This window comes from Lissotriton vulgaris, chromosome 1_1, assembly GCF_964263255.1.
Source record: "Lissotriton vulgaris chromosome 1_1, aLisVul1.2, whole genome shotgun sequence".
NCBI lineage: Eukaryota > Metazoa > Chordata > Amphibia > Caudata > Salamandridae > Lissotriton > Lissotriton vulgaris.
The window spans coordinates 588,965,028-589,109,206 of NC_141685.1; the positions used below are offsets into that span (position 1 = coordinate 588,965,028).

Genomic DNA, 144,179 nt, shown 5'->3' on the forward strand with positions numbered 1-144,179 from the left:
GGAACAAGAATGAAAAATATGAAAAAATACTTAAATATATAGAGAAGGGGGCCCACTCAATTAACGCCACAGGTCTAGCTTTTCTCCCTCATGTCCAATGAGCCTTTTCCGTCTTTACTACTTTAACGTATGGTGTGTAGAGAGCCCTTCCTCTTGTGTTCCTGCATGGCCTTCACTTTTGTTCTCCATGTCTCATGTTCTTCTGGACTCCCACCCTCTCATTATTTCAGTCCAAGGTTCAGCTAGGAGTTTTTGCCTTTTAGTTACTTTGTCCTCTGGGGTCAGTGCACGTTCCTCTGCTATAGCACGGTTCGAGACTTCCATCACCCAGACAGACAATCTGGGGCCCTTATCTGCTTGCCATCTACGCTCCATTTACCTACTGGTTAGCATTGAGGCTAGGTCAATCAGTCTGTGAGCCATTTTATTGGTTTTGGGTCTCAGATAAAGCCCCAGCAGGCAAATCTTGGGACTGCATCTCAAAGCGCGTGCAATCACTTCGTTAAGAGTCCTTATTATCTGCAACCAGTACCTCTGTATTTCCATGCATCATATCATGTGTGTAAAGTTGGTGTTGTGTTCTCTGCATCTAGGGAATGCCTTGTCTTCAGTCCCATACAAGATGTTGAGCTTGTGTGGAGTGAGGCAGGTCATATGAAGAATATTGAACTGTATATGTTTAAAATTAGCCTTTGCTAGATATTTTCATAATGCTCCCAGAACATTTCTTCCCTATCCACAGCAGTCAGAGGTCTGCTGATTAGTTCCCCCCATTTCTCCTGCAGGTGGGTCAGAGTCGGTACCAACAGTTCCATAATTGCCCACTTAACCATTTTACCAGATGTCTGCTGGATGCCACATTACCACTACCTGGAGGACAGGGTGTAATCTAGGCTCGTGTGATTCCCTGCCCCAAAGTGCAGCGTTTGCTCCCCTGACTTTGAAAATTTAGGAACAGGCCTGGTCCTAGTTTGTGGTATTCCAGGAATTCCTTGAGGGGTAATAACTCACGTTTAGATAACAGTACTGGACAGTGGTCACTTCTGCCTCCACCCATTCTTTCAACTGGCCATGTGTGGGGGGGGGGGCACCACCCTCCTGACGCAGCCCCACCACAGGCAAGTAAGGTGCAAATGGGGGAAACCACACTCTGCACTTCACACACCTGTTCCAGCATTTCAGGGCCACCTTAAACAGCACTGCCATATTTTCAATCTTATGTTTGGGTTGCAACATACTAGGCAGTAGTGTCCCATGTCGGGGTTTCCCAGCAGTGCCAGTGTCTCAAGTCCTAGCCCATCTAACCACTGTGCCAACCACTGGAGTAGTGCTGCCAGGTAATATGGATCAAAATCTGGAGCTCCCAAACCTCCCATAGTCCGTGACTGTCTCAGGGTCTTGCGAGACACTCTATGCCGGCCTCTGTCCCATATCAGCTCTCTTAACAGGACTTCCATGTAATTAAACCATTTCTTGGTGATCACCTCCAGGAGGTTTACGAAGAAGTACAACAATGTCTGTAATATCACCATTTTGGAGAGTACAATTCTAGTCATAACTGGGAGTTTGAGTGTTTGCCGGAAGGCACATTCATCTTTAAGTCATGACCAGCCTTCCCCAAAATCCCCTCTAATAAGTCTATCTGGCTATGGAAAACATGGATTACCAGGTATTTAAAGGATGAAGGTGCCCATGTAGGCCTGTATGGCAAGCCCACTGGTCTGCTCAGTGTGGGTCTCATTTGAAAAATCTGGGTCTTGCATGTGTTCACCTGTAGTCCTGACAGTTGTGCAAATTTTTCGAGTATGTGGTATGCTCTCTGTATCCCCAGCCTTCCATCCCTAATATAGAGTAGGATATTGTCTGCATATAACAAGATCGTATGTACTGATTTATCAAGCTCAATCCCATGTCTTCCTCCCTCTCGTTGAAATCTTTCCACCAGTGGCTCCATCGCCAAGAGCAGAGGTGACAGTAGTCAGCCCTGCCATGTTCCCCTATATATAATGATGAGGAAACCCTTCTACCCTTGAGTACCCGTGCTATGGGCTTCGAGTAAAGCAATCATACCCATTGCAACCATTCTTCTCCCAGGCCCATGATCCTCTTCACTTGGAACAGAAAGTCCCACCGCAGAGAATCAAAAGCCTTTTCCAGGTCAAATGCCACCATCACAGCCTTCGGGTATCTCAGTAGATTCTTATGGAATAGAATGTGATACAATCTCCTCAGGTTATTAGAGGTTGACCTGATCGGGATAAACCTGTTTTGATCTGAGTGGACCAGTCTCTGCAGATATGGCATTAGTCTTGTAGCCAGCACTTTGCTTCAGAGTTTAAAATCAAGGTTCAGCATTGACAGCGGTCTAGAGCCTGCTATACCAAGTGAGTCTGATTTGGTTTTTAACAGTGGAAGCACCAGTGCGTCCCCTGAGGATGCCGGGAGTGGTCCCCCCTGAAAGGCCAAGGCCTACATTTTTTCTAGATGTGGGGTAAGGTGTAAAATTCTGTCAGTAGACCATTTGGGCCTGGTGTTTTCCCTTTGGCCAGCTCTTTAATGGCTGCACTAATTTCTTAGGCAGTTATCACTGCCTCAAGACCTTTCCGCGTTGCCAGGTCCACTCCCCAAAGCTCCAAGCTCTCCAGGTAGGACAATATATCCACTCCCCGCACCTACCCGGGTTTTCCATACAGCGCAGTATAGTAATCACTGAACATATAATTAGTAGTTTTAGAAGAGGAGAGTGTCTGCCCTTCTGATGTTACTATACTAGGGATCAGGAAACCCCTGGCATCTGGTTCGATCAGCCAGGCTAGCAGATTCACAGCCTTCTATCCTTCTGTATGTTGCCTCTCTTGGTTTGCTCGGAAATCTAGGAGCTTCAGCCTTTCCTGAGTTTTGCTGTATCTCCTATTTATTTCTGACAATCGTGTCCTGTCCTTTGCATCGTTCGTGTGGCCCCATCCAGGGCCGGATTTTGTGTTTCTAGTGTCTGGAGCTCTTGGTTGATCTACTGTCTAACACCCACAGTCTGGCCCATACACTACCCCCTGACTACTACATTAAATGCATCCCATTCCACCAGGGTAGTGCTGACGGTGCCCTTATTTCTTTCAAAGGTTGGGGTAAAATTAAAAAATAGGGGGTTATGGCCTGAGATAGCACGTCCTAAATATTCTGACCTCGCCATGTTTGGTGCCCATTGCCTGGAGCAAAGGAACATGTCTAACCTAATATGTAGGCCATAGAGTGAGGAGCAGTAGGAGTATTTGCTCCTGAGCTCCTTTTGCAGCCTCCAGATATCTAACAGTTCCCATTTAGACATCCGTTCCAGAGGGCCCTTGGTTGTCACTGCTGCCGCTGTACCTCTCAATGGTGGCCTGGATCTGTCGCGGTCTGCCACACTAGGATCAGATAGTTTGATGCTATTTCAGATAGAGGATTAGATAAACAGTGGAGAAATTCGATCTGGTCCTGATTCAGGGCATATATGCTCCCTAGTGTTACTTCCCTCCCCTTCAGCTTCCCTTCACCAGTCTTTATCTATAATTGTGTGTGTAGCGTTAAAGCTGGTGCCAGGCTTAATCCATACAAGGGCCCCTCAAGCATAAGCAGAATAAGTCATCGCAAGCAGCTGGCCTCTCCACCTATGCTTAAGCCAATGTACTTTCTCTGCCATCAGGTGTGTCTCCTGGAGCATTACTTCCTGTGTGCCTCTGCGTTTGATATAGCTAAGGATGCTATATCGCTTGGCAGGAGAACCAATTCCCCTGATGTTCCAGGAGATCAACTTAAATTCCTCAGCTCAATCCATGAATTGAACCATTCTCTACATACACTGACCCCCGAACCCTCAACCTCAGATCCTGTGTGGAGGACCTCAGTATGACAAACAACAAACCCTAAAACTAACAACCCTCAACCCAAGAGCGGACCGGCAATGGCCAGCCGCCCAAACCTGCAAACAAACATTAGTTTAGATAGAACGCCGCCTTCAGCTCCTTCAGAAGGGGGACTCTAGTGGGGGGGGGGGGTGGAAATGTCCAAAAAAGAAAGGGAGATAGGGCATTGAGTCGGTCCTGGCACTCCAGTTCTTAGGGAAGGCCGACCACTGCCCCACCATGAGATCAGGTCTTACCAGGTCTCTAGGTACCTAACCCCCATGCAAGTTAGGTCTGCCAGCTGACCTGCTTCTTCCATGATTTCATCCGCCATGCAAGGAGTGACTTCCGGAGGGTCTGTTTCGGTCCTTGTATTCACTTCCAACTCTGATGATCCGGCAAGCTGCTCAGAGGATGAGCCCATTATTTTGTCCGAATTCTGGGACGACATCAGTGATCCTACTGCTTGCAGAGCAGCCTTACTGTCCTGCTCTGTCTGGGATGATGTGGGCTTCTGAAGTACACTCGCTTTCTTCGGACGTCTTTGTCGGGCCTAGTAGCGAGCTTAGTCCCTCGAGGGCCCTGTTGTGTTTTGGGAAGGGGTGAGCCCTTTTCGCACGCCTCCAACGAAGCCTATGTTTCCTCAGGGATATTGAGGGACTGCGTAGAGCCATCTAATATAATTCTGAGCATTTCTGGATAGATCAAGGAATACTGCAGTCCAGCTTCTCAGGAAGCGCTCCTAGGCACGATGAAGGAGGCTCGCTGTGCCTGGAACTGAGCAGTGAAGTCAGGGAGCATCAGTACTTTACTGTTACCCAGGATAAAGGGCCCATGAGCCCATGCCTGTAAGATCGAGTCTCTGTCCCTATAATGTGGGAGTTTAGCTACCACTGGTATAGGAGGTCTCCATGGAGTAGGCACCTGCCCAGGGACTCAGTCAACTCTCTCCAGAGCAAAGAATTTAGAGAGGGAATTGGGCATTTCTTCATTCAGCCATTTCTAAAGAAATGTTATTATGTCTGATCCCTCCGTTCCCTCTGGGAAACCCACCGTACTTGTGTTATTTCTCCTATTTTTCACTTCGGACCCTCATTCCAGTTCGTTTACTCTGGTGACAAAATCATCCAGGCGCGCTGCCCCTTGTTTGTGTTCCGGGAGGAGCTCTTCCACAGTGGTTTCCACTTCCTTGACACTATCAGCCAATTTTCTGTGTTCAACTAGTAGTAGTCCCAGCCCCACTGACACTGTCCCAATATCCTGCTGGAGTGCTACCTTGGTATCATCTATTGCAGCATGCACTTTATCTTGATGAAGATGTAGTGCGTTGTCAGAGTTTGTAGATTCTACGCCAAGGTTTTCAAGTGGGTTTGGAGAGGACTCCCTAGTAATGGGCTGAATGGCCCCTGCCTTGCCTTCTGGTTTCAGCATTTTGATTTACGGTGTTAAAGGTGAAGTATGGGAAGCTCTTTCAATATCTCTTCAGCCTCTTCTTTCCACCCCCTTTCCAGTCACTGAGTGTCCAGGAGCTTCTACCGCTAGAATTGTCAGACTCCCATTGTTCCTCAACTATTGAGGAAACCTGGAGCAGGGTCCTGCATTAATTTACGTACGACCTACTCTCCATGTTCAGGGCCAGGCCTTCGATTTCTCCCTTGATCTTGCAGGCCTTGATTATCCTTCCCGGTCCAGTCTCTTCACTCTCACTGCTGGCAGAGATCCCAGATGGGGGCTGATCACTCCTTTCTTTAATCCATCCTGTGTGCCTATCTGTCCGGTGGCAACTACTTCCAGCCGGGCCTGAGAATTTTTCAGCCTGGTCTAACTATTGTCTATAGGGCCTTTTGACACAGCGCCCGGGTTGAGGTCTTGCACTCAGCCTGTGGCATGTCTCTGCTTGTTGCACCAGCCTCTTGCTCTTCACTCAGCCTCCTTCTCCTTCTGCTTGTGCCTGTGTCCCTTCTGTTCCCCAGGGGTCTTGTTACCTGTTATCCAGGGGCCCCTGCCCTAAGGTGGTTTCCACTCTTCCCTAGGCCTCTCGCCCCAAATACAGCCTTCAGACTTACCCAGCAACAGGGCTCACTCACCGTTTGAGCGATGTGACCACCTTAATTCCTCCCAGCCTGAGTCTCTGCCGCTCAGTTCCCCGAATCCTTCTGGGCATCGATCATGGCTGCCTGATCACCCCAGTGCCAAGTTCTTCCCTCTGTGTTTACTTCAGGCTTGTGTACCATGCCGGGGCTCTCCCAGAGGGGCCTCCTTAGTGTCGTGAGGCACATCCATGGTCCTCACCCTTACTCGATCGCTCGTCCAGGTGTCAAGCATTCCCGGGTTCACTGAGGCGAGCGCCACTCTGCGGTGAGGGTTGGGGCAGAGCTCCCCTATCTTTGCCACTTTCTTTTTGGTTTCTGTGGCCAGGGACCCAATTCTCCTACCGCTGCCCATTGTCCACTGTGCTGACCATCCCTAGTTGTCCAGCTTTGGCCTCTATGCAATCTGCAGGGGTCTCGCATTGTTTCGGTACGGCTTAACTTACTGTGTTCATGGCCCAATAGGGGTTTTTGAGCGGCTGCGCTGGCTCTCCTGGCCTCCGGAGTCATGGACCTGTTGGTCTTAGCGGCATGTGGCACTGTCCTTGGCACCCACCTGAGCTCAGTTGTCCCTTTGGGCATTACACTTTCTCGTCCTGGCTGAGGCAACCGCTACTCCGTGGTGAGGGTTAGGGCAGTGCTCCACTGTCTTCACTTGCTCTCATTTCAGTGACGCAGGCTGGAGACCGGATTCTCCTTCCATTGTCCCTTGTCTGCTGTTCTGATAATCTCCAGTTGTCCAGCTTTGGCCTACTTTGATCCCTGCAGGAGTTCCACTCTTACTCCAGTACGGCCTGACTTATTACTGGTGAGGCCATTCAGGCGGCCATGCTCGCTCATACATCTTCCATTGTCACAGGCCTGTTTGTGGTAGCCGGTCTGTCGTTCGTGGTTCCGGATCTCAACAACTTCGAAGACTCTCTTTTCTTCACTCTTCTCGCTGCAGAGCCTTTGCTCTGTTAATTTATCCCCATGAGGGCACCTTGAGATAGAGAAATGGAGGATTTCTGACTGCCCGGGATGGAGCTCCGCGTCTACGCGTCTGCCATGTTGAGCTCTCAGCCACACCCCCATCCCTCTGGTAGCTTGGCATAAAAGCAGTCAGGTTTAACTTAGGTGCAATGTGTAAAGTGTTTATGCAGCACACCAACAGTAATAAAGTGATAACTAAACACAAAAATAATTCGACAACAATTTAGAAAAATTGAGTAAATTATAATAAATAAAATGACATTAGAATGATAAAAATCACTTTCAGTAGAACCTGAGATATGCAATTTCAAAGGTTTTAGGTAACTATAGTGCCTCAAAGTACAGATTGTCTTTAGAGAACATCTGGTCATGCTAACCATAGGAAAGTCAAAAGTTATTACCAACTGGGATGGAGGATGGGCAGATTCAGGACCCAGATTTGTCCAACTGAAAAAGTAACTTTCTCAAAGTCTGGTGCAATAAGTCCAAATCATAGTGGAGGAGGCCGCAAGGAGAACATAGTAGATGGCCGTAGTTGCAGTGAGAAGAGCAGAACTGGCATCAGGGACAGTCAGTGCAGTAGCTCGTAGATCTGATGGGGATTTGCAGATGCTAATAACTGGAGCTTCACTTTGGTGGTCTCTGTGGGCTGTTGTTGCTGTAGCACAAAGTGCAGATCTTGTGTTGTTGGTTGTCGCTGGTGGTCTGGCAATCCCACACTGCTTATCAGTAGCAGTCTGTTAGGCAATCCAAGCCAGCAGAGTGCAGTAACTCAGCCCTGCATGGTTCAATTCAGAGGAGAGCGGTGGGAGTCTTGTACATTGAGAGTCTTGGGCAGCAGAGGACGACTCGGACTGGGTGCCTCGGGCAGCAACGGAGTCCCGGACCAGAGGCTTTGGTCAACACTGGAAGGAAGTGGAGGAGCACTCAAGAGAGCAGTGAGATCCCCGGGCAGCAGCAGGAGTGCCTCAGACACAAACATTAGCCTCGGACAGCCAGACAGGAGTGGGAGCCTCCAACACAACTGGGAGCCTCGGACAGCAGTAAGAGCCTTGTTAAAGCCTCGGACAGTGACAGGAGCCTTGGACAGCAGGGGAGGGCCCAGATGAAGCCCCGCAGGCCATGGTCACCAGGACCTATGTGTGCACTAATGAAGCGCCTTATAGGCCAAAATGTGTTGGCTGCACTTTTGTGTACACTGACAGACAACAAGAATAAGATTTAAAAGACAAAGGAATTATCTGTTTTGCTTTGTTATTTGTCTGATCTTCTTTTTGTGTACTCTTTACTCATGTTGCCTGTCTAATGTAATTAAAGATCGCTGTAGAGCAAAGGGTCAGGTTCACCAGAGCATTGCATTGGCAGTAGTAGGCGGTGTTAAAGTCTAGGAGGGAATGGGCCCATTTGCGGATGCAAAGAAATTGAAACTTCTGGATTTCACCTTTCATTGCAGAGAAGTGCACTCAGAACACAACCAATGGGACCTGGAGAGGCCCCTCTTACAGATCAAGGACTCACTCTAGCAGAGGCCAGCAGGGCTCAGGCAGGTCTAGTTACTGGCCCAGTTGGAACGTGTCAGGGAGCAGATATAATGAGGCCTCTTGAGCTTGCTGTGTCCCTGTATCTCAGAACAGGAAGTCAGCCAACTGACCCTTGAGTCAATCAGGTACCCTGAGATGAAGGTAGGAAGTCAATTCTTCTTTCAGGGAGAGTGGGGCAGACCTCAAGCAGCAGGGCAGACTCATGGAGAACAAGGCAGACCTCAAGCAGCAGAGCACTCCTCTGGTTGTAGCGGGGCAATCCTCTGAAGAGCTAGGGTGACCTCAAGAAGAATGGCAGTCCTCTAGGGAACAAGGTAGTCCTTCTTCTGTAGTCCACAGGTGCAGGAGTGTACTGAAGAGGTGGTTCAAGAGGCCCAACATTTATACCTAGTCCCAGCCTTTGAAGTACATTTACCATCCTATCTACAGCCAAATCTGGTCTGTAAAGATCTTCCCTTCCCCTGTCAAGGCTCCAAGTAGCCTAGGGTGACAAAAGGCTAGTGTCAAGTTTTGAAATGGCAGCAGGGCAGGGAACTGATCTGCCCCATCTATCATGGCATGCTGGCCCATCTTACCAACCACAGTGGTTGGGACAAGAAAATGGCAACTTTCTAAAAGCATAATTTTCAGAAATGTGACTTAAATCTGACTTTGCTGTTAAAGATGGGTTTAGATCCCAATTCATTTGAGTTGAAATGTGATATTCCTATCTGTTCCCAATCAAATGTTAGCACTTATTAAAAGTAGCACGATAACCCAATGCTTAAAATACAATGCAATCTGCCTTGTGTGCTGTTTAGAGCCTATCTTCGGGGTACCTTATATGTTCTAAAAAGGAAGGTTTAGGCCTGGCCAATGTTTTTTTATTGCCATGTCTAATTGGCAGCCTAAAACTGCCATACAGGATCTAATTACAGGCCTGAGACATGTTTTAAAGTGCTACTTAAGTGAGTGGCACAATGAATGCTACAAGCACTGGTAGACTTTAATTTTCAAACCCTGGATACAAGTAGTGCTTTTTATAGGGACTTATAAGTAAATTAAATATGGCAATGAGGTGTAAACCAATTTTACGATGATTTATGGAGATAGCAGAAGCACTTTTGCACTGGTTATCAGTGGTAAACTGCACAGAGTCTTAAGGCCAACAAAAACAAAATTCAGCACACAGGAGGGGAGAAGGCAAAACTTTTGGGGGAAGACTACATCAAGGATGTTAAGTCTAACAATACCAAAGCAGGATTTTCTTGATGAAAATAAAAAACAATGACTGCAGCAATATGGAAGCTGTCTCCCAAGGTCTGAGGGAAATTTTCACTGTCCCTTACAACCACATTTTACCCAGTGGCAACGTGAAGGGAACAATGGCCATTTGACTGCCCATTCTAAATCGGATGGGTAATCGTATGGCCAAACACTCCTTTGGCCCTTACTCCGTCAGACCATTGGAGGTGTATGTCAAAAGCAGAGTTGGAGTAGTCTCCATCACTGACATGCTGAAGTTCAGCCTGACTCTAAATCAGGTAGCCAGAATTTCGGTTTGGTGGAAAAGGTACTCTGTCACCCCTGTGAAGAAGTACACTCTCCACCAGACTCTAAACCAGGGCCTAAACCAGGATGTTAAGAATTCAATCTAGCCTGTTCACCTTGGACATTTACTGCAATTTCACTGGTACTACCATTGACAGATTGAAATTAATATTCTACTTTTTGTTCCCTACTGCCTACGCACCACCAGGGTTAGAAAGTTTGTGGTGTTGCTACTTTGGACAGATAGAGCCAGACTGCAGTTGTTTATCCAGTTTCCTTGCATGGTCTAGAACAATTCAAAATGCAAACAAAACTATTGTGTGACAGTGGCTCCACTGGACATTGCCTATTCTTTGCAGAGCCATTGTAGAAATGCTCTCATTGCATGTTATCCAAACTTAGTACTAGTGCTGTCAGGCTTTTCTTCTCACCTGTGGAGTTGTGAAATATTCACAACATGAGTAAAATTTGCATCCCCCAAAAAACTACAATTGGAAATCTGAGATCCTGATGCTAATATATTGTGGACAATACAAGCTGGTGAACACCCACAAATGCCCTTTCCATATTTCTGAACTTACACAGACATAAAGTAGGTGTAAATGTTCTACCTATTTCGTGTAGGACATTACCCTGACCTCACCTTAGAAAAAAAGGTTTGAAAACAATGAATTTTGTCACGTTCTAATGCTTGGGGAAAAAAAAGATTTCATGATTTTAATCAGCTTATAGATGTTGATTGTTCACATTGTTCTGATCTAGGGCAGTCTTTAGGCATAATGTAAGGCAATGCATCTATGTGCAGTAATCAGTCGGTAATCAGTCAGCCACATGCAGGATACAGGCACCATGAATTAGCCCTGCTCCTTCCTCGGCAGCTCGCGGGGTGACATAAATGTTTGCCAATGGGGCCTTTTGTGTGAAATTAAACTCAAAGCCAATGGACTATAATTGAAAGTGGGGGTATTTTAATTTTCTGGCTACTCCCTTGAGTGACATCTACGTAAATCATGTATTGTCTTGACATACACAGAGGAAGTTGGTGAAAAGAAGAACACTCATTACTGTCTACAATGATTATGCTATGTACACACATCTTTCATTTTATAACTTTTCCTGTGAATTGGGCCCTACATTTATGAGACACCTATTTCTAAAGAAGAACTCAGAGTCAAGGTTTAAAGCTTAGAAGCTAGCTGATAGTGTCATGCAATTGTGTGCTAGCTAAATGGGTTTATGCTACTGCTGCTTACTCTTTTGAAAATCTAAAATCCATGGAAAAGACTAACACCATAGGAGAGAGAAATAATATAATATTCGAGGACACCATATCCGTTCTGTTGTGGATCTTCAGTAGAGTCATTCTTAACTAAGAAGGAACTTTTTAAAATATAGGCTTGTATACATATCATTTTGCATAACTATTGTACGCGGTTTGTGTTCTAGCTTCTAAAATGTAGGGTATCGAACACAAACAACTACAGGAAATATCTCATTTGTAGGTCTCATGAAGGTGATATATTTTTCAATATGCTTAATGTCTAGTAAAGGCGGTACAAAAGGGGGTGGTGATGGACAGAGCATCTGAACCAATCAAACCCTCACACCCAGGAAACAGATCTGGGTTTAATCCATCACCGTTCTTTAGCCCACTCTGCCACCCCAGTTCAGACATGGCCATATGCAATCAGTCTGACCATGTGCCTCATGGGAACAGTCCAACCCGAACTGCCAAGCCATGTCTTCCCTGGACCGGAAACGAGCTTCTCAGGACCGGTTTCTGGCATTACAGCCGTCTTCAGCCAGGCTTGCTTGAATCCAGTGGCAAAGTGAACAAGGGACTCACGTCTGAGCATACCCTGCCAACTTATGGTGAACAAAGCGATACAACAGGGGGTGGTGATGGACGGAGCATCTGAACCAATCAAACTCTCACACATAGTCAACAGATCTGGGTTTAATCCATCACCGTTCTTTAGCCCAATCTGCCATCCCATTTCAGACATATGCAAATCAATCTGACCCTGTGCCTCATGGGAACAGTCCAGCCCGAACTGCCAAGCCATGCCTACCCTGGACCGGAAACAAGCTTCCCTTGACCGGTAAGGGCCAAATTTTTGTGTGTTTTAGAACAATTTTAGAACGTTTATTTCCAGTCTCCTGATTTTTAGTTAAGCATAACTTGGATGCAGGTTACTGAATGAAGGTCCTACACAGCCAAAAAGAAACCAAACAGGGATTGTTTCATCAATGAATAATTAGTATAAGGAAAGCGTGCTTTGCATTTAACCATATATGTATTTTAAAATAGATGAAATTCTGGAAGGAAAAATAAACCATTTTAAAGCGTTCTCTTTATATTCCAATATTTTACTGAGCTTTCTTTTGGGACTGCATCAGGTGCTGCACCCCTAGCTCCAGTGCAACTGCAAAATAATTCAACCAATCTTAATTCTTTGAACAAAAAGGTAAATTTATGTTTACGCCTTAATGACTTGCTAACTGAAATGAAACAATGACACCTGTGCTTCGTTTTGAATGAAAGAAATGTTTATTTGGAAATGATATATTTATATGGAATTTATCATTTTATAGTTGGAATGGCAAATCATGGGTCGATTTAGAATTAGAATAATTTAAAATGGCACACTGGTGAAAGGTTGATGTGGAAATCTCATCCTCTGAGTGGTTGTTCTGTGGAGTGCTTTGTAGTTCTCCAAATCAGCATCATGTTGTGTCATTAAAATCTTCACTCCTTGCTCACTTTAGACTTTCAGCAGAGTTTAGAGTAGAATCTGTACAAAAAGAGTGAAAGTTATCAACATGGAACAGCCAGGGTGATGTTGAAGCCCTTACAGTGTTTATCGTACTAGGCATCAATAAATGCACACAAACAAATGCAGATACATATGTTGTTAGTGACGGAACATATATGAGTATAGGTTGTTTTTTTGCAGTAAGCTCCCAGATAATTGGCAGAATAAGTTCAGGCATTACCACAGGATGCAATGTTTACTGGATGCCATATTATCTTCCTGTGCTCCGTTCCCATTCTACAAGCTGTGAAACTAAGACCAAATTGTGTTTTCCTCACACAATTTACACTAGGTTTTACCTTGCGAAATTTGTATGGGGAAAAGTGTGGTATTACAAGACAAGTTGTCTTGTAAATATAGTATTATAAGAGAGGCTCTTTCACTTCTTTGGTTGCAGACTTCTATTTCTATAAATTCTATTAAAAAACTGTTTTAATCTAAATCATAAGTAAACCCCACTTTATAGTCAATAAAGGCTGTATTTGAAAGATTATATTTTCCAATAGCAGAACATTTGTAGGAGTATAGAATAAATAAGACCAGAACTGTAGTTGCACTCCCACCCTCCTTTCCACTCAATTGCAGGGTAGGTTAATCACAAGCAGAAAAATATGTAAGTGTCTAGATCCATTGGCTTTGTCCAGAGGGCATCATTTTATCAATCCGTCATACAGGATATCAGCCATACCTAGGTAGTCCTCCTTCACCTGACCCATATTTGGGTCCTCATTTCAGTCAAATTACCTTAACACTCTTTGCATTGGGGAACATATGAGCTCCCTAGGATCACCTGGGCCTAACTCATATAACGTCACCAACAGGGGACTCAAGGTACATCTATGAGACAAAGCTGAAACACGTCAACAACCTTCAGAGTCACTTGCTTCTCTGTGCTGTGGCATAATTGGTTCTCTGTCTCATGGGTGTGATCAATTACTTTATGGATGAATATCTAGTAAACAGGCATAGTGAAGGGCAGGCTAAGTGATCTAGTTCAGGGGGAAAACCCAAGGTGATGAGGAATCATAGGACCAATATTTTTTTTGCTTGCTGCAAAATACAGGTCTCAGTTTGAAATCACTAATTTTGTGTCCAGTAATTACTTTTCTGAACTGATCTATGAATCATTGGGTCTAGTTGGAACATTCAGAATCAGAGTGGGTCGCAATTCAACCTCCCTCATTAATATTCATTCCAATTGGAGGCCATCACATTTTATAATACAGCTGTTTTCCATAAAGAAAACAGGGATGCATTTAAAAAGAAGAGTTTGACATATCTGCTTGATATTTAGTAGATTTTCAAATTGGACTACTTAGGTTTTGTGAAGGGCTACCATGACAATGTGGGGGGTTGGCAAAATGTAAATGTTTTCAATTTGGATTTGGTTGCAAAATATTGATACATATGATATCAAATTGGCCTTGAAGGGGAGCCCTAAACACATTTGTTCCAAAAACGAACTGGTATCCATTCGGAATCCGATGTTGCAAATGTTGAATCTGAGGAGATATGACTGTTAAAGGCTTTGTCAAAAACACAAGGGGGAGGTACAGCGAAGGGTTGGATTCTTGCTCCACCGCACACCAGAGGTCCTGTTCTTTAATATAACAGATTCGACCTCACACTGCACTTAACAATACCAGCCAGAGTTTAGAATAAAAACTTTTTTCATTTATACTCATGTGCCAGGTACTTTTTAATTTTTCACCACATCCCACCACTCACTTATAACAAATACACCCCACACACCTCACACCACACATAGTCATTACTACAAGTGCTCCCGCGTAGTCGTAGGTCGCAGCACGCCGCATCCCGATAGAGGGGTGCGAAGACCCCGATGATGAAGCATGACACCAAGGGGCCTTTTGGTGTGTGAGGGGTATTTTACAAAACACTGAGTGCTTCAACATTTGTCGATCACTCTTTTCCCTTCCCTTCCTCTGTGTTGGATTCTCTCTGTTAAAGGCTTTGTACTTCACAGGCAATATCGTCTAATAGTTTTAAAAATTTTTGGAACCACTTTAAGTGTCATATTTCATCTCTTTCGCAAATAGAAGATGCAGGTATTTTTATGTGGGTGTGTTTATATGTGCGTATGTGTAGTAACATTTGTGCATGGAGTGTGTATTGGGTAGAAACAACCTACTTTCTATGGCAGCACAACCCTGCTACTCCTTGACAGTCTTAATCAAAATGATTAAGAGATATGCAAACATTTAGCCTACAAGTTAAATTGTGATATTCATTCTACCATTAAACAAATCATGTTCATAATTTGACATTCTAGATACTATTTGGAAATGGAGACAAAATGAAATGTGCTAACATATCAAGTTATAATATTCAATATTGACTAGGAATACCAGGAAGCTAAATGCGGGAAAACTACTTGAGAGAGGAAAGGTTTTACTGGATACATAGGCCCCTCTGCCAATCTATATAGTAGACTTGGTTCCAATAAAATGATGGCCACTCTGCGAGAGTTATTGCATTCCTCCAATGAATCCGTTTTGTCAACTCACCCGTTCAGAACCTTTTATCACTGTTAAACAGAACATGATTCTTCTGTAATCCATGATTGGACAAAACTCCCCTCATCTTTAGCAACATATCCATCTGGCATCTGATATTCCTGTTCCCGCTCATCATCATGATGGCCACAAACTCCACATGTCTTGCCCTTCATCCACAAAGCTGGTGTGACCTTTATAATAAAGAAATAAAGAGACCTCTGATGTAAATCTATGTAATCTTGTCATAACGGCCAGCCATGCAGTGAGTGAAATGCATCAGAATACCTGGCATGTGACTCCATTGTAGTGAAGTTTCTCAATGCCAAAGTCCGGTGCAAGAAGGATCAGCCCATCAGTCTCCTTTTCAATCTTCAAATGCAGTTCTGGAATCAAAAGAAGTGCACTGTGGTTGAATTTCAAACGAACAAAGAACTTCAGAATATATTGTAGAACACATGCAGCAGAGATAAAAAAAAATGTGCTAGAGATAGTTCCAAGAAGAGATAGAGATGTATCTGTTAATAAATTGGAGCTGTACATATAGTTTTAATTTGAAACATCTATTTAGAATGCAACAAGTCAGCAAATAAACATGCTTACTATGTAGGATGGGGCCCTTTAATTTATTTCCTAGGCATGTGCAATCTCTAGAGAACATTGTCCAAATAATTACAGGCCTGTTCTGTGCCAAATCATCACACTTTATCAACTAACAATAAAGGCTTATTAATTCCACATTAGGTCTGACTCAATCATAAAGGGAAAATACATTTGTACTTGTGTTACAGAATAATGACTACAGAAATATTGAAATGTACAAATATTGTGTAAAGAAATTGACAACCAGAATATTGTGGAAGCAGGTATATAACGGTAAGTGTAGAGTTACTTTTCTTAACTTTATGCCTCAGTATCATTGGGATATATATATATATATATATATATATATATATATATATATATATATATATATATATATATATATATATATATATATATATATATATATATATATATATATATATATATGTGTGTGTGTGTGTGTGTGGGTGTGTGTGTGTGTGTGTGCATGTGTGTGTGTATTTTTGTGGTATTACCTTTGGAGTTAAGTATAGTAAATCTATGCAAGCCTATGCCTACTTACCTTCCATATATTCTAAAAGTTAATATGCTGGTCTCCATATTTGTGCATGTCAGCTTTCAAAACGTAATATTGTGGTACCATAACCACTTGTATATTTGATTTCCCTCCTGGTGATAAGTTATCTGCTTTAAATCAACCAGTGTTGCCACAAAAAGTCAGCATTCAAAATCTTTAAAGTGCGATAATTAACTTCAAGTGATCAATTCAAGTTAAGATTTTTCAATGCTTGTAGAAAAGACTGAAATTAATACATTTCAGACATGTAACTATTGATTTAGCTACTTGTCAGATAAATATAGTTACTTTGGGTAACTTGGGAGTTGTGTGTAATTTTTGTGATTTATGAAAGCACAAAGTGCGATGATCATTTTGAAATTGGCTTCCCACCCTGGGAATATACATAACACTACTCCTGTCACTGGTATGAGAAAATACCTTTTCGGCATAAGAGAACAAAAGGAACACTCCATTTTTAAATGTAAGCATAAAGGGTAGAACACAGGGCTTACACAAAGGGGAAAAATCAACCTTCCAGAGAAAAATTTCACAAATGCTCATGTTTACTCATGCACATGTTATGGGTGTTGAAAACTCAAATGAGTACAATTTTGGGAGTAGTGGTGCTCTTGGAATAGTGCGAATGGCATGGATTCCTAGGATTTTGGATTATAATGGTTAAGCAACACAAAAAGTCAAAAATCTGCTTCAAACGTAGGAGTAGATTCCTGGCTTTTTAAAGGTGGTCTTAGTGCATCGATTCACAAGAAATACAGGCATGTACTTCATTTCCTCATTGTAGGACCAACAACCAATCTAATCTGCACCACAAATCTTACACTTTTAATGAGTGTTACAGAACTAGAGTGACATTTTTGACCACTTTATACAATTTGAAAGCATAGAGAGAATTGGTAACCAGCAAGAGAAGACAATAGATTCAAATAAAAGGACAGGGGGAGCAGGGGAGTGCAGGAGAAGGCCCAGAGAAGAGTCTGAATTCATTTACACATAGAAAGACAATGAAAAACTACAGGACTCTTAAATAATCTTAACTGAGCATTATTCCCTGATGCTGATATTGATGATACCGCAGCATCACCTGCTAGCTTCATCTCATGATAGAAGCAAATGAGTCATACTAACTTATCAGCTGTAACCTGGTAGACCCCTGCCACTGACCCTAAAATGGGTCCTCATTTCATTTGTGATGAAAGTGATTGTTTGATTATTGAGGCATCCAATACAACTCTGTCACCTACCAGAATGTGATTCATATGGCAGCCTGTTGACTTCAATGCCATTTATCGTCAGCTTCAGGGAGTCAGCAGATGGATACATGTCAATATCGCTGCAAAAGAAGAACAGATTATATGTCAGTCTGTAATATATTTTACTACCAATGCTTTGTTATGGTAAGTATGAGGCCCAGCACTTATAACACTTTCCTCTGTTTGTTTGATAGGTTTTGACTTTGGAATAAAAGAAGGCCCTTCCTGTAAAGCCAAAAATGTGTCACTGCATAAACACTTAGATGGTCAGGAGGTGGCATTCAAAGATTTCCCTGACACATACTTCAGGCAAATCAAGAAATCCCTTCTGCATGGTGCACCTTCCTAAGAACGAACACTGCACCATCTGATTTGACAATCGAGAGTCGTAATTCTAATTTTCCACCCAAAAAATTGGCTTTACCCACCACCCCTACCACATGCCTGTTCTCTGGCTCATGGTAGTCAGCAGATTGGGTCAGCATGATGGGCCACCTCCCATCTTTTAGCTTGTATATCTATTATTATCTCATTTCCCTTAATTTGACATCAGTTGCATTTTGGGATAGGACTGGTCAATTAGCAAGTGTCCGTGTTTTACTATGATTTTAATTACTGAACAAATCCATGCTGCTTGTTACATATGCTACATCCCCCAGTTAAATAATATGTTGTCGCATGATTTGTTTTTAAATGGCCAAATTCAGAATAGGGATGTTTCTATTACAAAATTGCTCACTGGCAACATTACTGGCAAATAGCCATTTATCTGGTATCTGGGGAAAACAATTAGCAGACTGGACAACTTCTCTTGGAGTCTATGCCTGAAACCAAGTTGTTGGAAATATGCCAACAAAAAACATCCTGCTAGTAAAAAGTAATATAGGCATTGAACCAAGCCCCTTCACTCTATGTTCCACAAAACAAATAATACTGGATATGAACGTTGTTCAAAGTAGTTTTTTGATAGATGAAAGTTGTGTTTTAAATGGCAAATGGACATAACAATACAAAATCTGAAAATGTTCCCAGTAGAGACAAGCTGATCAAATTTTGTCTGGTGTTGCATCACTACTCGCGTAATAACCCAATACAGAGCACTCAGGTTACAGAAAGCTCAGGTGAGAGGCAAAGGGCATTTTTGGAATGAATTGTTTGAATGAATGTACACAGAGCAACTAATACAATGACTACCTGTACCCACCTTTGTGGAAGTAAATGCGTTAGAACATGTCCAATTATTAATTGTCATTAGGTAAACCTTCTGTCCTTCCCTCTCCCTATATGACCATCATTTTAATTAAATCTGAATATTGTTACCCAAGGAAACACAGACTTCCTATACTATTAGGATCTCTTGCAGTGAACAGAGCAATATTAACTGATATTGTCAAGTCCTTTGATGGGACTAGTTTTAAAAAACAGAATTCAGCTTAGTATCAATGTCTGCTTTTCCCAAAGTGGTTAATGATGGCATTTGATAACCATGCCCCTTTGACTTCTAAATGAGTTTCTGCTCTATAGTACTCTAATGATTTAGCACAGGTCAAATTCAAACTCAGCTGGCTACAATGCAAATGGGGGTATCATTCAATGATCATGTTAAAGGTTACAGAAGAGTTAAGAAAAGGGCTAGCTGCATACAAAATGCACATTTTTTGGGGGTCAGACAAAATGACTTTTTTCTTTGTAATCAGTGTCTCTGCAAATAAGCAGAAATACATATTTTTGATTCTCAGGAGCTCTCTGACACTTCAACAATAACATCTTGCTTGATTCCATCACAAGTGTTCGGCAAGAAACTCACCTCATATTTATGTAAAACTTATTTAACTTCGGCCTAGATAGTTACAAAGGTTTTTTCCCTGACTCCCCAACCTAAAATTCAGTTCTGAAACGTATCTTCTTCAGTCCAGTTAACTAGGAAAGACGTACTCTCTATGATTGCCAAAGTAAACTCAGCCAACACATTGGAACCTTGTCCAACAATTATCCAGCACTAAATCTGACCCTTTGGTTGTTTATTTTATTTCTCCACTTGAACAAGGATTAGTTCCTAGCACCCTTAAAAAAGAAACTGTTGTTACAGAGTTAAAAAAAAGACAGTGACTCATAAGACATAAAGAGAATCATCCGATTACACTCTTACCAATTATTCCCCAAACCACTAAAAATGTGTGGGAAGTATTCTATGTACTCATTTACAAGAGACAACATTTTTAGATGATTCACAAGCTGTCTTTCACACACCACATAATACTAAATCTGTTCTGTTATCTATTTTAATTGACCTACAAATGAGCTTGGATCAGAGACATGCCAATGCCTCAATCTTCCTCGACCTATCCGTAGCATTTGATATGGTTCATCATGTTATCCTACTCAATCATATCCTCAGAGATGGCTTGGAGGGGAGTGAGCTTAATTGGTTACAGTTTTTTCTTTGTAGGCAATAGCAAACAGTATGGTTGGCACAGGGTACCACAGAGATCAACTGGATTCTTTCTAGCCAAATGATCCACTGTAAGATACTCTGCATCATTTTTTAATCCTTTTATAGCTATTGTCATATTTTTGTAGCTCAGCGAGATGCAAGATATTGCCCTGACCACAAGCAAAACTCCTCCTCAGATAACAGGCAGAGTGTTCCTAAACTGTTTAAAACTAGAATGGCAAGGGGCGACCAATCGGTCCCCCCGAACGTATGGCAGAGTACCACGATCCCCCCGGGAAGCCATCTTGGGCGGGAGGCGAGTCTCGGCTGGTATGCCCGAAGCGGTGTAGCCGGGGCGCGCCTTTTCCCGCCCTAGAGTGGGTTGGCCTAGACACTGACGCGGCTGGCCACGCCCTTGGGGCAGGCAGGGGCGGGTTTACGCCCGCCCTGAAGACGGATAAAAGGAGGAACAAGACCGGAAAGCATCCTCTTGTTCCTGTGCTCTGAAGCTGCACCTCCTCGCTGCACGTGAGCTCGAGACGGAACGAAGAGCCATTTTTGAGCGTTGTAATCTTTCTCGTTTGTTTTACAGATACTCGGTCGGAGAATGCCGAAGAAGGCGGGAAAGCGAATGACTACCGAACAGATGCTGCGTGTTCTCATGAAGGAGATGACCGACCTAAAGAGGCGGATGGATAAAAATGAGGAAGGGGGCCTGAAACGTCCTTTGGAGGGAACGGCCCCGGGAGGAAAAGGCAAGAGGCCCAGGAGAGGAGCAACTGGGGGAGATACCCCGGGTCCCAGTGCCCCGCTCGAAGCACCCACTCCTGTGCCGGAGGAAGGGAATCCGATTCCCGTGGTGGTCACCCCCGTGTCCGGGGAAGACATGCCGCCCGAGCTGGCAGCACAAGTAGCAGCGTGGTTGGGTAAGAGTAGCAAGGGCGCCACGGCTGTCGACGCGCAGGTGTTAATGAAGCAACTGCGGGAAACGCGTGAAGCAGCGAAGGTATCCACGCCGGCTGCGGTCGTAGAGAAGCCACAGGGGACGGTTTTAGTCGCAGAGACAGCGTCCAGTTCAGGTAAGCGGCCATTGCCGATTGCGAGGGAAGAGTCGGCTCCCTCTCGAAGGGAGAGGTTGGGTCAGCATGTTCCTTTAGCTATTAAAGAAAAGATATGGGCAGGGGAATATGTAAACATCTTCTCGTTGCTTACTGATCATTATGAGATGGAGCATGTTAAAGGTCAGAAGGATCTCATGCATCCGAGTGTTTGGCGCGCAAAGATGGCCGCCTTTAAGGTTAATGAAAACGTTGGCAATTGGGGCAAGGCATGGGGGATTTTCACATCGATCTTGGGAGAACGGAGGCCCGAATTGCTACCCGAATTGCCGAGTTATCAGTCAAGGATCATGGGGTACTCGGTATCACACGAGGGTAATCATTGGTTTTGCTATGATAATCTTTTCAGAAAAGCAAAAGAACATGATAAAAACTTAACTTGGGATTGTTATGATTCTGTGTCCTGGTCCAAAATGAAGGAGACTGGTATGTTGAAAGTGCCATTAGTAGGGAGTAATGTGGGCGAATCCTCCCGTCAGTATGCGGGGACGCCTTTTCGATCAGGTACGGGTACCGACAATCACTCGAGGCCTACCGGTAATACAGGTAAAAAGGGGGTTTGTTGGAATTTTAACAGGAGTAAATGTACTAGGCCCCAGGAATCGTGCAAATTTAAACACGAGTGTAGTGAGTGTGGGCAATCATCCCATCCTGAGTCCACGTGCAGAGCCAAAACGGGTGATAACGGGGGTAGAGGAGGTGCCAAACAGGTCTAACATAGTCCGAGGGGCGCCTTTACCTACCCCGATTGATACCTTGGCAATGATTCCCTGGCTCAGTGAATACCCGGATCGTGCTTCCGCTGGGGTGTTGCGGGACGGGTTTTCATATGGTTTCCGCATCCCAGTGGGGGACTTTCAGGGTGTGGAAAAATGCAAAAATCAGATATCGGTCTTGCAGCATACGACCGTAGTACAGGAAAAGATCCGGAAGGAGGTTACTCGAGGTCGAGTCGCCGGTCCGTTTAGTGTACCCCCGGTTGCTAACTTTGTCTGTTCTCCTTTAGGAGTGGTCCCCAAGAAGGACCCGGGTGAGTTTCGGCTGATACATAATTTGTCAGCCCCACGTGGTCTTTCCGTAAACGAAGCGATAGACCCGGAAATGTGTTCGGTACGGTACGCATATTTCGATGAGGCCGTGGCCATTTTGAATCGCCTGGGGCCCGGGGCGCTGATGGCAAAATCTGATATCGAGTCAGCGTTCCGGTTGCTCCCGGTACATCCAGACGATCAGCGTCTACTAGGTTTCTTGTTTCAGGGTCAGTATTATATGGATAGATGTATGCCGATGGGATGCTCAATTTCTTGTGCCTATTTCGAGAAATTCAGTAGTTTTCTACAATGGGTCTTCACAAAGAAGACGGGTTTTCAACATGTGATGCATTATCTCGATGATTTTTTGTTCCTGGGGGCAGCCGGGGATCCGGAATGTGGGCAAGCTTTGGCTGCATTTTGTGTTTTAATGAATCAGTTTGGCGTGCCATTGGCACCAGGTAAGACGGTGGGTCCTTCGACTTGCCTCGAGTTTCTGGGGATCGAGTTAGACTCCGGAGAAGGTTGTTTCCGTTTACCAAGTGATAAAGTGTTAAAGTTCAGGGCATCCCTGCAAATGTGTTTGAGTGAAGCTAAGGTTAAGCTGCATCAGTTACAGCAGTTAGTGGGCCAGTTGAATTTTGCCCTGAGAGTTATACCTATGGCCCGCCCCTTTTCCCGTTCGATTGCTCAAACCATGGGCGGATTGAAGGAGGGCCATCATCGCACGAGGCTCTCGGCCGAGGTCCGCCAGGACATGCGCATTTGGTTGGCATTTCTGGCGGATTTCAATGGTCGAGTCGTCTGGAATAAACCAGCCGTGTCCTCTGAGGAGCTGGGGCTGTGGACAGATTCGGCAGGGAGTGTGGGTTTTGGTGCCATTTTCGGTGCTCGATGGTCTGCACAAAAATGGCCGGCATTGTGGCATAACAGTGGACTGACAAGTAACATTGCTTTCCTGGAACTTTTCCCCATTTTCGTGGCCCTGAGAACGTGGCCCGAAGGGTTCAGAGATCACTCTGTGGTATTTTGGTCTGACAATATGACCGTGGTTGAGTGTATCAATAGTCAGGCAGCACGATGCAAATGGGTTTTGAGGCTGCTCAAGGAAATCGTATTACTGTGTATGCAACTGAATGTGTTGTTCAAAGCAAGACATGTCCCTGGGGTCATGAACCAGGCGGCTGATGCCCTTTCTCGTTTTCGTATGCAGGCCTTCTGGGCTTTTCTGCCCACAGCGGACCCGGAGCCGGCACCCTTTCCCGAAGCTCTTTGGTCTCTCGGTGCCCCGAACTTCGTAACCTCGTGGGAGAGAGTTTAGCACCCAGGACGAGGAGGGCATATGAAGGGGCGTTCCGGACCTATTTAGCCTTTTTGGGGACTGCTAGAGAGGAGCTTTGGGGCCAGGAGGAAGGGGTTGTGAACTTTCTGATGTCATTACATCTGGCAGGGAAAACGGTGGCCACGGCCCAGAGGCATCGGGCTGCCATTTCCTTTGTTGCTAGGGCTCATGGGATCCAGGACCCGACAGCGTCTTTCGTTGTGCAAAAAGCGCTACGTGGGTGGCAACGCCTTGAGGGTCGCAGAGTAGATGAGAGGCGCCCGATAGGTTTGGATAGGTTGGCCCAGTTATTATCCAGACTCCCTACAACATGTTCGTCTCAGTTTGAGACAGTGTTATTCCGAGCCGCTTTTACGCTGGCATTCCATGGGGCTATGCGGGTAAGCGAATTAGTGGCAAGGAACAAGCAGGATGTGACGGGAGGACTGTGCGCAGAGCGCGTTCAGATCAGAGGGGAGACGATGACTGTCTCGTTTGTGAGGTCCAAAACCGACCAGAGTGGGATGGGTGAATGCATAATTATACGCAGGATTCCCGGGTCGTCCATGTGCCCAGTGAAGTGTTTAGAGGATTATTTAACACAAAGGGTGGCATCATGGGGGGGGACCTTGTTGAGACACGCTGACGCCACCCCACTGACAAGGTTTCAGTTTCAGCGGGTGCTTGCGATGTCGATTACAGCTGCGGGCTGGAACCCGGGTGAATTTGGGACCCATTCCTTTCGGATAGGGGCTGCTACAGAGGCTACAGCCAGGGGTCTGAATGTGGAACAAGTTAAACGTGTGGGGCGTTGGTCCTCCAATTGTTATAAAAGGTATGTGCGTTTGCACATGTTGTGAAGCCGTAATGATGTACTCACGCTTCTTGTTTTTGTTTGGTTTTCAGTTACGCAAGCCTACGAGGCGGGGCGGACTATGCAGTCGACCCAACACCGGGCCAGCGGTCAGACATCACCGGCTGTTAAAAAGGAGGTGTGGGTCGTGGGCCACTCATACGTGAGGCGTGCCGCGGACGTATTCAAGGCAGGTGACATGGTGCACGTGGCTGGGGAATACGGGTACAGGGTGTCCTTCTACGGAAAGGGCGGTCTCTGTATTGACCAGTTCCAATCATTTTTCGAGGGTTTGCTAGGGCGGACGAGGTCACCGCCGTCTGTAGTCATAGTACATCTTGGGGGCAATGATTTGGTCACCACTGGTAGACGACTTCTCCTGAAAGCGATGCTTTCCACTGTAAGTTGGTTAGCGAGGAGAGTTCCAGGGTGCACGATTGCATGGTCCCATATGATCCCACGGAAAGTGTGGCGGGGGGCTTTTTCGGTGTCTGCTTTAAATCACTCTGTGAGAAAAATTAATAACAAAGTAAGTAGGTTGTTCCGTGCCAATGCACTGCATTCTATCGCGCATGGATGTATTAATGATGACAGTATGTACTTGGGGGATGGTGTTCATTTGTCTCGGATGGGGAATGAGTTACTCATAGGAGACTTCATAGCTTGGCTGAAGACGTTAAACATGACCTTTAGGTAGGAGTGTGGTGGGGGGTCCGGATAGCCGGTCAACTATCCGGTCCTGTGGCGGTAAGGTCATGATCGGTGAGCACTAATTGGAAGATCCCTATGAGTGGGCGTCATCCATTACGGATGGGGGCGCTCGGGGGAGGTGGCCATTGGCCCCTCAACGGGGAGGCGGTCCCTTCTAAGGATGGGTCGCCGAAAGGAAAGGGAAGGCGGTCAAGGCCCCTTCATGGGTAGGAGGGGTTACAGCCCCCCCTGGGGAATTTCCCGGGGCCAGTACGTCTGCGACGGCAGATGTGGTAAGTTGTGTGGGGTTTGGGGGGGGGTCTACGCTACCTTCTAGATACCTCACACGAGTCCTCGTACGACCTTTAAGTGGCGTCGAGTTTTATTGGGGCCCCCGTCAAGTCAAGGGAAATTGGTAGTTGCACTTGAGGTAAGCCTCCGTGCCGCCCCTCACAAGTGAGGGGGATATGTCTGGGTTAGGGATCTTGACACCGGTTACGACCTTGCCGTTGGCCCTTAAACGTTAGGATGTACAATTTCAAAAGTTAAGTAAATGTTTGGTAGGATGTTAGTTCGGCTAGGAGAACCTTTGTACTAGAGGATATGTTAAGGTTAGCCAAACATCGCAATGTGGTAATGAAATTGTACATAATATGAAACTGTTTATTTTAATGTTTTAATTTTGTTTCATATTTTAATAAATACGGCCCGGGAGGGTCACTCCCTCCCGTCTCCAAAAACTTCAGAACTGTTTCCGGTTTCCCATCCTTGGGGATTGTGTTGAGAGGGGGTGGCGGGTATCTCAGCCATACTGGAGTGCACAGTTTTTCTTTATGTCCTTCAAGGCTTTTGAATCATGTGTCCCTCAGTCTAATCTGCACATTTCCCCAGACTGACACCTATGCGACTTTACTTGCACTAGCTATCTTGCTTAGGAAATTGATGAAGAAATGTGCCATGTGGTGCCTAATGAAGTAAACACATTCATTTCAGTACTAGGTTAAAAGCATAATCTTAGTCCGCAGAGGCCATCAAATTGTGTAAAGAAGATACTGATGTTTGAATAGCTCAAACATAATAATCTATGTAAACTTCCATATAGCATACTACTTAATTCAACCATTGAATCAAACACCTCTGGAAACCAATAAAGCATAAAAATCATTAGACAACTATGTCATAGAATAAAACACACAAGGAACACATTTCTACTGGTTTTGAGAGATTAACATCTAAGGGTAACACCACGGATACACACTTTTGAACATTCAGCTTGTTAGACTGAAAATACTCACTAGCTGCCAAGTTTGACATTGATGGCCTTTTGTTCAGAAGACTCTTTCACTTTCTTCACCATCACCAGGAAGTTCAGATCAGGACTACAGTCTTGCACCAGGACATGGTAGCAGCTTCTTGGCATCGAGTAGTTAAAAGCGACATCATTAAAGGTGGTGATTGTGTCTTTGGAAACTGTGCAGCGACCTAAGAAATTATAAACAAGAACTCAAATATTTATGTTTGTACACCTTACAGTGAGAAAAACAGAAACTCTACTAACAGGATATTGGTTATCAACAATGTACTGGTCACTGGAAGTGACAGGACACTTTTTTAAAGGTTGATGTTGCTGCATTGGCCCCTTTCTCAAATGGAGCTCATCAAATGCATATTTGTTAGTGATGAGGAAATGCTAGGAATGGAAATTAGCCTTTGTTATATTACTGCCTCTGCCCTTATGAAGCCTGAGATCAAAGTTACCAAAAGGAAAGCCGAGGGTAGCTGCTGCTACTACTAACTGGCATCTGTGTTTAAATATGTTGCCCTATCATCAACACCAAGTGCCTAATTGTAAAAACCTGATTTTATTTATGTTCACATCAGGTAAATGAGTGCACATTTTCTTCGTCGTGCATACTCCTTTATTTTGCAATGGCAAAGTCATGGTTGCATGGATTGCAACATGCCTCGTTAAAATTCTATATGTATTCCCAATTTCAATTCTCATGCCTTGCCCATGGTATGAATATATATTATTAGAGTGCTTGTTATTTGAGCGTTTAAAAGTTTAGACACGTATATTACATTGAAAGTATGATGTAGTACCAGTTTTTATTGGGACTTGTCCTCAGGGATTTTATAATATTCCGCAAACTATTTATTGTAATTAGGAGGACAAGTATATATTCTAATTTTTGCAATTTTATATTTTAGGTTTTTTTTACACAAATGTGTGGCATGTTCTGATATTAATCAAATTCCACACAAACAGCATGTGTGGCCTTAAAAGAAAATTTAATTGACATTCGAGAGCAAAGGAGTAGTTAGATATAAGTGTTCCCAGGTGTTTACCTCTTAGGTTGTCCAGCAGGTTCTCAGGGGCTTCAGTAAAAATATTCCAGCTGGGGGACTGAAGGGATGAAATCTGTGTAGGGTGAGCAGCAGGGATCGCAAATGGAAGCTGAATGGATCTGTAATAAAGTGTGAGCTGCAAAGTAATCAGAAAAAGGCATTACATATTTATGGATCCACCCTTTACATAGTTAGAAATGTGTCACTGTCAGTAGCTGTAATATTTACCTTTGGAACCTGCATAACTGCATCAATGGATCTTGGAGAGCTTAGTGAGAGGACCACTGTTGCTTTCTTAGAGGGATTTTTCTGCATCTTTTCAGATAACCCAGCCATGAGTGCAGCTCCTGGGACAAACTGTGCAGCCCTGCATAATTGAAACAATAGTAATATCTGATGCTAATGTATTCATTTAGATTAAGTATAACATTAGGTGGTAATGTTTCCATAAATATAGTGATCTGCATTGTAGCATTTTTTAAGTAGCTAATTATGATCCTTAATGGGTAAGTTTAGCTTGTTTAGGAATGTAAAAATAGTTGATCTATTTGTAGGGATTCATTTACGATCAGTTGAGATTTTGCAGACTGTATATTTCAACTTGGAGTCTTTCCTTCAATCATTCAAGTGCATGTTCTGTCCTATTATAGGCATTGGCAATCACTTCATCAGTATGTTGTAATCAAAAAGAGAGAGGAGAACTAGAGAGGCTAGTCTATTCCCTCAGTTTATATGTTAGCAATCAATGAGAACTAGCTCTGGTTTAAATTGTTTGTATGTCTGCGGGTGGAGGAAACCCATTAGGTTTTATGAAGGCCCTGCCCCACCAACCTAGTTGGTGGCATGCTTCATCATCGGGCCCCACCCGAGGTACCGAATGTACCTCAGGTGTGCTTCGATGCCAGAATTTCTGCAGAGCTGGTTTTTTGGTTTGTGAGGGTGCTGTGAGTGTGCTCTGAGTGAGGTTTAAAATACTGTCCTGGGTGTCCCAAAGACTGTTTTAATGGTGGGCCCCAGGCAGTCAATAAAAACAAAGGCTTTCGAACGTGAGCGGTAGGCTTATGGCCTCCGACATCCTGTGCGGTCAAGTAGTTTCAGCCAGGCCTTATCTTCAACTGGCTTTCGTCATGACCTTATATGTGCACGGTGTAACAAGGGCTTGTATGCGTTTGTCAGTGCCCTGTGTGTAAAGCACATGCTACGGTGCTTATATGTGCAAGAGGGGTTTCCTCTCGAGTTGTACACCTGATTTTAGCGAACAACTCAGCATGGAGCTCAGCCAGGGGCCAGGACCATGTGCACCTGCGTCATGTCGCTGGGCTCGCAATGAACCTGTTGTCCAGGCAGAGGCTCCTCACGGAGTTCCCATTGATTGCTAACAATCACTTCATCAGCCCTTCGGCATTGATTACGTCAGTGCCATCACTGGTGAGTTAGATCATTCCAGGGGATTCCTTTAGAGTGTAGAGTTAGATCATTCCCGGGCATTACTTTAGAGTTTAGAGTGTTAGCTGCCAACCCACCAGGTCAGCAGAGGCTCTGTCCTCCACACGCCTAGCAGAGGACACCCTAGCAGATGCAGCAATCATGACCTGCCAGACAGGGATTTCTGGGATCTGAGTGAAGGCGCTGCTGAGGAGGCTTCATCAAAGGCACTGAATACCTGATGAGTGAGCACCATGTTTGATATGGCTGCTGCAAGAACAAACTTCTGAAGTGGAAGTTTGTTCCAAAACAACAAAATAATGCCTCACAACTGTAGTGTGTGGGCCAGTATGCAATTTTCAATAAGAGTGACAGTCGCACCACCCTAAATACCATGGAGCAACTTCCCACTATGGGCCTGTTGTCCCATGGAAACCTTGCAGCCTCCCATTTCTGCAGGGCACAGGAACTTCAAGTATTGGGTAGAGATGCATCTATTGGTTGATGGAGGCTGCAGCATGCCGGCAGACTCTAAATGCCGCCTTAATGTTTGTAACTGTTTCATTTCTTTGTGCCTCTCTCCCATTAGAAGAAGTACCCAATCCTGGCTGCAAACCTGTTATTGAAAAATTGAAAAACATTGTAGCATTTGTTCATTCCTAGCACCGCATGAGACAAACACATATTTATTGAACTTGTGAAAATATTTTAAGTATGTTATGCAACTAAATTAAAATATGCTAAAATGTTGGATTGATTAGAAGTTAAGGATTTTAGTATAGGCCTATAAATGCATGCTGAGAGAATTGAATGTTTTTTTTAATGTTACAAAGCATGCATTCTTTTGAATATTGGGATAGAAATGTAGTGACTTGTCAGCGGATGATGTAAGATGTCTATTCTGCAGTATTGCAATATAAAACATTTTGAATACCCATTTTTATTTTCCGTACTCCGAAGACCTACCAACCTGCTTAACACTATTTAAACTACAGATTGAATTGAGATCTTCTATAGTGCTAATGTGTAAGTCACAAGGGGAAATCACTTGTTGGTGCCTACTTCAGAATATAGAATTTCTTGCTTTTCCTGAACATATACAATTAGTAAATTCTTACGTAATGTAGAAATATTACCATTTTCCAGCCGATTTCAGTTTTGATGGAATTTTGGGCCACTCCACCTTCAGCCTCAAGCCCGGTTGGCTGCCAAAGTGACCAGTTTGAGCCTTTGCAGCAATTTTGTAGTCCTTGCAATTCTGACCCCATTTCAGGTAGGCCTAATCATAATGTAAGAAATTACATATATTAATTTGATGTATTATATACAGAAGAGATGTTACTATCCCTGTTTTATCTGCTCCCCTGGCCTCACCTGTGCTTCATGAGAGTTGACAACAACCGCATTTGCACAAGCACGCCATCTACTGGAGGCAGCGATTTCCACAGCATAGGCCTGGATCTGGGGCTTGGAGGCGTGGTAGTCTGCGTATACGATCACCTGGTATCCTTGTTTCTTGTTGTCATTTCTCACCGCTTGAGCAGTAACAGCGAGCACTGGGGGCTTGTTGTCTCCCATAAAAGCAGGCTAGAGGCATGTGACAAAAGTGGAAAACAGCTATTACAATGGAGACCTGAAAACTCTGCACCAGTTCTATTGTCAGGAGGGATGCAAAGGCACTTAGTAAAGTAGATGTTTGTTCAGATAACACCTATGCACAATTAAACATGGGGCACTCTGCTCAGAGGATAACCTTGCTATATATTGAGAAAAAAGGGGCATTTGCAAATATTTTTGGTTTCCACAGATTGGAATTGCAATAAATTGCTCTGCCAGCTTGTGTATAACGCAACTGGTTGTACTTATGCTGTATAGCAGAGCCCCGAGAACCCATAATGCCTTGACTTCCACAGTCCATCATAGGAAACATTTTCTGTGCTTTCCAAATTGCAATTGCACAGTCTTTAGAAACTTCACCACCATCTGTGGGACTCTGAAAAGATCTCTCTTCTAAGCCTCTGCCTCTAGTAATTGCAAGCTTTCTCGACCTAGAGACAATCAAGAAGCATGAAGCCTGATGCACTTGTTGTTAGTGAATAATTCATAAACTGTGGGGCATATTAGCAAGAACCTCTATAAAATAATCGCTGTTTTAGCGGCAGTTTCCTGCTGCTAAAACAGCGATAATGGGCTTGCTAATATGCGTTAAAGAATTCCAATAACCTGGACTTCTATTGGAATTCTATAACGCATATTAGCAAGCCCATTATCGGCGTTTTAGCAGCAATTTCCTGCCGCTAAAACAGCGACAATTTTAACGAAGTTCGTGCTACTATGCCCCATAGTCTCTTGTAGGGGACACTGACGTTTCATCTAGTTTATTCTAATTTAATAAAGAGAACAGTTGCACTTTCTCTGCTTTGCTGAATAAAACACATGGTAGCCTGTTTATCATTGAAAAAAAAGCTTTTTTTTCCAAATGATCTTCATTAACATTTCATACGACACACTTTGCATCAGCGATAATCAGCAGATTTACCTTTTGACACCAGTGGCTGTTTATCATGGAAACAAACATCCCATCTCTAGTTTATTTCAGGCAACATAAAGACTTCTTCTCCTGAGTCGCAGAAGGAATTATTGCTTGGATTTCTCAAATATTTCATATAGAACATGAAGATATCTTCTACATCAGTGCAGAAAGACTCCTCCCTGAGTTTGTTGTAGACAACACTATGCATTGTCAAGATGGTTTACAGGAAAAAAAGAAAGTGATAAGTGCCTTACTTGAATGTATCACTTGTAATGAACTCGGCCTCGTAATAATCAATAGTTTTCTTCTCAACGTGCTACACCAGACATAGCGGAAGCTAAGAGAGACACCCTAAGTGCAATGGGTAAACCCAGGCATAAGTTCCCCATCAACTGTGTTATTGGACTGACGTTACACATAGCTTGTAACATGTTTAGGGGTGCCTGTATCCCCAACTGTATGGGAGCTGGCATTGTAGCTCAGAGTGGCCTATATCTACTAGAGCAGGACCCCAGGGGGATTTGCATATGACTGGTCTCTGTCTAGACTTGCATAGCAGCTAGAGAAATAAGCAATGGCTGAAATTAATTCAAGCATTCCACTCATGATGATATTTTGTTTGTCACTTATGAACCACTTATGCATGCTTTGGAATATGTACAGAACATTAATGCATTATCTAGGGCTGTGAGCAGACAGCTAATCCAGTGTCCATCTGACGCACAGAAGACTACCACATCTTGTAGACTGTGCATAAAACACTAATAATGCAACATCAGGACTGCACAAAGGCCACCAGAACTGAATCGTCACATGTAAAAGGAGCAATTACAATGCATTATCTTTTTTCCTTATGTACAGTACGGGATTCTGTGGTTTGTTATTAAGAAAGATCAAATCTATCAATTTATTTGCTGTACATAACACTAATTCGTAGCTTTCTTTTTTATTTAGTTTTTACATTGTTTTCTATAGCATCTACTACACAGGCTATTGGAGCACTGCATAGGAGAGACCTATATAAAGTGTAATTATATATATATATATATATATATATATATATATATATATATATATATATATATATATATATATATATATATATATATATATATATATATATATATATATATATATATATATATATATATAATAATGCATGGCATTGAAAAGGCAATTACAAATCATAGATATATTACAGACAAGTGTCCAGCATTAATGTCTTTTCAGAATAATGAGGTGTTGCATTTTGTAAATCACGTAAAATCTTAAAATGGTAACACCCTAGTTAAATGGAGGCTGGCAGTTTACAGATTCATAAACATGCAAAGTAAACAGCAAGGTGTGTAATAGGTAAGATGTACCAGACCGCAAATGCTGATCAGAAGCAAGTCCAAATATATTTTTCAAAGCAAAAGGAAATAACATAAGATCATGTGTACATGGCTGACATTAGACAAAGGTAACCAATCAACAGATCGGTTTTCATGTAACACAAATCAGTTTCACCAAGGCAGGAAGCAATCCAAATTCGTGAAAGCACATTTTTGTGGAACCTTTTGAGCTTATACTTTAAAATAAATTGAGAGTATGCACTTTTCAGTGGTAGAGTGGTACAGAATTCCCTAATGTTATGGTCACAGCAGATAAATCGAGTTTCAAGGCAGTATGTTGTGGATATTTGTAATCATAAAAAGTGTTTGCTTCTAGAAATGTGGGAATTGCCTTGAAATACAGCGTTTTTGTAATAGTTTGGATGGCACCCAAAGTCCTGTTTTCGTGATCCACCCCTCCCCCAAGGTGGCCAGCGTTCCATCGCCACTTCCCCAGTGTTGGTTTAACATAAATTGATAATTTGCAGAATCTGAAAAGGAGCCCTCCCAAGATGTCCGACATGGGGCGAATAATGTAATACTGATCTATTTTAATGCAGCACCTACCCTCTGAGATCTTCTGGCATTGGAGGCGCTGCTACTGCTGCTGCTTGAAGAGCTGGAGCTGGACTGGGAAGAGGCTCTGTGTCCTGAGGATCTCTTCTTAGGATTCTGGATTAATGCAAAATAGTTTATAAAAATGTACAATTTAAATGCAGTTTACATAAATGATAGATATGGCAATAACTTTAAAAAAAAATACCTTGTTAAATATATTTGCAGGCCTGACTGCTCCTTAGAGATCTCAGGACTAACTAACCCTCACGAGTGAGCTCGATGGTCATGTATTGTTGTGTTTCTATCAAACATTATTTTACTGATCTTTCTGTCCTCCTGCTAAAGATATCTTGGATTGAGTTATGGCAGTAATGGATGTGTTCGAAGGTCTTACTTCCACATACAAGCAGCAGCTAGAGCATGAATATTGCTATTGTATGAACTGAGCTAAGCAAAGTAAAGGAAATACACGTGCCTTCAAGATTTAAACATTCTTTAATTTCTATCTACAAAGTTATCGCTGAACCATATCAAAACACTGTGACCTGTAAAAGGTACTTAGGGCCTCATTTATGAAAATTGACGCATCGTTGTGTGAAAACAGCGATGCGTCACTTTTCACTGCGCCCTCCTTGCGACACCAGTGATGCATTATATTTACAGTATGACACATCATGGCGCAAGGAGTTACAGATACGTCAGTATGTCTGACGTTTCTGTATGGCTCAAAAGTGACGCATTGCTGGAGTGTGTCACAAAAGTGAGGCAACTCCAGCAATGTGTCCTTTCACATGGGGCAAGCCCCATGTAAAAAGGCCTGCGTCAGTCTTACGCCTGCTGTGAGGCAGGCATAAGAAATTGATGCATTTGTGTCCTAGAAGTGGCGCAGTAAAATCTTATAGATTTCACTACATCACTTTCATGACCCTTTCTTGCGTCAGAATGCCCCCCCTGCATACATTATACCTGGCGTAGGTATAATGTAGCGCAGGGGTTTACAAAGTGATGCATATACCTAGATGCGTCACTTTGTAAATATGGTGCAACAAGGCACATTTTTTTACGTTGCTGGTGCGTCACAAAAAGTGACGCACAGGCGGCATAAAAGTGACGCACGGCCTCATAAATGAGGCCCTTAATATTTTAACAAGTGTATCTTAATGTTGTGACTGGTGCCACTTATTGCTCAACATAGACAAATGGCTTAGTTCCCCACATGAAAACTCCACATTCTGTTTTTTTATGACATATACAACGTGGTGCTAACATTACAGAAATCGTATTGCTCCTTACACATAATTCAAGTAAATCAACATAATGTATCACAAATATTAACTTCAAATTATTTTAAATACCACTTACAGAGCTTTTGTATGCTGGGGTGAAACGTAGGTCATAAATATCAGGGTTCGTCTGCAGGAGAAACAAGGAGAACAGATTTGTTTGGTGGTCCTTTAAATAAACATGCAATTGATACTGCACAAACACGTGATTATCATGCCTTACTCAAAATTTTCAACATTAGCTGCATCATTTACAAGACTGTTAATACCAACAACCTTCCATACATTTGCAACCAAGAAGAGAACCTCTAACAAAACACAAACAACATGCAGGAAAACAGTCTCCAGGCTGCAAATGTGGAACAGCAAGAAGAAAAAGAAGGGATGACACACCGAGACAAACTCTGCGTCAAAATATTGGATTGACACCCCAAATCAAATCCAGCAGGTCAGATCACTGCTCCAGTTCTGGAAGGAGCTGAAGAACCCTTCGAGAAGGGCTCCATCACTTCACTGACCCTACTGCCATTTAAAATAAGCTTGATCTTTCTAAACCTATTCACTTTGTCCCCATCACCACCGTCCCCATCCTAAAAAGTTGTATTTCTTCTCACCTACATACATTGTCTCCTGTACAGCAATTCATTGCATTGTACCTAGATTCACACTTTATAAAACATGTTGAAAGTTCAATATTTAAAAATTTAAAGACTATTAATATTCCACATTTCCTAAATTTAATTCACATAAAATGAAATGCATTTAATTAATTTTAGAAATGCAACTTTACTGCTAGCTGCATCCAAAATAGTGCACATCCATCTTTTCATTCTTCAAGTAGAATGCCATGCTCTTCTGCATTAGAGGTAATTGAGGAATCAAGCATCATGAGTGATAAGTTGTATTCATTCATTTCAACTTGACAACTTCTGTTGAAGATGTTTTCAGTTCTTCCAAAAGGCTTAAAGGGGTGTTCTTTATCCTGATTGCATATATATTGTTACATCCACTTTTCCAGAATACCATTTGGCTTCCCAAACATATCATGAGTAACTAGCTTTCATTATTTTTTTTGCCCTTATAGTTCATTTCAAAGTGTGGATGGGTTCAATCAATCGTTCAATCAGGGGGTTTCTTTAGCGCAAGCTACTCACCCGGAAAGGGTCTCAAGGCGCTGAGGGAGAGGGCAGTGGGTGGGGGCGGGGTTCAGCAGCTCCTGCAGGTTCACTGAGTTCCATCAAAGAGCCATGTCCTGCGGTCCTTTAGGAACTTGGGGAGCGAAGCAGTCTGTCGGAGGTGAAGAGGGAGTGAGTTCCATGCCTTGACAGCGAGGAGGAACAAAGATCGCCATCCTGTACTGCTTTTCTTGATCCGAGTTAAAGTTGTGAGGGAGAGGTGGGCTGAGCGGAGAGAGTGCAGGGGAGCATAGAACATAAGGCGTGGTTCACGTTGGCGGGTCCGGCGTTATGGAGGACCTTGTGTGTGTGGGTAAGAAGCTTGAAAGTGGTTCTCTTCTCGACGGGGAGCCAAAGTAGGGTCTGTAGGTATTCGCTGATGTGGCAGTGGCGTGGTAGGATGAGGACAAGTCTGGTGGCGGCGTTCTGGGTGTTCTGGAGTTTGCTGGTAAGGTTTGTGTTGATACCGGCATAGAGTGCATTGCCGTAGCCCAGTCTGCTACTGATGAGGGTGTGAGCAACCATTTTCCTGTGTTCAGGGGGGTCCACTTGAAGGTCTTGCAGAGTAGACTGAGGGTGTGGTAGCTGGAGGAGGTGATGGTGTTGACTTGGTGGTCCATCTTAAGTTCGGAGTCCAGGATGAACCCGAGGTTGTGTACGTGGTCTGTGGGGGTGATGGGGTCCCCGAGGGTGAGGGTCCTCGGTGTCGTTCCAGGTGTTGGGGTGTGCGCCCATGATGAGGATCTCTGTTTTGTCCATGTTAAGTTGAAGGCAGTTGCTCTTCATCCAATTGGTGATAGGTTCCATTCCGTCTTGAAAGTTGCATTTGGTGATGTTGGGTTTGATGGATAGGGAGTGGATGAGTTCTGTGTCGTCTGCATATGAAGTGATGTTGAGTCCATGTGCTCTGACGATGGCTGTGAGCGGTGCAATGTATATGTTTAACAGGGTCGGCTGATGTAGGATCCTTGTGGGGCAATTTTGGAGGGATGGTTGAAAAGGAAAGCTGAAATGTGTGTTAAATAACAAGTTTTGGCTATACCTGTTCTGCTGCATATTTTAAATTGGCCACGTTAAGTCTTTTTTCACTGTACTGACACACCTGTTGCAAAGAATTTTAATATTTGGCATTGAGCTATTTTACATATACTCTAATATGGGTCCCTGTCTACACAAGTAATGATATATTGTAAACATGTTCACAAAATAGAGTGTTTTTTTGCATAGTACTGCTAAGGTATATATGTACAAAATGTGGTTTGTAACTGGCATTACTATTGCAGGATTAAATACCATTCTCAAGCCATTTATAGAGTATCAATAATTGAATCAGCTGGAACCACAGCTGAAGTATACACAGACTGTTTGAAAGCAGGATGGAAAGGAGATAAAATCACTCGCATATGTCACCATAAAGATGAACACACAGATGGATCTAATGAACATATAGAAGAGCAGGGATTAAGGACTAGGCAGCGCTAATGCGAGTTTGTGGGAGAAGCCATTGATGTACCCAAGCAAACCATTCCTGAGGTCAGGATTTTGAATAATGCAATTGAAGATTCTCCACTGAGTATACTACATGATTGTTCAGGTAAAAATATAAATGCAGGTCTACTATTGCTCATCACTTAAGAGGATGTTAGTCAAGAGGCAGCTTCATACATATGCAATTGAGCTGCCCAATCAGTAAGATATATTGGAGAAGAGTGTGTGTGGAAATGAAAGCAACATTCGAAATACCTCTGGACCTGAAAGCACCTTCCATACTTTTGGGCATATGGGAAATGAATGATGTTACTAGGTACAGAAGCGATTGCACTAGAAAAGGTTTATTGTGGTACACAAAGCAATTGTACAAAAATGGAGTAGTTACCGCACACTCATGACTGGAGCAGGAGCATAAACTGGTGAATTTTGGCTGACAATGCAGTGTATGACAAAAGAGGCTGAGCAAGGAAATTTGCTAAGATTTGTAGGGTTTGTTTTGAATACATTGGGCTCGAGTGAGAGGTAGGGAATTATCACAATACACATCTCTAATTAACAAGTGTTGCATGCTTAGGAATCGAAATGAATCAACTGTTTGAAGAATGATGATTCAGCCTAGTCTTTATGCTGTGGTCTAACCCAATAAGTGAACTAGATTTACTCTTGATATACTACTGTATGACTACATGAGTTTAGTGCGGGTCCAGCCTTTAGCATGGTCGACCTTAGCCCAGCCCAAGGGAACCAATTTTCCTAGGGGTGCATGTAGCTATGTGCCTTAAGGTTATATAAACAGCAGCACCTTTCTCATCTTGCTCCAGCCTTGTTCATCCCCAGAGGGCCAGATCCCCTGGAGCCAATACCCCACTTAACATGCAAATGACCCCATCACAAGGCTATGTTTATCCAGAACACAATTCAAACCCAGGTACAAACGAGCAAGTATTGTGCCCTACATTATAGGTGTTTCCAAATCTCAAAGACCAAATAAAAATCATTTCCTGGAACGTTGCAGGACTAAGGTACAAACTGTCGGATTCCAACTGGGCTAATCTAATAGACGAATGCTATATGAGCATGTTCCAGTGAACATGGTGTACAGAACCAGTTTGTACAGTAGGGTACACCAACATTAGCATTCAAGCCAGACCGTTACCGGCAGGCCGACCGTCTGGATGTCTACTTATTTGGGTTAGGACAAGCCTAGCCTGCAAAGTCATTAGACTAAATATCGAGTCAGCTGATATTCTAGGCCTTGACCTCATATCTCCAAAAGGGGAGTGTTCAATAAGACTATTCAATATATATAATTGTGTCATAAACAAAAATCAGGAATCTAACACATTAGCTCTTTTGACAAATCTTTTAGACAACTCAGATAGAGGGAAATTTTTTCTTGCAGCTGGAGATTTTAACTTTTTATATGAGCCTGTGGCCTATGTCCAGGACCTCGTACAAAAACTGCAGGCACCCCGCTTAAAAGATGTACAAAGGTGGGGACAACAAGTTCTAGCTTTTACACAAACCCCGGGAGTATGTGCCTGCAACAGGCGGACGCAATCTGATTTAGAAGCTACCTTTATATTTAAGAGGGTGAACGCTCCAAGCTGGTTTGATTGCACATTGATCAATCTAGACACAGGACATGATATGGTCATTACAGTTATCATAATGGTGTGGTTCTGGGATTAGTCAGCATTCTTTTTTTGCTGAAGAGTTCTGTCGGAATGGTCACTCCTATAGTCACTTCAAATGATAATAGACCGATCAAATGGAGCCACATAGTCTCAGATGAGCAGTCCCTATCTAACATATATGCTGAGGTAGCATCTGCCCTCGTTAACATGAGCAACTTGAGGTGGGATGACTTAACTATCATGCCTTCTTTCACCCATCTCATTAAGGTAATCAACAGCCGTTTCTCTAGGCAGACAGCAAGGATGACCCACAGACGTAGGGATATGCCGTGGTTCAACGGGAACTGAAAACAGGCTAAGGCCGCCTTAAATGAAGAGACTCCAACAAGGCACAGATAGAGGCTAAGAGAAGTTGGGAGGAAGAGAAATGGTGCATTTTGGCCGAAGCATCAAGAAAGAAAAATAGTAAATCATTTTGGCATTTATTGACCAAAGGAGCAGTGCACCCGGTAATAAAAGAGGATTTTTTTATTTGTTCACATGTTTAGGAGGAGCAATGTGCACAGCTGAAAGCCATGGATGGCAACAAGGACTCTGAGATCGCATAGGATGATCCAAGCCTGATACTAGAGAAAGTAGTAAAAGAAGCATTCTCCTTTACTCTAGAAAAAACTGTAACTTCAATCAGCATCCTGGGTAAGGGTAAAGCCCCAGGATTAGACAAGATACCGGGGGATCTTAACTGTTCAGAATCAACCATACCAGGTCCCGTACTTCACATAACATTTAACACAATAGCGCAAGGAAGGGATATCCCAAGTACTTGGAACGGTCCCGAAATCAGCCCTATTTTTAAAAAAGGGGATAAAGGGGACCCCTCCAATGAGAGACCAATCAGCTTCATAGATACCGCTCAGAAAGCTTTTAGTAAGTTGATCCTGATGCACCTAAACACTTGGATTGAGGCAAACCATATACTGTCTCACCTACAAGCTGGCTTCAGGAATCCACTAGCACCTTAGAGCAGGTATTCTGTTTCTTACTGCTTACCTGGAAGGAAGTCATCATCAAAAAGGGGCATCTCTATGACATGTTTGTAAATCTTAAGCAAGCATTTTACTCCGTAAATCACACCAAATTGTGGGTCGCCCTGCAGGATCTTGGTATGCCAAATGGGCTGCTACAACTTATAGTGCATATGCACCAGGATAACGATGCCCAGATTCGCTGGAACGAACGGGGCAACCTCACTGGGAAGATAGGAGTGCACAAGGGAGTTCAACAAGGATGCATCTTAGCCCCAACCTTATTTACCCTATACATGAATGGGCTCATTAAAGCTCTGTACAATTCTGGATGTGATCCTTCTAATTTTGCGTGCAGACAAATTCCATCACTCCTGTTCACAGATAAAAGGCTACTGATTCCAAAAACACCTATGAGCGAGCAAAATATATTGAAAAGGTACAGGTTTGCAACAGCCTGCACTGACTTTGGTCGAGAGACCAATTGCTCAAATACCAAATTCATGGCTTTTAACCCCCACCGTTGCTTTAAAGTGAAAATCAGGTGGGCTCATACATGCTTGAACAAGTCAAGGTGTTCGACTACCTTGGTGTCAGACTGAATAGCTACTCGAGCTGGACCAACCAAATTCCTGACGAAAGACACAGTACCTCTTTTAAAAGCAATGTTCTGGGTTTACATTCAGGACTCCTGTCATGTAGCCGCAGCACCAGCCACCCTAACAGGAAGGTTTTTAGAGTTTACATGCACATTGTTAGTTGAAGCAATCATGGAGGAAATTGAACCCCCACAGACACGTGCACCTTACTTACAATTAAGGTATGAAACTTTACGCCTGAATTATACTAGAGGTAGATGGATCCAAGCTACTGTAACTCCGAAGTGCCCTGCATGTATCCTTAGTCATTAATCATTAGGCCATTATATGTTTTTTTCGTCCCTGCTATGCACAGATTAGGAAACAGTGGCTTATACCTCCATGTCGGCTTTTATTGTGCAGGTGACCAGTAAATACTCTGCGAATATTTTGATCAGATTCTACAAAATGTTTTGTATTCACCATGTTGCCGTACTTGCTTTATACCTGGTGCATTAGGTCGAAGTTGTTAACCACAAGGTAAAGCTGAGGACAACACAGGCTAGGCATAATTTACAAATAACATTATGACTTTTTCGATAACACTCCTAATTACCTTTTATTATTTTATTATTTTAACATTTGTATAACTTTTATGCTATGACCATTTATGTACTATTGTATAATGTTTTTTATTAAGGAAGATTGTTGTCAATAAATGTGATGAATGATCTCTATTTGATCGAAAAAAGGAATATTCAATTCACAATCATCAGCAAGGGCACACAATTTCTCATCCACTCACACCCAGGGAGCTATCTTAGCAAAGGCTGGCCCTCGTTGGGTGTTTCTCTCTGGTTTCCATCAGGGACTGCACATGCAGTCAGCTCAGCTGCAGACAAGTAGACCCATCTTTAAAGATTACTACAATAACTTCATTGAATACATTGTCAAAATTATATAATTCATATCACAATAAAATCAGTACATTACCCGTTTCCTGTGGGACTCGTTGCTACTGCTGCTGCTGCTGCTGCTGCTGCTTGCGCTGCTAATGCTCCATTGTTTCCTGTGATTATGTTGATGCTGTTGTTGGCTTCCATGGTGAGAAGTTTGATGGTGCCTGGGACTTTTTCTCTTGCTGTTGCTGCTACTGCTACTGCTACTGCTACTGCTGCTGCTGCTGCTACTGCTGCTGCTACTGCTGTTTGGCCTATTTTTGTTTCTGCTCTTACTGCTGCTGCTGCTACTGCTACTGCTACTGCTACTGCTGCTGCTGCTGCTACTACTACTACTTTGACTTTTGTTCTTTCTAGCATTTCTGCTGTCTTGTTTCTGGCTGCTGCTTGAGAGGCTGCTAGATGATGAGGATGATGAGGAGGAAGAGGAAGACGATGAACTAGATGAACTAGATGAACTAGATAAACTCTTCTTCCTTCCAGATGTAGCAACCTCAGCAACAATTGGAGCATGCTCCTTAGAATGTTTTACTTTCCTTTGAGGTTTCTTGTTTTTTCTAAGCAAGCTTTCACTTTTAACCTGCAATCAGAATAAGAATATGAATGCAAGGTCTTGTATCTGCTCTGAAAAATAGCATTAGTGTTTCTCCAACAATACTTTCTTGCACAGTTACATAATGCTAGAAGGTGTTTGGTGTGACCAAAGTAATTTTGCACAATGGACAATGGATCACCATTTCAAATGCTGTTCTTATGATTATTAAAAAAGTTGTATAACAGATATGAACACAGTAAGTAAAGTCAAACTTAAAACAAAAAATTACATAAGCATATTGGTCCAATATTTTCAAAACTTTCCTCAAAAGAATAATGGTGAACTCTATTAGAAAACCATGTATTATAAATTACATTACTAAGGACAATTTCTTGAGTGGGCTAGTATATTATGTTAAAAATTACCTTATATTCTTCATCAATTCCCAGAATCTTCTTCAGCTTCATTTGAACCACGGAGTCTTCAAGCTCTTCATCTTCGTTCTCTTCCACAGTTACCATGGTGATTATTTTTGAGGCCGCTTTTGGTCCTGCCTGGACCTCTAGCATCAGTTTCTCAATAGCTGCATCTGTATGAGCTGCAGCCAATCAGGGAAATTAAATTATTACATACAATCTGTAATATATCTTCAATTATCAATGATGTTCAACATTTTGTACCTGAACACAAACAAGAATTGCTAAAAACGTTGTAATAGGTGTACCTGGTTTTATGACAAGTTTGGCTTCATTCTCTCCAATTAATTTGTACAGAGGTGAATTTCTGAGAAAAGCAGCATTTTGTGATTTGTACTCGAGGCAGACTTGGAAGCCAAATGTTTTAGCCTTCACACAAGACTGATATGCATTAGTACTTCTGGCAGCATAGTGGTGATCTCTATCTTCTGCAGAGTAGGCATACCTCTTGGACAAAAGTTCAGATGATACTTCCTGTTTTAAACATAGAAAACAATTATTCATAAATGTGTTTTTCGTGTTTGTACATGTAGTGCATATTGTGATTGTCTTGCTATGTCTCTTCATTGTATGAATATGTAGGAAATAATTATAAATTGCTCTCTGTTTGTCTGTCTTCTTGTACATCTAGTTAGTTAGTGGTCATTGTGTCAGTCTGTCTTTGTGATTGTCTGGTTATCTGTCGATCTCTGTCTTGTACAGGTAATTCATAAGAATTCCTTTAGATGTAGACCATATTTTGTGAACATGAAGTCAAAAGGAATGCAATACCTTTTGTGCAACAAATTTTCATATTATTCTTTGCTTTTATTTTCTTTTGAATTCCAATTCATTCATTGAATTAGGTGCTGTTTAAAATTTTAGGCATATATGTTCCTAAATCATTTCCACATGGTCACAAATTAATTTGCTTTGTCCTGATCTGAAATCTAAGTAATTGATTATAAGTGAGCATTAAGTTTCAAACCTTGTTCATTTGTAATTTGGTTGCATAAAACATTTGAACTTTGAACAGAATGAAATTAACTTTATTTCAATATGCCTGTTTATTCCCTTTTCAATTAGAATCAGTGAAGTAGTAAAACCCATATTACCATCATGCTGGCAGCTTCGGCTGATGACTTTCCTGTTGTCTCAAAATGTTTCTTAAGAATGTTTGGCACAGCTCCTTGTGTCAATAATGGGGTCTTCTTGGCTGCATCCTGGTCTTCTACATTCCTTGTAACAGCAAATACCTGAGCTCTGGTGACACAAAGAATAAATACTATGAATCTGTCGGATGGACTGGGGCTGCACCAGAAGGTTCAGAGGTGAGCTTTACATTCTGAGTTTAGATGCATATGTATGGGGTTTTGGCATAGGGCAACCTTTCTACCCTGCCCTACGTCAAAGTGAAATGTCTAATATTTCTGTCCTGTCCCCCTGAGCTGGTGGCATTTCTGCAGACTAGGGCCACTGCAGGCACCCTTGCACCATGGTACAAGAAAGCCTGTGTTGTCTGCAGGATTGTTTTTGTGCAGGAAGTGCCACCTTCCTGCACAAAACAACCCTGGGAGTCGTGTTCCTCTTTCAATGTGTGTTGCAGAATGCAGCACACATGGAATGAAGTAAAAACAAGGAGAAATAAAGTTATTTCCCATTGTTATGCCTCACCTCAGAAGGCATAATCTTTTGGTGTATACTGGTTTTAGATGGTTTTGAAAATCTGAGGAAGAATCAAAATCCATGGGTGTTGGTAGGGAATTCATAGCTGGGCATTCAAAGTCACGCAAAGTGGCTTTGTGTGGCCTCTTAGATAAGATTTCACTGACAGAGTGCCACAAAAGGTGATGCTCTGGCAGTGCAAAGGGCTCATAAATATGCCCCTTAATCCTTAGACAATGTGCTGCATTTGTAGGTTTCAGGCATAGGGCGAGGAATGCTTTAAAAGATGTTCATATGGTAGATGTTCTGACTAGTATATATTTAGTTTTGTTAACTTTTCCACAGATGCCACAATGCCCATGTACAGTTGGAAAATATAGTGCAAATATTTACATGTGCATTTGGCATTCCCTGGAAGATTGATCCAGTAGTGGAGCCACAGAGTTGACCTTTAATGAATTGACCCTTGTTAAGGATAACAATTATTTCTCTGCCGCTCATATATGGCATCTCGCCAGAGTGGTCTGCTGTACCTCTTGCTTCCGATCACAAAACTGATTGTAATAATTGTATTAACAACTCCACTGGTAGCCAATGAAAAACAGTACTTATTCACACTTTACCTAGTTGATCATCCATGAAGGGTTATATTTGAAGACTTCACAGTTTATGTTCCTTCTAACTAAAGGCTGCACATCTGATCGTGGTTTACAACATGCAGAGCAACCATGAGGTAACCCCAGAAAGAGCGGCACCAGTACATCATTATCAGATTATTGTCAGATATAAACATTCTGTCCTATATATTCCTACAAAAATATTGCCTCGTTGGTGGTGATAATAAAAAGCCTGCAATAAAAGGATAACATGCTTGTAAACAATATGCAGTGCTCAATAAATATGTCAGACCATGTAGGTTCAAGTTCAGCCTTAAAGGTATACTCCAAGCTGCTTTTATGAAACAAATACTTGTTTAACAGAGGAAGGTTAAAAAATGTAGAAACAGGGCAACAAAGCAATTTTACCCCAAAAGATGATGTTTGGAGATGTGAGATTATACTAGGGACAGTTTTATCTTAATATAAGGAAGTGACAGGCTACAAAATCACAGATTCAATTGAACTGTTGACTGTGTCATTAATTCTTGCAATTTATCCCTCAAGGTTGCAGTGTTTAACTTTATCTAAGTCTTGTCTTGTAGCTATTTAAGCTGCAAGTTAATTTGTGATGGGTGCACACATTTTATATTTCCACTAACAGCTCTTACATCTGTTTCATGGATTACTAATAAAAGTCTTATGGCTTTTCAACACACTCTCAGTCAAGGGAATTGCCACATACCATCTTATATCTACTGGTCGGTTTGTGTATAGTTGAATCTACCTTTTATTTATATATAAAATAGCTTTTAATTTATTGTCATTGGCCCAAGTAGCATATATTTTATGACCATCTCATCAAATAAACACAGTACTAGTTAGGATGGAGTCAAGTCTAGAAAGGACTATACAAAGGAGGGTAAATATAGGGCAAATTATCCATTACCTGCTCTAGGGCAGTGCTTTGAAACTCAGATGACAATATATATAATAATGACTCAAGAAATATGAAGCTATCAAGGTCTAACCTAACTGTGTAATTTTAGTTACTGTTTTAGAGATGCCCAGCTAATGCCAAACAGGCCAATTTTTTGTGAGGTGTGGGTCTGGAAAAAGCAAGATGGATGACCCTTTCTACAAAAACCAAAACTGAAGTATCAGTGTACTTTGCTTTTTGTGACACTGTATACTTTTTTCTCCATTTCAATTCATGCAGATCCATCATTTTCTGAGGCAAAGGACATTTTAGTCTTGACATTTTCACTCATAGACATAATGGTAAAAAGGGAAAGTTGGTGGATAAAAACACAACAGAGACTATGGAATGTTTGTTGGAGCATTTGTTTTGGGAAGATAAGGGTAATGGGTTACTATCCCTACTATACAGTGATAGATTTGTAATACCATGTAGGGGCGAAAAGTACTGACCAGAACTAGTTTTAGAGATATGAATAACCCAACACTTCTTTAGGTCAGGAATTGACTCCCATATATATTTGGGCTAAGCGAACATGTTAAATGGAAATAGATTGTGAGGCTGATTATGAAATTTACACCATCTCTCCCTGTAACTTTCAAAAATAGAGAGAATAGCTGTATGCATCTTAGGAGTGATTCCACATTTGTAATTAAGTGCACACACACTTAGTACAGCTGTTTCCATGCATTTATATCGTAAAAACCAAACTTCATGCCTTTGCCCTCATAGAATGAAATTGTAGGTGAGTGGTGCATATCTTCTCATTTATCGTTAAAACAAAGTATTTTATGAAGCACAGCAACCGGTTAGGCAATGCAGTACCAAAGATGTTTTTTTCTACATGTCAGTGCTTTTGCCTTGTTATAAAGGAATGCTCAGAACCTTGATAATTTACCAAATCAAAGAAACATTAAGATCCTCTAGTTATAAAATGTAGTCACGTCAATTTCTCAGGAAAACTATTTTTAAAATTTTAAGAATTTTTTATGATAAAGGAAACAACACCTCACCACTGCAACAAATCCATGTTAACAAATATATACAAATAGATGGAATACCTGGTTATTAATAGTTCATTCTCCTGCTGGCATGGCGTTGTCTCAACCTTGATATTTTTCTCTTTCATGTCAATCTTGGCTGTGAATTTCATTGGGGTATTTGCACGAACCTTGGCATGAAACTCAATTCCAGCCTGGATGAGGTGGGTGTTGATACCCATAGTCGCCACTGTGTGCTTGGACACACTGAAAGAAAAATGGTACTATTTGTGGTCATGAACGCACTAATGAGACACCAATATATTGTGGACCAGAAGCCGGTGGTCATAGTAGGACTGCATGCATACAATAGGAAATTCTCATCTACCACGTATCTTTTGAGTTTGAGTATTTATTAACACAATATGTGCGACACTTGATTTGTAGAGGAAAGCCACCAGTGTGAGGTAATATGAAATAGTTTTCAATTTAGGGTACACATTCATGTTAGTCCTGATATAAGATAATATGATATGCCAAGTAGATAGAGAAAGGAAAAGGTAAGCCCATATTTAGGAATAATATGCTGCTTACAAATTTTTGGATCATTAGCTTGGCAGCAATAGACCAGCAAAATTGCTCTTCCAAGATCCTTTAAGTTAAAGGCACTTGGAGGAAATGAGAAACATGTATCTCTTGTAACATTAGGATTGAGGGTTGGATTTGGTGGCATATTTTAGCACTACAAATCATTTTATGCGGTCCAGGAGACCGTTCAAATTTCAAGCCATTAAGGAGAACGTCATTTTATCTGGGATGCGGTTTTAGATGTGTTGGAGTCCCTGCGTGAGGTGTCTTCATCCTGGTGAGCAATTTGCTAAAAAAATACCGATGTTTACAAGTTGTTTGTGTTTTGTATCAGGGCCTAGGGAAAAAGGTCTGGCTCAACAAACAACAAACTAACAGAAGATCACCATAATGTCACCTCCCCCAACAGCACCAACCTGCACTTCCTCCCCAGAATCCTTTGTTGCCTCATACATCCGCTTAAAAATCTCATAAACAAACACAGACCAAAGATAACACTCTTTAGAGTTAGGCCCCCTCCGTCCCAGGATCACACAGTCATTTTTCCATTCACACTATATAGTACCAGGACGAACCATAGTAGTCATAAGGTCTCTGCTCAAGTGGTCTATATCCAGACTCTCTTCTTGAATTGAGTCTCCAGGACAGAGGTGACCCCATTGGTGAAGATTATCTAGGTTTGGTTGGTCTCTCAGTTTCAGGTATCATTGCGTGTGGGTGGGCTGTCAGAGGGTGTAAAGTGCCTACCCTTGATTGAAACTGGCCCAGCACCAGGAGGATCATTGTGGTGCAGTCGCTGCTGCACAAGAGGTGTTGCTCGGGGAACACCCCCAATGAGTCCCAGGAACCAGTAGTTCAGACCTCTCCATTACCCTCTACCATGCTGCCTAGGGTGTCTCAAAGAAATAGGATCTCTTTTGAAGGAGGACTTAGAGTTGTGCTAGGAATATCAGCATATAGTGGTGGCTCATGGCACACATTTTTTGTTTGGCTTCCTCAACAGATCATGTGTGTCCCTTTATAGTTCTATATTAACACCTTCCATGCGGCCCCGATTTCCTCAGTGTGCTGGACATTCCATAACTGGGTGTGGTTGTGACGGAACGATTCCGTCATTAGCACAGCTCAACCGTGACTGATGACGGAATGGTTCCGTCACAAGCATCGAAGGGATTAATACAATCAGAGGTCTTTGGGGTCCCCCAGTAGGGGTCATTGTGCTAGGGAGCAGTGAATCCTTCCAATTATGAATAAGTTGGACAGGTGACCTGATAGCATAAAGGACACAAGCCAGAATTCTAGGAAGGAATCAGTGTTCTTAATCTTCGTATCTTCAGGGAAATCGACAAAGAATAAGTTATTCTGGCGCAACCTTTTTTCTGTGAGACCTATTTTATGCTGTCTTCTGCTTGAGTTTCAAGGGCAATGAGAGTGGACAGCAGCCTGGAGCTCTTGTTTTCAAGGTTGCCATGTCATCCTCAAGGCTCAAGACACTGCTCTCCGCTTCGGTAACCTTGGATGCCACATTCTTGAGATCTTGGCGTAAGATCGATACATCAACTTTTATCACTCCTATTTTGGATTCTGCTGCTTTCTGGAAGGACCGGATGGCATGCAGGATGGTTGCGGGATCTCCAGATTCCATAGGGAGCTGCATGAGACATTCTTGTGGGGTCCGGTCACACCAGAGGAGCGACGCATGTATTCGTTCATTTTAGATTGAGCACCCATGCCATTGTCTTTCCCCCATGATGCAGTGCCCACCCCACACTGTTCTTGGAGGCAAGGGCAGGGGTTGGGGAACACAAAGATTCCACAGGTCTCTGGGGACAGGCTGATGGCACCTTCTGACCTCTGGTTTCTCAAGGACTTACCCTGTATCCACCAAGGCCCAGGCAAGGGTGACCAGCTCAGGGGCTAGCTCGTGAGTCTCCCACGGAGATCTGTAGTGCTGTAGCATCTTTGTTGCCCAAGTTTCCCTGCAGAGGGCCTGATGTTGGATGTCATGTCACTGGCCTGCTAATGCCCCCAGGAGGTCCTTGCGGAGGGGAAGGGCAGCAGAAGGAGCCAGCAGACTACTGTTGCATGTCTCTATTGGGGGAGGGAAGCCCTAGCCTCTCGGGATTTGTGTCCCTACGGCAGCCTCTTTTCAATGCCCATGATAGGCATTTTCTGCTCCCCGCCCCTCACAGAAGTCCCTCGCCTCACTAGGTACAGGGGGAAATAAGTGGCCATTGAGAATGCATCCCGGGCCATGCCCATGTGGGTCTGGTGTGATCTGGCTCAAGAATATCAGGTGTGGCTAGGGGGCAAAGGGTGGCAGTAGATTCAGCTTGTTGGTGATCTACCGTAAGCCCACTTGCCCCCAGTGGTTCTTTGAGGATGGTGGGCAGTATAAGCAGGCAACAGCCGACTGCATGTGTCTTCCACTGTGGGAGGGAAGGGTACATCCTCTTATGAGCAACAGCTCCTGTGGTTAAATATTTCCCAGGCAGGAGTGGGCCGTGAACTATTGGGTGCCTCCTGCAGGGTTCCTAGCCAACTTCTGTTGGGGGGGCACAAAGCTGTGGAATACTGTAGACAAGGCCATGGCCAATCACCCACCTTGTGACCAGAGTCATGCAGCTTTGGTGCAGGCAACCTCTGCAGCGCCCGCAGCCTCCCCAAATACCCGGATGTGTTCTCTCTCAGCTGCAGCACTGTCTCTCCTTGGAGCTGCAACTGTTCCAATGTCAGTCCTGCTTTGCGGAATGTTATGGCCATACCTCTTGCCTGCCTTGACCAGCGTCTCAGTTGTCCTTTTGTTACACTGGAATGGTCGGCCTTTCCCTAGGCCTCAGGTTATTGGGAGTCACCAGTGTGGCTGACAATGGAGGATAACAGCAGATTTGGGAGGAGGTCATGGAGCACTCTCAAAGTGCAACTGCCATCTTGGCCCTCTCAGCCAGACCCCCCACCTTTCAACCTTATCACAAGTATCTACTATAATGTGTACTTAACTGTACAGACATATTGTGAGTCACCGTGAGGGTTTGTGGCCATATAAAGGTGCAATTTCGTTCTGGGAATGGTAGTTTTGTTTCTTCTTTTGCAAAATAGGAAAATGATGACTGTGCACACTGCTAATGCTCCACCAGGACAAACTGAACGCCTCCCATTCATCGTCCTCCATCTATATGTATGTGGAAGAAAAATTCTAAAACCCAATCAGCAAATAGAGGTAAGAAAAAGGTCCTAGTGACAGACAACATTCACTCTAAGCTCATGTAATGGCTACAACCTTAATAAACTGCTATAGATAAGGCTAAATTGCTCTTTAAAACACTATTTTGGAAATATGAACATCTTTCCTCACCAAAATGTTTGATTCAAAATAATTATATTAGTTATGTGCAGCTTATGTACATTCTTGTAAATGCGAGGGCTCAGTTGTACTACACATATTAGTTGGACACTATTAAACAACATCTCTGTTGCACTTACTCTACAAAAATTGTACTCTAAGTTTTGCAAGGTTTTTCAAGTTTGTATGCTACAACCTAATTGATGAAGCTTTGTCCAAAAAAACTACATGTCTATCCACATTCAATTTCTTTGGATTCTTGATTCACTTTTTCCAAGCAGCAAATTCTAGGGTACTGGCTCTTCTAATGGCAGGAATAGCAATTCACAATCTAGGTTGTAGCAATGAGAGGCTTCTTTCCCCATCTTCTGTCCTTGGCATTTAAAGATATTCAGCAGGTTAATTTCAGATGATCATAATGCTCCTGTCTGTTCTAGGAGGCAGTCTGGTATTTAAGCGCTGTATGATGTGGAGTTTCATGTAAATATATAGACCTTCCAACTATTTTGAAGGACTAATTTGAGTCATTGAATCAACCTCCATCTTGCAAGTTATCATCATATTTACGAAGAGCCAGAGAAAGTCTAAACTTACTATGTTAACAGTGCTGCTTGGAAGTAAATGTTGTGCTCTACATTGCCAGTTTGTCGTCTAACTTAAAGTTCATACTTAAGTTTGATCTATTAAAGTAACTCAGTGAAGGAAACTTTCATCAGTGGAATAGATAGACCTCCCTTCAACCTAAAGAGGATTATCTCTGTTTTGTCGCCAGTGAGCTGATTATGTTTCAACCTCAGTGGTGATTGCACTCACTGATCATATAATCAAAGTCTTATTAAACTGTAGCTATACATGAATCGGCTTAGACATTGGCATCTGTTCTGCTCAAGGACCACACAGATTGATAGTAATTTTTGACTTCTGTTAAAGTCCATCATTTTGTTGCTCACATTGAATTGCTTCTAAAACATGTTCCTATATTTCACCTGTATTCTTTTACTAAAGCAAAATCAGTACGGACTGTATACTATAGTTAACTATTTCAAAGCAGAGATTACAACTACATGTCCATTATTCTTTTAATTTTCCTGCTTTTTCAATCATTGGTTTTGTATATTCCTTATTTCCCTAGAGAACGCTTTCAACCTGACTCATAAAACCCAATGACAGGATACATTTAAGAAGCTTTTTTGCTTGCTCCACTTAGCCTATTTTTGTGGGAACTTTGGAACAGCATGCATCAAATGCCTGTGGTTACTCACCCATCATCCTGATCTAGTGGGCCCACTTAAACTCCCACAGTTGTTAAGACTATTTTTCAGGCAGTTGGTAAATAAAAGTAAAACCAACTAAATTTTCTATACCCGTTTCTCTGCTTGTCCATTTCAACATACCGAAAATTTGAAATAAACCTTAAGCTAGTATCAATATCATTGGTATTAATAGTACAAGACAAATATTGTAAATCTCTCCAAATATGCACAGTTTATAGAAATCAGAGGAAAGTGGGATGCATGATAATATGTTTCTGGTTTCAGAAGTTTTTTCTACTTAACTAGGCCTGTATAAGGCTTTTTATAAGAACCTATGATTTTGGAAAGCAATTTGAAAGTGCTTTTTTGAAGGTATGGGATATACAGACACACATACACCATGTATAATAATTACAGCGTAAGACTCATAAACTTGAACACAACCCTTTCATTCTTGTAATCCAGAAAAGGGGAGCCTTGTTTTTTTTGTGCTCAGGACATGTTGTCATTTCTCATACACAAAAGACATTTCAGAATTGTTTAATAAACATGCTAAAAGAATGTTGTGTTTAAAGTGTAAACCAGGTAGGGCTGAACCACACTCTTTCTAAGAGGTATACACTCTATTAAGTAATATGGTAGTAACCAAAGCTTCATTAATTAAACATTGCATCTCCTGCTTTTAAGTAAATACAAACATTAAACAATAAACTACAAGTAAGTCAGTAAACGCGTAAGTGGAAAGTGCTGCAGTGCAGCACTGTCCCTGTCCCTCTGCATCTGACCTTCAGCCAGAACAAGGGGGAACATGCAGTGCTCCAAGTAACAGTCCCATCAACTGTCCTCACCTCTCTACAGCCATGCCCTGCACCAGCACCCTAAAACCAACTTGGTTAAAGCAGGTGGAAAATGTGTGTGTTACATCCCACATAATTTTGCCATGAGTTCTAGGAATCAACAATTATTCCCCACTTTCATTGATTTTAACTGATATAAGACATAGGTGTCAATTAGGATTGCGTCCGCCAAAAATGCCCGACCGCCACCTATTTTCCCCCCGCCATATTACAATGGCGGGGGGGACCGTGGTGGAGGGGAAGACCGTCCGTCGCTTTTCCGCCACGGTTGCAAGGTCTAATATGGTGGTGGTGTCTATCAGACACCGCCAGCCATATTAGGATGGCCGGATGCAGATGCCTTTCCGTGGAGGCAATGCTGCCACAGAAAGGCATACAGGCTTTGCTTTGGCGGCCCGTTGTGGGCCCCCAGGGTGAAAGGGGGGTGGGCAGGCACCCCCCCAACATGGCAGGTACCGCGCGTGCCTGTCATGTTGTCCCGAGAAACGCACAACATGCATTTTTGACATTGCGGCAGACGGTCCTTTCAGCACCGTCGGCCGCAATGTTAACAATGCGGGATGCACCCGCCACTGTGGCAGGCGCATCCTAATTCGGGGCACGGTACCTCCGCCCTTGAGGCGGACGGTCCCTGCCCCAGACAGGATGGCGGACGGACTTTGTCCGTCCGCCATCCTAATCGACCCCATAGATAGGTGCAAATATACTGACCAGAACCATTAATTTCAGCCACCTGGCATCTCAGCACCTGGTTACACCTGGCATATACTTGGGGCCAAATTGTTATATGTAACTTTTTAGGATTAAAAAAAATCATTAGGATTATGGCAATTTTTTCAAATGTAGGTGCACAATGTTCAGTTACGCTGGATATTAACAATGATAATTTTTGTCACTTACATTTCTGCCAGTCTTCATTGGATAAATTAATGTATATTTATTTTACCTTGGAGCTACATCAGCATGAACTTGGATATTAGACTCAAGAAGCTGAGCAAGGCTGAAATCCGAGGATGGAGAGGGAGTCACCTTCACATCAGCTGCGAAAAGAAAGATTAGTATTGAAGCAGACAGATACAAACATTCAAAATAGGCCCACATCTCTGTGCAGCACTAGCTCAATATTAAACTGTTGTTCTCATCATAATTTCTTGATATAAGTATTAAATAAGTGAATATTAGAAACTTACTGTTAAGTGCAGCATTCACTACAGCAGCAGAATATATGCTCAATTCCATGGGCAGACCAACACAAGTGGGAACGATCTGTCGAACCTCAGCTGCCAACACCGGTTGGGAATATTGACCTGCAACACCATTAAGAAGTTTGTTGATAACAGTCTTCACCATACTGTGTCTTGCTGCTGGTTCATTGAGAGCCTGTAGTGAGTGAAAAAAACAGAGGATCGTTGAATGAGAGGTACTGCTGCTGTAGAAAGCTATGAGAATGCAGAATTGAGCTGTTGTTACCTTAATGGCAGTCTGAATAAATTCCTTGTCAATGTCAAGGAAGGCCATCTCCTGACCAAACAGCTTGATGTAAGTTGAGATTAATGGGGCATCTGCAGGCAGAGCCTTAAAGCCCAGCAGCTGTGGAAACAGAGAACACAAGTAGTAAGAAATACAAAACAGCTTTATAAAACCAAAATGCTGTGTAAAACTAACTTCACTAAGTAATTAGTGTTTGATGCAATGCTCTTGAAAGCAGATACCATTCAGACTAAATCTTAGCCAATAAACCTTTGCCCAAGGCATGGGCTGCATCAGTGTACATCTGGGTTTCCAGCAACTTTTTAAAAACTGAGAATAAGTGACACTCTGAGCTGCTTCTCTAAGGAAGTTTGCTTGAGGATTCTCTGTCTTGGCTGTGACAGAGAGAGTGCTACAGATTCTGAAACCACCCATCCAACATATGTTGATTGAGATCATCTTCCCATGGAGAAGTTGGGTCTCTGGATGCCCGACATCAGAGAGAGTTCTTAGGATACTTATTGAAGTGCCTCACATGTCCTAAAGCAATTGTTCTATGTGTCTGTCACCACAGTAGTCACACATTAAATAAATGGATTGCAAGAGCACCGATAGTTGAACTATCTAACCACTAGTGCCAGCCCTCCATTTGGCCAGCTTATGTAATGGGAAACTATGGACAGCATTTAGATTTCGGCAGAATGAGCATCCTGCTGTAATTCATTAATGGTCCTGTGCCACAAAAATGTAAGTTCCTCCACTTAAGTTTGGGTTGGGACACCCATTATGTTTCGGACAGCAGAGCCACAAGCAGGCTCTGGCGTTGGAAACTCGTGACCCGATAACCCACCTTCCACACCCTATGTACAAGGCTAACAGCAGTATAGACCAAATGTATAGGTCACCTGGCCTATGCACTTGGTCTATACCTCTGTTGGCCTCATAAATAGGATGGGCCTATTTTTCCTGCCTGGGACTGACATATGCAGGGAACTCAATATATCCCATACTCAGAGTGCAAACAGATTGCATTTCAAGGATATTGTTTCACAAGTAATGATTACAGGCCACTAATGCATGATGGGTGGTTGGAAGTCAAGTTTTACAAGGGGGCTCATGATGTGATAGCTGTAGCGCTTTCATCAACACACGACTCACCAACTAGGCAGAAATCTGAATGATGTGTGGTGCTCTGCTAGAAAAGTAGAAACAAGGAGCTCATGTGTCAAGTGAGATTTAAATTAGCTTCATTTTGTGTAAGTGTCTTCAACTCCGATGGGTCACTGTAATTGCACCCAAATGATTTGTTCATGGTGCAACAAAAAATGGAGTGACCTAGTCTATTTAATATCTTAACACATGCTAGCCAGACCAAATGACATTTCAGGCACAAAGAAAGACCTGCATTTTCCAAAAGGCTCGTTATCATTAGACAGATAAATTCCTATACCTCTTCTTCATGACTCTAGCAGCAAAGACTGATTTAATATTCATTGTTAGGCTCTATTTAGTTTTGTTGGAAATTTTTAAATGAAAATTTAGTGTTACCAAACATAATATTACAAAGGTTTGCATTTTTGTAAACATCTTCTGGTTCGTGGCAGATGCAGCAAATCCAGACAGCAGTCACACCACTGCAGCCATCAGTAACACACCCAGTGGTAGATTTATATCTGATAGGAACCTGTGGGTTTCACATAGCTGCCTGCTTCTAAATCATAACCAAAATAATTTGAGCAATTTTAGGAAAAATGTATTTTCAAACAATACTCTTGTGTGATTCAATGACTACCTGAAATGGTTAATGTTACAGTGCACATATTGAGAACTTGTGTGAGACTTTCGGTTGGATTGTGTCTGATGTTTGACAGGCATTGTCTGACTGAAGTAGAATTGGGTGTGCCCTGGTATTTATGGAAATGCTGCCTTTAAATCTATTGTGTGTAAATATTAAGTTCAACAAATGTGAATGAATACCTTACCGTTTTTACAATCTGCTGGATTTTTTTGCGCATTGGGTATTCAGCAAACGGAGTATTCTGTTTCCTGAGAGCTTGTTCCAGACCTTCAGCTCGGACAGCAATCTAGTAACAAATATTCAAATGTAAGTTTCTGTAGAGAGCGGTGATGTATCAGTTAGCAACATGTTGATCACTGATTTGGTACATTATGAACTGCAATAGTTATTCCCTTACAGCAGCATGGCAAATGGCTTTTGGTTTGCAAGGTTTCTCCCATTTCCTGATACACATTTTATTATATCTACCTTTAATTATTCTATTCATTTTTATTATTAGGTTTTATAAAGTGCAAACAAGACCCAAGGAGGTATCAGAGCACTTTACATATAGTCAGGGAAAGGAAACAAGTGGATCAAAATGAAATAACAAATTCAAGAATGAAAATAGCTGTTGCAAAGTCAAGGGGGGTGGTATTAATTCACCCTGAAGGACAATGCAAATATGAAAACAAACAGAAGCATTGGTAGGAAATTGCAAACATGGGTGAAGAAAATGCTCCTTAACGTGGTCCAGAGGTAGAGTTTGTGAATTCTAGTATTCATCAACAAGGCTTAAACTTCTTTTTTGAAAGTCACAGGTAAGGGATTCAGTCTGGATTCGGAGGGCAGGGAGCTCCAAATTCTAGGAACAATGCCCGAGAATGCACAGTTGTAGGTTTTCTATTTATGAAATTACTGTAGTTTCAACAATAAAGTGCAGGTGCTTCTAGAGGACCTACAGCCACCAGATCAATCCAGTTTTTTGCGCAATGTACAGTAAGGTGTTGAAGTGTAGGGCATTGTGGGTTATACAGGCAATTTGCAGTGGAATCTTAGCCTTACATGGGTGCCAGTTTAGAGATTTCAAATCTGTTGAGATGAGGTTGTTTCTTTTGGATCCTGTGATGAGCCTTGCTGCGGAGTTAAGGCCATCTTGTATCTCAATAAATCTCAAAGGGTTGCACTTCCATAGTACAGCCTGGACATTACTAGGGATTGTAGCACGCAGTTAAAAGCAGTTAGTTGTTTCAAATATTCTTCAATAATGGGAAATTGCTTGGGTGGGGGAATTAGGAGTAATTCCTTTTGAGAGTTAATAGATGAGATACGTTGAGGGGCCTGATAGCCTCAGGGAAGGGATTGTCAAGTCAAGTTGGGTGTCATCAGCATACATGTGATAGTGGGTGTTAGATGATTTCAAGATTTTAATTAAAGGCTCCATGAACAGGTTGAAGAGAGTGGATGAGATCTTGGAGCCCTTTGGACCCCTACTGTGACCGTTGTAGACATGGACAGAGACAGATTGACCTTAATTCTTTGTATCCTTTTATGGTGAAATGATGTGAACCAGTTGAAAACAGACCTAGATAGACCCAATCTGCATTTTAGGAGGCTGTCTTGTGTATCAAAAGTTGATGAGAGGTCGAGGAGGATTAGAAGGCAAGATTAGTTTTGATCCAGTATTTTTAATGTCATCAACTATGTGTGTAATAGGCCTGTGACCCAGAGAGAAGCCAAATTGGAATTGGTCAAGGTAATGAAATTGGTCTATGTGGTTGCAAAGTGTACATAGACACATCTATTGAGGAGCTTCACCAGAGTCGGTATGTTGGTGATTGGGAGGAAGTTGTTGAGGTCTTCGTGGTCAGCCATGGGAGTTTTGAAAATGGGAGTTAGCTGCCCCGTATTTAGGTAATCAGGGATATTGCCTTGAAGTAGGGTGGCATTGAATATCTTGGTCCAAAGTGGAAGCATAGAATTCTTCATCGCAATCAAGAACTTTGCAGGTAAAGGGTCAGAGTAGTGGTTTGAAGGTTTCAGTGCTTTGGTTAAAATGACAATTCATCCATTCTGTATTTACTGGTCTAGAAGTAGGCTCCTTTACCATGGCAAACTAGCAGTCTTTACCTCAAGAATATCAGCCTCTGCGCCGAGGATGTACCCTCTGGTTTTGGCAAGGAGGAACACTGGGAACATTGTGTTTGCGCTGTTCATGATAAAGACATCTGCAGTTGCTCCAGCCATAAGTGCATCTAAAGTAAAACAATAAATACATGTTCTTTAAAAAATGGAATGGATGGTTCATCTTCCTGCTGCTTTATTGTGGCCCTTGCATAAGTGTATGACAAGTTAAGACACTGTACAAGATTCTAAGTTTCCAGGACATGTGCACTTGATAATAAGATTTTGCCCCATCAGCGTGAAATGCATTGAGCTTGAAATATATAAAAGTTTCTGAGAAAATGTTCTCAGATTATATATACGCACAGAAAACTCATATTTCACTTCTACATACCACCTAAAGATGCTGATCATCCATGTTCGTTTATGAGGAATGTGTTATTGGCCAAGTGAGGCACATATCACCTTTGCAATTCATATAAATGTCAATAGAGGCATCTTCCATGAGGAACAACTTCTGGAAATACACTTTCACAACAAGCCCTATCTCATAGGCACATTCTGAGTGGTATCTCATTCTGATCCAATGGCAGTCAATGTTTACAACCTTAGTACTGTGTGGAAATAGGTAAAACCACAAATGATCGATTATCACTGCCTAGGTATTTCGTATCCCCCCACATTTTAATTTTAATTGTTCTTATCTGTGTCACCATCAAATATGTGGTGTGTACTCACTAGATCAAGGTGTCCTCAAACACTAATTTAACTTTCCATTCTGAAGCTACGAGTTATTTTTCTTTCAATTTGGGTACCTCCAGATCTCCACATCCAAGATACTTGGTGTGCTCCTGGTATCACCAGCACACTGTTTTCCCCTGACCATGTGGAGGGTGTGTTTGTGTTAGAGCACTAATATTTGGTACTGAAGGCAATTATGATAGTGAGTGAGGGCTAAAAGCAATCCATGCTTTCAAAATATCTTCTGTCTGTAAAAAAGTGGTTGACTTTTGATAGTTTGTTTTAAAAATATTATGATAATTGCGATTTATATGCATTTATCTTATATGAACACTATTACTTAATTGTAGTCATAGTTCTATAGAACTTCAAGGGTCAACTATATATTTCTGTATTATGCATTTGTGTGGCCTACATCATAGCTGGTAGGGTTAGGGAAACTTGTAAGCAGACAGGCAAAACAATTGGAAAAGTGTCTGCCAAACATTTTATGTACTTACGTTGGAATGAACCGACATGTAAAGCTTTGCTGTAACGATAGCTCATTCTGTCGAGCATGGGGTTCAACATCTTTACAGCAACACTGGAAGCAGCAGCTCTAAAGGAAATAATGTTAACTCTTATCACTGAGGTCTTGTTACAAATGATTTGGCATATATGATTACATTTTATTCTAAGTTTTTATCCATAACATAATCTTCCACTTTGATGCTTACACTTGATGGAGCGATGGGACACGGTTTCTGGACAAGGCCTTCATCTGTGAATATACAAAGCTTGCGAGTTGTAGGTTCACTTTGCTCTCCTTTGATGCAATGTTGGCGATGGTTGTCACTAAGGCGAGACCAGGCTTGGTTTCAAACAGAACCACAGAGGCCATCATCCGAACTTCAGTACGAACTCGGCGGTCCATGAAGATCTGCAGAAGAATTTCCTGAACCTACAGAGAGAAACATAATATATCAATTGAAATATCTAGCGTCAAAACACATAACCAGTATCCTGTGATTCACATTTACCTTTGTATAAAATACATGTATTTGTACTGATAAATAGCTTGATACCCAGAAGATGCTGTGGGGTGTGTAGTCACTAAAGAGGCGCCTTTCTGCTCAGTTATTTCTTCATCTGTGTAAGATGATATCAGGATGGCTGACATGCAACCATCAATACTTGTCCAACTTTCAAACCATCTATCTTCAGTGCAACAACTACAACAGAATCACCAGGTGCTATGAATATTCAACTACTATTAAAAGATTTAGGTGAAATACTCAATGTACCACATAAGAAGCAACAAAGTGTAATTAAAAGTTTTATTTTCAAAATGTGCAAGTGATAAGACATGGCAGAGTATCAGTGAAGTAGGCACACTCAATACGAGATGTGTACTCCAACAGCACTTTTACCATTCTCAAGGAGTGGACCTGCATATTTGTTAATGTGCCTGGTCCTGCAAAGCTCTGGCCATGAGAATCAATATGTTAACTTGAAACAATTACCATAAAACACAGTGTATTCCCTCTAAATTCATATTTCTGGGTTTTGTTACAAACCTTCTCTTAAGTAAAGCAGACCTTTGTATAACAACATCCGAAACCCTGCATGCAAAACTGTCAGGTCAGCAATTTGAGGCATCATAATATAAGGATGAGAATTTTCTAAAATTTAGAGACTTCCTATACATAGGATTAGGAAGATTTTGTCGGAAAAAGTATGCAATTGGAATGCTTCATAGGGAATGGCTATACTTATCTGAGACATAACCAAATGTGTGCATCAGAGGCCTTTTTCTTAAATTATAATTTAAATTAATGATGAAATATTTATGTAAGGGAAACATTGGAAAATCTGGCGTTACTTTAGTAGATGAACCAAAGTGGGTTAACCACTTCTGGTGGTATGAGTAAAAACGTATAATAAAGAAAATAAAAACTATATTTAGAATGCAGTTACCTATTGTGTGTCTCCAGAATGGTTAAAGGCCTATTACAAAATAAGCTGCTGCCTATCAAATGTTAACAGAAACAAGACACACTCTATTGTGCTACTGGATCTCCATTAAATTACACTTAGAAGGCACCTGATTCTGACAAGAGACTTCTGCAGCCCTCAGGTTTTGTTTATGATATTTTATATCAGGAAACATCACTGAACTAAAAATTGTCCACTTTTTAGAAAGTCTTCCTGAATCCCAAACATAGAGAACAACTGATTTTGTAACCATCAATCCAGTGAAGCATGTGAGTATATTAAATTATATCAATGTGGAATACATGTATTCTCATATTAGGTTTAACATGTGTGGTCTATTTTCTTTTGTGTTGCTTTAAAAGAAGGCAGACCTAATGTAAAATTGCTACCAAAGTGCCTGAAGAATGAACTTCTTTTTCTGTAGACTCTTTACACTCATACTGTGCTGTGCCTATAGAATTCCACTACTTTGGTACTACACAGACATTACATAGAAGGCTACATTTAATCTTATTGCTAGGGACATACAATAGATCAATGAATGCTTCCTTTGCTAACTAACAATAGTTTACGGTAAATCTGAGATATCTTAAAGTCACTCTCCATCTGGGCTATATACTGATATCAGAATGTGATATTGGAAGTTTTACGAAAATGTGTGCAGATTAAAGTCACAGATATACATGTATGATGGCATACACACTCGAATGCGCTATTTGAACAACATTTGGAAAGACATCTATGGGAGAGCACCACCTATTTGTCAAGGGTAGCCAAGATCTGAAAGCTAAATTGTCCTTTAATGACCCAAAAGACAATAAATCAGTGCACAAAGCAACACATAAATGACAATATTATTTGTCTTTTGTATAAGTATGAAACTTAAGAGTTCTTTTAGGGTTTTTTATGGTGATTGTATGTAGGCAAACCAACCAACTGAAATGGATATTCAATCACATATTGTGCTCAGGGTGAGTTATACAATTATTCTTTTGGTTCTGATATGCATTTTAGTATGATGGTTGTTTTGATGAATCTGGCTCCTTCTTTCTTACCCTTCTTGGATCCTCCTTCACAATGTTCCTCAAAGCCATCACTGCATCAGTCTGGATCCTGACAGGCAGCTGATAAGCGCTGGAAGAGAATCCTGGCAAGAACTTCTGGATCCGCTTGATACTGGCCGGCTGCCCTGCATTTCCAAGAGCCTTCAGAGCCAGTGCCATGTCCTCTTCATGGGCATTGTTGGCCGCTTCAGCTGCCAAGTCATGTAGAGGCTGCAAAAGAAACACATCTAATGCTCATCATTTTAACACTTTTTCACTCTCAGGTTCTCTTTCCAATTCTTTATTTGTACCTTCTTTTTTTGTATTAAAATAATTTACCCATAATTCTGTCACCCTGTCTAATGACCTCTCTGTCTCACTTTCTTCCTCTTACCATAATCCAAATTAGAGGTGGTTTGTGTTACTGTAGTTCTTACTTCTCTTTTGCCATAGCAGTGAATAACTGGGTTTCAAATCCAGTTTCCAAGCTAAGCGCTCTCCTCGAAAGCCACAAACAACATCTACATCTCCATGTAGTGAACTTATTGTTAACATTGCTCTACATAAAGTACAAATATCCATGATAATGTTTGATTTCTAACCCTAAGAAAGAGGAAAAATATTTTGATACAGAGACACCCATGTTCTACATGAGCAATGGTCTATTGGACATGTGCAATGCACATCGAATAATTCTTTCCATTGGTTGAATTTGAGCACTAGTGTGCACAAATGACTGGCACTGGCTAAATTGTGGTAGGCGATATTGAGTGTCACGACTGTTTGGAAAGGGAACCTTGCTTCATTCATGCACGAAACATTGTTGCAGCACACGCTCAAAAAAGGATTATACGAAGCTGGATTTTTTCAAGCACCAGATGGCGCCGAAAGATGCCGTCACCATCAATTATTGGACCTTTGAGCCAAGTCATTTATGAACCGCTAGATTGGGCATTCATCAACTACTTTCGATAGCTTCATCAACTACTTTCTTTGAAACTGATCTTGTGGCTTTTTCAGAATAGTTGTTTCTGGTCCTGAAGACAATCCCATGAACAAAGGGATTTGGAACGCTTAGACCACGTTTTTTTGCCAAACTGTGGTTTTGTTGATTAGGCTTGTTTGTGTTGTGCCTGATTAATGTAAATATTCTATTAGTGTAAATATTGTACAGGGTACTGTTATAGAAAAAAAAAATTGTAAGTTAACCACAGTTTTGTTTGGCATTTTGGGTGCTTTCTGGGTGGATTACTTGTCCGGCCCCTTTTTGCACCAAGTAGGTTGAATATGTATGGTGTTGTGTAGAGTGAATGTGTTTGGAAGTATGTGAATGCAAGAGGATTGATTATTGGTGTTGAAATGTTTTCATAATTTATTGTTTGTTCATCACATTTAGTCATGTGTTCCCTTTTGGAGGAAAAACTATTGAAAATATACTGTGCTATTGAAATAAAAGCTACTAATGAGCTTACAGGTGTATTGTTTTATGGCTTTTGCACCCTTGTTTGAAATAATTTAAATAGTGGATCAGTATTGGCATATTTCTTGTTGTTTGTTAAATTTTGGAAGGACATAAAATGGTCACAGATGCTGTTTTACCATATTAATGCACATACTTCAGTGCATAGATTGACTAGAGCACACTGATTGTGTTTATAAAAGAAATATGTAAAACAATTTTCCTTGTCAATACTGAAAAGTTACTCACGGATAGAGCTTCCTCGGGACAGGAAGAATGAGCCCCACAGTACTTGTTCACCATGGACCCGTATGCCAGGATCGCTGCCTTGTATACAACAGGGGATTTCTGATGTTTTGCCTCTTTGACTAAATCCTGCAAGGTTATGGACAGAGGTTAATCACTGGAAGTTTGTAGACCATGTTTATTTTATACACCACACATGGTATGAACATTTCACTACATTTGTCCAATTATGGAGAATAGGGTTAAAAAGTAAAAGATGGCTAACACACTACAAAAAACACATTTGAGGTATATCATACAGGTCAGCACTCTACATAACAACAATTCATCAAGTGATTTTACAAGAGAGGACTTTACATGTCCCTAAGTGCTATTTATTGAACTTCATACACTAGTGGCACAGAGGCTAGACAGCTAAGGATATATTAGTGAGCTAACATGTTATGGGTGTGTAATAGCAATGACAGGGTGATTTTAAAAGTCAATGGTGGCTTGAAGGTATGGCATACGCAGGTACAACATGATCAAAAATTTAATTTCATGGGTTTGTAATAGTATCCAATACATAAAATGCTAGATAAAAACTTCAAAGTGCACAATTAAACACAAACAATCTTTGTAGAGTGAAGAATTTTGAATATTTATCCGAAGTGTGACATTTTCACAAATTGCATCAGACACCGATATGATGGATAGAATGCTATACATAATCTCAGGCAGAGCAAATCTCTTGGGGGCCGTATTCCAGTCCAGTGTTTTCCATACACTATGCCAACTAGTAGAGGCCAATCAAATGAAAATGAGCCCTGATCCTGTTTCAATGGGAACAGTTCAGTCCAATCTGCCAGACAGTCCCTGATGACACAAGCAACCCCAGACAAGTTGAAGTGCCATAGTGGCGGAAAAAAGATTTGGGTTGCTTGTGTTCTCATTCAGAGAGAGTTTAAGCTCGATTATTCATACTGGAACAGGACAAATATAGACATGCATAAGGCTGGTCTCTATCTGAAGTGGAACAGTTTTGGTCCCATGCTCATTGTGCCATGGGATTGAAGGTATACCTCATTCACAAGGCCTAAATAGGCCAAAACTTGTATGGGATTGCATGGGTTCTCATACAGACCATGCCTCAATGTTTGTGCATTGTTGTTCCTATTCAAGCAGCCCCTGAGCTGATTTGGACGTATTAAGTTGCTTACTGGGCTGAAAATCATAGACTGGAATGCAGCCCAAAAGATTGATAGTGGTTGTGACTTTTTGCAATCAGTCCACCCATCGCCTTGTTGTTCTTTTTCCTCTTTAATATTTTTTTTTAATTGGACACTACAATAGTTCAACTTTAGCTGCAATGAAGTGATAACAAAATTAGATGACATTTTTACACTGAACACTCAATGGTACCGCTGTATGTTCTAATGGTATGCCCTGTAACAAACTGCAAATCTTCAATCAGGAAAACAAACGCCACCTGGTCTCTTCACAGACGATCAAAGTTCAACAGAACATAGGAGAAGGGAAGTCATATCAACCACAGATGGATGGGTAAGCAGAATTTAAATCGCCATTGAAAGGGAAAAGATATCTGTAGCTGTGGGTGACTCAAAACCTGACTTTAAAATTTACTGTGGTCGAGTGTTCTTGGAGAACTATGCATCCCTACTATTGTTCCTGTTATTTGGATGTAAATAGGATTAAAGTTTGTTTGTACATCAGCAGTGGCACCATTTCTGTAACACTCATTGGATGGTATTCTATATATGAAATAATGGGACCAAGGCTCCAGTTAGAGGAGGCCTTAAAAGGGGACATTTGGTTGTTTTATCATGCATTTGACTTCCCTTCTAAGTCATACTACACTGTTCGCTATAACTGCACAATGTCGACTAACATGAGAGAACAACATGAAAACACTTTATTAGACTTACTTGAGCCACTTGCAAGGTCTGGTGATCTGCTCTTGTGAACTGGACAGCTAGAGTGACAGCCTGGGCTGCCTCCCTGGGGCTCAGCTCCTGGTTGTGGATCTTCTGCTTAATAACCTTCAGTGCATCGATGGTTCCCACCGCTGGGATGGCATTCAGCAACCAGCGCCTGCATGTAGCATACAAATCCCAGGTGTTAGGCAGATACAATTCTAGTATTACAAGCTATTGGTTGACATAATAACAGCAAATCACCTGTACTGAGGTCTGTCTGCAAACTGCTTCCATATGGCTTGAATATTTTCATAGTTTGCTGCTCGAAGAATCTGGGTGAGCTGTAGAAATTTGGCAGGGGCATCAGCATGTACCTGTTGTTGGTTATTTTGCACTAAATGCTGGAGGGTTTCAGCAACCTGTACCAAAAATAAAAAAGGTGGAATTTATTTACAAAAAAACTAATGGAAAGTATCATGAAACATACTGTGCCATATCTTTCAAGAAGCTAGAGGAAAGGAGTGTATCCGCAAATTTAAAGTTTTTAAATTGCCAAAGATAGTTCTTCATCCCTCTTCTCTCACACTACATCTATAAGCACACTCATCCCTGTTTGATTTGTTGCTGTGTAATTTTGGGTTTCTTGCATTATCCAGAGATGGAGCACTAGACGGGCAGCATGCATCAGAGGGACAAACAACAAATGGTATTTATGATATGAAACAGAGAGACAAAAATAGAAGATGGAAAATCTTCAGTGACATCATTGAATTATCGTTTGTTTTTTCCAAACTGTCCCAGGAAAATCGTTTGAATTATGAAAGTAATTAATTCCAGGTATTGTTCTATTTTCTCCTACACAATATAACCATGGTGTGGGAAATTCCTTGTGGGACTATCCTCCAGATTCGTCTTTAAATTTTTGGAATGACATCATCATCCAATTCTTAATCAGACCCTGGTGATCAAAACTTTCTTACTGTCTAAAATGTGCAGTGCCTATTACTCCTCTGCCTCTCCCACTGGTATTACTTTCTATTTGTGGGCTCTTAGATGGTATGAGTACAATGTCTAATTTATAGAGGCAAAGTGTCTAGAAGTACATTTTGTGCACAACTGTATTAACAAATAATGTATGGATTACAGAACAAAGTCAATCAGTGTAGGACCTGTAAAATGCTATTGATTGATGCTAAATGGCTGAGCTTAAAGATATTTCTATCCCAATTAAAATCTATGGTCATATTTGCCAGCCGTTACCACTGTACAGCACTCTGACCGGTTGGTGATTAAAAAAAGTCTAAAAAATAAATTAGTGAGAGTGTTTTCTCAAGCACATATCTGAATTGTTACTCAAACGTAGGCACAGTCAGTGCCATAGAAGGTTTGTGCATAAAGGGAACAATACTTTGCTTGGCTGAATGCTAATGGAGGCTCAGTGCCGTCCCATTGATCAATCACTAGCAATAAATCCAGAATGAAGCTCTTTGTGCGTGGAGTGAACAGATGGAGAATTAGCTTTAGGGTTTTACATTTGACATGGGAGAGGCATGGGAGCATAAGATGGATGTTGATGTGTCCAGAGTGAGTCAGCCTGGTGTCATCAATGTTTTTCCTCATCCAAGGATTTGTTAACCACATCTCTGCGTGCAGGATTTCCCTCCTGTGCTGGACCACAACTAAAACGGGTGTCGTCATGACGAGCTCTGCTCGTCATGAGCACACAAGCACTGTGCTGCATTACGAGCTGAGCTCGTCATGAGCATGGAAGGGGTTACAACTGTTAAACTTGTGTGCCTTGGCCTCTTCCTGTATGGGAGGAGTACCTATGTATCATCAATTCATGAGTACAAACTGCCAACTCTGAATTCAAAAATCGGTAGATGCAATGTAGGTAGGGATTGAGGAAGTCCATTAGGTGCTGGGGGGCAGACATAGTCTTTATGGTTAGATATGATTCTTTATGAGATACAGGGGATTACATACTTGTGTGTTATAAAAGATTTTCCAAGCATTCGAAAGGGACATTTGGGGGTAAATGCCTCAATATACCTTAAAGCCAAAGCAGACATCAGTAAACAAAGAACATTCCACAATACTTATTGCTGATGATTTGTAATGAAGTGCAACTGGGTGAAAATAAATGTTCCTTTGTCAGGCATGGTTTCCATTGTAAACCTCTATTGTTTAAAGCAGATTCCAAATCCGGTAACTCACTGCTATGACATAGCAAAAGTTGATAAGAAAATCTGTTATCCACCATTGCTACATTATGAAGGATGTTCGGACCAGGCTGGCAGGGCTGTCTTAAATCCTGCCAGCACAGTTCTGCTTGCTTGCTTTAGCTGAAAGCAGAAAGCACAGCTTCAGGAGGGAAAACGTAGTTGGGGATGAGGTGGGAGTTAGTTAAGGATGGCCAGTAAGCAATTTTTCCACATTTGGGTCTGGGATTGGAGGCCATGCTCCCATATTATTCCTCTGCCCCCTGGGTAGCAGTGAATAGCAGGGGCAGATGCTTTTAGGTGCCATCCATTACTTAATAGATGGATAATTGTGAGTTACAGAGATGCTATTCTCAGAACCCCCGAGTGAAAAACATCCCTGTAAAACAAAGTTACTTATCTTTGTGTCTATATGCTATGTATATTTCCATTGGAGGCATCTATTGTGAATACCATATTCTAAATCTGATTCTTCACAGCTATGATGTAGCAACTGTGAGAAACAAAGGTTGATTCTCACAGTTTCTACCTCCTAAAGTAAGTCCACCCTGCTCTGACAGGGCTCTCTGCAAGCCAGTTAGTGCAGCACTTGGTCTAGCACAGCTTTGAGAGGATGGGGAGTGGAAGTACACAGAGCCTGTTGGAAGTTGGTAGCAGGTGGCCAGATATTCCCCTTTTACATTTGGACATTTGGGAGAGGGGGGAGAGGCCATGTTATGTACGGCTCCCCAATTACTCCTCTGCCCCTTTGTAGTTGATGAAAGCAGGGCCAAATGATTTTGGACACCATACATAACATACCATATAAACTGAATATAAAAGAGTATATGGGTATAATATGAATAACAGAGATCTTTTTCACCTCAGTGTTCTGAGTGACAACATACACAATTTGGCCGTTTCTTTTGTTGTCTATTTAATTCCACTCAGAACTCCTCAGTGAGAAACATTCCAGTTATACTATGTTACCCAAATATAATTCTATAAATATATTCTTTGGATGGCCCTGTAAGAGGTTTGCATCAACTGCGATGAAACCAGGGGCCAAATATACAAAGCATTTTTCAGGACACAAACGTCCCAATTTGCGGAATCGGGCTGTTTGCGACCGGAAAAATGCTTTTTAAGGTGCACAAAATGCGATTCTGTATCTTATTATCAAATCACATTTTGCATTTGTGATACGATATTTGGAAGGGGCGTACCTTCCAAATACTAAATCAATATGGTATGTATTACTGTTTTGCAATCGATTTACAAAAGGGGGTGGTGATGAACAGAGTGTCTGAATTGAGCAGACCACTCTTACCCAGTCCAAAGATCAGGGCTTGATCCATCACCGTTATTTATCTCACTGCCCCATCCCAGCTCAGAACCTGGCTATATGCAAATCAGTCTGTCCCTGGCCCAGTGCATCATGGGAACAGGGCAGACTAAACTACCAAGCCAATTCTTTACCAGAAAGGAGACAAGCTACCGGGGACCTGTTTCTGGCATTACAGCCGTCTTCGGCCCGGCTTGCTTGAATCCTGATGGAGCAGTGAGAAAGGGACTCATGTCTGAGTATACCCTGCCACACCTATAGTGGCCAAAATCGATTTACAAAAGGGGGTGGTGATGAACAGAGTGTCTGAATTGAGCAGACCACTCTTACCCAGTCCAAAGATCAGGGCTTGATCCATCACCGTTATTTATCTCACTGCCCCATCCCAGCTCAGAACCTGGCTATATGCAAATCAGTCTGTCCCTGGCCCAGTGCATCATGGGAACAGGGCAGACTAAACTACCAAGCCAATTCTTTACCAGAAAGGAGACAAGCTACCGGGGACCGGTTTCTGGCATTTCAGCCGTCTTCGGCCCGGCTTGCTTGAATCCTGATGGAGCAGTGAGAAAGGGACTCATGTCTGAGTATACCCTGCCACACCTATAGTGGCCAAAATCGATTTACAAAAGGGGGTGGTGATGAACAGAGTGTCTGAATTGAGCAGACCACTCTTACCCAGTCCAAAGATCAGGGCTTGATCCATCACCGTTATTTATCTCACTGCCCCATCCCAGCTCAGAACCTGGCTATATGCAAATCAGTCTGTCCCTGGCCCAGTGCATCATGGGAACAGGGCAGACTAAACTACCAAGCCAATTCTTTACCAGAAAGGAGACAAGCTACCGGGGACCGGTTTCTGGCATTTCAGCCGTCTTCGGCCCGGCTTGCTTGAATCCTGATGGAGCAGTGAGAAAGGGACTCATGTCTGAGTATACCCTGCCACACCTATAGTGGCCAAAATCGATTTACAAAAGGGGGTGGTGATGAACAGAGTGTCTGAATTGAGCAGACCACTCTTACCCAGTCCAAAGATCAGGGCTTGATCCATCACCGTTATTTATCTCACTGCCCCATCCCAGCTCAGAACCTGGCTATATGCAAATCAGTCTGTCCCTGGCCCAGTGCATCATGGGAACAGGGCAGACTAAACTACCAAGCCAATTCTTTACCAGAAAGGAGACAAGCTACCGGGGACCGGTTTCTGGCATTTCAGCCGTCTTCGGCCCAGCTTGCTTGAATCCTGATGGAGCAGTGAGAAAGGGACTCATGTCTGAGTATACCCTGCCACACCTATAGTGGCCAAAATCGATTTACAAAAGGGGGTGGTGATGAACAGAGTGTCTGAATTGAGCAGACCACTCTTACCCAGTCCAAAGATCAGGGCTTGATCCATCACCGTTATTTATCTCACTGCCCCATCCCAGCTCAGAACCTGGCTATATGCAAATCAGTCTGTCCCTGGCCCAGTGCATCATGGGAACAGGGCAGACTAAACTACCAAGCCAATTCTTTACCAGAAAGGAGACAAGCTACCGGGGACCGATTTCTGGCATTTCAGCCGTCTTCGGCCCGGCTTGCTTGAATCCTGATGGAGCAGTGAGAAAGGGACTCATGTCTGAGTATACCCTGCCACACCTATAGTGGCCAAAATCGATTTACAAAAGGGGGTGGTGATGAACAGAGTGTCTGAATTGAGCAGACCACTCTTACCCAGTCCAAAGATCAGGGCTTGATCCATCACCATTATTTATCTCACTGCCCCATCCCAGCTCAGAACCTGGCTATATGCAAATCAGTCTGTCCCTGGCCCAGTGCATCATGGGAACAGGGCAGACTAAACTACCAAGCCAATTCTTTACCAGAAAGGAGACAAGCTACCGGGGACCGGTTTCTGGCATTTCAGCCGTCTTCGGCCCGGCTTGCTTGAATCCTGATGGAGCAGTGAGAAAGGGACTCATGTCTGAGTATACCCTGCCACACCTATAGTGGCCAAAATCGATTTACAAAAGGGGGTGGTGATGAACAGAGTGTCTGAATTGAGCAGACCACTCTTACCCAGTCCAAAGATCAGGGCTTGATCCATCACCGTTATTTATCTCACTGCCCCATCCCAGCTCAGAACCTGGCTATATGCAAATCAGTCTGTCCCTGGCCCAGTGCATCATGGGAACAGGGCAGACTAAAGTACCAAGCCAATTCTTTACCAGAAAGGAGACAAGCTACCGGGGACCGGTTTCTGGCATTTCAGCCGTCTTCGGCCCAGCTTGCTTGAATCCTGATGGAGCAGTGAGAAAGGGACTCATGTCTGAGTATACCCTGCCACACCTATAGTGGCCAAAATCGATTTACAAAAGGGGGTACTGTTTTGCAATAGCATTCTGGTTCCAAAACAGTAATACTTTCCCGCCAGTTTAAAACTGGTGGTAACCCATTTGCAAATAAGAAGGGGTCCATAAGGGAACCCTTCCTCATTGAGAATGTAAATATAAATACTTCAAAAATGAAACCTCATGGTTTAATTTTTTTCTTTTGGAACACATTCCATTTTCCTTTCAGGAAAACAGACTACATTTAAAAAAAAGATTGCTTAGTTAAAAAGCAGTCACAAGCATGGGGGTCTGTTGATCTCTGCCAGCAATCATCCCTGTGATGGCAGTGACTCCAAATGGGTCGCAAACTGCAACTTACCTCCTTAATATTTATGAGGTAGGCCAAATGCAACTCACAAGCAATCCCTAAATGAAACTCTATTAGTTTCATAAATTAGGAGTTCCTGATTGCGATTCAAGGAGAATTTGAATTTCACATGCACACTGATATCTTGAGATTTACATACTTGGGTTTCAGGACTCCTTGTCTTCACTAACTGAATAGGCATTTGAAATATTTCTGAAGCGAACTGGTACTGAAGACCACCACGGTTCTGTAGCTCAGTCTGAGGAGCATTCACTCGATTGCTTTTCGTTTCCACAAAAGTGAGCACTTGCCTGAAAGAAAGATGAATAGAAAATGTATTAGCTCCCTTTTTGTCTTGTCAAGAACTTTAACTTGCAAATGATCAGGTAAGCAGGGGTCCTAAAATGCCACCTGCTTGGAGTCTGCCATTCCAGAAATTATACATGCACATATTTGGACCTCAGAATACAGACTGAAAATAAAAGGTTTTTGTACTGATCTGTTGAGGGCTGATGTTCAGCTCATCCTACTTCCTAATGGACCTTTTTGGAATAGTAGATGCTCATTGTCTTCATCACTGAGAAGTTTAATTTTCTCTGGCCCTACTCAGACGTTGCATCAGCCCAGATTCTGTCACAGTTATGAAAAGTAGCATATATAGATGCGAGGACAGCGCTTTAGCATGGCTCTGTTTGACTTCATTACATTGCAATGACTTGATGAGCTGAGAATATAGATTTTATTTTCCTCACCACCTTTCACTTTCTATGTACAGCTCTATGTTGTGAAAGATATCTTCGGCATGAACCCTCTCAGTCTTTCCTCCTTCATTGTAACCTATCTAAAGGAGAAGATCTGGTGATATAGAGAGATTCTAAAAATCAGTTTAGAGATACTACAATAAACAGTTATGGTTGTATATTAACATAACTGTGTCAATTATTTACAGAGACACACCCCAGCAGAAAGTTGAAGGACAACACTTTACAAGCAAAAATCAAGCCAGTCTTCTGCTAGATAATGGTTATAAATCTGCTAATGCTTTTTTGTAGAAAGCACCATGGACATTAATTCATCAGGTGTAGCAGAAGGGACATCCTGAATACTTTCGACCACAACTGTCATCACGTACATTGACAGTTTGTCTCACATCGAACCCCTCCACAGACTTATGTTTGCTGCCAAGTGCCTGAGGAAAAGTCAGTGAGTGGAAGCTATGAAAGGTAAATAGAACTCACAGAGCCTTGTTTACTTTCTTTTGGTTTTAATCCTAGCATAATCCAAGAGCCTGAGATAGCAAGGACTGAGCCAGGGGTGGCATGCAATAGGTAAATGCTGCAAACCTTGGCTAGCTTAAAATAATGTCACTGGACAACAGCTCCAAGAATAAAAAAGATTAATCAGAATTCATATTTTGGGGAAAATCTTGTTATACTCTCAACAGTTATCCAATGTATAAAAGAAACTCAAGGGCAACATTTTGTATTTCATGTAGTAAAATCAACTCACATAACCAAAAAAACAAAAGGCTCTCCTCTAAGCTTTTAAATTCATTTGAATTGCTTGCTTTCTGAAATTATGCAATACCAAATTGATTATTAATTTTGCAATTCAAAAACTTGCCATTGTGGCACTCAAACCACTGAGGCAGGTGTTGACGCACACTTTTCTACTGTTACTCTATTCTTCACATGTGTAATTTTACAAATGTCCTCTAGAAAGCATTATCGTCATCGAAACACACATTTAAATCTCAGACATATTCTAACAAGACTTAGACCAAACATCCTTTGCCTTCCAAGAGTCAACCTCCAATAGTACAAAGAACCATGCACTTTGGAAAAGTTCCTGCCTTTCTGTTAGCAATAAATGTGTGGAACTCAGGCATCGCCAGTGGACTCAATACCTTGTGTAGTGTTATTCTTTGCTTACAGCTGTTTGTCAAAATATGTGTGGCTTTAGGTAGTTTTAAGGGTGCATATATTACTCCTTATGATGTACCAGATGATTACTGAGAGAACAGACAGGCAGTTTAACTGTTTCTAAAATACCAAACTGTATTTCTGAGCTCAAGTTCAAAGTAGCTTGGTGTCTCATAGCTTGCCTGTTGGAAGAACACTGGGCAGACCCCATTCTCATCTTAGCATGCCTTGGAACATATAGGATGTTTTTGGTGGTGATCATCTGGATAGTACTCTATGGTAAATCCAGTCTAGCTAAGTAGTAGCATTTAGGAGCCAAGCCAATTTCATTAATCTGGTATGGCCATTGGCAAGAATCAAACAAAGTTGACTTGTGGCTTAAAAGCTATTGCCACAATATTGATATATCTGAGGCATTAGATAGGATATAAAAGCAAGTGTAAACACATGCTCTTTCCATAATCAGGTCAGAAGGCCATGAAGGCGGAGATGTCAGTTCTCCATTCACTGGCAGACAGACAATTGTTTTATGGGGACAAAACCAGTACTAAGAGATGGGAATTAAGGGTAGCTGATTCTATAAAAGGAAGAATCTAACTATTGATAATTATTGATTTTTTTGTGTTCAAGTTTAATGTGCAAGCTTTTAAACATTTATGGTTTCTCGGTCCATGTTCTTGCTGGTCTAGCTGTAAATCAGCTTAATATATACTTTATTTGAAACTTGTTGAATAGCGGTTTCACTAAAAATAAATTCATTTTGAATTGGAATTGCTAAATTCCTGATAACACTGCTATAATCATTTGGACACATGACATGTAATTTTGTGATGCTCCTGCACAAAACAGCACACACAGAGATTGATGAATATAAGACACCCACCTAGCTTCCATTACAGCTGCACCATAGAGTTCATAGAAGGGGGAGAACTGATAAACCTGGCGTGAAGTCACTTCAGTGATTAGAGCGCCACCATCTCTGGGCTTCATCTTGTAAGTAAATGTTGCCGCCCTTCTTAGATTCTTTACCATCTATAAAAGTATAGAAGCAGAAAAAATGATCATGGAGAGGTAGATATTAAAAGTCAAATTTGAGTCTAGATATGTGACAAGCATGTACCTTCTGCCAAGAATCGCTTTTCTCCATGTAAGCCATGCCGATGTTCTTTTCCACTTTATCCTGACAGTTGTTCAGGTCTCTGGATTTCACAACGATGATTCTATCTGTTCTCTTGTCTTCTTGGATCACATACCGTGTGTGGCAGACACCGGTGACACCAGACTGTGAAAATTAGCAGAGACAATCAAAATTGCCAGGCAGTGGTCTGGGTCCTTATATGAACATATTCAGATAAAGTAAGATTTTCCAATTATCAAAGGTTTCTGCTGTAAGCAGCCCATCACTTGATTCAACCTACTGATTTGCAGGCCATGACAGCAATCGGTGATATCTTGATTTGCTGCAAGCTGAACCATCTAGAATTAATCTTAAGGGAGGACACCATGCCTCTTTCATATGTGTGAGTGATACAAACAAGTGTAATTACTTCACTTCCATTCTATAGAGTCTGCATCAGTTACCCTTGGACGCAAGGTGTTGAGAAACTCAACTGCCTTATTTCTAGTAAAATAGGGTTAGCATCTCCATCATGAATGTTGCTTAAACTTTGGAATCTAAGTATGTTCAGGTCCACCTGAGTCAGGCACTTTGGAAATTAGAAACACATATTTTTGAAAGCAAAAAACTCAAAGAGTAACTTGCTACCTTTTTCTTTGTATGCAGGAATCAATTTTCTCTGCAAGTTGTCTGCTTTTAAATATTATTATCGAGTGCATTAGTCTGAATGACTCCATAAAAGCAAACAAAGGCTACAACTCTTAGAACTCACTAGATTATCAAACGCAGAGCATGGTCTGCCAATGTGATACAAGATGGAAACAATACATTAGGACAGTCTTTGCAGACGTGTCTTTATCACTCTGGAGAAAAATTGTGAGGACTTCTTCTCATCACTATTTCAGAAGGTCAAAATATTTCCTAGAACATTGATCAACAGTTTTATACTTTAGAGATATCATCAACACACAACACCATCTATGTACCTAGTTGGAAACAATGCGAAAGACATCCAATGTGTTGTTGACCAGGTTCCCATTTAACATCAAATGATGTCTTGGAAGCTATAAGAGGTGTAGATCCTGGACATTGTAAGTGAAGGTGTACTTTCACCAGACACATTTGTTAAGTTTGGGAAAGAAATAAGATTTTTTTTTAATTAACCTCACAACACTCAGACATCAGCATTTTTATATCGTGGAAGGAGCCTTTACCACACTTTGCAGGTGGCTTTATACATGTGTTCATGCCGCTTAAATATATATGTAAGATAGTATTGTTACATGGTGTCAGTAATAGATCTCAATATTTCTCAATATTTCTAACAACTGTTTTAAAATAATTGACACTAACCTCTTGCAAGTCATAGACATTTTGTGTTTTCTTGATGGTGACCTGCAGCATGTTCACGATTCCTCTGTAAATGTTAAGTATAGTTTCAGAAACACCATCTGGAGCGTACATGTTTCCTACACGTCCATTGCTGTACTCAAACTTCACAGGTCTGCTCAGCTGAGCAGCAATACTTTGTGTCAGCTTTGAGGAACGAGTGAATGGATCCTTGGGCCAGATGCCATTGTATTCTTTGATTTCTGGAGATGTGATCTGCAAAATAAAATAGTTATATTTAGGATTTTTGAAAGGTATTCCTATATATCCTGAAGACAATGCCATTAGAAACTAAGATGCTGAGTGCATCCTGTAGAATATTGAGGTTCTTGATTTACACATATTGCGGGCACCTATGTATTACACTGTGTACTTATGTATTAAACAGTGCACTACTGTCTGTAATACGGATTACTTTGCACACACATAGTTCATTCCCACCACATTCTGGATGCCTTTCCCACTCCAACCCAACTGAAAACAAAATACATCTCATCTTGTCAACGTCCCACAAATCCCTCAGCATTACCCAACTCTTCCACTCCCAAATATTGAAAAATAAAATACCAGTGTCTTGCCATATATCCACATCACCCTCTCTTTATTGCCCCTCCCAACTACACCCAAATATAGCAAATGTACTGTCTGGTGTTCTGCCACTCTCAATGCTTTCCCCACCCTCACCTGAAGCTGTGATTTAGGGTAGGCGCAGTGCCAGTGGGGACTCTCTGAAAGCCACATCAGCACATACTGAATCCCATGCCCGCTGTGGGTCTCTGCAGACCTGCAGCTGACCACAAAGATGTTGGCTGGGGAGTGACAGAGCACGACCTAAGTTCCTCCACCTCCCTCAGGTTTATGGAGACCCAACAGAAGTGGGAGAAGGGTAGTGAGGAAGAAGAGCATTATGTGCCATTCTGCTGCTTCGCTCAATCTCTGGTGACCTGGGTAAGGTGAAGGAACACCAGGAAAACGAGCACAACCACTGGTGACATAGCAGAGAAACAACAACCTAATGGATGAATGAGTGGGATTTCTTTAGGGCACTCCGAAGAGTATCCAGGTGCTAACAGGCAGAGTCCAGGTACGCAAACCCACTGCTTTTATGACAAAATGTCGAATAAAGCTTATAAATTGAATTGCAAACCCACAGCGGAAAACTTACCAGGTTTGAAGTTTTTGGGGAAAGTGAGCTCAGAAGAGATCAAGCACAAGCCTCGAGGAAGCTCAATACAGGCCTTAGCAGCCAGGAAGGAAAAGGCGTTGCCACCCCTTGAGATAGGCTTACAGCGACGGATACCCAAAAGCGACGCAGAAGCAGAGTGCAGCGCTCTGGAGGGAAGATACTGACTGAATCTCCTCCAAATGACCAGGGCTGGAAAGGAACTCTGCCCTGTGAACCATCGCTGTGAACTTATTATTGTGATATCAAAGCAGCGAATCATTATTGTCCGGTTGGACCCAATATATGTTTTTATGTTGATATCTATACTTGTATAGACCAAGGAGCCAGTAGGTCTTTTATCAATACTATAGGTACAGTGGGGACAATACTGTCTTTCAATAAAGAAGATTAAAAAACATTATTAAATGATTCAATTACTATGTAAGGAAGAGTGGCTCCACTGGCAACGTTGGCTAAGTCTATCATATTTGTTTAACTTTGAAAGAAAATGCTATGATTGTTGGAGAGCCTCCTCCCACTGCCCCCCCCTGCCACGTCATCACTGTGCGCTTCACACTGTGTTCGTTCTTACCCTGAGGAGATAGGCCTTCTGTGCGAATCCACTGATCTCCACCTTGCAGTTCAGTTTTATTCCAGATCTGGCCAGGCCAGCCTCCGGTAATCCATTCAGGATAATGGCCTCGTACTGGAAGACGTAGGTCTTACTTTCACTGAAGACGGGTTCTGGAAGAAAACATAGAGCTGAGAACAGAGACGAACATTTCACCTGACATTGACGCAAGATAATGAGATGCAGTGAGGTCATTACAGGTGAACACACCACTTATACCAAAAAAGGTACTTACCATAGTTGGACTGCTCGCTGCCTGTGGGAGGAATACCAAACAGGAAAGGTGAGAATCAGCTTAGAAAGAACCAGATTCATAAAGGTTAACAGTATATTGAAGGTCACTATATTAAATAAATGAGGCTTCTTTCATTGTCCTACTATTCACTCTACCGCAAGCGCTCTGAAAGAAACATTTAGATTTAGTAATTCTATTAAAATATATGCAGAAAGTACAATTAAAAGAAACATGTTCTATGCTTCCCCACAAGTTTCCATTGAAAGGAGCAGAAGTGCGAGCTTACCCACAAGAGCAACCAGAAGGGCTAGAATGACTCCCCTCATGGTGGCGGTGGATGGAGGGGAGTGGTTGTGCTGCTGCTTTTATAGCAGGAAAGGGGGAGTGTGTGGCTGCCTACCAGCTGATTTTAGCTGATGCGTCAGTTTTTTTCATCATTCGCGACAAGCATTGTTTTCACCCTCAATGATATCGATCTCTAGCCGGAAATAAAGATGCAGAAAGGCTTGACATAGCTAGCATTAATCTACATATTGTATACACTAAAATAATTCAAACGTGCTTTTGTAAAGATTTATAAAAAAGTGATTGATTGTCAGACAGCGATGAAAGAAATGAATACGTGGTTATGCTGATGAGATTCACTGTAGGTTTTTGGCAGGTCTTACTGTACACCTGTGAAAGGTTGTGATAACCTTGCTCTGGTCATTCTGACTCGACCGACAGATCTTATCTAAATGATAGTGAGTCTGAGCACTGTGCAAACCACAAGATGACATCAGAGTAGACAGTTGCCCCAGGAATGTATTATTTTCCACGTTAACGGATTTGTGTGAATGCAGTGATGTACTGTGGCACCTTCCTTGGTTTATATATAACATTAATGTGTGGATTAATGCTGCATGCTCCTGGACCTGTCCTTAGTGCAGCTGCCTCTTTTTACACTAGAAGGCACAGGCTGTGAGGTCACTGCTGGAAGGCAGATATGACATATAGAAAGCCCCCTATGCCTGTGTATATATCTGCACCTAAGTCCTTATCAGACTGTGGTCATGACATTGCTAATCCTCTGAAATAGAAAACAGCCTCACTATGGTATTAATGTATTGTTGTGCAGTTGTTGTACACAACACCTGCTGCCAGAGCCAGACCAGAGACAGTGGGAAGAGCAGCTGAATCACCAAGTGCCACTTATACAATTAGCATTCACAAGCTGGATATGATAAGGAGCGATCAGTGTCAGATTATGTATAAAATGCCCACCTTGAGTTCAATGTAAGAGGGCAGCTATTCATGTGCACATTGGCAATCATTTTACACATCGAAATTGACTTGTTTTAAACTATCTTCAACAAGTCGGAGGCTGCTTTTGGTCATATCTTTTTCATTGTACATATTCCCAAATGTATTCTATAAAAGTGTAACAAGAAACTCACTTCCAAGAATTGTGGGGTGAGTGGTGAGTAAGGAGGTATCCACATGTATGATATATATTGTAACAGGTACATTATCCCCTTGTAGTACCGTGCAAGTCATACCAGAGTCCCCTGCCCTTACAGTGGGACTCTTGATTTAGCCTCATTCCTCTTTAGGGCCACATAATTCCACTGTGGCTTGAAATGGGCTTCCAGCCTGATATGCCTCACTCCCATAATTCACCCTCAATTAGAACCATGGTCATACACTTCAATATCAAGAAAGCACTAGTAATATTGCTTCCCTATATATCAGCAAGCAGATGAAAAATGCTAGTGAGCCTAAAGAATTTATTTTAGTAATATGTTCCTTTTGATGTAGTCCCTGAGATAGACCATGCGACTGTCAGCAAATAACAGCCAATGCTGCATTACTATGTCACTCCTAAAATACAGGAATAAGGGGGCCATTTTACAGAAAAGTGTCTCTATCTAGAGATTAATGGAGCGCTGAACAGTGGGCGATGCCTAGGAATACGTTTGTTTAATATAGGGTGTGCGCTGTGTGTGCTCTTTGAAGATATGTCTGCTTTGTATGTTCAAAATTGATGTTGATGTGAATGCTGTTCCAGACCCTGAGGCCAGACATAGACGTGGATAAATGTTCTTGTCCTTTCTTTATTGTATTTCTTTGCCTTCTGTGCATATATGTCCTGTTTATTGGTCCATCTCGAGGCTACGTGAGAGAGCCGGCAAAATACGCTTTCCTGCAGACAGCTCGTTTTAAAAAAGACTGCCGTACAGTGCCAGCAGATCTTAAGCCCTCTATGTGGCATGGGCCCCACAAACAAGGCCCAGGCATCAAAACAACGAATGGTTGCATGTGGATACATGTAGCATAATGCCCTGCCTCGTGTTTTCCTCAATAAGCGCCAAGACGCCCACGGGCATACGTATGCGCTTTACAAATTTAAATAATAAATAAATAATAAAATAAATACATAAATAATAAGCTCTTTAATTGGAGCTTCGGTCCTGACGAGAACTCCTAACTGATTCAGAGTTTGAAACGCGTAGACCATATTTGTTAAGAAATAAGATTACATCAATTCTTTTTTCAAAAAACGCTCCAAATTTCAAAAAGACTATATTTATCAAACGTCTATTGTTATTGTTGTTATTGTTATGTAATTTTATAAAGCGCGCAGCTGCCCCAGCAAAGGGGCGTCCCGGAGCTGAAAGCGGGCTCAGGAAGGCAGCAGGACTAGCCCACAGGGAACAAATGGGTTTTAATTGCCTTATAGAAAGAAAATAGGCCATCCAAGCGGCCAGCCTGAGCGGGGCGAGAATTCCAAAGCTTAGCAGCTAGATAGCGGAAAGACCGGCCCCCAGCTCTAGTCCGTTTTTACATGGGGGAATACCGCCAACAGATGCTCAGCAGAACGTAACTGACGTTTGGGGACATAAGGGGTCAACAGAGTGGATAGAATCTCGGGGGGCGAGAGTTTGAGGATTTTAAAAGCCAGACAAAGTGCTTCAAATAGAATCCTTTTAGGAACTGGCAGCCAGTGAAGACGTCTAATGGCGCCTGATGTAGAACAAGTTCTAGGGAGCCTGAGCAGGACTCGTGCGGCAGCATTTTGGACTCGCTGCAGGCGTTCACCTCAGCCTTGTTGGCGCCTAGCAACAAAGAGTTGGCGTAGTCTATTCGCAACAGAATAGTCGCCTGGATGATTAGTTGGCGCGTGGCAGGATCGAAAAACCCCAGGATAGTCCTTAACCCCCCGTAAAAGTCCAAAGCAGGTGCCCACTACCTTTTTGGTGTGCTCCTGGAACCTGAGGGTAGAGTCCAGCCAGACCCCTAGGTTCTTTACCACTGACTTGGGAGTAGGGGCACTGCCAATGGATGTAGGCCACCACTGAGTACTTCAATACTCTTTATTTTTTCCCACCAGCAGCACTTCTGATTTGCTTGCATTAAGTTGAAGACAATTGGCCGTCATCCAACGTGAGATCGCCTCAAGCCCAGTTCGAAACTGCATGTGGCCCAAGTCAAGGCCATCTGAAAGGGCCACCACCAGTTGTGTGTCATCCGTATAAGAAACCAGGGCCAAACCATGGTCGTGTGCTACTCTCGCCAAAGGCTGGACGTTGAGATTAAACAGACAGGGACTTAATGCTGAACCCTGAGGCACCCCCTGCTTGCTAGAATGGACCGGGAGAGGAAGGGGGGAGCTGTGACTTGGAACGCCCTATCCGAAATATAAGAACCAAACCAATCCAGTGCCAAACCCACTACCCCTGCTTCCTCTAGGCGACACAGGAGGATCTGATGAGAGACAGTATCGAACGCGGCGCTGAGATCAAGCAAAATCAGAGCTGCAGTCTGTCCCTCATCCAGAATGGTTCGCATACCGCCAGAAGTGTGGTCTAGGTGCTATGGCCGGGGCGGAAGCCTGTCTCAGAGTGGTCAAAAATACCATTACTGTTCAGAAAACCTGAAAGGATAGTATTAGTGTGGGCCTCCGAAATTTTGGTGACCCAAGGCAGAAGAGATATTGGACGAATGTTTTCAGGCTTAGTGGGGTCCAGGGAGGGATTTTTCAGCAGGGGGACCACCCCTAGCAAGCTTCCATGCCACTGGCACCACAGCCGAAGTGAAGAAGGAATTGATCATTTGGCCTATGGGAGCAAGAAGGACCGGAAGGCATTCTTTAAATTGGGCCGGGCGGCATGGGGTCTAATAGGGACCCTGATTTGACCTTCATACTTAGAGAAAGAAGCTCGTCCTGAGTAATAGATGGTATCGCTGTCAGAGTGGCAGCGGGGAGGGGTGCAACAGGGGCTACCAGGTCCAAGGGGCAACTGGGGAAAGATCTGTAGATGGCTTCCACTTTCTGAACAAAGAAATTGGCCAGTCCCTCACATTGCTGACCTGACGTGAAAGTATGAAATGGGGGATTTTTCCTATTTTTAAAATCATTCAGTATTTAAAAAAATGCATTTAGCGGGCTTTTTGCTGGACTTAATCTCGCTAGTAAGGTGAGCTGCACGTTCCAGATGTACTGCCTTGTGGTAGCATTTGATCTCATCCTGATACAACTTTTTCACCCCCCGGTCATAATTCTTTCTCCAGGCCCGTTCAAATTTTTTACAAGTACTTTGCTTAGCAGCAAGGGAGTCGTTGTACCAGGGGTTGGAGCTAGAACAGCGACTGCTTTGCTGGAATCAAAGTATCTAAAGCATGTAAAAGCCATTTGCAGAATGCTTCGTACAATTGTTCCGTGTCAGTGCCTAACGTCAGTGGACAGGCCTCTAGAATGGCAAGTAGCTCCTCCAACTTGAGTTTGTGCCAGCAGCGTCTGAGAGTGGACTTAAGGTTAGCTCTGGGGAGTGTATCAGGAAGCGGAAGGGAGAGGGACACTAGGTGATGATCTGACCAGCATACTGGGCTAGGCGCTTTGGCTGTGAGCAAAGGAATATCGGAGAAGACCGGATCCAATAGATGTCCAGCATTGTGAGTAGCACCCACCACCAACTGACTCAATTGACAAGCAGGTAGGTCGGCCAGAAGGCTGCCAATTTCTGGGTCTGAAGGGCGATCAAAATGTAGGTTAAGGTCCCCGATGAGAGTGAAATTAGCTGAAGTCAAAGCAAGAGTGCTCATAGCCTCAACAATAGCTAATTTAAATTCTGCAGCCGGACCTGGGGGGCGATAAACTAAGATACCAGTGAAGGAAAAGTGAGTGCTCGCAGTGAAAACAAAGCGAGCGCATTCGCACCCAGCTATGTCCTCCCTGACAAATGAACAGGCGAACTTGGACCTGAAAATGACAGCTATGCCTCCACTTCTAGTCTCCCTATTTAGGGTCAGGATGCTGTACCCTGGGGGGAGTGCAAGGCCAGGCTCAGCCACAGTATTGTCTGTTAGCCAAGATTCCGTCATAAAAAACACATCAGGCGCTTCATCTTCAATTAGGTCGTGAATCTCCATATAGTGTTTGATCAGGGAGCGGACATTAAGGAGTAGGATTCTCAGGATGGGCTTATATGGGGCGGGGAGGGGTGGAGGGCATGAAGGGCATGAGTCAAAACCAGGATTTCAGCAACAAAAAGGCCCTTCCATTACCTCTCCCAGGCGCAGGCAGCGAGAGTTAGTCTGCCTAGTATAGGCCGGCACCCCTGATTTCAAACCATCAGCATATGGTGTTTTGTGAATATTGTAAATGTAAATGTAACTGTAAATATATTTGCGTGATGATATGGTAATAATTTTGGTATTTAATGTAGAGATGTTTCTATAAGATGTTTCAAATATGAAATTGGTGAAAATTAACCAAACAAAGAATCTGAAGTTAAAGAAATAAAAAACAGATTTATTCTGTCCAACAAGTGTGCATCTACTTGTCGTTCCAATCGCAGGTATTGAGAAATTAGTATCAGGCATCAAGCGTGCAGTATTGACTTTTGATTTGTTTTCTACTGTTTATTGGTAAGGAATTCTTTTCCAAGAAAGATAGTTCCTGAGCCAGGTAAACAGGAGTGCTGTTTCTGATAGTATCGTGGGCAATGCCGCTGGCTTCAATATGATGCCATTTTATTTTCGTCAGTTTGAGGAACGTGGTCTAAGTTCTTCACACGCTTGATGAGATGAGGAGTAGTAGTGTGTAACCTGCATACAGGAGGGGAAGGGTCAAGGCTTGAAACGTGGTCATTAACAGGCTGGAATGGTCGAAGGATATTAGTTACGCAAAAAATGCCTGTGTTGGCAGATATGATATTACATACTTTTAACACCCAATTACATCGCATGAGGTTAAGCCACATGACCTTTGATCCAGATGATGGTAAGTGCATGTTATTAAAGTTAATAGAAGCAACCCATTTTACAGGGACATAGCCTATTTTTCCTATTTTATGTGCCTTCAACCTACTTCTAGTTAGTGAAAAAGTAGGTATCAAGGAAGCCTATGTATTTCTAAAATGGGAACAAGTTATGGAGTTTAGAAGTAGTGGTTATTTGCACATCTCTGAATTCGTGGGTACCCATACTAGCATGTGAATTAGCAGGCATTTTTCAAACATTTGGAAGGTAGAAATGTAATAACACTTGTTCTACTGTTCTGTTTTTGCCTATGTCTCCCGATAACAATGGTACCTCACTTGTGTGGGTAGGACTAGTGCCAGTAACAGAAAATGGCTGAAAACGCGACGTGGATACATCACATTTTTCCAATGAAAACAGACACTTTTTTTGTAATTTGTCTAGCTGTGGATTTTGGGTCGAGCTCATCCGGCAGCTAGGGAAATCTAGCAAATCTCTATATTTATGAAAACTAGTCCACACACACCACCAGCCAAGTGCCAGGTCCACACACACTCAACCAGTCAAGCGCCAGTCCACATTCACTGCCAGCCAAGCGCTAGTCCACACACATCGCCAGCCATGTCCCAGTGTACACACACTACCAGCCAAATGCCAGTACATGCAGACTGTTAGCCAAACTCCACTTGACACACAATTATGCACAAATGCACACACACACACACACACACATAAACTGTTCTAGCAATTTACTATTGTCTTGTGTATGGGTTATGACTGACATGTATGTGCATGCTATTTTAGTATGAGTGATGGTTGGGTGGCTTATTCGTATTTATGATGTAATCTAATCAATCTTTGAAGTAAAGAATTATGTAATTTGTCACAATATGTGTTTCTTAAATCATTGTTATTCGTTATCAGTTTTATAAGTGATGAAATAAAAAATCACAAAAATAATAAGTGTTGATCATAAAGATCTTGGCTCCTTTAAATCAATTTTCATAAACCATAGAATTTAAGCTCTAATATATATTTGAGGGCGAATAGAGTTTTGTTTGTTGTATTTGTTTTTACTGCAGGATCCGCCCCCACCCTATTGTTCTAAGGGGCCCTCTTGTTGTAATCAATACATTTAGCTTGTCCTGTTTTATTGTTTTTCAGAGAAAACATGAAGGCTGAAACTTGTAGGCCGACACCCTCAATGATAAAAGAAAAGAAAAGAAAAGATACTAATCCCATCATACAAGATGGTCATTGCCAAAATGCCACAACTAACTAAATATAATATTGGTGAAGCTAGCACAATTGGCAAAGTTCTGCCCCGTCAATCCTCAATGGTAAGGATGGCATGGCATTTCTCTTCAGATTCTTGTTTATAGCTCCAACTTTGTTGCTTTGCAGTATTCACTGATCTTCTCATTCCACAGCTGGATGAAAGGAGCTGGTAGTTTTCTTTCCATGTCCCAATATTCCACAGATTTTAAGTTTCTAATAATGGTTAAAAGCTGATGTTGGGACAGAATTGTTGAATTTCTCGTTAAGGTAAAAAATGTTTGTGGTGTCCATTATATTCCTGCAACTTTCCTGCACGCTCAGAGGCAGGGTGTGCAAGGGAACAACCAGGGTTCACAAGACACACGCCAGTGGTAACAGCTGCTACAACTGGTGACCCCTATATGGAGATCCATCTCCAACTGGACACTAATCACGACCAAAGATACTGCCTCGAGCATTAAAGGTATACACTCGGGAACCCCCACCAACCCCTGCCCTCCTCACTTCTACCACAGAGCTACGGCCGCCACCGCACCCGAACCACAACACACTATCAACACCACCTTCACAGCAGGCACCTTCCCAGACGATTGATAACATGCAGTAGTCAGACCCCTGCTCAAGAAATCCAAGGGTGACCCCAACGACCTAAAAAACTACCGACCCATCTTGCTCCTCCCCTTCGCAGCCAAATTTGCAGAGAAGACAGTCAACAGGGAACTGACACGACTCATCGAAGAAAACAAATCCTCAACCCTTCTTAATCTGGATTGCCAAGCAGCCACAGCACCAAGACCACCCTACACATCGCCACAGATGACATCTGCCCCCTCCTGGACCAGGGCCACTCCACAGCACTCATACTATTCGACCTATCGGCAGCCTACGACACTGTCTCCCACCGGACACTAGCCACAAGACTACACAACGCCGGCATACAGGGAACAGCCCTGGAATCCATCCAATCATTCCTCAGCAGAAGAAGCCAAAGGATCAGACTGCCACCCTTCCTATCTGATCCCATGAAAATAACCTGCAGAGTCCCACAAGGGTCGCCTCTGATCCCGACCCTCTTCAACATCTATAAGGCACCCCTCGCTGCCATTGTCCGACAACACGCCCTCAACATCGTATCCTACGCTGACAATACCTAACTCATACTCTCCCTCACAAAAGACCTCTTCACCGCCAAACCCAACTTACAGAAAGGTATGCAAGACGTCCCAGTCTGGATGTTCAACAGCTGCTTGAAACTCAACGCCGAGAAGTATGAAGTCCTCGTCCTTGGAACCACCCCCCCCTGCATGGGCCCACACCCGGACGTTACACATACTCTGAATCCTCCACAAAACCTTTAAATCGACCAACCATTATAAAAGAAAGACGGTCACCCATGCACTCACCACCAGCATTTTGGACTATGGAAATGCACTCTACGCTGGCATCAAGTACTACTCTGCAGACTCCAGACAATACAGAACGCCTCCGCCATACTCGTCCTAGACATCCCCAAGCAGGAACACATCAGCCAGCACCTATGAAGACTCCACTGGCTCCCTGTGGAGAAATGTGTCACTTTCAAGAACCTCACCACAAATGACTACACAACAATGAGCCAAAATACCTCAACGACAGAATCAACTTCTACGTACCCAGAAGAAACCTCCGATCTACCAACCTCACTCTGGCCGAAACCCTGCACATCCATAGAGCCAGAGCAGGCTGAAGATCCATCTCTCACATCGCAGCCAAGACCTGGAATGAGCTACAGGTAGACATCAGACGCGCTCCTTCCCTGAACAACTTCAGGAAGACCCTCAAGACCTGGCTCTTTGGCTAAGCAGACTTTCTGACCCCCAGCCCCTCAGCGACTTGAGACACTCGCGGGTGAGGAGCGCGCTTATAATCCCCCTGATTGATTGATTGATTGAGGGTAGACAATGTAATCTCCTTTTTTCTGCCCATCACCACCATCTAAAACCTGACAGTGAATGACAGACAATTGTAATAATAACCCTTTTGCCCTGTGAGAAAGATCTCAGGGTGTGAGGGACATTAGCTTTTTGTTTTTCAGAAACAAATTCCTATTCAGTTTGATGGTTTGGAGGAACTGATGGCAACCACCGGAAAAACATTTTGCACCTAGAAGGAAACTTCTCAAGGTACAGTGATGACCACTGGAGTGGTGGTCATTTCTAAATTGCATTGGATTTTCCCACTTGCACGATGCAAATTAGTGCACTGTGTTACGTGAAAAATTAGGAAAATTCAGTTTTATGATTAGGTGTGATTTATTTGAGTATACTCAGACTGTCTGGAGCACACCTTATATGTTTCCATGCACAGTAGCAATATTGTATGTTTAAAAAGCAAACATTCTCATCTTGTGATATGGACTACAAGGTCCGAGTTTATTGGCAAGTTTGATATACAGTTTGTTCCTTTGTAATATGCATAAAGGTAGTCCTAATGTGTTGCTCTATACAGATGTGTTGATCTTGTCATGAGGTGTGCAAAACATATATTGGGGTCCTTTTAATAATTTGACTGGCAGTATTGCAAATACGGTCAATTGATGATAATATTAGTGTCATGGCAGATGCCGTGAGTCTGGAAACAGCAACCGTGTTTCTTTCTTTATTGTATTTTTTAGTCCTCATTCACAAATAAGAAATTTTTCTTATGGGTTCAAAAGCAATTCCAATTGGAGAGGGGCTTGGCTACTCAGGGCATTCCAGCCATTTCTGAGATTTCCAAAGAGCCAATCTCAAGGGAACCAATCAAACAGAGGATTAATAACAACCTGAAAATGACTCCTCCATCCTGCCATGGTCTTACTTATTTCATAATCATTGGACCTTTAATAGATATTATCTAATGGTTATTGTTAACCCACTCTCCCAAAGCCACCCAAGTTCACTATCTTGTTTTTAGTAGACTGCTACTAGACTGTTTACTCTATTTACAGACCAGACCCAATCCAGATATACTGGAACTGAAGGAGATACCCATTTCAAGCAGATTTCCCTTCTTTCCAATAATATTTAGCAAAATAACAGTTGTGCATGCTGTTTAATAAGTTTTAAGTGTAACCCCTCTCCTGGCAAGACCCCAAAAATAGCCAAAGCAAGGCTTACCTCGATCTCTTTTTCAAACATTTCTGAGATAGCCTTACCAACATATTGCCAGAAGACGTGGATCTGAGGACACTGCCGGAACATATGTACATCATCGGCATTACGTGGAAACCCTTTGAGCAAGATTTGGATCCTTCACCACCCAGTTTTGATAATCTTTTAGGGGTCCATTATGCTCTGTGAATCGTAAAATTATGATTTCTTCTGGAGTGTACAGCTTTAACAACCGACCATAGAGTGTGCATCAATACATGTCATAGATGTCATAGGTTTGCTACATCTATCATATGCAGGTCTCTCTTCCAGGATTCCTCAGTAGGTCCTGAAACCAAATCTTTCCCCATTACCAGCATACAGTACCACTTGGAAACATCTTTGCATTGATGAAGGGGCCCCTAGAGTTTATTTTCCCATTCTTCCCCGTCTTTACCATAAGGTGCGTGAGTAGGTCGGTAATTGATAAAACGTAAACTTAGATAAACTTTGGTTTGTGATAGTATTTAAGGTCTCCCAGTAAACTATTTTGTTATCCAGTATGCAGTAATGACCCCCATGTATTTATTCCTACTTCCATCAATGGGACAGCCATTTTATCCTGTAGACAATAAGGAGTCCCTGGGGAGTTCCAAATAGGTTCAGAGAGACTGTAATAGGGTATCTTCAAAATTCTTCTGATCTAGTACCAAAGCTCACTTGCCGGTTTTAATACCTTAAGTTTAACACTAAACTTTGGGTGACCAAATTTAAAAAGAAAGAAATCACCACCAAAAGGTCAGTCTTTTGTCTATTCTTAAAAACAAGGAGAAAAACAAGCTGAGTTACACAGGAGAGGTCTAATATCTGTTAGCTGGAAGGCCCAACAGTATAAACGAAAATCGGGCCCTGCAATGTTTCCATCGAATTTAAATCTTCAAATTATCTTTCAAGCGATCCTCACTCCCTTGCAAGACCAAATTAAACTTGGAATTTCTCCTTGTAGAGTTTTTATAGCTTTTAGTTTCAATGATAACAGGATTGTATCAAAAATAAAAGTACATTTTGGTAAATGGATTCGAACGGCCTATCATTGAGAGTGGTAAACACCCCAAGACCTTAACAAAGTTCTAGTTTCCATCATTGGGCCATCTTGGTAAGGTCTTGAGTAACCTGTATCCTGAGATAGCTTATCGCTTGTTTTATCAGGGGCTTATTTAATTGAGTATTCCATGACATGATCTAGTTTTTTTGTGGATTAATTTGATACCAAACATCTCCTCAAAATCAATCAGGAAAGGTACAAACAAAGTCCCTTGTAAAAACCATCAAATCGTCAGCATGATTTGCCACTTTTAAAAAAAGTTTTATAGACCCTAGACATCGGGTATCAGAGTGCTTTACATGAGCACCGGTTTCGTTACAGAAGGACACATTTATTTTTATTGGGCATAGGGACATTAAGTGATTTGCCCAAAATCACAGGATGTTAAGCTTTGTTGCAGAGACTCCCACCCGGTTCTCCAGATTTGAGGTCGACCGCTCTAACCCCAAGGTTACATCCCCTCCCAGACATGGCAAGAGAGTTTGATTTGCTTACGTTTTCCTTACTACAGGTTTGATATATAAATCAAAAAGAAAAAAGGGGATAAGGTTCAACCCTGTCTTGTCCCTCGTTCTATCTTAATTGACTTAAGTGAGGGTCCCATTAATTTAAATCCTCGCAGTAGGATTCCTATTTATTGATAGCTGTAACAAACTTCTCACCCAGACCAAATTTATGGATAGTTTGAAGTAAAAAAGACTAGCATACTCTATCAAAGGCCTTTGCCGCGTCAAATGTAAGAACAGATAAAGAAAAGTTGTCTATTATAGCTAATTCAATTGCGCCTATCAAATCATGTGTTAAATCATGCAGCCGATGGCCTTCAATAATACCCTTCAGATCATCCTGAATCCAACCTGTTTGCTAGAATTTGCACATACATTTTAAAATTACAATTTAGCAATGAAATTGGTCTGTAAGACTCACAATCTTTAAGGATCTTTATTTGGTTTCAGGATTAAGCTAACGGCTGCTTTGTCCCAAGACTTCAGGCTCGATAGATCCTCAAAAAATATTCCTACCATCAGCTTAGCCAAAATGGGCACAATTTCTTTGGAAAGAGATTTGTAAAACTCTTTAGGAATACCATCTAACCTGGCAGCACTGCCTCTCTTTACTTTTTCAACTGCTGCCTAAACCTCCTCTAGAGGAATATTCTGAGTAAGCAACTGTGCTAAATCGTCACTGAGCAAAGGCAGTGCTGTACTGCTGATATAGTCTTTTAACTGTGTCTCAGAGGCTGAAAGGTCCTCCTTATGTAATTCTTGACAGAAATCTATGAATGCTTTTTCTAGTTTTATGTTCTCTGTACAGCCCCTCCCAGATTCTTTAGATACTATTTATTTTATTATATATCTTGTGTATTCAGTTTTTGACTTCCAGGCAAGAAGCTTCCCACATACTTCCCCGTATTCATAATGGACTAATTTGCTGACCTCCAACTTTTTTTTAATATACAGTCCAAGTAGTCTACTCAGGCCTGTCTTGTAGTTTTAATTTCATTGTCTTTATTAGCCGGGTCTTGCTCTTCTTATTGCAAGACTCTTTCACTCAAAGCTCTTAAGATGTCACCTTCCAGATCTTTTATCTTGTATCTATTCTCCTTAGGTTTTTCGTGGCTGACTACTCAACCCCTAATATAGGCCTTGTAAGTGTCACATTTTATGTGTGTTAAAGCTGAGAAGTTATTAACTAAAGAAAAATCCATTGTATCTCTCTTCAACATACAGTTGAATCTAATAGGGATCTCTCAAAAATCCAGCTACTGTAGGCAGATCCCTTATCTAATTGTAACTCTAAGAGAACTGCTGAAGGGTCTGAGAGATGCTTGGGATATGTTCCACCTTCTTCACTATATTAACCATGTGAGTTTCAACCCAAAACATTTATTCTGGAAGCATGACCATGCCTTCAATCGTGAAAAGTAAAATTTTGAATTCCACTAAACCCCTTTGTTTTAACCGTCCAAATATCTTTTAATCCTAGATCTTCCATCATTATCTTAATAAACCTTTTCATTTTTGGAGAAGTAGTACACTCCCCTTTGGTAGATTTATCATGATTAGGATTCAGTAACACGTTAAAATCCCCTCTCAGAATTATTGGGGCTTTAAACTCCAAAGCTGATAAAATAGGGATTTCAGGGGTGTGACATCATCAATGTTTGGCCCATAACATCCTGCCAAAGCATACTATACATTCTGTATTTTTATATTTGTAATAATCCAATATCCTCCATCATCTACCTTGCACTCCCGTAAAACAGCTTTGATAGGTCTTTTAATGAGTAAAACCGCTCCCTTAATGCAACATGATTGCTTAGTGTGTATTGATTCTACAATCCACTTTGGTTTAGGCAATATGGGCTTCCATTCACCTTGCATTATTTTAAACATGTGTTTCATGACTTTGACTATTTCCAGGCTATTTTAAATCAATAAGACATGTAGATGTAGAATGATGAGTATCAAAGTAAAATATGCAATTAATTGCATATATTTGATTAGAAAGGTAAAATTAAAAACTAGGAGCCGTAGCACTCGTGAAAGCGAGTCATATAGTAGTCTGACAGTGATTATGGAGTAAATTCATGGAGTGTATGTTGTGTCTGTGAGGTCAGTAAACACCAATGTGGCTTGTTCGTCTAGGGTCCATAAAGGCTAATTGGTTTACCAATCAACCTATGTAGAACCAGACAACCCCCTATTCTCGCTGTTAGACCATTGCACCTTCTCGGTCACCTCACACCTTCACTGTCACTCCCCTTCTACAAGCCTTGAAAAAGTCACTATAAAATCTTTGCACAGCAATTAAACACAAGATTTATTTCTCACTTTCTCATCCAAGATTCACAAAGAAGGCTAAATGAATGTGTTTTAAATACAGGAGTTTGATCTGATGTCCTAGCCTTTATCAGGTCCGGCCCAGGTATTGGTAAGCTGTGCAGCCATTTGGGCAGCCTGGCAAGATGTGGCTCCGTGTGGAAGAGAATTCCAATTCTGAGGGCAGATCCAGAGAAAGTGCAGGCATTTGTCTGTTTACATACTGGCCCTCTAATCAATTTGGATATGTTTACCACTTTCATTATAATTTATAATTGAGATATTTAGGTTTTGTTCTGCTTTGAATATAAGAACCATGAATATGAATTGAGGTGGAATTCTTTCTTCCTTTAATGTACACAAAATTGTCGAAATTGGTGCAACAGTGTAATCAATAAATCTAAAGGTCATGGTTATTGAGTAATGTGAACGTTATTCAAAGTAAAGTATATTTAAATCATGCAGCAACCTATTATTTTCTTTTGAATATTGATAGAGGTCCACAGTGGTTGCTGTCAAGGGCCCAACCCTCTAACACACAGCACTTTCTAAAAGTGGCATTTCTAAAATAATAACGTTAAATCCAACTTGACCAGTAAGGCGGATTTATCATTACCATGCTAATGATATAAAACATGACAGGTCTTCTCCTTCTCATGCAGGATTGCAGCGTAAAAGTGTTTTTAAGAAATTCCCAACATTAAGCTATGAGAGGAGTAGTCCTAACAGTAGTGAAAAATTAATGTGGGCGTTATTCACTACCAGGACATGCAGAACTTAAAAGTACATGTCCAACCTTTTCCTTACACAGGACCCTGCCCTATGGGCTACATATGGCCTAACTTAGGGGTGACTTATATGTAATGAAAGGGGAGTTTAAAGCTTGGCAAGGGCTTTTAAATGTCAAGCAGCCATGGCAGTTTAAACTGCACACCCAGACTCTGCAGTGGCAGGCCTAAATGTGTTTAAGGGCTACTTGAGTGGGAGGCACAAGCAGTGTTACAGTCTCACTAGTAGCATTTAATTTACAGGCCCTGGGCACATATAGTGCACTGTATAAGGACTTAAAGGTAAATTAAATGTGTCAATTGTGGATTCATATTTAGAGGAGGGGCACATGCATCCACTGGTTAGGAGTGTTAAAGTGCTCAGAGACCTAAAGCCAACAAAAACATGGCCAGAAAAAGAGGAGTAAGAAGGAAAAAAATTTGCAGTGACTCTTCAGAGAGGGCCATTTTCCAACATTGACTTATCCACATTTGGCATATTTTAATGTACATACAAGTCCCAAGAAAAGTGCACTATATGTGCCCAGGGACTATAAATACAATTCTACTAGTGGGCATGCAGCACTGAGTGTGCCTCCCACTTCGCTAGCCCTTTAAAAGATGTCCCAGGCCTGCCACTGTAGGGCTGGCATGATCAATATACACTGTCATGACCTCTTTCTTCAAAGCAATGGTAGGTGGGTTTATACAGATCTCTTGTGGAAGAGAATTCCAGATTCTGAGGGCAGATCAAAGAAAGTGCAGGCATAGGCCTTTCGTTTTTTTGGATCTGGGTGGCTCCAGTAAAAAGGATCTTGAGCTTCAGGGGAGCAGCAGCCTCATGAGATGGTGAGATTGAGGGATAGGTATTTGGAGGTTCAGTTGTGTAGTGCTTTCTGTATCAGGCATGCTACCTTAAGTATGCTCCTGGCTTCAATTGGGCGCCATTGACGGGACATGAGAGAGATGTCATGTGATTAAAACCTATTGTTCCTGTTATCATTGGTGCTGATACATTGAGGGCTGCCTTGAGCTGTGCAAAAATTGTGCTCCATATTCTTATTAGGGTACTGCTTCCATATCCTAGTTTTGATACAACCATGGATTGCACTGCAGCCTTGAAGTCGGTGGCACAGTTTAACCTTCTTGAGGAAGCGGATTTGAGAATTGCATTTCACATAAAAGAACTCCTGTGGGCATGTTACGGTTTTGGTCTAGGGTTATCCCAAGGCATCTCATTGATTCAATAATGACAGGTTTGCATTTGAGGAAGTTGAGCCTTTCTTGTATGCAGGAAAACTGTCATGGGGAGATGAGGAGGAATTCAGTTTTTGAAGGAGTTCAGTTTGAGGTGGTTTTGTGTCAGCAGATTTGGATTTCTTTTAAGCACTGTTGAGTCAGATATTATCCTCTAGGGAGAATATCTGTAGGTGCAACTGAGTCTCATCCAGGTACATGTGTTGCACATGATTTGCATGCTGGAAGACCTCAGTCAGTCATTCCAAATAGATCTTGAGTTTTGTGGGGCATATAATGGATCCTTGTGGGACTCCACATCTAACTGAGGATGATCCTCATACTGAGGAACTCAGCTTGATTTGTTGTGAGGGGAACCATTTGAGTATTTGATCCCCAATCTGAGTTCTACCACCTCCAAAATATTGCTGTGAGTTGATCATGTTGAAAGCTGAGAAGAGGTTGAGGAGAACGAACATGCTGGAGCTGTTCTAGTCCAGGAACTTGAGTGTTTTGTCCATATTGCTATTTCTGTGCTGGTCTAAAGACTGTTTGGAAGTTGTTGAGAAAGTCAAACTTTTTAATGTATTGATAGAGTTGATGTGTACACATTTTTTCCAGTACTTTGTTAACAGGACGGGATTTTAATATCAGGACAAAGGTAATTTAAGTCGGATCAAAACCTGATTTTTTAAAGGTAGTCTAGAATTGTGCCTTGGGTTAGGGATGCTTTTACAATATTCATCCAATGTTAAAAGGTGACTGAGATCTTTTGCGATTGCTGAGGGGATCGGATCTGTAAGGTTGGTTTTAGTGGGTGAGTTGTATCAGTTGAGGGTTTTGGAATTGCTACATGTTGTATTGTTGCAGGTCTTAGGGGATAGTCAGGAGCCTAAAAACCTTCTCAGTGATTGTGTATTCCTATTAGGAAGTGTACATGCACTTTTTCATTGTCTGTATTGCCTCTGTCATTTGCAAGAGATCTTTACATTTTTTTAATGTGTTCCTTACAAAAGGTTGCAATTCCTCTAAGTTCTCCATGGAGGCGTTCCTGAGGGGACCGTCGTTTACAACGCAACTTTTAGCACGCAGTGCTATTACAACGCGGTTTTTAAATCGCATTCTATTACAACGCATGACTCTGGGGGGCGCTCAAGGATAGGGAATACTTTTAATTTACTATCCAACACCTTCCCTAGTGTCAAAAGGGACTGGTGTTGGAATAGTAAATTAAAATATTCACTATCCAACACCCCTTTGTATTATGCGTTGTAAAAGAATGCGTAATAAAAACCGCGTTGTTACTGCATGCGTGCTAAAAGCATGCGTTGTAACAACGTACATCCTGTTCCTGATCTTGGTGGTGGTATTGGTGCCTACTTATTGTTTGTAAATTTTGAAACATTTACCAGGCTGGTCTTCACATTCTTGAGGTAGAATCTGCAGAATTAGGCTTTGGCACTCCATGTTAGTTTCATGAAGGAGTCCCTAACTCTTAGAGTTCTCTTACATGCATGGAGGATGGTCTTGTCTCCATCTTATCTCTGCGAGTTCAAGTCCCCTTCTTTCTACATTTAAGTTGTAGTTGTACCAAGGGCTGGAAATTATGTTTTTCTGGTATACAGTCTAAATATCGATTCCTAATTGTCGTCCTACACAAATATCAAGTTGGAAATATCGAAGGTACAGAATTTCGATGTCAACAATATCGTTGGACCCTCAGGTAAGTAATATCGAATTTATTTATATATCGATGTAAGTAATATCAAAGTTAGTAATATCGATAGCATATATATCGATGTAACTAATTTCGATGTTACTAATATCAATATTTGTATTAATTTTATGTAATTAATTATGTATGTGTAATATGTTTTTGTTAAGTATTTTTTTTTTAATTATATGTGTATTATTTTCATATATTAATAATGTTATTTTTAAGTACATTTTATGTTGTAGTACCAGAGCGGGTTGTGGGTTTCATAGGGGAATAGGGTGGGAAGTAATTTCAATATACTTAATTAATTCATAATTTTTAGGAATTATACATTAACTTAAATTAATTTTTGTTTTTATTTCTGTAGCGGGTTGTGGGTTTATAGGGGAATTGGGTGGGAACTAATTTAATTGTAATTAATGAATGATTTATAATTTTTTGTTATGGATAATTATGTTATTTATAATTAATTATTAATTGGCAATTAATTATTTAAATTGATGACAAAAATTGTAATTGGTAATTCATGTTTTTAATTGGAATGTAATTTTTTAATTGGTAATTCATGTTTGTAATTGGTAAATAATTTTTGTAATTGGTAAATAATTATTTAATTGGTAAATAATTTTGTAAATTGGCAATTAATATTTTTATTTGGTAATTATTTCTGATTAATTGATTGGAAAACATTTGTAATTAATTGGTAATCAATGTTTTATAAAAATAATTATTTGGTATAAAAAATAATTTTATTGTTTAATAATTGTTTACTGTGAATTATTTTTAAATAATTTTTTTTGTAATGACAAAGTTTTTATAGTTTAAAATGTATTATTTGTTGAGTAATATTTTTTAATTAATACTTATTGGTATTTGTTGTTAATTTATTGTTAATGAATTATTCAAATGTAATTGCTTTTAATAATTATTAATTGTTTGTAAATGATGTAGATTTATTTTAAAATTTATACATTATTTTAAATATAAAAATTATTTATAAGTATGTTATATTTAAATTCTATGCTATCCAATGCTTTCCCTACTGTTGCACCCTCTGGAGTTGGAATAGTAATTTTTACCCCTACGCTATCCAACGCTTTCCCTACTCTTGCACCCTTTGGAGTTGGAATAGTAATTTTTACCCCTACACTATCCAACTCTTTCCCTACTGTTGCACCCTCTGGAGTTGGAATAGTAATTTTTACCCCTACGCTATCTAACGCTTTCCTTACTGTTACACACTCTGGAGTTGGAATAGTAATTTTTACCCCTATGCTATCCAACACTTTCCCTACTGTTGCACCCTCTGGAGTGGGAATAGTAATTTTTACCCCTACGCTATCCAAAGCTTTCCCTACTGTTGCACTCCCTGGAGCGGGAATAGTAATTTTTACTGCTACACTATCCAACTCTTTTCCTACTGTTGCACCCTCTGGAGTGGGAATAGTAATTTTTAGCCCTACGCTATCCAACCCTTTCCCTACTGTTGCACTCTCTGGAGTGGGAGTAGTAATTTTACCCCTACGCTATCCAACGTTTTCCCTACTGTTTCACTCTCTGGAGTTGGAATAGTAATTTTTACCCTACGCTATCCAACCCTTTCCCTACTGTTGCACTCTCTGGAGTGGGAATAGTAATTTTTACCACTATGCTATCCAACGCTTTCCCTACTGTTGCACTCTCTGGAGTGGAAATAGTAATTTTTACCCCTACGCTATCCAACGCTTTCCCTAGTGTTGCACTCTCTGGAGTGGGAATAGTAATTTTTACCTCTACACAATCCAACGTTTTCCATACTGTTTCACTCCATGGATTTGGAATAGTAATTTTTACCCACCTGCTATCCAACGCTTTCCCTACTGTTGCACTCTCCGGAGTGGGAATAGTAATGTTTACCCCTACGCTGTCCACCGCTTTCCCTACTGTTGCACTGTCTGGAGAGGGAATAGGAATTTTTACCCCTACGCTATCCAATGTTTTCCCTACTGTTTCACTCTCTGCAGTTGGAGTAGTAATTTTTACCCCTACACTATCCAACGCTTTCCCTATGTTGCACTCTCTGGAGTGGGAATAGTAATTTGTACCACTACGCTATCCAACGCGTTTCCTACTGTTGCACTCTCTGGAGTGGGAATAGTAATTTTTACCCCTACGCTATCCAACGTTATCCCTACTGTTTCATTCTCTGGAGTGGGAATATTAATTATTACCCTTAAGCTATTTAACGCTTTTCCTACTGTTTAATTTTCTGGAGTGGGAATAGTAATTTTACATTCTACGCTATCTAATGTTTTCATTACTGTAGTTTTTTTTCGATTTTAAATAGTAGTTGTATTTTTTATGAATTTAATATTTTTTGTATTATTTTAGATACTGTTGTATTTAATTTAGTTTAAAAATACTGAAAGTATATTAAATTTTTTAATTTATTAAATATATTTGTTTATTTTCATTTATGTTATTATTTTATGTGTGTAGATATTTTTGTAATTTATAGTATACTTTAAAATTTTATAAGTAATTAAAATAATTATTAAAATGTATTATTAGGTAAGTATATATTATATGTTATGTTTATTTTTAATTAAAGTTATATTATTCAATATGTATTATTTATCAACAGTCAAATGGTCGGGGAAAACAGGGCGGCCGCAGGCTAGCGCGGTACGCACGTCTCTCCCATCGCTCCTACTCTGCGGCACCTGACTGCGTGCTGAGCCGGCAGAGACCTATCTGAGTACATTCGATTATGGCTGAGTAACATGGATACTTCGAGTGGTAAAAACTGCAAGAATCTTTTCTGAAAAAAGACCCCGGCAGCCCAGTAGCTTGAAGAGCGAGACATACCTTTTTGAAGGGGCGGCTTCATTTCCAGCAGCCCGGCACCTAGGAGACAGAATACGGCTGATTTCTGACCCCGCTCCGCTTGGACTTAGCGGAGGTTTTTTCAGCGAACTCTGAAGTGGGAGCCGATGTGCCTGGCTCTGGTCGAGAGACCCCACCCCCGCCTGCCTTCCGAAGTGGAGACAAGCAGCCGTGGAGCTAAGGCGAGGTTGCAGTGCGGCGGCTCGCGGGCTCCTACAAAGAGGTTTGGCGGGGGAGAGGGAGGAGGGGGGAAGACTGCCACGGTGGACGGCCAAGTTAATGCGGGGGACCCCATAGCAATTGCATTTGACAGGGGTAGCGGAGGGGGTCTGTGTGAGACAGAAGGAGACAGAGAGGCTGGGGGAGAACCTGAGGAGGGGGGGCAGCCACAAAGCTGATTCCAAGTCGACAAACACCTAAGGATACACCCCCGAAAGGCAAGGCTAAATGACAGGGAAGACGGAAGGGCATAAGAAGCACCAAAGTCGGCCAAAAAACCATAGGCCCTGGGCGGAATGGAGAGGTGGAGAAACCATTGAAGATAGCCAGCTCAGTTAAAGATAAGGCTGAGGCAGGTTTGGTTTCAGATAATCCCGGGGCCAGTGAGAAGACAGGGGGGGGACATGTGAGTAAAGAGGTTAGAAAAAAAAGAAAAGGCAAAGACAAGAGTATACAAAATAGCGGGGTGCGCGTTACCCCGTCACTCTGTTCTTTTTTTTTAAAAGTGCTTCCCCAGGTCCTGGCAATCAACCCTGTAAAATCCGGTAACCCGATAAACCGGTTGAGTATGGCTGAGGTTAATCAGCCCGAACCAATTGTGAGTTTAAACAAAGGGGGACCAACAAGTAAGCCTCTTACCCCCGCACTACCCCCGTCTTTACAGGCTCCCTCTCAGGGGGCATTGGCCTCTTCTCTTCCCCCCCTCTTATTCTTCTTACCTCTAGCACTACCACTACCTCTGCCCCTCCAGGCACAAGCGATGTAAACCATGTTCAGGACAAAGGGGGTAAAAGTCTTACGACGGACACCGGCATGGAGGAGGGGGCGAGTGGAGATGGGGAGGGGGAGTCAAATAACTCTCTCAAAACTATCTTGATTGCTATGTCAGCTATGCGGGAGGAGATCAGGAGTGATTTCGCAGTATCCAAGGCAAACCAAAATGACATAAGAGTGGCCTGCGAAATTCTGGAAAGAAAGGTGGATGGATTGTCTGAGAGAACGGAGAGTTTGGAGGGAGAGGTGGGGTCCATAAAAGCGAATTTGGAGGTGGGTGAGTCCAGGATCCAAACTTTACAGAGGGAAGGAGAAGCTATGAAGGAGAGGGTTGAGTCATTGGAAAACTTTTCACAAAGGAATAATTTGCGGATTCTGAAAGTCCCTGAGGGAAAAGAAGGGGATGATATAAAAGCTTTTGTGGTTGCGCTTTTGAAGGACTCTCTAAGGGGGTCATTAGGATGGCGGACGGACTTGAGTCCGTCCGCGACCCCTGAGTAGGAGGGAACGTCCGCATGGGCTGCGGCGTTCCCTCTGTGCAGATTAGGAGGTGACCGCCAGGGTGGCGGTCACATCCTCTATTTTTAACATTGCGACTGGTGGAGCTTCAAGCTGCACCCGCAGCAATGTTAAAAATGCACGCAATGCATTTGAATGTAGAAAGTGGCAGGCACCGCGCGGTGCCTGCCGCTTACTGCATACAAATGCAGGGGGGTACCATGTGCACCCCCCACCCCCCCTTCACCTAGGGGGCCCGCAACAGGCCCCGCAGTGAAGTTACACATGCTTTTCCACAGCAGAAAATCCGCTGCGGAAAAGCATGTTTCCAAGCACATCCTAATCTGGCTGATGGTGTCTGAGAGACACCGTCACCATATTAGTGCTTTTACGCCGTGGTTGTAAGCCAACCGCAGAGGAAAAGCTGCGGACGGAAACCAGGGCCCACCAGCCATCCTAATGTGGCGGTGGGTCTTGGTGGGTCCGCAGAGGATTTTCCGCATCCTCCAGGCCGGCGGTGGCTTCCGCCGGCCCGGAGGATGCGGAAAATCCTCCATCCTAATCAGCCCCTAAATTTGGATGAATCAGTCCAGTTACTAGATAGAGATATGCAGCAGATCCATCGAGATCCCTTCCGCCTCAACCCTGGGAGAACCAAACCACGAAAAATGTTTGTAAATTTTCAGCCATATACACTGAAAGAGAAGATCCTGAATCTCACACTGAAGGCCAAGACACTCAAGGGTACCTACTTTTTGTGTGAAGTCAGGTCAGACCTCTCAAAAGCTACATTAGATCGGCAATGGGTCAGAGGATGGAAAAGCTCAGGGCAGCTGGGGCCACGGTCCAGAACCGTTTCCGCCTTTCTGCGGGTAATGTACAATAATAAAATGTACAACATCCGATCCCCCTTTGAGGTGGATGAGTTCTTGGGGAAAATGCGGTAGAGTTTAAGGGGGGAAAGCTAATAGGCTAGGTCAGCTGGATGTTTTTGCATTCTTAGTAGAAATATAGTAAGGAATCGTGTGGGTTAAGGGGTTTAAGAACTACCTATTCCCAAAAAAAAGACAAAAAAAGGAGATAATTAAAAAAAAGGGGGGTATAGAAGCATGGTAAAAAAAATATATATATATAGATTAAACATAGTTTATAACCAAAAATAGGGACGGGAGAGACAGTGAGATACTATATATCTTATACTTTACCAGATGACTTAATAGGTATACACTGACATCTGCATATATTAGTAGGGGAGTTTCTCCTTATTTTTTGTCTTTCAGCAGATTATTTAGTAAAATGAGGGATTAAGGGATGAGGGATTAAACCGGCATCTATTATTCACTATTATCAACTAGTTGGAAAACAGGTTGCACAGTAGGGTAGGAGGGTGTGGGATGTGGGGGACGTAAACCTAGCCATACACCTGGCTAGCGTAAGGAAGGAGGGGTTTTCCAGGGGTGGGAGGGAAGTAGGGGGGCACAGGGTGGAAGTGGGAAAAACAATAAAATTCCTCCGGAGTCAGACCTCACAAAGGTTAGAAGGTTAGTTTCTCTTACAAGCCTTTATCACCAGATAATTGTTATATCTCAGCTCTTTCTCAGCTCTCTAAACTAAACTGTGCCCTTGTAAGATTTATGGATCACACAGCAAAAAAACTTTGTGAGGGGCCCACAGTCTGTGGTCACTCGTTGGCTTAATGTCTTGGCAGGCTTCACCTGTCATTCTCACCCATATCGGACATTACTTATCCCCTCTTTTAAATGAACTTTTAATGTATTTTAAATGAAACTTTTTATTATCTTCTAAATTCTGTACTTGCAATGGTTTTTAAATCACGCAGCAAAGGTATTATATCTCAGCTCTTTGTAAAGTTGACCCTATGGCGGAGGAAAAAAGTAGGGGGAGAAGGTAAAAAATAGATGATCCCTATAATTTTTTTTATCCTGGAACGTCAATGGCCTGCGAGTAAGGAGTCGAAGGTATAAAATCTTATAATATTTGAGAGACTCTCCTGCGCAGCCCATAGTCATTCAGGAGACGCATTTACTTAAAGCGGAGGTCTGCGAGATGTTAAGGAAACAGAAATGGGTAGATACGTTTTTATGTACGAACCAAACTGCAAATATAAAAGGGATCCTAATAATTTTCAAAAAATCAGCAAAAGCTCAAGTCTTGGAATGTAAGGAGGACCGCAGCGGGAGATGGCTGATTTTGAGAATTTTAGTGGAGGGCACGACTTTGACGTTGGTGGGGTATTATGGGCCAAACCAAGATGACCCCTCTTACTTGAAAGTAATCCAGAACCACCTTATACTTTCTTAGGATCCAGTTATCTGGGTCGGAGATTTTAACATAGTACTTAACCCTCTGTTAGATAAGTCATCCAAGTCAAGAGCGCTTATACCTTCTAAATCAAGGCTGGCTCTGTTAAATATGATGGAACATCTGGGTCTAGCTGATGTATGGAGGGAAAGGGTAGGAAACAAATTGGGGGTTTCCTTCTAAAACCTTAAATACAAACATAAGTCAAGAATTGACTACGCCCTTTTTAGCTATTCTTTAAAGGACTCGGACCATATGGCAATTGTATTTGATCTTCAAATGGGTAATTATAAAAAAGACTTCTCTTTGTCTTTTGACTGTTCGATTCTTTTAGAGGAGGAGGAAACTAACTTTTTGTTATCAGAGGCAAAGTTTTTTTTGGAATCAAATTTGGTCTCGGCAGATATCAATATAGTTTGTAGATGCCATGAATGCCTATATGAGGGGCTGCATAACTAACAGAGCCACGTATAGAAGGAAAGTGTACTGGAGAAAATCAAAAATATTGAGCAGGAGCTGGCCAAAATAGATCAAGAGTTGGGTTCCGCTATGGCATCCCCGGGTGTGGCAGAGAAACAGGCCAATCTGAGAAGTCAGCTCAAACCCATACTACAAGAACGGTTAACTAAAAGGTGAGAGGCGAGCAAAATCTCGCACTTTGAATTTGCGGAAGCCGCGGGAAAGATCCTTGCGTGGAAAGTCAAAGCAGATCAGGCAAAAAACCACATCAAAGAGATCAAACGAGAAGGAGAGACCGTTACTAGGACTTCGGTCCGGGAGATAGGGATTGCTTTTCAAGAATTCTTTCAAGAAATATATAAGGAGGTGGTCAGGAATGATCCGGAGGCTAGGGATAGGTGGCTAGATAACATCGCCTTACCTACCCTGCTAACATCACAGAGGGTCAACTTAGAGAGGGAGATTTCAGAGGAGGAGGTGGGAAAAGTGATAGGTCATCTGAAGAAAGGAAAAGCGGCGGGCCCGGATGGGTTACCTGGAGAATTATATCGGGGGTTAAGCTCCGCCATAGCTCCAGCATTAACGGCCCTTCTTAATGGTATTCTTTGGAGGGGGGAGAGCCCCCCGGATTCCTGGAATGAAGCTACGATCATTCTCATTCCTAAGCCAGGTAAAAACCCGGTGGAGTGTGGCTCCTATAGGCCAATTTCCCTCCTAAATAACGACTACAAAATTTTTACATCTATTTTGGCAGCCGGAATGGGGGAGGTAATTCGTTCAATAATCCACCCGGACCAAAGGGTGTTTATAAGGGGGCGCCAGCTGGCTGATCACACTCGAGACCTGGTGGGGGCGATTGATATCGCAACCACCTTTTCTCTCCCACTGGCCACTCTGACTTTGGACGCCACCAAAGCCTTCGATAGGGTCAATTGGCCCTATCTGGTGGAGGTGATGAGAAGGTTTGGGTTAGGGGAGGTGTTCGGTCGGGTCATTGAGACCCTGCAGAGGGCTCCAAGGGTTAGATTGCTAGTTAATGGCGCCTTAACAGACCCGATAAAAATTACCAGAGGCACCAGACAAGGCTGCCCGCTCTCCCCTCTCTTATTTAACCTATACATCGAGGCGTTCACCCAAGTGTTGAGAGAGGAAGTAGATATTTATATTTGGTGAGTGGGACAAGCGGATAGCGCTCTATGTTCTATTTTGATCTACACGTCTGATCCGGAAAGAGCTTTCCCGACTGTAATTCAAAAGGCAGAGGAGTTCTGGTGGTTCTCTGGCTATGACATCAATGCCAGTAAAACAGAGATCATGTGCTGGAACGTTCCTAATTTACAACTAAAAGTGGCAACATATATGAGATATTGGGAATACGAATTGCCCAAGAAATAGGCAATATGGCACAGACCAATTTAGATCGGGTTGCCACTGAGTATAGGAAACATTTGAAATCTTGGTCGTTCCTGCCACTTTCTATTCTCGGGAGAACAAATCTAGTTAAAATGTCCATCCTACCAAAGTTTACTTTTATTTTCAATTCCATCCCCTTGATGTTTGATTGGAAAAATTGGAAAAAAGCCAGTGCGAGATTAACTTGTTTATATGGAACTATAAAACAGCCAGGCTGGCCTGGAAGAAGTTCAGAAAGAGGAGGGAGAAGGGAGGGCTGGCATTACCAGATTTGTTATACTATGCATGGGCATTCTAGCTGACTTAATCTAAGATGCTCCTTAAAACTCCAGTAAGATCATCTTTGGGGGTTATGTTCAGGTCCATGTTAGTGGGAGTGGATATTCCACCGGACGGATTTCTATTCAAGTTTGGAGATATGAAATACTTCAAGAAAGTGAGACTAAAGACCTTACAGTCTGCCATAATAAATTGGGTGCAGATTAAAAGGAAAGTCGGGTTACACTATTACTCTAATTTTGCCCCGGTGTGGGAGTCTCCAGGGCGGCCACCTTGTATGCAGGACAGTCTGGCAATCCTGTTTAATGAGGCTGGGATACTCAGATGGGGGGAGCTTTGGTTGATGGGAGGGCACAGGACTGGAAGGGGTTGAGGGATAGGGTGGGCTGACTCTTTCTAGGTTCAAATTAATACAGCTGGACAGTTGGGCTCGAGCAGTAAGTAGGAGGGGTCCCCAACTGGGGAAATACAGCTACCTTGAACAACAATTGGTAGAAAAGCGAGAGGGGGATAAAGAGGTGGCAACCTGGTATTGGAGTATAGTGGAGGAGGCGGATAGGGATTTAACTTTGCCAGATGAGCTATGGGGAAACGAGTTGGCCTTTCAGTGCGAGGATTTATGGATGAGATCTTTCACTTTCCTTTATAGAATAGTGAAGCCAGCATGGTTAAGTCGCAATCATCTGATCACTCTGCATTGCGCTTACTTCTCACCCCTAAGGCTCTCTAAATTTCTCCCGGGGAAGAAGTGTAATAAGTGTAACTTTGTGGCAGCTTCAGACATACACATGTTTAACCCCTTCTGTGCTGATGACGAGCCCAGGTTCATCATGCATCGTGTGCTGGTGACGAGACTTGGCTCGTCATGAGCCGTGGAGCGCTCACACACGGGGATAATTCTCCCACTGTACTGAGCGTTCCATTGCGCGGGCGGGCTCATGACGAGCCCAGGCTCATCACCAGCACACAAGCACCATGCTGCATGACGAGCCTGGGCTCGTCATCAGCACAGCGGCACCGTGCGCCGCCCCCTCCCCCCCGGGCCACAGGGGAATTAGTCCGCGGGGAAGGGGTTAAGGATTGTCCTGCTATTAAGTTTTTTTGGGAAGAAGTAAAGGCTACCCTGGAATCAATCTTAAGTATATCCCTGAACATCACTCTTCCAATAATAATCTTTGGATTGGAGGAAAGTGTAACTGGCCAGGCAAAGACTTTTCTTTTTTATTCTATTATTCTGGCAAGACGACAAATATGTAAACATTGGGTGGATTCTAATGCTCCATCGCACGCAGCCTGGGTAATGTCGTTGCATGAAACCTCAAAGTCGGACTTGGCCAGATCGTGAAGTAAAAGAAATCTGTCCCTTTGGGATCTGTTAATTAATTGGAGATAGGATTTCCGTTTTTTTTTTCCCCGGGTCCTATGATTATGCCGACTATGCTCTAGGGACCTTGGGACAAAATTCCGGGTCTGTCAGGTTGAATACCGTTGGCTGGGAGCAAAAGGGCTGTGCCCATCTCTCCATTTCCACATTTGAGGCTTGGTCTCCCGCCTACCAACAAATCTTGCCTGGGAAAGGACATAAAGGAGGAAAGATCTCCAAGTTTTCTCAAGGCAGGCAGGTGGTTGGCTCGTCTTTGTGGATGGAGTTTATGGCAAATGAGAAGTAAAAAAAATAAAAATTATGTATTATTTATTAATTTTAAACATTATTAAATATGTTTAAATATGTATCTTTTATTTTTAAGTATTATTTACTTTAATTTACTTTTTTTTAACAGAAAAATAAACGATATTTTAAATTACGATATTTTTATTATCAATATTTTGGTTTCAATATTTTTGTACTTACCATGTTGTAGATTGGGTGTCGATATACTTGCGTCGATGTTCTGTAGGTTGATATTATGTCCATCGATTTTCTGTCATAGATTCTGTTTTTCTGTCTTCTGCGGCGCAGGGGAACTAATACCTCCACCTCAATTAGCTCCTGTGCATTCTGCAACTCATTTGTGGGTGTAAGGTTCCCCTGAAAAGTGAGACTAGATAATTCCTATTTACATTTTAGTGTCTCTTATCCAGTGTTTGAGTTTGATCCCTTGGCTTCTGTATGTGTACAGTGGGATGGAATATGATTGAATGGCTGTCTGAGCAGTCAATTGGGTGGGTGGATTTGATGGGCAGTACTTTATCCTTGACTATGTGTTCAATAATTTTCTCTTTGATGTGTCTTGGGCCTGTACATGTAAATGTAAATCTAAATGTCATGGTACTTATAGAGCGCACTGGGGGCGCCTTGGGGTGTCGTCTATTCAGCTTCCTGGTGCTAATACTCATACCGCTGTGGAACCCCTCCTGGCTTTCCCTGTGAAGTGTCCACTCCTAGGCCCCCCCAGGGTGAAGCCGGGCATCCTTAGCGCTGTTGGGGCCGGTATGAAGGCTAAGCAAGCTATTGCCCAGAGTTGCAGCGTGGGGCCCGTGATTAGAATAGGCATTGAGGCGAGAATTAACAGGTCCGAGGAAATTGAGCCCGAGACCCCGCCGAGGCGGGAATAGAACCCTGGTCCCTGGCCAGAACTCTGCATCAGCGTCAGCTGCTCTAACCATTGAGCCACACTCCTCCACTTGCTTGTAGAATGTTAATGTCTGCAAAGAAGGCTTTTAGAGCAGTAGTTGGTGTTTCTCTTCATCATTCCAGTGTAGGTTGAATTCAGCGCTGAGACACCATTTTGGTATGTGTGCGCTTTATAAACAGCATTATCATTATCATTATCATTATCAGAAAGATGGTGTTAGTATGTAGAAGGGAGTGTACACCCAGCTGACCCTCTCCCTTACCAAAGACCCCCTCACCGCCAAAACCAACCTCCAAGAAGGAATGAAAGCTGTCGCCAAGTGGATGAAGAACAGCCGCCTGAAGCTGAACTCAGACAAGACAGAGGTCGTCATCCTCGGCTCCAACCCCTCAGCCTGGGATGACTCCTGGTGGCCGTCCACACTGGGTGCAGGACCAACACCCACCAACCACTCATGCAACCTGGGGTTTATCCTCAACTCAACACTCTCCATGACCAAGCAAGTCAATGCTGTCTCATCCTCTCGCTTCAACACCCTCTGCATGCTTCGCAAGATCTTGAGGTGAATCCCCACCGAAACAAGAACGGTCACCCAGGCCCTCATCAGCAGCAGGCAGGTCTACGGAAATGCCCTCCATACAGGAGCCACAGCCAAACTCCTGAAACGCCTACAACGCATACAGAACGCCTCTGCTCACCTGATCCTCGACATACCGCCCCACAGCCACATCACACCACACATGAGAGACCTGCACTGGCTTCCTGTCAACAAGAGGATCACCTTCAAGCTCCTCACCCACGTACACAAGGCACTCCACAACACCGGACTGGCATACCTCAACAGACGACTCTCCTTCTATACCCAAACCGACAGCTCTGCTCTGTGACCTCGCCCTTGCCACTGTCCCACGCATCCTAAGAGCGACCACCGGCAGCAGATCATTCTCCCACCTGGCCGCCAAGACCTGGAACACCCTCCCCACCCTCCTACAGCATACCCAGGACCTACTAACCTTCAGGAGGCTTCTTAAGGCCAGGCTATTGGAGCAGTAGCAGCACCCCTCCCCCCCAGTGCCTTGAGACCCTCACGGGTGAGTAGTGTGCTTTACAAATGTACTGATTGATTGATTGATTGATTACTATAATAATGACTCTGGTTATCCCCTGGTCGAGTGCCAAAGAATATGCGATTCATTTAGCTACTGATCTTAGTACTGTGAACCTTTTGACTCCCCTGCATTCAGAGGTGGAAAAGTTATCAATTGGGAAAGAAGCAATATTTATGGAGTTTCACTGAATGACCGTAATCCAGTGAACCTATTACTGTGGCTGATCTGGAAGTTCAAAACCACTAGGATATCCTTTGGGGTAAAAGGAGTGATTTATCGACATTTCATTCTGGAATATAGGGGATTATTTACAAGGCCCTTGCATTGCTGGTACCTCACTTTTATTATGGGATAAGGTGATGTACCAGAGGCTCAAGGGCTTGTAAAAAAAGCCCCATAACGTCTAGCTTTGTCTGATTGATTCTGCTGTGTCTGTGGCATGTTTGGCCATGGATCTCTAGTTGTGTAGCATGCATTTAGGTCCTGCCCCTGGAGATGAGGATAGAGTTGTATTCTTCAGTTTGGTTTCCGTATGTCAGTGTTAGTATTGATCTGTATGGCATAAGTTGGCAATATAGGTGTCTGAGAGGTTTCACTGTAGGATTGCAGCAGAGACCCAATATCCGATATAGATAGCTGGTGGGGTATAAATAGACAGAGTTGAGTGGGTGACAATCACAATCTGGTTGGCTGGCGGGAGTGGGGGAACTTAGACATTCTGGTGCCTAATCTAGGATTGCACTGTGTGGTGGGTGCCATGGCTGAGGGTTTGGGTATATGGTTGCCGTCCTATGTGAGATGGAAACACTGGGAATCAGCCACTCCACAGTGATATGATAGGGGGCTATGCGGATTGGGGGGAACCTTGCTAGACTATGAGTGAGGTATGTCCAGGTGGGGCATGTCACCCCTGTGGGGTTAGGGTGAGGAGAAAGGTCACCGGTAAGTGAGGGATTATCTAGGTGGAGAGTAGAATTTTGTTGTGGTTGTGGCTTGGTGTCGTGTGCATGGGAAATTTCTCTGAGAGGATGTGGGCCTATAGGAGAAAGCAAGAAAGAAGAAGTGGAATAAGAGGGCCCCGGATTACATAACCCTAAGCGAGCCTATCTATTCATAACAAATATATACCTATATCCATGTCTATATTTATATCTATGTCTCTAAACCCTCTCTCTCTCTCTCTCTATATATATATATATATATATGACTTAAATACCTCTACCAACGACACTGAGGCAGATTTGGACGCTTCCACACAGGCAAGACTTAGCAGAATATCTGTCTCACAAAAGGGAGCGGGTCTCAGTCCGTTTAAAAGTAAATCCAAATTTGTTCCCATAACACCTAAAGACGCTATTGACGTCTTCCATGACTGTGTGATAAGTGACATCAAAAAATTGTACAAACAAACTAATTCTTAATCAAAAAGGAAAGCTACATTTATGAGAAGAGAATATGGCAAACTAATAAAGAAACTTGGGGAAAATCATGAAATAGTAATAAAAAAATCTGACAAGGGTGGTAACCTAGTGATTTGGCCCAAACAAGACTACATTTTAGAGGCCAAACGACAACTTTCAGATCCCTTGTGTTACAAAGTCTCCAACCAGAAAGAATACCTCCATGCCAAAAGTGAATTACAATGGTTGCTATCACAATGGAAGAGAGAAGGACTGATCTCTACCGAGGAATACAAATTTATGAATACAGAATTTCCCATAATGCCATCTCTGTATTTGATTCCGAAGGTGCACAAAGGAGTCACACCAGTGCCTGGCAGGCCAATTGTTTCTGCCATTAAAAGCATGGGCGAAAACGTTGGCCAGTATATAGACTTCTTTCTCCAGGACATAGTAAAAAATCTTGATAGCTATGTTCGTGACACCAGTGATTTCTTGGACAAAATTGCCTGTATTGATTGGGAAGAGAACATGTGGCTGATATCGTTGGACGTTGAATTGTTATATACGAGTATCAACCACGAACAAGGCATAAATGCAATCAAATATTTTTTGGACAAGAAACCCATGGCTTTTTATGAGCATAACAAGGTCATATTGGGGTTAATCAATTGGTGTCTACATAATAACTTTTTCACATTTGGCAAAAACATTTACAGGCAAATGAGAGGGGTGGCGATGGGGGCCTGTTTCTCCCCCAGCTATGCGTGTTTGCACGTAGGCTGGTGGGAGGAGCAGGTCCTCACCGCTTTACACTCCGTCACCATGAGGGAACATGTTGTTTGTTATCTGAGGTATATAGATGACATATTCATGGTGTGGAGGGGGTCCAAACATGAGGCTTTGTCGTTTATAGATGATATGAATGATAATTCCATGAATCTCAAGTTTTCTGTTAACATCAGCCAAATTAGAATGCAATTTCTAGAAGTAGAGATCTATGTGTCCGGTGCCAAGCTTAGCACTACACTCCATAGGAAGGCTAGGGCTGGTAATATGACCTTACACGCCGCCAGTATGCACCCTAAACATACCATCATGGGGATACCCTATGGAGAGATTCTGAGATTAAAGAGAATCTGCAGTTGCCCTACTGACTTTGAACAATGTTTAGATGAATTGCTGGCACGATTAAAAGTCAGGGGCTATTCTGACAAGATTCTCAGGGAAGCGGTGGAGAAATCTAAACCTAGATCTAGAGAAAGTTTATTCCCTTCCCTTCAGCCAGAGTCTGAAAGTAACGCAATTCCTGATACTCTACAAGATGGCCCAAGAATGATTACAGCTTTTAGCAGCGAAGACAGGAAATTAAAAGCAATTTTCAAAAAGAATTGGCCCATAGTACTAAGTGACCACATATTAAATACTAGGTTACCAGCCAATCCTATCATCACTTTCAGACGGGCTAAAAGTATGGGGTCCGCATTGGACAAACCTGCCCCTGAATTGAAAGCTAAAACCCCTTGGTTGAAACCTTCAAGGGGTTTTTTCAAATGCTCCAGCTGCCGCGCTTGTAGATTTGGTGTGAATACTTCACAATATGTGACTCCTTTTTCTACAGAGCCAAAAATGATCACAGGCAATTTTAATTGCAAAACAGACTTTGCCGTGTATGTCCTGACGTGCACCTGCGGCTTACAATATGTTGGTAGTACCAAGCTGCAGGTGCACGTCAGGATTTTACAGCATTTGCGCGCAATTTTGCACAGTGACCCTGCCTACCCGGTGGCACGACACTTTAAAAGAGTACATAACAAAGATCTTTCGTGCTTAAAGTACTTTGTGATCGGTGCCGTGCCGCCATTGAAAAGAGGAGGAGACAGGGAATCACTTTTAAGACAGCTGGAGACTAGGATGATATTAGAGCTTGATACACGTTGGCCAAACGGATTAAACAATATAGATGAGATGCATCATTTTTTGTAGAATACATTATTGTCTTTCCGCCTATATTTCCTGTACACTGCCTCAGACCCATATCTACTATTTTCACCTCCCTCTTAGTTAGGTTCCCTATTTTGAGGTTGAGTATGGGTCTGAGCACATTGCTTGCCATTGTTGTAAATAATCATTTGTAAACTTTCCTTGTAGGAAATAAGAATATGTAGATTTCCTAAAATATATATATATACATTTTAATATATATATATATATTTGTATTTTTTCTACTTTTCTATGTTTCTACTTTTCTACTTTTTTACATCGTTGATTACTTGACAAGATGACAAATATCTTAGATATGAACATGAAAACACCATACATAAATTGTTGTGGGTTGTAAATATGTAATATAGATGTATATATATGCTATTTAAACTGGTGTGTATATATATCATCAATTGATTATCACAAATCTAGGTGTATTTATTGATGTTCGCGGAGCTTTTAACTATTTATACTATTTATTATTATTAAGGTACGAAATATGCACATAGAATGTTGAGGTAATCTGAACCCATATTTATTGAAGTGTGCTCAGATATATTCTTGTCGTACTTTATATAATGACTAGTATTGCACTTTATTTCGTATAGCTTTCTCTTCTTGCGCACTTTTTTCAGAACCTTGCACTTTACTTTTTATCCTTCACTTAGCACTTTATTATACTGCCATGGTTATGTAATTGGACACACTAATTGTACATTTGCTGATGAGAGAATTTCCTGTCATTTACAGCTGCTCAGTATGCACTTAATGAAATTAAGTGGGGTCATATTTAGTTATGACATGATGTAAAAATGCTAGTAAAAAATGTTGACAGGCCTCTAAATGTACATCTTCATTCATGGATTTAACCAGTTATTTATTGTGGTCTATTAGTGTCTGCATAAGGATTTAACCAGTGATGTTTCTTTTTGGTATTCACCATTATATGTACTCACACTTACTGTGGCAGTATGTTTTCTATATCCATTAAGTCACATGACTCACTATGTCACTGTGAAGGGGTGGTCACTGTTTGAATTGCATTTAAAAAGCATTCAGTCTTATGTACATGTTGCAGCGTGAACAAGGGCATACCTTGCCAGAAACGCGTAGCTGCTTTCTGTTGTACTGAATAAACATCGATATGCTGATGTGACGTGGTCCGTCTCCTTTCTGTTTGCTGGTGTGCTGATTGTGCTGAGCAGGCACGGGAAACACCGAGAAATCCAGAGGAGTCACGTGGTTTATATATATATATATATTCACTGAAAAAACCATAGGTTATAGACCATATATAGTTAGGGATTAGCATTCACAAAACCTTATTTTACTCGCATAAAACCATTGAAATTCGCATATATAGTTAGTTGCGCTAACTATATATCGCGCACCCGCAATCCACTGCTGATGATGTCACATATTACATCATTCATGACATGGTCAGTGACATCACTGATGACATCACTGATGACATCTCAAATGACATCACTGATGACATCATTGATGACATCTCAGATGACATCACTGATGACATCAATGATGACATCTTAAATGACATCACTGATGACATCACTGATGACATCTCATTTGACATTACTGATCACATCACTGATGACATCATTCATGTGATTATACGATGAACCTCTTCAGACTCTGATATAACCTTAGATACACTCAGTGTAAACAGACACTCACAGACTGTCACTCATCCATGGAGTTACTCACACACCTAGTCAGTCATGCAAAGAATCAATCACACCTCCATTTCTCAACTATACAGTTATACACATCTTACTTATTCAAACATATACTAACACATATTTACTCCCTTATACAATCCCTGATACAAGTTCACAATGATCCATACAGCCACTCACACATTCACTGGCTCTTATGCACAGTTATTTATATATGTCAACTCTCACATGTACTGTGTTTTACATATGTACTTACTTTGACATGTAGCACTGAGATATCCATTCACTCACCAATACACTCATGCACACAGTCAACCGCCCATACAGCTGTTTCCACATGCACTTTTGAACCCATACATCTAGTGAATCAACTGCTCACACATCTATGCACAGAGTCATACACCTCCTAGCCACCCCCACACACACTTAGTCTCCCATACAAATACTTGGGCAACCAATCAATAACCCATATAGTTACTCATATAGCTACTGATCAAAAAATGCAGCAGTTTACAGAACAACAGACATAATGATGCACAAATTAAGACAGTTTAGTCACTAACCCATGCACTCAGTGAGACACATTTAATCACTCACTTATACAGTCAGTCATGCACCTACTAAATCCTTCATCCAGACACTTATACATCCACTCATTCTTCAATATGTAATACATATTTTATCTTTACAGAAACATCAGTGATGTCATTTGAGATGTCATCAGTGATGTCATCAGTGATGTCACCGACCATGTCATGAATGATGTAATATGTGACATCATCAGCAGTGGATTGCGGGTGCGCGATATATAGTTAGCGCAACTAACTATATATGCGAATTTCAATGGTTTTATGCAAGTAAAATAAGGTTTTGTAAATGCTAATCCCTAACTATATATGGTCTATAACCTCTTGTCTTCACATCTAACATGTGCTTCGATTGGAATTCCATAGAGCATATTATCAAGCCCATTATCGCCGCTTTATCGGCCGTTTTCGGCCGATAAAAAGGCGATAATTTTAGCGCACAGGCTTGATAATATGCCCCATGGTTTTTTCAGTGAATTTTCAAGGTTTTGTAAATGCTAATCCCTAACTATATATGGGCTAAAACCTATTGTTTTTTCATTGAATTTCAATGGTTTTTTAATAGCAAATATCAAAAGCTGTCAAATGTCAAGTACGTGATAGGTAAAAACATTTTCGTATTTATGCACGCTGATGTGCTTTGAACGCTGCCCCCCCCTCTTTTCTCTTAGAAGTACTTTCTCTTTGCAGATAGTGAAGGGTAGTTACCGCAGGCCTTTGCCCCCGTTGTAATCCGTCGTGCCTGCTTGTCTCTCCATTTGATTGATTGTTATCCAAGCATTTACTATTTTAGAATTTATTCTCTTTGGTTCATTCTCTATTTACTAACAAGCACAAAGCCACAATACTCTGTTTAGTCTTTGCAGATAGTGAAAAATCGTGTAAAAAAAAAAAAAAAATCGAGCAAAATCAGTAGGCCACTAATGGGATCTCTTTTTGACCTCGCTAAAATAGAAACATTAGGAACAACCCTTCATGAGAAATACGAAACTAGTGAGATGAACTGAGCTCCACACCATGATGGCTGCAAGACAGCTCGGCTCCGCCACCCACCCCACCCAAAATAACGATAAACTCTATGCAAATATTATAAATATATACAACACACCAGCAAAGTAACAGGGTAAAACATTTTATTAAATAACTATTTACATAACTATTTTATACTTTTTGTTGCCTGATCCGGCTAGCTCAATCGATCGAGCATGAAACTCATGCACTCTGATAGCAAGCGTTGCTGCTGATGCTATGCAAACAAAAACTGGTTTTCAGTTTGTACATTCTTCAAGATTTTTCATCCAAGGTTGGTTGAGAGTTTGTAGAACGATGGCTTCAGATTTTCAACATACGGTGTGGTGGCGCGGACTGGGAGGGTGCGCTTGACTTCTGCCCCCTCCCCAAGTCGTGTTGCCCTGGCGTGGCCTAAGATCGCCCCCGACATAGGCGGCCGGCTCCCGGGGTCCGGCGGAACTTTTTGCCTTTTGATGGCTCTTCCATTCTGGACCTTATCCCACAATCCGTTTGACCTGAAGACACGCTGTAGTGGGGCGCCCCTTTACCGTTTCAGTTGCCATTCCGCCCGCTTTTGCTACACTGTGCCTCTTCCGCCATTCAGCTGTTTACCGCCCGCTCTTGCGACTACAGCGTCTCGCTCACCATGTAGTTGAGTTGCTCCCGCTCTTGCGATGCAGCTATAGGCGGCTGCCACGGGACTCTCAAAATGGCGGCTGCCTCTTCAGATTTGGGCGTGGTCCACTAAAATGGCCATGGGACACCTTGGAACTCGGACGCTTGTCTGCTAGGGCTTGGGCTCCATTCTCGAAAGCGTCCACTGAGCCTTGAAGATTCTACAAAAGTCTTGGGGGCCCCCGACTCCCGCAGGCTTCTGGTGGGGAGCGGCTGCCATGATTGCTCGTGGAATGGCCACGACTGAGATACGAGATGGTGGTGCTCTCATGCTAACGCCAGCTTCAGTCTGAAACATCCAGAAACATTGTAGACTACCAATTTGATCAGTTCCGGTAGCGCTCCAACGTGACCCGGTAGGGAAGAACTTGCCCTCCCCTGTTTGACTGATGGTTCTTGTTGCCTGTCCCTTCTGTTGTCATTTAACAGAACTTTTTAGACTGCTGAAAGGGGTTGTGTTCCGACCGCTGGTTGGTGGAGACATTTTGACTATATTCTGGACCTACGTTGTCGCGTAATGCGTTATATGACACGCCACGTTAGCGCACCCGGAAGGGATCCGGGGCGCAGCGCGTAACGTAAGCATAACAGGTCATGTGACTTGTTAATAAAACTTTTCATTGGTTCATTTTACTTTTGTTATTCTAATGATGAAAGGCTTGGTCATATGACCTAAAAATTACGCTTTTTATTGCTTTCGAACATTATTTTTTCTTAAACATATATGTTATAATGTTCCAGGCTAATGTATTTTCCCGGAAAATTTACAACTGTCCTGCAAGTAAAATATATTCCTTTTTCTAGAAAAAGGGCGTTTCTTCGTCCCATGACGGAGCCGTTGACCAAAAGATGATCGGCCTGCTGTCTTAGTCGCCGATACGCCTGAATATCAGATTCTTATCGATCACTTTATGTTGCAGGAGTAAAAAACACAACAGCCCTTGACCATTTATCTTTACTGCGTTCCTGCGTATTATACCTTTTATCCGTCATGTAATTGGACTGCTTTATTTCACTTGCCTTTTACTGATTCGAAAACAGTGACTAAAATTAAAAACTTTACCAATGTAAATACTACTACCATGTTTTGTTTTAAAAACCTTTATTGTGAAAATGTCAGTATACAAATACGGGCCTATAACCACGTGGGCCGGCCACGGAGTAAACTGGAATCGTATATGATGAGGAGACATTTACACTGTAGAGGAACGCAACGAGCGGGCCATTAGGTTGCAAGAACTAAGGTGTCTAACAGTTGCGGAATCGGTGGACGTACATTTTGTAATTAAAATACGACAGGGCCACTTACAATAAAATTATCTAAATATACATTTGCGGGCAAGTACCATGGGTGACGTTAATTCGAACTTTCAATAGTACAGTAATCAATAACACATCAGAACTTAATATCGATAGGGATGTCGAAATATTCAATCAATTCTCGTTCCCGCCCGCCATGTGCTTCAAAACTGCATACGTATCTCGTGATATCAAGGTTGTGCAACCAGTACACAACAAGGAGTTACGAGTCCCATTTATACCGGCGCCATTTTGGGTGAGGCCGGGCAGGTCCAGGATATAGTCAAAATGTCTTCACCAACCAGCGGTCGGACCAGAACCCCTTTCGGCAGTCAAAAAAGGTTCCGTTAAATGACAACAGAAGAGATAGGCAACAAGAACCAACAGTCAAAAGAGGGGAGGGCAAGATCTAAAGCCATTGCTCTACAAACTCTCAAGCAGACTTGGATGGAAAAATCCTGAAGAATGTACAAACTGAAAACCATTTTTTGTCTGTATAGCATCACCAGCAACGCTTGAGTCAGCTTTGTGTGAAGCCGCCATTTTGATTCAATCAATAGCTTCCCCCTGCACACATTCAGGGACCTGGTCGTGTCTAAAGGTCAAACGGATTGTTGGACAAGATGCAGAAAGGAAAAGGAAAAAAGTTCCGCCGGACCATGGGAGCCGGCCGCCTATGTCATGGGCGATCTTTGGCCACACCAGGGCAATAGTGAAGCTGCAGCAGGTGCAAATAAGCTTCAGACAGTGTTACAAGCGCTGCTCAGAACTCTCAACTATGACACCACCTCCGTGCCATCCGGATCTTGGCGCCTTGTGCTGGTTCCGACCTATGCACACATCGGTCCGCTACTGACACCACCTCATAGGCCAACGGGACACCCCACGCCGACTTTCGGCGCAGCATTGTAGGATGGCCACACCATATATTTATAAGTTATTAAAGTGTTATAATCCTACTACTTTGTTGGAGTGCTATATATTTTTAATGTGACACATAATTGTAAAAACTTTGATGTACAAAGAGGCATCCCTGGAATCTTCCGCTTCAGGCTCGGTCCCACACACCCTCACAGTGAGAATCCCCTCCCCAAGCACAATACAGGATGGTTATCAGATAGTAGGAACGCGTGTGGTGTGACGGATCTCATCGGGTGGGGGCCTTGATCTACTGTAACTCCTTTGAAGAGGGGGGATTCTCTACAGCTGGGGCCATAAACTACATCTGCAGGGCTAGGTGATAGCCTGGGACCGGCCTGGACAATCGGACAAAGAGGAAGAGGAGTGTCAGAGGGTGCGGTAGTGAATAGGGTGAAAGGGTGGTGTCGGGCGGGCACAGGGTGTGATTCTCAGGGAAGAGCAGCGCACATGGGAGGAGGTTTCTGGCCCATGCATGAGAGAGAGAGCGGGGTGACCAGTGCGTGGGGGAGATGCTGGCGAGGGTGGAGAGCCATGCTGAGGATCGGCGGCGTGCAGAGAGTGGGTCTGGTCAAGGCATCTAAAATGGCTGCCGTGCTCAACAAAAGTGTGGCATTGCAAAAAAGACAAGATGGCGCAGGCAATGTTTATCAATAAGGATTAATTTATAACAATTATTTTTAACAAAATATTTACTCGCAGTGACAAAATGGCGGTCAACAGTTCCTGATTTCCATCGAATCGAACGTTAACAGACGTCACGCAGCAAACGCTCACGCACAGCCGCTGGAAGACATGTATCAACATATATGAGCCTCCTCAGCCACCCTCAGAAAACAAAAGGGGTCAGGATATGTCTCCCATACCCCCTTATACCTAGTAATTTAATTAAATCGAAACACAAAATGGCGAATTCAAGTTTCGCTACCAGTTTGCGACCCGGTTCGCGAACCGAGAAGCGCTTCTACCGCAAAAAATCTAATTTTTATTATTTGCCCCACGGGACCCTTTAATAACCCCAACATCATTCCTAGGGGGTCAAGAGGGGTCTACCTAGCCCCCTTTCATTAAATTCCCCCTTTGTTTTTCTCCTCCTCTTGTCTCTCGATCCTACCGACAGACAAGATGGCGGCCGCATGGGACTGTTTAGAATGTTGACAGACACCCAAGAGCCAATCAGCTTCGCTACGCAAAGCTCCGTTACGCGAACAGTACGCGATCTGGAGCGCTATCTGGGACGCTGTCACAGATATATAAATTTTTTAAACCGTTAATTTCTCAAAATCCACTGGAGCACATATATTGAGACCCAGCAAAGGCACATCGGGCTAACAGTCCCTACAATTTTGCCAAGTTTCGTGAAAATCCATTCAGCCGTTCGAGCTAAAAGTGAGGCCAAACGCCCTATGGAAATTAACATGGGAAAAACGCATTTTGGGACCCCCCTTTTTTCTCGGCCCCCCCTTGACTAAACCCCCCCCCAAATTTTCAAGGGCTGCTCAGAAACAAAATGTGCCATTTTCCTGAAAATTTCAGCCGATTCCGTCCACAAACGCCAAAAGTATTAGACATAGAATTTTCAAAAGTTCCATAGAGAAATAATCCTAACTATATATACCTACTGGCTATCGCCAGTAGGTAATATATATATATATATATATATATATATATATATATATATATATATATATATATTCACTAAAAAAACATAGGGTTCATGGACGTTATGGGTAGTTGGACATTTGACTCATATAAAACCAGCGACATTTGCCTGTTATAGTTAGTTGAGCTAACTATAACTCGCACGCCCGCAATGCACTGCTGATGATGTCACATATTACATCACTCATGACATGGTCAGTGACATCACTGATGACATCACTGATGACATCTCACATGACATCACTCATGACCTCACTCATGACATCATCTAGTGAATGTGTGTTTCTGTTAAGTTTAAATATGTTTTATATATATTTATGCCAAGGTGTATTGAAGAACGAATGCATTTACAAGTGCCTAAAGGGATTATTTCGTAGGTGCGTGACTGACTGTATAAGTGAGTGATTGAATGTGTCTTACTGAATGCATGGGTTAGTGACTAAACTGTGTGAAAGGCTGTATTAGTCTCTCAGTTGGTGTGTAAGCAACTGCATGGGTTGCTGAATAGCTACATGAGTGTCTATATAGGTTATTGATTTGTTGTCTGAGTATCTGTATGGGTCCCTGAGTGTCTGTGAGTGAGTGGGGGATGTATGAGTCTGTGCATAGATGTCTGAGGGGGTGATTTCCTGGTTGTATGGATTAAAAAGTGCATCTGGGAAGCGCTGTATGGGTGAGTTAGTGTGTGTATGGGTGTGTTGGTGAGTGAATGAATGTCTCAGCGGTATATCTGTGACTAACCACCTATGTTTTAAGGCTCTATATGTGAGTGTTGGAGTATGTAAATGACTATCAATCAATCAATCAAGGGTTGGTGAAGCGGCTACTCACCCGCGAGGGTCTCAAGGCGCTGGGGGAGGGGTAGGTCTAGCAGCTCCGATCAGTTGAAAAGCCAGGTCTTGCGTGCCCGTCTGAAGGTGAGTAGGGTAGTCGAGCATCTTATTTCAACTGGGAGAGCGTTCCATGCTGTGGTGGCGGTGTAGGAGAAAACTCTCCATCCGGCTCTGCTTCGGTGGATGCGGGGGACCTCTGCCATGGTGAGGTCGGAAGAATGAAGGTTCCTCTTGGGTTTGTAAGCTATTTGAAGATAGGGTGCCTAAATACGTGTCTGCTTCTATCAGTGATTGTGTAGGACAGTAAATATGTGTTAGTATCTGTATAAATAAGTGATGTGGTATGTCTATAAATAACGAAGTTGGTGTGTATAACTGTATACATGAGTAAATGGGTATGTGATTGATTCTTTGCATTACTGACTAGGTGTGTGAGTAACTCTATGGATGAGTGGCAGAGTGTGACTGCATGTATAGATGTATGAGTGCATAATATAGTCCTGTATTGATGAGTAACTACATGTATAAGTGACTGGATGTGTGTGTAGACCTAGGAAATAGTAAGTGGTATGTAGTAAATGGCATTCTTGTGTGTATGGATTCAAAAATAGTAGTCTGCATTTTAGAATGGCGGCGGCGGGGACAAGATGGCTGGCGGACGTGAGCCGCTTTAGATCCGTACCCCCTTGGCTACCCTAAGTGGTTTATCGGCCGCACGTAGGGCAGAGAAAAGCCTGTTTTAGCAGAGCTTGATACAGAGCCACTGCGGAGGGTGACGGTTGGACCTGGATCGGTTGGGGGGCGCGGGCCGGAGATGCATCCATCATTGCGCGGGAAACAGCGCTGGTCGGGACGGGCGCCTGCTAACCCCCACCCTGCACGCCCGGACCTGGCGCTACATTGCTGCCCACACGAACGATCTTCTCCCAATGCGATGGTTTACCTGGGGATGTCTGCACAAGCCCCTGCCTTTCTGATGCCTCGCTGCATCACCTGAAGGACCATCGCGGCTGTTGCAGCAATATGAAACCGCAAAGGAGACCTGAATGTCACAGCAGAGTTCCGGGAACAGCAGGCTGCGAGTCAATGGACCGTGGGGCACAGATACAATCACTAATGACCGCCGCGGGCTGATGGGTTTCCAACATCATTTTCACAGTTTTTGACTGCATGAGGAAAGATTTCCACGTGGAGCCCTGCCTGACCCCGAAATGGTGCCCGCACTGTGAGCTGTCTTCTTCTTGATCCTGTCACTTCATCTTTGGGATCGCAGGAGCTACGGTAGGCTGGGCACCTCAACCCATGTATCCCTTCTAGGGCTGGGACTATTTTTCTCTGGTGGCCGCTGTCCTCGATACTGACTCCAACTGCCAGATGCCTGACTTTAGGATGGCCATCAGTGTACAGTACAGTCTCCTGCCTGACCCCAAGATGGCTGCCATAGTTGTCCCCTCCACGTTGTTTTACTTCCCTGGGACAACACTTGGACATTGACCAGTCGTTGAATCTATCTCCTAACCTACTTATACATCAGGACTTGGAACCTGCGGAACTTACCCCAGACTGTGGAGACCAAGCGATTTGGCTGATGCCCAGTGGAGCTACCAGATAGCTAAAGAGGAGATGGGTTGTGGACTCCCCCCTGCCGTCACCTACCCAGCCGGACCTTGGGCAGATTTTCTCCCTGTCTCTACGTCTTATCTTCTTCCTACCCCTTACCCTTCCTTGCTCCATTCATCTTGTCCCCTATGTTCTTTAAATGCTTTGCTTGATACTTATGTAACTTTTAACTGATGTTAATTGCAAAATTATTGTTCCTCATGTAAAGCACTCCGATTCCTTTGGGTCTAGCCAGCGCTATATAATAACTCATTAATTAAATATGTTCCCATTTAGTACTCTTTCTCTCTTTGTCTACTTCCATAGCTCCTATGCCCTCTCCCCTGAATCTCTCCCCTTGCCTGGTACTTTGCCCAGCCCCCTGTCCTTTTTGCCCTTTGACTAAGCACTCCTTCTCCCCTTGTTGGGGAAAGATCCAATCATTATACTCTGGAGTCTCAGCGAACCTGCTGAGAGGGTCCACAGCGCCAAGGGAGACACTCACAGCTGAGGTATGGTACGGCACCCTCGGCCAAAGCACTCCCTCTCCCCTTTTTGGGGAAGGATCCATTATGTAGGCCTTTGGAGTCTCAGAGACCCCTCTGAGAAAGTCCGCTGTGTAAAGGGAGCCTCTCGCAACAGAGATAGGGAAGTGATACCACTTCCCCTGGGATCACAGCTTACTGGACTTTGGGCATTGCTTTGACTCGTCTACCGGTTTGTGTCCCCGTCGCCCTTCCTCTCCTCTTTCCATGAGGTGCCTCTCACCCTCCCCTCCTCTTTCCCGCCTTCATTATCTGTCTACTTCCCCTGCTCCTACCCCCTGAATCTCTCCCCTAGCCTGCTTTTCCCCTTACGTATTTGTGCTTATTGTTTATCTCAACCTTACAGGTAAATATGTTGCCATGTTCTAATAACTGTGTAACCTTTGTAACGATATAACCTGTAACTATGAGCTGATACTCATGTAAAGCATTCTGATACCTCCGGGTCTAGCCAGTGCTAGAGTGAGGTAGTGTGGCTCACTGGTTAGAGGCGGCAGACCTGAGAGAAGAGGACGGCCCGGTACCAGGGTTCGATTCCCGGCGCGGCAGGTTTCTGGACCAGGGTCAGCGGACTCGATAATTCTCTCGCCTCGGTGCCCACTCTGATCAGCGATCACACTCGGCAACTCTGGGCATTAGCTTGCCTAATCCTCACTAACGGCCCCACCAGACCGCCGGGGATGCTTGGTCTCACCCTGGAGATACCCATTAAGGGACCATCTCTCAGGGAAGCCAGGAAGGGTTTCGCAGCGGTCGAAGCGCCTTGGGACCCTACGGGTAAGTAGTGCGCTATATAAAATGCCTATACATTATATAAAACCTTTAAAATAAATAAATAAATACATAAATAAAGTGTATTAAAGTTTATATCAGAGCATCATTATGTGCATCAGATTATCACGTGGATGATGTCATAAGTGTTGTCATCAGTGATCTCATCAGTGATGTCACTGACCATGTCTTGATTGATGTAATATGTGACATCATCAGCAGTGCATTGCGGGCACACGAGTTATAGTTAGCTCAACTAACTATAACAGGTGTATTTCTCTGGTTTTATATGAGTCAAATGTCCAACTAACTATAACCTCCCTGAAACCTATGGTTTATTCAGTGAATTTCAAAGGTTTTTTAAATGCTAATTCCTAACAATAACGTCTGTAAAACTTATGTTTTTTCAGTGAATTTCAAAGGTTTTTTAAAAGTTAATTTCATATTTTAATGTTTATGAACCTATATTTTCTCTATTATTTTGTAATATTTTGGAACTCTGTTATACTGCTTTTTTTAACTTTAAAAATTATGTAAAGTTTTATATCTTGCCAAAAAAATATGTATATCTTTTTTTTGTTGTTGAGAAAACTGCACTCCCATACCTGTAGTGTACCAAGCTCCATCACTACTCGAATCCTACCCGCCATATTGCTAAACTCGTATATGATGCGCATTTTGTATACGACGAGTTCGTGGCACCGCGTCCCGCGTAACATCACATACGTATGAGGTCGCGCCAGCTGCTACTTTGGATATCCGACATGTACGCAGTACTAAGCCACGCGTTTTGTCATGTACGTTGCGTATGCGACAAGTGCACGCTGCCAGGCGCTGTGTTACGTCATAGACGTTTGGTGACACCCGGGTACGCAAGCAAGCGGTAATCTAAAAAATTTTAAACATTTATATATTTCTAACTGTAATAAACTTATATTATGATAAATATATTTTCTCGAAATCGCGCCAGTGTGGCCTCCTTGCACCCTTGATGTGCGATTACCATGTGACCTTAAAAAAAATATTTGATTAGTTCAAAACATTTCCCATTGTAACAGTTGGAGGACCCCACTCATTTTAGTCATTATCTCTACAGCGTTTGATGAGACACAACCCATGCGCTTAGATCGCTTTTTTGCAAAGCTTGTTTGCTGTGTACACATATCTTATACTACACACAACATGCAACGATCATCTGTACATTAGCCTTCCACGTGTAATGGCCATGCATCTCAAAAGTTACATCAAAAAACAAATGTGTGTTACACAATGCCCCTGGTCTGATTGTGTGCACATTATTGTGCTGCCTTTCCACCTGGGTATTGGTGGCTCTAAGGAGTATCACCAGCCATGGGCAAAGTGCACATCCTAGATCACATGTGACAAACAGTAAACCGTAATGTATATATGTGTATTCCTGTATGATCTGTTGTCAGGCTTTACCAGTATAGTAGTGTTACATGAGTGAGACTTTCAGATTAACCTTTGACATGCATTGCTTGACTGTAATGAACATTATCACTATATATGACGTAGCCTCACTGCTGATCCTCCCTCCATCCGAGCACATTCACATGTGTGCTCTTCACGATAGCAACGCTTTCAATAATACAGCACACAATTTAAATGCGTGTCTGCGCATATCAACAACCTTGACAACGACATGTGATGTTGGCCATCCAATGTTTTCGAACAGCATCTCATTAGCGATAGTTGCTGTCCTCCCGGTACATGCTACATTAATGTAAATTGCGCATTCTGCGACGTCAAACTGCAACAGAAACACACATACGTACACTTCCTGGCCAGGTAGGAACTGAACAACACCCAGGTCCCCGGAACTATTGTTCACACCCCTACGCTGGTCTGGCGCACGCAAGCCCAGCCCACTTTGCGTATGTATAAATAGGACAACGACACCACCACATGTCCGAGTTCTTCCATACTGCCTTAGGTGATATGGCCGCATCCACCTCGCATATCACAATGCACAATAAAAAAAACTATCCATAAGGCGTACACCATTCTGGCAATCAACACTGGACCTGAATTGTGAACCCTACTGGACGTCGTATTTCGAAAGGGATCCATGCGGTGTACACCATCCTGCAATCAACACTGCATCAGGATTGTGAACACTGCTGCCCGTCGTGTTTGGGCACACAACAATGACAGCAGGTGAGCAGTGGGGCCTGGGTGCACAGGGGCTGCAATTGACCGCAGTGCTGCGGAAGGGGTGGGGTGCATCAGCCTAGGTGCGCTGGTACGAACAAGCGATGTTGCCCTGCGTAATGATGTGATCTCTGACCTAATTCAGTCACATCTCGGTCTCATTTTAAGGACCTGCTGGGCCAAACTGTAGGCCTGACCCAGCAAGCAGCCCTGCAGACACGTATTGAGCTTGGTGCTGCGGGAGGGGTGGGGTGCACCAGCCTGGGTGCACTGGTGCGAACAAGCGGTGTTGCCCTGCATAATGATGTGATCTCTGACCTAAATCAGTCACATCTCTGTCTGAATTTAAGGACCTGCTGAACCGTACAGTAGGCCTGAGCCAGGGGACAGCGCTGCCCTACACACCCGTGGCGTTGGCTTTCAGGGCACTGTAGTGAGCTGATCACCAAGTGTACATGCACACCGGATTGCCCCACTGCATTACACATGCACATTATGATTCTTTGAACCACGATTACCACTAACAGTTGGTAGATAGTACTTCAAGAAGGAAGGATGCACTCAACTGGTGTTCTCTAATAAGCTTCAAATAAACCTTCATTTACCTCCAGATGTTTCCACCATTGTATTTTTTCTCCCTTTTCAGACTCTGAATTGGTTACGGCAAAATGGGCGGAGCGGGTGCTCACCCCGTGATGATGCCCTGGGCATTCTGACGCCTTCCATCATGGTATCAAGACACCATCCCCGACCGGAGACCTGTTGTGCCACCCTACAGAGCCATTGGTACGTCATTGGACACACTGATGGTGGCAGGTGATCAGTGAAGCCTTGGTGCGCAGGAGCTACAGTTGAGCACAGTGCGAGGGATGGGGCTGGGGTGCAGCAGCCTGGGTGCACAGGTGCAGGCAAGCGATGTTGCCGTAGAGAATAATGTAAACTCTGGCCTCATTCATATCTGTTTCATTTTAAGGACTTGCTTCACTGGACTCTTTCTCGCGGACTCCAGAGTTTTTTTTACCATCTGGATCCGCTCTATTAAAGCGATAGGAGGTTTTCGTCCTCTCGCTTCAACAAGCAAACAAGGATTTGCTATCACACGGTGAAAGCCATGCACCCGCCCTCTAATAGCGAACATAAATGTCCCGTGGATGCACACCCCAGGACATTGTATGAGCTGCACCTGGGAGGTGGCGCTCCCTAGGGCCTTGATTTAGTGGGTACTGCATAACTACAGAATTAGTATAAGCGCATTCTAACACTACTTGCACAAGTGTAGTACAGCAACCAGAGTGTACTGAAAAGGCAGGGGAAGCACAAAATCTAAAATATAATTTAGTGCACAGTTCAATGAGCCGACGACCCTGGCAGGAGTAGAAACAGCTTCACAAAGAAAACTGGTCTTCAGCACAATGCAAGCAAGCTCGAAATATTGGTGAGTACTGCCTTCTTTTTACCTTTTTCAGCTTGTCACCAAATTTATGTCCTGAAGAGGCAGACAGCAGTGGATCCAATGAGTACATTTATTGCAGGAAAACACGACAGCTGAAACAGCCACCAACAGGAGCAGACAGCAAGGCAACCGTCTTCTCCAGCACTGTGTACATACTCCCCAAGGTTCTCCTTATGACAGCCCTACAGTCTAACATTACATACTTACATTCTAGTAGAATTACAATCTAACATTCTACTAGGACTTACATTGGAATACTACACAGAGCACATGACTTTACAGCAATGAGCTCATGCATTTATCAACGAGTCTTAAGACCGGCAGTGGTGAGTAGTTCGCTTCCCACTCCCTGTATTGTATAAACGCAAACTAACACTCCTTCCACAGGTATGCTACACCGCCCAGAGCGATGCGCTCACAATTTAGGCTCACAGTATAATCCTCTAGTCTTCAGACCAGTAGGGGTGAGAAGTTGGCTTCCCACTCCCTGTATACTAGAAACACATAATAACGCTACTTACACAGTTATACTACAGCCGCCAGTATGCTACAGTGCCCAGAGCCCATCACTTTACAACAATCAGCTTGGGTTGATCCCCGAGTCTTCACACCGGTAGGCGTGAGTACTATCCTTCCCACTTTCGGTATGGTATAAATGCATGGTAGCTGTCAGTAGTTCGCTTCCCACTCCATGTATGGTATAAACGCCTACTAACACAAAATGGCGGCCAACAGTTCTTAGTTGCAACCGCTTGCAGCCAATCAGCAGCAAGCTTGTGCTCGTGATGCCCCAACCAATCATATGGCAGAATTCCCAAATATTGATATCTGTAAATGTCGATATTTCTCCAAAACTTTTGAACGGATTTACACCAAATAAACAAAAGCGCGTATTCTAGATCAAGACCCATGTTCCTGCCAAATTTGGGGTAATTCCGTTCACCCATTCGGCTTGTAGCCATGTATAAAGTTTCCTATGGAAATTAACATGGAGAACAAACGTTTTGAGACCCCCATTTATCTTGCCTCCCCCTTGACGAATCACCCCAAAACTTTCAACATAGGAGCTGATATGAACAAGGAATTCGTTTGGGAACGTTCATGAAGATTCATCAAACGACGCCAAAGTTATAAGCAAAGCTAAAAATGCTGTTCCTATGGAAACTTGGTCCTAACTATAACTACCTACTGGTGACCGCCAGTAGGTAATACTGAAAAAACCCAAGGTTACAGGGATGTTATAGTTTAGAAATTCATTAAAAAACAAAGCTTACAGGAAAGTTATAGCTAGGCTCAGGTTTCACTTGTACAAAACCAGTAAAATTCAGCTGTTATAGTTAGCTGATCTAACTTTATCTTGCGCACAATGCACTGCAAATGACCCCACATATTACGTCTCACATGACATGTTTATTGATATTACTTATGACATCTCAAGTGTCATCACGGATGACATGGTGCTCCTGCCAAGCCATAGCAAACTGCAATGTCCAGGGGGTCACCCTGGGACACTGCTATATATAGGCCTTGGGGGGTGGTCCCCAGGACCATCATCGGCTTTAGGAGGGGGCCCCCACTCCTTTCTTTCATGTAGCCCCATGGAGGTGGTGGACTGCGTGGCCGAAGACCGCAATGGACTGGTCCATTATATCATTTGAGCCCCAGGGAGGTGGCTGTTTACAGATGTTTGCCCCAGGAGGTGACGATCCCTGGGGCACGAGGGCAATGCAAGGGCACCCCAACATTATTATATAACATGCCCCTGAGATTTCGCCCAGCCGGGGTCTTAAAGTAAAAGCCACTGATTTGTGGATTTACCTGCGAATTTGCTGTAAAATAAAAAAATCTTTTAAACCTCAGCGGGGTCCCTGTGGGACAACCACTCCCACCATACCTGTCCACTTTTGTAAATTTTTTCCTTTTTTTTGAGGGACTCATCTTCCTGGTTGAAGTGTTGGCAGCCAATTCAATTTTAGTAGGATCTGCGAGTCCACTGCAAGGACTCGCATCCCCAGATATCTATATTTTACTAAGTTAAATATATCAGAAACTACTGAACAGATGTACACCAAATCAGAAAAAGCATGCTTTCTAAGCTGTCTCCTAGGTTTCAGCCAAATTTGTTTTTTACCTGGCCGTAGTGATGTAAAAAAAAAAGAAAAATGCCCATAGACATAACAGGGGGAAAACCCCTCTTTTTCCTTTTTTTTCTTGGCCCCCGCTTGATGGATCACCCTGCAACTTTCAACATAGCAACTGAGTCGAAAAGGGGGTGATTTTTAAAATTCTGTGAAGATTTGTCAAGCTGCGCCAAAGTTATTGGCAAAACAAAAAATGCTTTTCCTAGGGACAATTTGGCCCTAAATATATCTACTTACTAGCGACCTTCAGTAGGTAATATATACATATATTTATATACACACACATATATACGTATATTATATAAACTCATACACACACAAACAGACACAAACACACACACACATATGCAAACTCATATGCAAACGCAATTACTTACCTGTACACTTAATTGTTTGTTATTTGTTTTGTTTTTTTGCATATTATGAGGATTTGGAATTGTGATGGTACACTAAAAGCTCCACATTCATAGGCTGGCTAGTTAACTTCTAACGTAACTCCTGTTAATGCACATATTCCAATTATTAGTTTTGAGATAAACATCTCCAGAAAAAACCTGCCAAAAATTATCAATAGAAAAATATCCGGTCTTGAACAGAACATGCTGATCTTGATGATTTGTTTGCACAGGATGGATGGAATGCTAAATAAATCATACATTCACCCCCAGTCAAGAGATCTGGGTTAAATCCATCATTCTTTTGCTCACCATTCCACCCAGTTTAGACCCAGCATATGCAAACCAGTTTTGACCCTGTGTCTCATTAAAACAGTCCAGACCGAGCTGCCAAGCCAGGTCCTCCCTGGACCAGAAACAAGCATCCTGGGTCTGATTTCTGGTTGTTACCCTTTATCAGCCAGGCTAGCTTGAATCCAGTGGCACAGTGTGCAAGTGACCCTTCATCTGGGCATACCCATCCCACTTAGGGTAAAAGGTGCTACACAAACAAATGATGAATGAAAGGCTGAATAAATCATACATTCATCCCGAGTCAAGAGATCTGGGTTAAATCCATCGTTCTTGATATTGATGTTAAAGCACCAAAATCTGCATGTTATTTCCCCAAATTCTGTAATTATGCGCTGTTTATGGTGCTTGATAAAATCCAACTCAGCAGAGTCAGCTTGTTCAGGTATGAGAAATATCACACCAATTACCGGGCTGCTCATAATCAGGGTCCCAATGATACATAATTAAGCTAGCAGCACATGTATAATAGAAAAACTGCATAATATCAATGTCTGAATGTAGGATTGCTGCTGCCTATACAATACCGTCCCTTTGTGTGTGTGCATCAGAGAAGTCTACATTCCTGGTGTCTCTGATGGCCATGTTTTGTGTTTTGGTGAAAATCTTACCTCTGTTGTGCAGTGCTTGCATTGTTTCTGTACTTAGCTTGTATTGTTGCTGTCTTTTCTGTAATTGCTTTTTTTCTGACTGTGATATACCTTCGGGGCATGAGAAAAGTTAGTACTCGAGGTATCTTGCATACACCAATTCATATCTCATATCTACTAAAGAGTGTAAAAGAAGAGTCCGCACTTCATGCCACCCAAATATTTTAAACTTGATTCAGACTGCATGCAATACCTAAACATATAATAACCCTATTTAGGTCTTGCTATAGGCAGCTTTAGCTTTATGGAAAGATCATTTGCTGCCACAATATGCACTGGCGAAGTTTGTGGAGTTTTGCTCACTTGGTGTTCCTTTTGGAGCAAGGAGTTCCAGCAAAACTCTGCCAGGGGCCGCGTGGCAGAATTTTATCTTTTGTGCGGCTCACCAATGTTAAATTGGAGAATGTGAGTGAGAATCTGCTTCCCCTAGCATGATCTACCGGTGCTAGAATGCCTCCTGGTGAGATTTATCAACAAGGGTGGTCACTGCAGTTAACTGCAAATTGCAGAAAGAAGCAGCAGCCTCTGGCACACTGCGTGATGCCCTTTGCGATGATTTTACAGTGCAGAACAAGCTTCCGGTGCTAAAAATCAGTGCAACATGCTGAATTCAGCCCACTCCCAGAACTCTGTTGAATCCCACAGAGTTTTAATGTAACTCCACAGAATTCTCTGCGAGTGCTGACCACCCAAAATACGCAACGTCATAATGCATGTAATACAGAACAATAAACGCAAGGAATCAACTGAATGGCACATGATATTTATCCATCCTTGCACACAAGTGCATCCTTTGAATTTTAAAAACCCAGGGTGCCTTCACTACACCTTTCACTTCCCTTCCAACCTTCATTCGCTTTGCCCAACATTTCTAGTAATACCTGATACACTTACCTTCTTTTGTTCTCATACCGGCATAATACCTCATATATCTACACACTTCCTCAGTTTTAGTCTCTGCCTTATCTCTTTCTTTCACATGTTAAACTTCACTCCAATTAGCCTCTAAAAGCAATCAACCAGGAAATGTTTACCTCTGGGCACAAAAGTAATGTCAAACACAGAGGGGCATTACAAGGGAATGGAAAAGTGCGGCATTAAGCACACATTGCTAATGCCACACTCTGCCATTCTGAAAATGCAGGGATGTGCCCTATTCACTGGAATGCAGTGCTCCCCTGTGTTTCCCCTAGTGCTGGACCTAAATCTTGCTGCCTAGTGCCAATGCAGACACCCTTGCACCATAGTGCAAGGGTGATGTGTTGGGCAGGATGGATGTTTATGAGCAGGAAATTATCCCTTCCTGCACATAAACAATCAAGAATAGGGGATTGTAACTTATATGTGTGCTGCACAATGAAGTTGCATATCGTCATTTTCTAAATGATTTTTATGTGCAGGACACCATTCTGCACATGATCAATCATTTATGGTGATCTGCTTTTACTATATGTGCAGTACAATGCAGCACACATAGAAACAGCAAAAATGAGGTTAAATTAAGCATGTCTCCTAATTTCGCCATGTTAAGACCAGGTGTTCCCTTGTCATGATTTTGGATTTTGAAGCGCCACTACCCACTTCCAAATTCTACTTGATAACACAGTGTGTTTCTTAGTAAATACCTCTTGTAAAGATTTGTGGTGTATCTTTCCGACAGCCTGCTCCCCCAATAAATGCCATATAATTGCTCACTGTTCAGTGTGTAGCCAAAGCTTCATTCTCTATTTCTCCAAAATGCAGAACTGTGTAATAAATCAAGTTCATTCTTGTGATTTGTGATGTAGCCTCACCTGGTGATAAACCAAAGTGAAATCCAGTGTCAAAGTATATGGTCCTGTTGAGCATAGACAGCTTCTCAGTGATGTTCGGCAGCTGGTAGTGGACCACTACAATGTACTTGTTTGGTGCTCATATATCTACTCACAATCTGGCCTTACAATCCACCACAACAGGCTCCAACTATGGTTCCTAATCTACTTCTTCAATAAGCACAATGTTCTTTAAGTTCTCCTTAGCCATAGATACTCTAACCATGCTAAGTACATTTCTGACTCTTTTGACCATGTGTTGTTGAACTTCCTCTAGTTTAATAATATGAACATAACACCTGAGGCATCCCAAATCCTTTCTGGATACCTCTGGGAACTCTTTGTCAAAGTTTAGACTCTGTGCAAACGTGACTAATGTCTGATCAATTTCTTAGTCCGGCTGCGAGTACAGCACTCGGATTGAGATGTACCTGATAGATCCCTTTGATGAAATGAACACATTAATGAGTCCCTGCAATGAATACATGAAACTTTTTAGTGGCATATCTTTCATAGAATTGACCCAAAAGTAATCTAGCAGCATTATATGTTACCTGTCATGACCGTTAAGTTTATATAAGGCATATATAGTTTAACTTTCCATCTTAACTCCTTATCAAAGATCTCCCTGTGAATTAAGGTAACTTTCATATCCAAATGAAATACCATGGTATCTCTTCTTTTTCAGTTTGCAATTCCTCAAATGGGCCATTCTCAAACTTGCCAATTTCCTCACACTTGTCTTCCTTATCATGTCACATCTTTTTTTGTTTCATTCAGTTGCACAAGTCGTGGCATTATGTCCCTCCTCTATACACAATTTAAAGATTAAACTCAATCCACTGCAAAATATTATATTTGCTAAGTGGCCATATACTCCACACCTATACACTTTCCCTGAAATAGTTCTTTCTCTCTCACATAATCCTTCTCAAATTTTTTCATTTTAATCACATGCACCTTGTCACATCACAATTATCTTTCTTTGTCTCCTCCAAAAGGGTGTACTGTCTTTACATGTTTTCGTAAAGGTTAAGACTTCCTTCAAAAAAGGATCATCTTTTGCCTAAAACATTCTCTTGCAATCTCCATTCTACCATCCAACATTAATTGATCTCTTAAATGTTCCTCTGAACTATCAAAATTGCATGAGAAGCACTCTCTTTCCTAAGTGCTACCATTGTAATATGTTGCTCACCTTGGGACAATAATGCAAGTCAAGTTTCTTAAGACAAATTTCATATTCTCTTTGGCCCAAGGCCTCATCTGCTGACAGTTCAGGAAGATGTTCAAATACGTCATGGCTCTCTGGCCCTAAGCAATGCATCAAAAGAGAAGATCTGTGTTCGACACAGAGGCACAGAGTTACAAAAGATTGAAACAATGCATGGCAGCACTCAAAGTAGCTGCACTGTGTTGCATGAACCGAAGAGATCAAAATAGTGCCATATCTATAAATAATTAGAGTAGGTCTTCTCTCTACCTGCTTTGCCACACTTTCAGCACAGTCAAGCATTAATATTCAGTATTTAAGACAAAAGTGTGGCACACCTGAAAATCACCTTTATGGAATAAAATCTGTAAAACTGAATCCATTTCTTACAGAGAGGGACTGCAGTAAAGGAACAAAATGAATGATCTTTTTGCCATAGAAATTATGGTAAGTGCTCTAGAAAGATAAACAAGGACACATGTTCAGTTAGTTTTCAAATATTGTCTTCATCCCTGTCATGGCACATTCCACAATGCAGAGAGAAACATGTACTTCGAACACCAGCAGCAGTCTGACAGTTATCCTCTTGGAGAATATTGATGTGGCCTCCACAGCAAGCAAGCTCCAAGCCAGGTACTATTGATGTGGATGTCCCGTCGGCATGCCAAGGTCAGGAAATCTCTCTGGTGACTGCACCAGAGGAATTCTCTTTTTTGATTTTAGGTTGGGCAGCTGTTTTATTTTGTATGGCAATCAGTGTGAATGGCGAGCTGATGACATTCCTGCTAAAAGTGTAAGTGACATTAACTGATTAGTTCATTTTACTTTCACTTTAATCAGTGCAAGTGGTCATATGTTAACCTTTCAAGCACTGATTTTCATGGGAGAGGTATTGTTGGAAAGGAGGAGATTTACCCTTTTCAGGGGTACCCCTCAATAGTGAATCCTTGCTTGGGGATTGACCTGAGAGGGCACAAGGTATTGTTCTGTCAGGGTGAGTGTTGTCCCCCCATCGAAGAGCAAAAACAATCTGTGTGCCCCTTGCACTTTGGGGGCAGATTGAGGAGGCATTCGTCCTAAATCTGCCTTCTGTGAATCGTGAAAATCCCACTAGATGCAAGGGTTTCTAACAAAAAGGAGAAGGGTCTAACTCTGGCATTGGGTCATGCTCTCACCTCAGAAGAAGAATGCAGTCTTTCTACCTCCCGCAGAGGGGCATATTGGAGGTATACCACCCTTTCGTAATAAGTACAGAATGTTATCTATTTAGTTGCTCATTACTGATGTAGTTGCAGTAGAACATTTGGTAATCAAGTGACAGGCTTGTGTTGGAAAGGAAGTTTTACTTTACATGCAACACTGTTTTTCTGATATTTCATTAGACATAGAAAATGGATCCTCCTTTTAGATTTTTAGAGCACTAACTGTAATCACCAAGACCAAATGAACCCCCTAATTTTGTTTGTTTCCAAAGGATTTGTGTTTAGTTTTACAGCTTTGATTCCAGTCAGATGACACATTTTTGTCCTTAACACCTAATGTTAATGCACGTGTTGTTTATTAGACCTCTGTAGTAAAACTGCAGTAGAGGACTAGGGAATCAGCTGACAGTCTGCTGCTGCTTCTGCTAGAGGTAAATGTTTTGCTCAGACTATCAGTTATTTATTCTTATGTGGCTGAGGAAGATAATGTGAAAATAGTTTTCTCTCACACATCGTTCATCAAATCCCAATAGATGATCAGCATTTTTCACATTGTAAAATCACCAGAGAACTCCACAGAATTCCTAAAATTAATATAATACCACCAATAAAAGATTTATATTGTGACTAAATTATGTTATCAACCTTTTTACGTGCGCCTCTTTGTGACCCTCAAAACCTGCTGTTTATGTATTTCAATGGAGCTCATTTCAGAGTGCAGTGACCATATCCATAAGTCCTGTAATAACTGCTGCACATTGTTCATGCTGCTGCCAGCCAATCTAGATTGAGTAGTCCCTTTCATATCGGTCATTCAGAGCATATCTGGACATCAATGGTCCAGATATACCCAACTTTTTAACCCCTTCATGCCCAACCAGAGCCCCCTTTTAAACACTAATTTCTGAAAAAGCTGAATAAATTTACAACAAATCGCAAGAGAATGCTTTCTGTGTAAAGTTCTAACTTTTGAACAAATTTGCTGTGTTTTCTGTATTGGAAAGCAAAGTTTCTTATGGAAATCAACAACGGAAATTGCACATTTGAGATGCTCCTTTTTCTGATCCCCGCTGGAGTTAATTTCTGATTTGAGGAGAATCTATATACTACCAAGTCATCAAAGTGTTTGGAAGAAATAGAAAGATGACATCTTACAAAAACAACACAAAGAAATATTTAAAATGGGGAACATCCTTTACGACGCAACTTTTACAACGCAGTGCCTTTACAACACGGTATTTACAACGAAAACCATTACAACGCTGGGGGCGCTCTAGGATAGGGAATAAGTTTAATTTACTATCTAACACCTTCCCTAGTGTCCATGGGGACTGGAGTTGGAATAGTAAATTAAACTATTCACTATCCAGCACCTCAAAGCACTGTGCGCTGTAAAGGTTTTCGTTGTAAATACTGCGTTGTTAAGGCATGCGTGGTAAAAGTATGCGTTGTACCGTCATACATCCATTTAAAATATAAGCTTGAATTAGAGTCAGGTGAAGTATAAGAACCAATTTTGGATCATAATCCGAATCCAGTATGACAGGGCAGGTTTTGAAAACACACAAATACTACTGGAAGTTTCATGTTGTCTTTTTATGATGTTTACTGCTAAAATTAGAGACGGCAATTTGTCATTAACCATTAATACAACCTATTGACAGAATCATTTATTGAATACAATCGGTTCATAAGAAAATTATTTCAATCATTAAGAAATCGCATGATGAGGGTAACCAAAACTAATGCTTGAAGCTTAGCCCCCTACAAATATACTAGTTACCAGCCAAAACACTTTTATGTTTCCTAATAAACAAAAAAGAGTCTGGGGGCAATTTGTATCATAGAGTCCAACATACAAACAGATTTATAGAAACATTATAATGTTTTATTTAATGAATGTTGGACCTGGCCTTGTCTACAGTGTCACCCCCAAACATTTTGCTGTTACCCTCTACTTTTTTTCTGAATTAATTTTTGTTGGCCTTTGAACTCTGTGCACTTTATCACTGCTAACCAGTGCTCAAGTGCTTGTGGTCTCTCCTTTAAACATGGTAGCATTGGCGTATCTCCAAATGGCATATTTAATTTACTTAAAAGTCCCTAGTAAAGTTATACTACGTATGCATAGGGACTTCAAATTAAATCCTACTAGAGGGCCTGCAGCACTGATTTTCCCACCCACTTTAGTAGTCCTTTAAACATTTCTCAGGCCTTCCATTGCAGCCTGAGAGTGCAGTTTTAAACTACCATTTTGGCCTGGCCAAAAATAGCTTTTGTCAGGCTCAAATGTAGCTTTTTAATACATATAGGTCACCCCAGGGTAGGCCCTAAACAGCCCACAGGGCAGGGTGCAATGCATTTAAAAAGTAGGACATGTAATGTTAAGTTTTACATGTCATGGTAGTTACTAGCTCTTTGATTTGTTTTTCATTACTGCATTTAATAATATGTCCCTTCCAAATGGGATGAGGTTACCTGTTCATGTTTGGTGTCTATGGAATTGTAGTGAAAACCCCTCTCTTATGGTAAGGCTGATTTAAATTATAAAATGACACTTTTAGAAAGTTGTCATTTTCATTCCTTACCTATTAAGTGCCTGCAGCCTGTCTCTGCGTCACTTGACTAAGTGTAGCTGACAGTTGGGCTTTTTGTCCTTACCCACTAGACAGCCACACAAATAGAAAGCTTAGATGTGCCTGGATGGATCATTACTGGCAAGATAGGAGAGGGGACCTGGGCACAGAGCTACTTACACTTGATAAGGCTGTGTCTTGATTCTATAAAAAGGGCTGCATACCCCCTGTAGTTAGTCTGGAGCCAGGGAAGTGAAGGCATGAAGCCTGTGGACTTCAAAGGGAAATTTCTAGAAGTTTTTCCCCACTTCAAAGGAAAACCCAGGTATACATATTGGACCTCAGACCCTAAATTTCCAGCTCACATATGGACTTGTGGATACTCTGTTAAGAAAAAGGACTGCTGCGCTGCTTAAAGTACTGCCACTCTGTTGGACTGGTGCTTTGAAGGAATGCTACCTTACTGTGGTGAATGCTGACCTGCTGCCCTCTTGCTTGTGTATAATATATGCTGCACTGACAAAAAATAGAGCAGATGATTTGGATAAGCATAGGGCCAAATGGGAGGATAGGATAGAGGCTGCTCCTGAATCATTCAACGAATCAATGGAATTAGGGAGGTCCATGCTATGTTCTGCCCCCTTGCAATCCCAGCACTACAAAACATTATTCTCGCTGTACCATACTCCAGCCAGGATTGCGAAATGGGGGGGTACAGAGGGTATTATATGTCCCAGATGCAACTCTACAGAGGCAGATATCGTTCACATGTTTGCTACATGTCCTCAACTTTATACGTTAATTAAGGACATCGAACAATTTTTAGTCAACTCATTAAAGATAAGGACAACCTTTACAGTAAGCTTAATTATGTTGGGAGTAGACACAGGAAATGTCCAATGGATTCAGGTGATGTAATGTTTATGTTTATGGCAGCAGCTGTCTTCAGATTAATGTTAGCAAGGGTATGGTTAGATAAGAATCCCCCAACTATGCAAGAGTGGTTATCAAATCTTACTGCTATACATAATTTAGAGAAATATATATATGCAAGGAAGGGTAGGGTAGGGAGAGCTCGAGGTATTAAGATATGGGGACCTTTGGAGAAGTGGAGAACAGGAATAGGATGATCCATTTTGCCAATTTGCTAATTTGTCTTTTCTTTTTAGCTGGGGTTTTTCTTTATTTTTCATGATTGTGTTTCTTAGAAATGTTATAATATGATGCTAAAGTGTAGTTGATTTAAAGCTCCCGGCAATATTTGGGCGAACATATGTAGGAGGCAATATTTGGTATTTGCATTGTTCTGTAATGTGTGCTTTCTTTTGAAATCTAAAATAAAATATAATTAAAACCAAACCCAGCATTGAATTCTTACATCTGTGAGTCCTACCCTGCCATATGGTACCACCCCAGTCCTGGACTCCAGGAGTTGAGCCTGACGATGCTTTGCCAGCCCATCTGTTGATCCATCAGAACTGACACATCTCCTCTGCTGCACTGCAGAATCCCAGACAGACCTTATGCATGCCTCTGCTATGAGGATTATCTCAGAGCAAGGTGTTTGCATCGACCTAGCAGCGCGCATCGGAACTGCCGCTGTGCAAAGCTTTCCTGATGCAGATACTTTAATCTCAAATCTCTTGTCGATGGCAGCCTACCCGACAATGCAGGTTCTTGCATCACAGCTCTTCTGAACTGACACATCACCTCCACTGTGAGACGCATCCTCAGTGCCGGATTTTGCATCACAAACCCTTGTCAATGGGATTCTCAACAGTGATGCAGGACCTTTCATTGAAGCTCAGCAGCTCCTCTGAACCTATGCACAGCCCTGGCTGTGTGACTCATCCATGACACAGTACCTGCCAATGCCCTGCAACCAGGATTTAAGGTATTGTTGTTCTGCAGGCATACCTGGGTTGCTGTAGAGCAGAAATCCAATGTCTGCCATTTTTGTGGTTTATGTCGCTATTTTTACTAACATCTTTAAAATTGCAAATCTCTGTAAAATTACATAACTTTGGTTTCACAGATTGGGTTTATATTGTTTTAGTCTTGTTTTATTTGTTAAAAAATAATCTGTTTCAATATACCTGGTGTGTGATCCCTTTTTGGTGTGTTTGTCCTTGTGGTACTGTTTGAAGTGTTGCACAAATACTTTACAGATTGCCTCTATGTTAAGCCTGACTGCTCTAAGCCAAGCTATCGGGGAGTGAAGCACAGGTTAATTTGGAGTTTGCTTGTGACTTCACCCTGACACAGACTTTAATTTTCAACTTGAGAAATGTTTCAGTTTAGAGAATGCACATTGGTACATCATATTGATTATTGATTTTGAAAGATCAGAAATAAATTACTCTACTTAGAATCTGCTTTTTAGTTCTATAGTCTACAACCTTTACCAGAATTGTAAATAGATACTTAAAATGTGGTATGGCTGAGTTAAATTAAAGGTTCTCATAAACTTTTCTTGCAGAGTCAGAGAATCAATACTGTCCTCTTTATGTTTTGTTATGCACATGATTCATAGATATGAGGACTTTGAGTGAATCTCTATGCTCTTTCACTGTAATTTCTATTAGTCTTAAATCCTTTACTATTGATTCTAAAATGTAAATTGTGAGATTTCAATTCCCGAAAACTACTTTTTCACAACTAGATGAATACTGTCAAAATTTTAAGTCAATGCATTTCGTTTTCTCCTTCAATTGCTCTGATGTTATCTCTTCTGCAAGATTCATATATTAAATTTGTTTTTTGGGATTGCAGCCAGCATCTGTCTGATAGTTTGTTTCTCTGCTGGTTCTACACTAAAACGTACCTTTTGCAAGGGTGCATTGATTGAGCTAGTCCAATTCAAATTAAAGTCAACTGATTGATTAAACGGTTTTTCTGCTTAGGTTGCTGATTGAGTCCAGCGCAACAAGTTTTGCATATGAGTGATTGATTTGCTTTGGTCTGCATATATGTGAGAAATTGGGTTGTTGATTGCGTGGGGTGTAAGCAGTGGTCAAGCAACAGCCACAGTCCATGTCAGGGTTAACCACAAAGGTTGCTAAATTAACCAGCTGAGCCAGAGACATGCAATTTTAAAGATTTGAAAAAGCACAAAGCGCTAACATTAGTTATCTATTCGCACTAGATCAGGATAAAGTCACACATTCAGGCCATCAGTGATAGAGTGTGGACCGCCTTCATGGACCGAGTTAGACCCACTGAACAAAATGCCTTACATCCTAATCACAGTCTGTGTGATATTGATTTATGAGGCTTCACATCATCCGGAATCGGTTATGATGAGCTGTGTGGTGAGGTTTTTAAGGGCTTTGCATCTCTTTGTGTCAGTTCTGGGGAGCTGCGCACCAAAGCTTGACGGGCTTGCTGTCACTTTTCTTCATTACCTATGCAGCCGGCAGCTGTGCAGCAAGGCTTTGCAGGGAGTTGCATTGCTCGGCGTCAACTCAGATGAGGCTGGCAGCTGTGCTGCGAGGCTTTCCAGGGCTTCGTGTCGCTTTCCTTCGATTCTGATGGGGACCACAGCTGGGCTGACAAAGCACCTTCAGGCCCACTTCCAAGGATCTAGTACTTGGGAGGGCAGCACTTACAGCTGGCAATAACCAAGTGCTGGGTTCAAGATGGAGAAAGCTTGTTCTGTCCCTGAGGTTTCTAATCAGTAGGCCAGCCAACTAGCCCTTGGAGTCACTCTGGGAGTAGTCCTGGGTTCCATCTGCAGGCCCAGTCCTTCTCACTCAGGCAGGAGGGCAGCAGGACAGTACAGCAGTGTAGCAGAGTAGCAGTACGTCTTGCAGGAAAGCAGAACAGCAGTCCTTAGTCTGAGTTTTACCCAGGTCTAGATGTGTACTGCAGAGCTGTATGCTGAGGTCTATTATTTATGCCCTGTGCCCACATTGAAATGGGAGACGTTTCTACAGGCTTCCACCCCCTGAGGTGTCAGGCATCTCCTTCCTCCATGCCCTTGCCTCCACTTGTCTGGGGACACAAATGACTAGTGCAAACCCTTTGTGAGAGCACTCAGGCAAAGCCTATGTGATGTACAAGTGTGGGTGGTGACAGCATCTCCACCTAAGTCAGAGAAGCACATCCTGCCAACAAATAGCTTCCCTTTGTCTTACTGTCAGGGAGAGATACACAAAGACCAACTGCCAGCTATACCTAGTCACGTGACCCAGAAACCAGCTGTAGGCCCCAAATGGTTAGGACAAGAAAAAGCCAACTTTCTAAAAGTGTCATTTTCAGAATTGTGCCTAAATATCTGACTTTATCATTAACAAGGACTTTTAATCATAAATCTTTAGACACCAATCTCGCCCTGTCCACCTGCTCCCAATTGAATGTTATCACTTAAATGCAAAATAGAAAATCAATATTACCCTATGAGAGAGGTAGGCCATACAGTAGTGATAACAAATTTAGGAGTTTTTCACTATCAGGACATGTAAAACTTAAAAGTGCATTACCAATTTTTAAAGTAGACTGCATCTTGCCCTCTAGGGTGTGTGGAACCTACCTTAGGGGTGACATATGTAATAATGTAAATATAATAAAAGAAGAGTTTAAGGCTTGGCAAGGGATATATTTTGCCTTATCCTATTGGCAGTTTAAAACTGCATACAATGGCAGATTCCAATGGAAGGCCTGGGACATTTTAAAAGGGATGCTTAGGTGAGTGGTACAATAAGTGCTGCAGGCCCACTAGTAGCATTCACTTTACAATCCTAAGGAATATGGTATACCACTCTATGAGGGGCTTGCAAGTAAATTAAAGGAGAAAGCGCAAGCACTTTTTCACTGATTAGTAGAAGTAAAGTGTGCAGAGTCCTACAATCCAACAAAACAGTTTCAGAAAAAAGGAGGATGAAGGCAAAACATTTGGGGATGACCCTGCAAAAAGGGCCAACTGCAACTACATTATTAGATATAATGCTATCCTCTGTTCGCATATTTTGCTTATGCGCCCCCTTTGTAGAAACTGTTGTTGAATCACTAAACACATCTTTCCACATTATTGTGGAAATTTGGCTTCAAACATAAGAGGTACTGTTGCAGTAGTTGTGGGTTTTGAATTGAATTGAGCACTGTCTGACAATTCAGAAGCAGTTAGCTGTACTGTTTGGTCTCCAGCTGGCATTACTTGCATATCAGAACTTAGTATGTATGAACGTTCTGATTTACGATGACCTAATTGCGATGTTTTGCTTATCACAATTAAGAAATCGCAAATTAGAATGCACATATGTCATAACAGAGAAAATATCAACTCTTAAATGAGTCACTTCTTTAGTTTCTAAATCACATTTAGGATTTCCGAAATTGCAAACGCAGTTGCAAATTGCAAATGCGGTCACACAAAGAAACGTACTTTGTGTTCTGTGTGATGATAGCCAGCTAGTGGTGCTCATTTCAAACCTGGAAAGCAGCAAGAGTGGAGGCGGAGAACTGCTGTCTGAGGGAATTGTGACTGGGACCTCCAAAGAACAACTTCCAACATCAAGAATGGCCAGGCAAGACTCAGAGAAGGAGGCAGGGGGACAAAGGAGAAAACTGGATTTATCTAAAAAAGTATTAGAAATACTTACTGAGGAGTGCTGCAAAAATCATGCCCTTCTGTTTGGGTGGTCACACATGACTGTGCCGGAGGCACAGAAGTGTAAAATCTGGGAGGAGATGCATCAAAATATAAATGCTGTAGGGGTGGCACAAAGTTCCATAGAACACAAATACAGAAGAGGTGGTATGACCCAAGGTCCTGCACTAAAGAGAACAAAGCAACACACCTGAGTGAGTCCCTGGCAATAGGAGGTGGCCTCTCTACTGTTCTCCCACCCACTACACTGGAGGCAATGGTGGAGACAACCTCACCAATATTGACACATCAGCACCTGTAGCATTGCAAAGTATGTGTATATTGTTTGTTATGCATGTATAATTTATCTTAATACAGACATATTAGTAATGTTTTGTAACTTATCAAAAACACCTACCATAATGCATTATGGGACAAGTAGTCATGAAATAACTCACTGTACTGAAATGATATTAAATTAAAAAGAAGAAATGTGTTTCCCATGTAATAACATTCATTGTACTTTCATTATTTAAACAGATGTGTCTGAGGAAAGAAACAATAGAACAAATGTTGAGGG

The 144,179-nt window shown here is 42.2% G+C and overlaps 1 protein-coding gene across 1 annotated transcript; it reads right to left on the minus strand.

Moving 5' to 3' along the window:
• Nucleotides 1-12,542: 12,542 nt before the first annotated feature.
• Nucleotides 12,543-78,667, minus strand: LOC147747524 (vitellogenin-A2-like). Its single transcript, XM_086953991.1, has 34 exons — nucleotides 78,563-78,667; nucleotides 78,277-78,297; nucleotides 78,003-78,154; nucleotides 76,210-76,461; nucleotides 74,860-75,021; nucleotides 74,623-74,771; nucleotides 71,978-72,128; nucleotides 65,857-66,014; nucleotides 65,605-65,770; nucleotides 63,683-63,808; nucleotides 61,987-62,205; nucleotides 59,674-59,897; nucleotides 59,458-59,555; nucleotides 58,223-58,347; nucleotides 56,298-56,399; nucleotides 54,316-54,435; nucleotides 54,036-54,225; nucleotides 53,792-53,885; nucleotides 46,886-47,071; nucleotides 43,700-43,847; nucleotides 42,854-43,079; nucleotides 42,555-42,727; nucleotides 41,629-42,174; nucleotides 34,809-34,859; nucleotides 33,456-33,560; nucleotides 30,357-30,569; nucleotides 30,119-30,261; nucleotides 27,786-27,924; nucleotides 27,558-27,693; nucleotides 26,504-26,690; nucleotides 17,753-17,841; nucleotides 15,635-15,732; nucleotides 15,359-15,540; nucleotides 12,543-12,809 (listed from the first exon to the last, which is right to left on the minus strand). Exons 1-33 carry the CDS (start codon nucleotides 78,600-78,602, stop codon nucleotides 15,382-15,384), a joined length of 5,148 nt encoding a protein of 1,715 aa, XP_086810117.1. The 5' UTR covers nucleotides 78,603-78,667; the 3' UTR covers nucleotides 12,543-12,809; nucleotides 15,359-15,381.
• Nucleotides 78,668-144,179: the final 65,512 nt, after the last annotated feature.

Bases quoted from the DNA above. Each gene is read 5' to 3' on its own strand.
- LOC147747524 (XM_086953991.1), bottom strand. From the start codon at position 78,602: ATGAGGGGAGTCATTCTAGCCCTTCTGGTTGCTCTTGTGG. The intron at 75,022-76,209 runs GTTAGTGTCAAT...TAATTTTCACAG, and splicing joins ATGTCTATGACTTGCAAGAG to TCTGGTGTCACCGGTGTCTG. The intron at 15,541-15,634 runs GTATTCTGATGC...TTTATTATAAAG, and splicing joins ACAATGGAGTCACATGCCAG to GTCACACCAGCTTTGTGGAT.